Source organism: Manduca sexta, chromosome 8 (assembly GCF_014839805.1).
Source record: "Manduca sexta isolate Smith_Timp_Sample1 chromosome 8, JHU_Msex_v1.0, whole genome shotgun sequence".
NCBI lineage: Eukaryota > Metazoa > Arthropoda > Insecta > Lepidoptera > Sphingidae > Manduca > Manduca sexta.
The window spans coordinates 10,264,953-10,409,131 of record NC_051122.1 but is presented as its reverse complement, the minus strand read 5'-3'; the positions used below and the strand labels follow the sequence as shown (position 1 = coordinate 10,409,131).

Sequence of the window (144,179 nt, the reverse complement as noted above, 5' to 3'; positions counted from 1 at the left end):
CATTATTTTGACAGTGCGTAACAAGCACGTAACACAACGCATCATGTTTAGGACTATAGAAATTTGGCTTACAGAATACCATTCCACGCACATTTCTCGAAGATAACATGACACGGCCGCGTTACGCGTTTACACTATCATACAGAATAAGGGCCCAGATTGAAATAAGTTTGCAATGTTGCGTTCCGGTTCGATGAACATTGTAAGCGTTTTAATGAATATAATTAGCAAGCATAATACTTGTACATGATGTCTTCATGTAAGCAGGTGCGGTAAATATTGCCTATTGGAATCTGAGTTATGCTACTTCATAGGCAATGGCAATACTATCAGCTGAATAACTAACTGACTGACTGACTGACGGAAAAAAGTCTACGGTATTAAGTCTTTAAAACATTAAGATCACATCAAATCTAGTCGGAATAATAATGTTGATTTTCTATTTCAAGGATTAAAGTTGGTTGAATACCTACAATTAGTTCTTACCAAATTAGATACACTTAAAATACAATAGAAACATACTGATTTTTATTTGAAAATTATTGGAGAAAGACTAATAGGTTTTTAATGAGTTTAAGGTAACACAAAGTTATACTACAACAAAATTTCTAGAACATATTTCATATAAAAGCACAAATGTAAGGTCGCGTAAAATATTGACACCCATCCGTCCCGTTTGATGAAGCCATACTCATCGTTTATTCCATTTGCCCTGACATTTGGTAGTGGAATCAACAATTCATACGCTCTGCCGGTGCCCTAATGGGCTTTACCTTTAAAAAAGCCACCTGCCACGGCCGTCTGTAGGCCTTTGCCTAACTATAACTATTTAAACGTAATTCCTTTTCGATTAAACGTTGGTTTTTGATTGCGATTTTATTTACCGACAAACAACTTTTATGTTACTATAATTTTATAGAACGTTGTATTGTGACATTATCGAATATTTAATAATGTTTATGGGTTGAAATTTAGTGCACCAGTAGATAAGTTAGAAGGTCAATTGAGGGTTTAATAATGAAAGCGGCTTGAAGAAGATCTGTGCTTTGAAGTATCGTTTATGTTGAACTTTTATAGCGAAACAGGATCGGACAGATTATAGGTTATTGATAATTAATAGACACAAATTTTTACAGTCAAAAATACAAAAACTGGATAAAATTTAATTAAGTAAATTCTTACACAAGTTACATTGAAGTATGCAAAAAAACATATTTGAGTGTAGTTTGTCTATAACTGTGAATTTACGCAATATCACGACCCAAACGTGGATTTAGAACCAATTTGACGCATTGCTAAGAATTTCAGGTACAAAATTATTATTTACTAGTTTTTACTCGCGACTTCACCCGCATGAAAATCTTTCTCCGGGATAAAAATTCCAGTTTATAATTTCCCGGAATAAAAAATAAGATTTAGACTCAGGAGTAATGTAGCTCTACCTATAAGTGATTTAAAAAGTCCCTTCAGTAGTTCCTGAGATTAGCGCGTTCAATCAAATTCTTTAGCTTTATATTATATAAAATAACTAGATGACCCGGTGAACTTCGTATCACCTACATACATTTATTATTGTTATTTACTGTGAAACACAATTTTGCCATACAATACGTATGTTATCATTATCTGTCTCTCGCTAGTCGAGAGTACGGTTTGCACGTGAAGTAGCTCGTCGTACATTTGATTAACTTCGACTATCTAAGTCATCTTCTCCGTGGCATTTTGCGACAATAACGATAAATAAAGTTCTCACGCACTGACAAATTGATGATAGATTTTAATAATAGTCTTGAAATTTATTTATTTATTTTCTATTTTTAAGAACCCACTGACTTTTACACTTTATTTATTTCTGAAATGTTTTGTATTTGAACAAAATAAACCAAAGAAATCGGACCTCATAATACAACTATGAAACAGACTTATTTCTGAATACATCTATATATATGTTACAGTTCTTTATTTCTAAAAAGAGAAAAAGACATGAAATGTTTGACAGGTAGGAACATTTTGTATTGAAAACTTATATTGTCGTTTTTAGTATTTTTCGTTATTTATTATTTATGTTCGTCACCGTTTAATCCATCCCTGGACTTCCACAAATAATTCAAAACCAAAATTAGCCAAATCGGTTCAGCCGTTCTCGAGTTTTAGCGAAACTAACGAACGGCAATTGATTTTTATATATATAGATTATATGAATATCAATATAACATGCCTTTAATACCACAATAACATACCTATACATATCACTAGTACACAGTAATTCATCCTCAAAATATTTAATAAACCCCCGGTGAACGTAAAGAAATGTCGGGCAAGTGGAGTTTGCTCAGCGCACGGAAATGAAGTGCCGATTCAATTTCCATCGCATGTAATCCAGACGGGAATCTAACGCGACTCGCGACCGTATCGACATGCCGTAAATATGTTTTATTAAACGCTTTTTATATTTAGAATTACGGTAACATACTCGTGTTTAGTTCCCGAAGGTCTTTGAAGAGTTGTAATAAGATCCAGAATGTTCTACAAAAACACTGCTACACTTTTGGTAGTACTAAATTTTATCCTAAATTTAAGTTTATACCTTAAACTGATTTTGAAAGCGACACCAGAGTTTCTTGCCCGTTCTTTTTTGCTGAGTACTGCTTTCCGATCTGATGGTAGAGTTAATATTGACGGAATCTAAATAATGTATAACATTTTACACGTTCAAATAAATTATTTCATTTCATTTCATAAATTAAATCATACGTAAATCAAAATATAACGTCTCGAATCTTCAAATCACAACATAACTAACTCGCACTGCACTTTAGTTGGCGAAATCTCTATCATTGACGCGATTGGGGCGAAGGGGACAAATTGCGCTCACCCATGGGAAATCTGGCATTATTAACTGTCAATCATATACGAGCCCTGTCGATTGGAAAAGTAGAAATCGTCGCTACAAGTCTTTGAATAAGACAAAACGCACCGTGAATAAAAATAAAGAACAATATTTCGAAATTTAGAGACTGAATGTAGGAATGATTTACTGATGAAATGAATAACTTAGTAATTAATATTTCAGTTACGATGTAATTAAAATGTATATTTTGGATATTTAAAACTACTTATTTAGTATTTTATTTTAAATAGTCAAATACTTTTATAAACTGCGCCTGCCAAAACTATCATAGCAATATATTGTACGTAATGCTAGCGTTGTCGACGTATTATAATTGCTATTGTTATAAATTACTCAAAAAACCTAATCAAATATTATAATTGTGTTATTTACACTACAATAAAACCACCTTCAACTATGCATGTGTAAACAAGCACCTATATATGTATAGTCGCCAGGAAAGAAACACATATTACCATATTATTATAAACCATGTCTTCTTCTTGTCACAAAATTTAATCAAATAAGTACCTGATCAGTGATCAGTTACTTTTCAGCTCATTTTTGCTTAACCAATAAGAACATGTAAATATAAAATAAATATAACTTAATAGAAAATCTGCCGCATCTACCTTAACACGTGCGATAAGATTTTAAATAAACATTATTTGAATTACTTTTTTATCGTTATTTTGTTTGCAATTATGGGACAATATATTCAGTGTTGAAAAAACTCACATAAAAAAAATATTCCTAATGGGAATTTTGTTTACGTAGTTACCCCGCATTTTGAAACTTAACATCTGTGTCCAAAATACATTGTAATTCAAGTTACGGACCTGCTAATTCTGGGCAGTCTTAAAGATGAACATTGCTCATCCCGGTATTTAATTTTATAAAACAATATCTAATGGAGATCACCCAAGCACTCGTGAGTTGGAAGCTTCCTGCCTGTGTTTATGACCAGCGGGTATCCGCATGAAATATTAATGAATATACTCATTAACTCAAGAGGTTTTTACACTTACTGAAGGCACGTCAACATAGATGTAGAGATGCTAGAAGCGCCTTTATATTTTTTACTAAGTAAACAATCACGGTATATTTCTGCGGTCAACATTTCAATACTGAGAAGATTTGATTTAGGTTGTCAATACTGAGAAATAGTTATCTTATATGTCAGTAAGAGTGAAGGAACAGAGTGCACTGTCTATTGCACGCACTTGTGCACTAGAGTTAAGGTTGCCCTTGGCCGAGATTCGGTTAGGAAGGATTCATTCATGTCAGCGATTATCGTAGCGCTATGCCACGAAGTGTTTTGTAATAAAATTCGAGTAGTTGGCGAGTGGCTCTCTCGTCTCGTCACTCTAAACAGCTCGTTAATTTCAACCAATAGTAGATAATGTAATCCAATTATAATGTCGAGTTACAAAGACATTATCTCCTGGACTTCAACTGTAACCATATACGATGATATATATCACTGGATACATATCAACTCAGGGTGACAAATTCCACGTCTCAACCACACGTAGGTATAAGCGGTATAAAAAAATTCACGCTATTTCAAGATTCTCAATTCAAACACATGTTTATACAGAATAAGGGCGGTTTTTCAATAAAATCACGATATATCAACATCTATTCAAACATGTTTAAGTATTCTAAATTAAATTATAAACGTCTAAGAAATAAAACAAATCTTCGGAATTTAACGCGGTTTTATATTATCATTTTGCCCCGTGATGGTCCGCTCTGTCACCATGAAACTTGCAAAATCTTCAAAACACCATGATAAAATCCGAAAAGTAATTTTATTTTCATATCTAACATTCGCGTAAACATAAAAATCATTAATAAACGTGTCTATATAAATTCAACGAAATCTCTTCCAGGATAAACGCACCACTCATAAGATGATTGGGTAAAAGGCAATAAATCTAAGTTACACTCGCATAACTCACACCACTCGAGGTTCGAACCCACTGCCCCCTAATTATGGGGCGGCATTTAAATATTATTGTACTAATGTTTATTTTTACATTATTTACGGCGATATATTGTTGGATGTCTGCTGCGAAGTATATGAAGCATTTTTCTTATCATGAGAGTGTAAAAGAGCTATATCGATTTATATTTCAATGTGTTTTTATGTGAAAACGTGCAAACCATACGTATTTTATAACCATTAAAATTAAATAGGTATTGCTTCCGGCTTCGTCCGCATTAAGGGCTTTCAAGCTACAAAAGTCCCTAACTGTAGTAATCCACGGCGCCTAAAGACCCCAGTACCATATATTTAAAAAAATAAACAATTTATTTCCTAAGGGAGCAAGTTACCGGGGCAAAAAGTAGCCTATGTGTTAATCCAGGACGTACTCTATCCGTGTGCTATTTTTCATTCAAATCTAGTTGTTATTGCGTTTACTTCTAACATCGAATTTTTTCACAAATTTGCATTTATGTAAAAGTAATGTTTTATATATTTTAATTAAAAATTATTCTTAATACTCCAAATTGACAACATTTCATTTTTTCAACATACCAAAATGTTTATATTTTATGAAACTAGATCTAAAATGATGAAACCCATATTTTTTCTTTTTTCGAAATGCAAATATTTTCATTCATGATTTTCACTTTGAATTTTGTTTTATTCTAAAACGACGTAAGCTCCAAATGACGTCACATATACGGCTCAAAACGCAATGACCTTTGCTTTGCAGTAAAAAAAATGAAGTGACCGTTTTTTTGTTTCTGTCTCTCTCGTTGAAAGTGACAGTTGTGACGTATCTATTGTAATATTGACATTTGACATTGACAAAAGACGGTGTCTTAGTTTTTAAAATAAATAATAAGGTGGACCAAGGAACTATTTCATTCAACCGTATATGTGACGTCATCAAGCATTTTTCGGTTTTTAATTTTTTTCTCCGAAATTAAGTATTAAAAAACATTAAAAAATCATAATCGAACTCGGAGTAGAAAAATTAAGAAATAGTATTTTTGTTTTAGGCACGTTTACATTTTGAAATGTTGTCAATTGTCACGCCCTACTTGTTTTGTTATCATTTGTGACGTCACATATCCAGTCTATATACGAACTAATCGGAGTCAACTGTCCAACGACGTGACTTCGATCCTTTTCACTAGACACGAAACAGTCAGATATAAAGGCCATGGAGTTGATTGCCACCACGCCTGAAGGGTGGAGCACTGGTCCTCCCGAGTCTCCTGGACACATCGTCGACGACTGCCCACAAGCCCGAGCGAGACATAGTGCCGGAGACATAAAAACATCATCAGCGCAAGATTTAACCATCGCCTTCAGTACTTGTAGTGGTTTTTTGAAAGCGAGCGTGTCGTCTACTTCGCCATTAACATTTGTGATGCCGTAGCCAACTAATTCCACCTCCTGGCCTTTGAGACTGACCGCGTCCAGGGCGCTCAGTTTTGCGTACTGGTTTATTGAAATAGGATCAGTGCGGAAGAGGCCTATGTCATTTTGACACACAAATACGAGTATGGATGATCTTGAACACTTCGCGGACGGGTGAAGAACGGTGTCCACAATATCTCTATAGGTGTCTTTACTTGGCTCGCCAGCCACGTTTCCGAACCATATGACTGGCTTGATGTCCCTTGTACGTACTATCTGTCTTGATTTAGTATTGCGTCTCATTTGTATCAGCTCGATGATGTCTTGGAAGCAGTGTGCTGCTGTGACCGTCCATACTGGAGTGATGACTCCGCTCGTACATATATGGATCCTTCGCACTTTGTCATCAGTTATTCTTAGTATCTCCACTCTGGCGACGTATGGGTATTCATTTTCCTCTGCATCCCTGCCGCCGATGATGCGCAAATGTTTTTTACTTTGAATAGTACCGAAAACTAGTGAAATAAATATTATCCGACCGTACATAGCGCAATAGTTATCGAATCAATTGATTTTACAGCATATATTCGGTTCATAAAATATTTTATCGTTTAGAATTAAATTTTTTTTTGACCGACAGTTTTAGTTTGACCTGGGAATTGCATCGAGACGATGGACGCCATACGCGCAAATGATTACGATTCCCACCCTGCTGCATTAGGAGACACAAACGCGTAGATACAATCATCTAAAATAAAAATATATAAAGAAAAAGCCATTTTTTGATTTTCATGCTAAAGTTTCCATTGTGAACTGCAGTTAGTTAAATATTAACACGATGCTATTGTTCATGGCGATAACTTTCCCAACTAATTATATTATATAATTTTCATTGTGATAACTCTATAAGCTTGGGTAGACAATGGTAATTAGTCTAGTATTGATTTTAGTAACTAATTAGGTTTCGCTGTAACAAAAAGCTATATTGAGATGGCCCAAGGCTTCCTTACTATAAAATAAAGTCCCCCGCTGCGTCTATTTAAGTACTTGAACGCGATAAACTCAAAAAATACCGAATGCATTTCAATGAAATTTGGTAAGTAAGTTTAAGACCCTGGAAAGGATATAAGGTGCTTTTTATCTCAGCACAACTTTTATCCTGGAAAGACTTACACGCGGGCGACGTCGCGAGCAAAAGCTAGTATGGCAAAAGAAAAATAGTTTAAAAATAAACCAGTCACTATCAAGGAGCCGTTAGCTCGTCTACCTTCAAGAATAATAAAAAATGTTCCTGATTGAATTAAATTGTTACAATTTTATAATATGAAAAAAAAACTAATTTAAAATCGCTGAGTGTTAATTGTAACAAATAACTATAATATGTACTACCGATCTCGTTTGTTAGTGTTAACTGTGTTTTGAGTAGAGTTTTAGGTGAAATACAGTTTTTAAATGAAGTCGTCGTCGTAACTTAAGCGTTTAACTATTCTGAGGAAGTATAATACTTTCAAATAATTAGTAAATCAATGAGTACTATTTACATTTTCTAACACGCAATAGGCAGTTTCTTCATGAAATGTAATAAAAAAAATAATCGCTAAAGTAACAGCCAAAATACAAACGTCATAATTTTGACAAAGTAACAGTAAATTTAACTGTTACTGTCAATAAAAAAAATCGTAATACGTTAACTGGCAGATAACTGTTACTGTGAACAGACCCTAATAATTTTACTACACATTCCCCAATTCGCAGCCTTATCTGATATCACCAAGGTATTCCCGCATCACACGCTAATTGGTCGCAGTAAACATCACATCAACGTCGCCGCCTCCTGATTGATATTACTGATACAAGCCCTAAGGACGCGTTTACATTATGAGCTGCATTTTATTAGGAAATTTCTGTTTTTCTATCTTTCATCCCCTCTGTGTGCTATATTTACTTCACAAGTATTATTAGTAAAAAGTAATAAGCAGTGTATATTTTTAGTTAAAAAATCAAAATCAATCGAAATCGTGTTTTAAGTTAATAGTCTGATTAGCATTTAGCATAATATCCTACCACCGTACACAAGTTATTAAAACCCGCCATAGTGACACGTAAGTGTGCCGCGTTCCGGAATCAACCTATATATATTCGGTTCCAAGAGGCCGGCATAATTATGTCGACTGCCGAGGGGTAATCGTCTCTCGTCAGTCGGCATTCTATTGGATTCCTCACTTACCATCGGGTGCAGTGCCACATTGCTGTGAAAATTAAAAAAAAATACCAAGTAGAAAAAACCCATCATCGCTTTTTTTTATATATTTAATATCTATGGTATTTTTATAATAAGGTAAGTGTAAACGCCGCCTAACCAAAGTTTCCACAAAGATATTGCGTTACACACATCATTAAGAGACGTGTACAGCGGAAGGGTTACATCGCCTTCATGAATTCTGGGCTTTTGATTATCCAAATGATTACTATTGATAGTTTAACAAATTATAATGGCTATTGGATATCCATTAGATGCTATGAAACAATTTATAATGTACGTAGGCCGTTAACAAGTAATAAAATAAATTAAAAAGGGATTAGGAGCACGTTAATGGTAATAAAATTTTATTGTTTTAGTATTTATTGGTATTTAAGAATTGGTCACAATAAAACCGTAGATTTTCCATATTTGTGCGCGCATCACCTAAAACTCAGTCATTGGATTCAAAAAAAGTCGAGATTAGTAGCGAGCACATGTTTTTTTTTATTGCTCTGAATGGCGAGAGGAATTTGCTGTACGCCTGATGGCTAGCGATATGATCGTCCATAAACAGTAGAAACACCATCCAACACCTTTTAATACAAAATATTGTTTGATATTCCACTGCGCTCGCCATCCTGAGACGTGAGATGTAAAGTCTCATTATGGCCAGTAGTTAACTTGCTACAATGTCCATCAAACCGGAACACAACAATGACTATACACTGTTGCTTTGCGGCTCAAAATTGTTTCCATTTAAAGAATTATAACACTATATAATTATCACAAACGTGCTAAGACACGGGCGTGACTAATTCTATTCGTTGTCACGCTATCATTGCCTAAATTAATTGATTTATAACCATATCATTTATATAATGATTACTGTTAATTGTCATGATGTAGCACCGTGACCGTTAGAATTAAAAATGGAGCAGCATGACTCGAACTTCGTCTATATTATGTAAAAAAAATTAAGATGTATTTACAAACTTTTACCCACATTTTTCAGTAAAATATCTGTATTATATTTGATGGTGACGTAGTTATATTACAGTACGACTGCAGTGCTGAGGTCTCGGGTCCGATCCCCGAGTCGGTCAAAGTGATTTTATTCTACTCATTATCAGCCCAGAGTCTGGAACTTATGCTTGATATAGCAATACACTTATCCTCTACCATATGATGGGAATACACACGGGGTGAGCAGAGGCACAACTGGGTGCACCGGTTGTGCTTCTGCTCACCCCTTCGGGGATAGTAGGCGTGAGACTATGTGTTCTGTGAAATTGACAGATTTGAAGATGATTTAAGGAGAAGGTGTTCTGCTTCTACAATTTGTATTTACTTCCCCTAGCACTTCTTGTTCACCTCCATATTGCTTCAAGCTTTAATAAGTATAAGTATTTCCTTGTATACGTATATAAATTACATTTTTATAATGATTTCTTATTTTTACACGAATGTTAGACATTAAAATAAAACTATTTTACGAATTTTATCGCGGTTTTTATATTATAATTTTCTCCTGACATTAACATGTTATATATAATATAGAGATGCAACTTGTATATATAAAATAAGTAGCCTTTGTTTTGCCCGCGCGCAAGAATTTTCCGGAACAAAAGTCCCGCTAAAAAGTATCCGATTTGATTATATTTGAGGCTCACTATTTTGATCATAGTGGCTTCTACATAATATCTACATACTGTCGTGGACTTCTATTTAGAACTATTCAAGACAAACAATCCTACGATACAGCATCTTTATATAACTCCAACGGTTGAGGCAGCGTACGCCAAGATAGCAATTTTTTTCCAACTGATTTGATATGTATCGTTGTATTATGACCAAATTATACGAAATCATTATAAATTATAGCCTATGTGTTGTTCTGTTATATATAGCCAATATTACTGTAAAGTTTCATTCAAATCCGGTCAGTAGTTTTTTCGTAAAAGATGTACAAACATACATACATATATCCATCCTCACAAACTTTCGCATTTATAATATTAGTTATATTATACCAATACAGTTACAACTTGTATATGTATATAAAATAATTGGTATGGTCTAATGATACAATTTAGCGTGTTCCCGCCGTATGATTTACGTCCCCCAGCTCTCCCAGGTGCGTGACTTATCGAGGAGATACACCGACAAATGACACGCGTGATTAGCGTTTTGAGAACTGATATGATGCTGTTCGTGTTGTACGGAAATGGACTTTGTTACTTTGTTTTTGACTTGAACAAGAAGTAATTTTACTTAAAATTACTTCAAATATAATATAAAATTAATTCTAAGTTCAAGTTTACACTTAGACTTGAGTTCTTATATCATGAGCCCCACTCCGTATACAACCATAAGCCGTCTATATTGTCCATATTAAAGTCAGTTTAAACGGATTGCAGTTCAATTCAGTTGAACACAGTGAATGTTCGGAACGCCAAATCTAGTATGTAGTACTCTGAGCGTAGTACATATATATCGATGCCATTTGGTGATCATTCTAATCTGTCATTGTAGTTGGGACCTTATAATGTGATGTAATCTTTTTCTTATTATTATTAAGCTTTCTAGCCATTACCATAAACTCTGCTAAAGTCTACAGTAGTATTGACATCCGTTGACTTTGTCAAATCATCATTGCAGTTTTGTGACTTGTATTTTGTAACTATTTATTTTGTAACATTTTATAGTTTCAAATGCGACTTTATATCGTTCTCTAATGTCGAGATTTCTATGCGAGGCACAAGCTTATCTGGAAACCGAAAACTTCCCATTCAACGTCGGCACAGTACTCTTCACTCATTCTGATACAAAACGAAACCGTTGGAGCAAAAAAGAAATAGCTTTGCTCCGAGCTCGAAGGAATTTCCAATCTCTCATCCCACATCTTAACATGATCAACACACAGAACGAAAAATATGTGGATTCGTTGCTCAATTACTGGAAAAATGCATACATATCGATTAAAAGAGAAGCTCCAAACCCCGAAGCTGATAGCATTATGACTACAGCGCTCTCAGATGTTATAGGAGGATACCTTAAAGTACGGGCTTTGCCTGTTACAAAGTTCTCGTTCTACGGAGGCAGTACATCAGAAGATGATGCTGTGAAACTGTTTAAATTTCATGATGAGATAAAGAATTACATGGGAACTCACGGAAAGGGCTGGAAGGATGCAGATCCAAATGTACTTAACTCTGTTGCTATCAATATACCTTCCAAACGCGACTCCAAGGTACGGAGCATGTCTCACCCTTGCGAACATTTGGCATATTACGAGAAGACGCCAACTGGATTATCGATACCAACACCTTTTATTAACTGGGATGATAAAACCAAAACCATGTTTATTCCATTGAAGAATTACTCGCTGATTCCTTTGGAATCTCAAAATGCCACCAACGCTCTTTTCAGATATTATGATGTTGCGAAAAATTGTATAGGAACCAGCAGCCAAGCAGAACAAGATAATTTTGATCAGCGATTCCAAACCTGGCTTACAGATGACGTTGTCCCTCATTTGGCTGATGATCGATTGTATTTAGCCCTTGGAAGTGTTCTTACTCTGGTCAATACAACAAGAAGCCTTTACGATACCGTAGTAAACTTATACAATAACTGTGCTACTGAATGTAGACACAAATTTTCTATCGGAGGATTTCCTGTCGATATGTGCTCAAAGAAAGTTATAGTTATTACAGTAATACTGTTCCTCGAGATAGCATGGTGTATTCCCGCTTTATTGTACATCATGTGTAAGAAAAGAAAAAAGGACGGATGTAGTAACGTTTATCTCTTTGTTGAGCCTAAACCAGAGAAAAAAAACTTTCCAAAAGAGAGATTGAAACTTGAGAAAGCACCTAGGCCGAGACAGAATAAGCGTGATATTAGCGTAGCACCATCCATAGTCGAAATGAGTTCTAGTGAACAGATGATGTTCAGTACGACCCCAAAATCTCGTAACGTTGGAACTAAACAATCATCGGTTTGTAAATGTTCCACTGGGACAGGCGTCCAGTCATTTTTCAGCTCTAAAGTCAACTCTACAGAAGTTGCTAGAGTTATTTACGATTCACCAATGCCATCTCTCAAGTCGTCGTTGAAGAAAGTGCCTAGTGATAAAATAGAGGTAATAAAAGCACAGCCAAACATTTTCCAACAATCATCAAGCATTGCTACGATGCAAAGAGTCCAACCAAAAACAGTTACATTAAAACACAACGATAAACCAGCTAAAATCGGAACACAGACGAGCAACCGAGGCGACAAATACAAAAAGATTTGCGACAACAATAATAAGATTTGTGTGGAATGTCCGTGCGTGGCTTGTTTAGAAGATGAGTGCGTTGCCGAAACAAAAAGACAAAGAAGAGTTCAGAGAACACAAAAATCAGACAAGTCATCGAAAACTACAGTAACTCGCTCCGACAAAGAGACAGTGACCAGTTCTAAAATGACCCGTTTTCAAATGCAGAAAGAAATAAAAGTGACAAGGGGTAACAAAGGCCTCAAACTTTGTACCGGGAAACCGTATGTCGAAATCACTATAGACCGTCCACAAACTGAGATTTCCGTAGGAATTAGCGGCATGAACGAATCTGTTAAAAACGTGAAACCAAGTAAAATCCCCAAGCGAACATCAACGAATGTGATGCAAGCTTGTACTTCGCCGAAAAGCATCCATCATTACTTTATGAGTAGCAAAAAGACTCTGATTCCTCAACTGAAGAAACGAATCGTAATGGACGACATACTTATAAGAAATAGGGGTACGTCGATGACGGAAAAGTTAAATATGACAATATAGACTTACAATAGATTTTTATGGATTAGTATTAATGTTTATAATATAATGTAAGAATAAAACTATCTTTCTCTGTAATGCTAATACATGTTGCTTATGCCGAAATACCAAAGGAAAGTTTGAATGAAGATTTTGTTGATTGTGTGTGTTGATTACTTGTGTGCTTACTGCTTAAAACAGCAATATAGTATTCATAATCCATGTAAACCATAAACCCAATGACTTAATGAAATGAAATGAAATGAAATGATTTATTTTTTGAATCTGTAAAATGTTATACATTATTTAGATTCCGTCAATATTAACTCTACCACCAGTTCGGAAAGCAGTTTTCACCAGAGAAGAACGGGCAAGAAACTCTGGTGTTGCTCTTTTCAATCAGTTTAGGGTAAAGACTACAGTACATGAAAAAAAAAGTTTAGAGCAGTTCATTTATAGGCTCGTGAAATAAGGAATAAATTAATTTCAATTTTTATATGACTGCACAACCCTCTCAGGAATCATGAAATTTCTCTATTATCCCTATAATTATTTCCTCCCAGCACCTCTAGCAATTAGAAATTAGAAATGTAAGCGAAATGGGCAGAACAGTCCACACAAGCAGCACCCGTTCACGAGTATGACGCATGTGCCAGCCATCGGCCTCCTCAACCATATTGTAGGGAAGTGGCCGACCCGTCACACGACGCCGCCGCAGGTACAGACAGTTAGAGAGTATTTCATACCCAAGCCGCTTACAGTTATATTACAAATAAAGAGAAAAAAAAAAAAAATATATATCTCGATCAAGTGACATGATTCCAAAGACAATCACACAAAAATGCCTAGTTCCAGGCATTTGTATCCTCAAGGTATTCTGAGATCTTGTAATAAGCTTTATTACACAACTTGCGCTTAATAGTGGCTTCGAATTTCGCAATATTTAAGGATTTGATCTCAGTGGGAACTTTGTTATAAAAATATATACAGTAACCCTTAAAAGACTTGCTGATCTTTTGGAGCCTTGTTTTGTGATTAAGTAATTTATTTTTGTTTCTAGTATTTAAACTATGGATATCGCTAACTTTTGGAAAATTTTTATATTTTTATGGACATACACTAAGTTAGCGAAAATGAATTGTGATGCTACTGTCATTATATTTGCTTCTTTAAATATTTCTCGTAGCGAACATCTAGGGCTTAGCAAATATATAGATCTTATCGCTCTTTTTTGTAGAACAAATATAGTATTAATGTCAGCAGCACCACCCCACAGTAAAATTCCATAACTCATCAAACTATGAAAGTAAGCAAAATAGACCAATCTAGCTGTCTCAATATCAGTTAGTTGGCGTATCCTGCCCACTGCAAAAACTGCGGCGCTCAGCTTTTTAGCTAGGACAGATATATGAGGGCCCCACTGAAGTTTATAGTCCAGTGTGATACCCAAAAATTTGGTTGTATCCACAAGGCTCACCTCGTCACTATTTATAAAAATGTTAGCGTTAACTTATTTAACATTAGGTGTGACGAATTTTATGCATTTAGTTTTTTCGCTATTTAGTAATAAATTGTTAACGCTAAACCAATGCACTAATTTTGAGAGAGTGTTGTTTACATCGTCAAGAATTAATTCATGTCGTTTTATTTTAAATAATAAAGAAGTATCATCTGCAAACAACACTACCTCACATTTGTCCCTTATGAAATAAGGTAAGTCATTTATATAAATTAAAAAAAACAAAAGGTCCAAGAATTGAGCCCTGTGGAACTCCCATTGTAACAATAGAACCAGGAGATTGTTTTCCATTGACATCAACAATTTGTACCCTATTGCTTAAATATGATTTAAATAATTCAAGGGAAATGCCATTAACCCCATAGTGGCTCAATTTCCTGATAAGAATATCGTGGTGAACACAATCAAAAGCTTTGGATAAATCACAGAAAACTCCTAAAGCATTTTGAGTATCCTCCCAAGCAGCAAATATATTATGTATGAGCTCCACACCAGCATCTGTAGTGGAGCGACCCCTGGTGAATCCAAATTGTTTATTATGTAATAAATTATTTTTAGTAAAATAATTTTGAATTTGTATAAGCATGAGTTTTTCAAAAATTTTGCTTATTGAAGGTAGCACAGATATAGGTCTAAAGTTGGGTGGGGTCATCTGCACTACCGGATTTAAAAGCGGGATTATTTTACTTAATTTCATTTTATCAGGAAATATACCACTCTTTATACACAAGTTAAAAATTATAGCTAACTGGGGAGCTAGTACAAATATAACAGACTTTAAAATTTTTGTAGAAATACCCCAGAAGTCAGATGTGTTTTAATATTGATCATTTTAAATGTTTTTATTATATCTAAACTATTAACACAGTGGAATAAAAATGATCCTCCACATCCAGACACATTTTCTTGTAATAATTTGTAGGCAATTATGGGAGAACAATTTAATTTTTGTTATAGAAACCGGTATATTAGTGAAAAAATTTCAAAAGCCCTAGCTACATCTAAGTCGGTACTAATAATTTTGTTATTAATATTTAGGCTGAACTCCGTTTCGCGAGGTTTAGCCTTACCAGTTTCTTTGCTAATTACTTTCCAAATAATTTTAATTTTATTTTTGAGTTTTTTATCTTATTGTTTAAGTAGAGGGATTTAGCTTTATGGCAAACCTGTTTAAATATTTTAGAATAAGATTTTACAAACTTGGCAAAATCTTCACTATGATTGTAGGTTTTCTGAGAATATAAATCAAATAATTTCTGTCTACTTCTATGGATACCTACGGTGGCCCAAGTGTTAAAACTACTTTTTTTGCCCACTGAAACTGATCTAGATGTGAAGATAGATTTAAATTCCTTACAAAATGTGTTAAATACAGTATTATATAACGAGTTAGGGTCAGTTCCTTTAAAGGTACATTAAATTTTTCTGTTAGTCTATGTTTAAATTTCTCTAACCGAGCCTTTTGTTGCAGGGATTACTGCAATATTCTTATGAGATGGTTTCTGTAACACATTGCTAAAGCTGACTAATTGACCACAGTGATCAGAGCCAAGTTTATTGATAATACATTTTTAATTGGCAGTATATCACTAAAAATATTATCTATGCATGTAGCACTAGTATTGGTTATTCTAGTGGGCTCTGAGAATTGGTTAGCTAAATTAAATGATAAAAATAGACTTTTTAATTTTACTGCCAAAGAGGAGTTTTCTAACAAATTAATGTTAAAGTCTCCGCAAACCAGCAATGTCTTATTAGATTTAGTTGTTTTCCTCAATGCATCTTCAATTATAGTTTCAAAACTATCATAAATTGAGGAGGGTGGTCTGTATACACTAATTACAATGAACTGCTCCAACTCAATACAAGATATTTCGGCAGTTTGCTCAACAGAGAGACTCACTATGTCCTTACGTTCTTTAAATTTAATTTTTTTATTTACTAGTATCAGTGAGCCACCATGTATAGCATTTTGTCTGCAGAAGTTACTACCAACAATATGATTATTAAAATTGAACATGAGTTGTTCTGTTTTTAACCAATGTTCTGTAATACAAAGTATATCAATATTCTCACAACTCATGAACAATTCAATTTGTAGTTCCTTACCTAACATACTTTGGATATTTTGATGAACTACACTTAACTTGGTATAATCTACTATATAAAAAAAAGGAGCAAATTACGTAGATAAAAAGGAGACTATGTGTTAATCAGGGACATAGCCTACCTCTGTACCAAATTTCTTTCAACTCTGTTAAGTTTTTTCTGTTTACATTCAAACATCTTCCCAAACTTTTGCATACATTATATTAAAAATAAGACACGATTTACACCAACTAAAAGAGCGGACTCCATACAATAACACCGGACAGAGGCGCACTAATCACAGTGACGAATTTATTGGGCGCGATCCGGGTGAATTATACCCGGGCGGCGTTACCCGGGCGCACCCGGCCGCGGGATCCGGTTGAGTTATTGCATATTTTGCGCGCGCAGCTCAGGTGGCCACAGCGACAACACTAATCTGTCATTACAAACCATTCCCACTTAGCTAATTGAGTGTTTCGACCAGGCTCTCTTGTCCAACGTGTACAATGTACTTGGATTCTACCATTGTCGTTTTATAAGGATATTTTTGTATTTGACTATGTTGATTTTGTGCATTTTTAAATATGTAACAACAATTAGTACAAAAAATAAATCCTTCTGTGAGAACAGCATTAAAATTCCATAAGAAATGAGGCACTAATTCAAATTAATATTGCTACATACAGGAGTGGGTGTGGAGTGGGGATATCGCTCCATCTCTTTCTTTCGCATGCATCGTAATACCCACTGACGTCACATACAAGTATTTCGTCTCTTTTTATTTTTTGACACACACCCCTACTACCAAATTTCAGTGGCTTTTAAATTCTGGATTTTTCATAAAATTTCAATGATTTCTTCTATTTTAGAATTTATGCGACATACATATTTTATTAAAATTATAAAATAAAATAAGTCAAATACGCTCCTTTACTTAAAAGAATTAAAATTACAATTTTATATTTACTATCTCTTCATTGTGTATCTCTGTGCATCTAGCAGTAAATTTTATGTCTTCTTATTTAATCTAATTTTGTTAGAACTTAGTAAAATATGAAACTAGAAATGAGAAACTTAAAATACAAACACACATTATTAACCTTTTTTCGGAAGCCGGTTAATACGAATCTCAGTAAAAACTTTTTAGGAACAGTCCAATGTGGTCCAATGAGTAATGCATACAACGAATCACCAAATAACATAGACAAGCATTATTCATGATATTCCCAAATTCATCTGAGCTACGAACTATTACAAATCCAATACGTTCGTCAATAAGTACCAAACAGATGTCCAGAATGGCTTGTAATTGAAACAGTGACCATAAATTAAGCGACAAGAACTATCTGTCCAGTAATCCCGTGTCAATCGGGGATTATCCCACAAAATGGCTTTAATCTCACAACAGACTACAGAACTATTTATCGAGGGTTGGCAACCCCTGCCGATCTGTCTTAAGAACAATTAGCTGTAACAGATTTCACTGGGCCTTTGATTGAACTATTACATGATATATTTGACAGACGTTACCTGGGAATTATAATTATATTATCAACTCTGTATTACTGTCTCACAAAAGCGGCGATAGCCTAGTTGGTTGTGGAACGGACTGCCGAAACGAATGTCCGCAGGTTCAAATCCCAAGGCCATACACGTCTGATTTTTCTAAAAAAACAATATGTGTTTATTCTTTGTGAATTATCGCTTGCTTTAATGGTAAAGGAAAACATCGTGAGGAAACCTGCACACCTGAGAAGTTCTCTATAGGAATTTCGAGGGTATGTGAAGTCTACCAATCCGCACTTGGCCATCGTGGTGGACTAAGGCCTAATACCTCTCAGTAGTAGAGGAGGCCGTGCCACACAGTGGGACAGTATATAATACGGGGCTGATATTATTATACTGTCCCACTGCTGGGCACAGGCCTTTACTACCGAGAGGAATTAAGCCTTAGTCCACCACGATGGCCTAAGCGCGACTTTTATCCCCGAAAACCTTTCTCACACGGGCCGAGCGGCAAAAAAAAGCTAGTTATCTATATTTTTCCTCAGATTAAAACACATATTTAACCAAAAAATGTAACCATAAACAGTTTAGTAATAACTGTCTAGCTGAGGACGTTAGCATTAATTATGATTTTTATTTTAACTTTATAACATTATCTTACCAATTAAAATGATCTTCAATATTTGTACTTAGCATTTTCAATACAAGAACATTTTCCAATATCATAAATTCAGCCAGGAATTTAATTTTAAACTTAAATACTATAATCCGTTTAAACACAAAGGACTATTTGTAAAATTAAATAAACATAAATCCGTAAGGTCCGGTCGGAGTTCGGCTATAATTTATCAGAAGGTACACTGGATTATATTGTATGGAATGGTGATAAAGTGCCCCTGATTAATTTATATCTTTGAATATACTCGTTGGATTACTGCGTGTATGGCTCCTGAATTCTAAAGCAGAGGAAGTTTTGAGAACTTTCTGTTTTAAAAAAAAATAAGACGCGGTGGCGAAAGGTACATATGACCTATCAGGTCCCTGCCTCCCTGCCGCCTTCCCTTTCTGTAGAATCTATCATTAAAACGATTTACAGACATTCATGCATATTAGTTACCTTTATGTCGTGTGGGGTTCCCTTTCACACCTTTATCAATGGATAAGACGTAAATAACCTGAGTTACTTATCTTATTGCAGGCAATAGTCTCTTTGCAATGAGAGACTTTCTGCTTGGTCCTGTTACCTAATAAAATATCAGGGACCACTGCTGTTTACATTTCACAACTCAGTTTAATAACCACAATTTTCAATAATCGATCCCAATCGCTTTTTTCTGTATGTCAAAAATGGACCAATCAAAACAAAGATTTTTATAAAAGAGTTATTTTGATTGGATCATTCTCCGAATCGGATTGAAGATTGAAATTGGGATCGTTTATTGAAAACGGCTGTAATAACAAAACAGGAGTTCTTAAATTAACTTCTGCCAACCAGCTTCATTTCCTTCAAAAAACAAAGTGAAAAAGATTAATGAATTTATGAACATCCCTATCTAAGAAAAACTTACAAATGTTCCGTTGACAGCGCAATTGGCTCAGCCCACCCCGTTGTCGACTTGTAAAGCTATAATTTAAACAATCTCGCCCCTCTGTTTGCTGAAACCCAAGATTTTACCGCAGATACCATTCGTAACCCCTTATCTTGGTACCGGAGTGTTGCGGAATGTAAGAAATGTGGATTGGTGAGCCGCAGTCTTGACTTTTATTTTAAAATTTTGTTAGGATCGGAAAGAACTATCTTCAAGTTATTGACAAATTAAAAATTGTTTTGTGCCTAGGGTATCATATTATGAAGGTACAAACAAGAGGACTTCTTAAAAAAAAAACCTGTTAATGAATCAATGTTCATTTGATTGTGTCTGTAAAGGCTATAGGAATTATTTGTTTTCCTAATAATTGTAAAAAAAATAACTTAAAAAATGTTTTCATAACAACAGCCAGCAATATACTCTACCCATTACTAAATTTAAAAAACAACCATAAATCATTGTTATATGAATATATTATTTAATAAAGAAAACGTAACTTTATACCAGCAAGGAAATTATGAGAATGGTGCAAACGTAAAACCACCAATCCAGAACCACAAATATATGGAGCCAGGGGAAGAGTTAGCCGTAAAGGACACCGCTCACACCGATGAACTGAGTGTGGGTGAGCAAACAACTCGTCTCTAATTGAAGCGGATAAGTGCGTTGTAATTATATCGGTGTAACGAGCTCCCAGGGGACACGGTCTTGAGATATCGCCGGTCTGTCTGCCTCCCCTGGATGAGATGTTTTAGGTAACATTTATGTTCTGACTTCAGAGGTGTGTCCACCTGTAAAAGAAGTTAATTAAGATTAAAGCATACATAGATAAAGCATTCATTGTGAGATATGTCAGACACAAACTAAGGTGAAATTATTAAATTAAGTTCTGCTCAAATTTACGGTGAAAAAGTTGTGATGAGAAAAAAACTTCTACGGAGATAACATAGGGCTTGGAATCCCAAAAAATATTTTATCGAATAACTATCATAAAGTTTTTACTTCGTATTTCTAATGGAAGCAGTAATTATTACATTTAACGCATCAAGGCACGAAAACAAACATCCTTACTCAAACCTCTCAAGGAATTCCACTATTTATTGAGCTCGCGATGTCAACTAACCAAATGAGAAATTTTAGGTATCACAATGACCGACGTATCTTGACCTATCACTAACCCACTCCCCTGCCTTGCTACCTCGACTTACAGGTGACGAGAGCTGCTGGGGAGGCCAAGATATAGTTGGTGATGACAAATTACACGCAAGGGGAGTTAAGCAAATTAATCACTGAGTCCAATTTAGTGGAAAACAATGTGGGGGTGAAACACGGCAAACGACAAGATTTTGTTATTGTACAAGAGAAGTTGTGGCTGTTTGGTGGTACTAATCGTTAACGGTTGCTGTTATATGCAAATTGTACACGATATTCTGTCTTACCATATTTGTAGTGCTTTTTTTATTTATTTATTATTAATATCAAAGTACATAGAATAGTGTAACAATTAGTGGCTTATTCTAATTTATTGTGCTTGTAGTGGCTATATAATCGTGCAGCTGGTGCTTAAAAAGGAAAACCTGATCTATCAGCACCAGCAACCTTCCAATGTCACTGAAATTATAAAGCTTATATTATTAGACTAGAATAGTGATTAGGAATTTATGTACTTGTGTATGTCTTTACAAGTGCACGTGTGTGTGTGTGTGTGTGTTATCGGTGATATGGGGACTAAGGTTTTAGAGTGAAGTATGAAGGAGAGCCTCGGTTTCTTCATACGTGAGGTTCAGAAGATATTTGCTATGCTATGCATAAAATAATGGAAAGAAATACTTTAAGGTACAAAATCTGTGGTAAGATAATCGGTTAAATTTAATTTTAGGCTTGATGAGATTTGCAATAGTAAAAAAACATAGTTTCGTTTTCAAATCTGCTAACATTTTTTATCATTTTGTAGTTTGGTAGCGTTTGCATGAGTGTATTTCTGAATGAAAGTGTGATGTTTCCCCTGTGACGAATTCTCTTAAACAAGTAATAGTGGTGGCAATAGAGCGTGTAAAATTAAAAGTACTATTTATTTATTTTGTTCGAAACTAATACTTTTTTTATCTACGGTTCGAGTAACTTATTGTAAAGTATTATTTTCAAGAAAATAGTTTCATTAATTACGCAATGTCAAAATGAGCTATTAAATATGACACTTCATAGTCATTCAAAAATAGATATTTCAAACCTCTTATATAAAATAGAACATTACGCAACTGTATATTGAAATAATCGAATCCCTTGACTGAGTAAGCGAACTCTTTATAAACAACGCGACACTAGCAAAACCATAACTATGAATTACAAATGACGTGGCATTTCACGGCATTCATCATCTGAAGCATAAGATATTAATATTAAACTATTTTTCCGGATTTTATCGCGGTTTTAATATTTTAATTTTCTCCCGACGTTTAATTTTAATGTCTAACATTCGCGTAAACATGAGAAATCATAAGATGTTAAGTCTGAGATGACGAGACGAGCAAGCCGCTCTCCTGATGGTACACGACCACCCATAAACAGTAGCAACACCATACAGAACTTAGCAAATTACCAAGTACTGAGTAACATTCCACTACGTTCCTTACCTTAAGACATAAGATGTTACGTCTCATAATGCCCAGTAATTACGCTTGCTACAATGTCTCAACCGAAATGCAATACACATTGCTTGACAGAAATAGACAATGCACTGATATCTACCAAACCCTCATTATTCCAGCTTATAGATAAACAATCCAAACGTTACTGGAACAATAAAAGTTCCTCTCACCTGGCGGAAATCAGTCCTCAATAATTAAAAACAAAGCGGAAGTGGTGCGCTCCGGTCACTTCCGCACGCCGATTGGTCGACGTCACCTTTGACCCCACCCTGTATGAACACCCTATATACTGACTCACCCTAATGTGTTTTATTTGGAAATAATTTGAAATTTCCTGTTATATAAGTGATTTGAGTAAATTGGACGATTTTTAGCCCCTATTGGGGGTGGCACTAGTAACATCAACCATACTAAAATGACTACGATTTATTCGCATTTTAATTATTATAGTAATAGTCGTAGGTTCAAAGCAAAGCCACATAATAACTATACTATTAGCGATGCACGTATATGTTCTAATCTATATATCGCGCAGACAAATTATGGAACGCATTCTTTGCTTTGATCTGTTGATGACAGTAATTTATTAATACTTTTTGAATATCATTTTCATTTACTCTAAATAACAATAGTTAACAGGTTGTGTTGATATAAATAACTGTCAATTTCGTTCTATACTAGCGTTTTTTAAATCACTGGTGTTCCAATTTCAAAAATATGCCGCACTTATTTATGCTCAAAAATTATGAATGATTTTTAATTCCCCATCATAGAGCACTCACGAATATTTCAATTACTTAGGAAGTAATCAGAAAATTCAAAATAATTGGCGAGGACAATGTTCGCGGGCAGGGCCCCGGGCGGTCACCCCGGGAATTTCATTAGACGGACGCTGGGCCGCGGCTGGATTAGAATGCTTCGCCCATTGTGCATTGAGTTATGGCCACGCTGCCCACTGACGCTATTGCAGTAATAGAAGTCACGGGACATCTCAGATTTTGGGATAAAGTTCAAATATCCAAAAGATATAAAAATGACAGAGGAATGTATGCGATTTAATTATATATATATATATATATACAGTTTTATATTTAGCAAACAAGAACAAGAAAAAAATATTACAAATACCAGACGCGATACTTCACTCAGTACAGTGTCAAAGAAATGCAATATAAATTAATGAAATAACTTATGACATTACTGTACCAACTTATTTACACTGTAAATCTGTGAATTTACAATGAAGCCATAACGCCGACTCGATATAATCTCCATTTATCAAATTATTGGATAAAATCTATATCACTTTTTTCCGTATACCCCACCTTACTATCCGGTTTACTCATCCTATTCTATATCCTAAACCTAGAATTAGTAAAAAATATTATACTCATAGTTTGCCTGCAACATGAGTGGTCGTTACGAACACAAATTGGCCGCGATTGAACCGACTAATTGTTTGAAATATGCGCCCGCGGATCTAAGGAATACACGGTGCACTGCCAACTTCAATAGAATGTAAAACTTTATTATATCGTGTAGGTATATTCTGAGGAGTGAGGTGCTAATTTGCGGTATGGCCTAATTAGAAACACCTTTATATACGTATGTACCTGCGTGGGTTTTAAAAAGTTATGGAAGTAACAAAATGTTATATAGTTATTTTATTGAGCAAAGGGTATGTGATATCGGCAAAATATGTAATGCAAGTTAATTTTGAACAAAATGTGACTCACCTACGAAAATCGTAGCCTCAACATTTTTCCTTTTTTTATTTATATTTTTTATTAAGTTTTATCTTACCTACTATGTGTATCAGTTTAAAAAAGAATAACGCTTGCATTTATAACTAATAATTGGCATGACTAATACTTTTAATACTTTAAAAATAAATGTTTTTGTTAAGAGAATTAATTATTAACGAGTTTATTTCTTAAATACTTATTGAATTAATAAAAAATCAAGACACTCAAGAACAACTATTAGAAACTCCCTCCAAAACATTTACCTGGACACTGCCTTTATCTATGGTATGGAAGTGTAATTTGTTTTGTGTAATGTGTTTGTGTTGTTATTTTAAAAAAAGAAACATTTAAATTAGATTGTCTACGGTAATGAAACGTTCTATTTATATTTGCTTTACATTCCGTTATCTCGGATGAAACATTATGACGGCTGCAGCTTCAGAATAATCATTACTAATATGTTTATCTGTTTGAAACGGGCCGGAGGAAATTTATGACCACTTTACTGATTCGAAAAAGAAACTTTTGAACTTTATCTGATAGATATTGCTTTGTAAATAAAAATAGAAATTTTAAACGATACAAAGTGGTTTATTTATAAATAAGAGTAATTTAATTTTTTATCATAGCTTAGCATAACAAAATTTATGCAATTTTGAATTTTATTAGGTTCAATGTGACCTTATTTTAAAGTAGCAAGTACTTCAATGGATCATAGATATCTATACTCTTTGGTTTAGAGTTGAAAATGTAAAAACAATTAGCGATGAATATAACAATGCAAGTTATCGATGCATATTATCGTGTATCTGAACATTAAAATCATTCTTAATTATGTTTATAACCCTTGTTTTATTTTAACCTAACATAATTTAACGAGAAATGAAAATTATCGACGGAAAAGAATCACGGTAGAAACCATAAATATTGCATCCCTTCGTATGTAAGTACTTAGGTATACTTAAGCATAATTAGTGACAAAATAAAAAGCAAAAAGAAAATTAGATATCTGTAGTGTAGTCAAGAAGTTTAACCACTGGAAAAAATGATGCAAATTTCTCATCACATTTATTAATTATGCGTTTTGAAGCCATAAAATAAACCAATTAGGTAAGAAATAATTAAAAAGTATGGTAAGTAATTGGTTATATATATTTTCTCTTTTTTCTAGATTTTCTTTATTGATTCAGGATCAGATGTCATCGGGAAATATTGAACTATTCTAGAATCGTTCTAACGTGTGTGGGCTAAATGACTTATTCCTTCGATAGTCAAGCAAATTATTCTATAAATACTGCATAAATATGTATCGACAGTCTCGAAACACAGTAATCAACTGACACTACATTCTGAATACCAGCAATTGTCGTAAGAATAGGTTATTATCTATCCCATTCTAGCATATAAAAAATAGCCTAAGAGGGAAAAGGACGCAACTGGTAATTTGTATGAAATGTAAAGGATCGTTCGCAAAAGATTTATACGTTCATTTGTATATAATGAAGACGCCAGTCATTGTGATGGAAGTCCCATTGATGGCGACCTAACCGCACCCTAACAGGCAGGGCTGCTACTAAAATATGGTTTCAAATAACTTTTTTTTAATGTTGATATGTTGAGTAGGTATGTCAAGAGTAAGGTACTAGGCTAAATCTATAGGTAAAATCGTATTATATAATTATAAGTAGCAGGAACAAGCAGGCTAAACTCCCGATCAAATAAAATTTGCCAATTTACTGGACTGTGAAAGGTTTGGATCCAATTTCGAAGTTAAAAACCAAAAATCTGATTATTCTTGATTCCACAAAAGACACGTGATTCCGCTGGATGGTCAGGTGATAGAACCCTATCATAGTATTATCACGGAGAGGATAATCCCCGAGAAGTATGTGTACATTAGGTCTTCCTCTAATTCAAGTAAGCATGAACAAAATTAATAATTACTTCCTAGCTGAATTTCGGCCACGGCGGCCAATCTCAACGTAGTCCAGCCAGGTAGGCATGAGATATTATAGTGCACAAGTGTGTGCGCAATACACAGGTGCACTCTCCGTTTCTTCACTCTCATAGTCACGTGAGAGGACAATCCGGCATGACCGGAGAGATCAGGCGCAGTAACAACGCCTTTACATGCTTTCTGAGACACAGGAGCATCATACCGCCAACCTCCTGACTCCGAGCGACTGAGAAATTTTTAAAGTAGAAAAACCCAGTCAATTATTTTTGGCCCGACCCGAAACTCGAATCCAAAACCTCAGCGGGGTAGGTACTCGCACCATGTACGCATTACAACTACGCCACTGGGGCAGTTGAGATAGCATACTCACTCTTTGTAACATCTTACATAGAGGGTTGCATACTGAAAATATATTTTTCCACAGTGCCAACCCTAACATTAGGCCAATTACTTAAGCCAGTATTCAGATTGAGAGTCTACACCTGCCATTGTTCGCACATGAACATATCACTTAATTCCCGGCGCCCTGCACATTCGTTTTAATGCGACTCTACTATACGTGATAGAATGAGAAGACACTTCGCACAATTAGCAAGCAATTTACAATCCTATATGGTAAAAATACGCTGCATTTTAGAGTATAATTACTTTGCATTACGTTACATTCGTTTTGAGTGTTTCTAATTTTGAATTTTTATTGACATCGTTTCTTTGTGATGCAAAATTGCGTGAAGTGACTAGTTAAATAAAGATGTTTTTCGGTTTCATACTGAGTTTAAAAGTGAAAAACCTTTGTTTCCTGTGTCAATTGAAATTTACAATGTTGTCTCTACAAATGGAAATTACCTAAACACCTTTCACTTTCTATTAGAATTGGTATCAATCGAAACTAACTCTTAATATTGACTTAGGAACTAGTTGATAAAACTACCAACTCCTAGTCATAAACATTTAACCAAGACACTATTTTAAGGCTACTTTAAATAAAATTCTTCAACTGTTTTTATTACTAGAAAACGAAATGCGAAGTACCTTTCAAATTGTTCACCCACTAAACCGACAAACAAGACAAAATATCACCATTTAACAGTAAATATTGCATACAAATTGTATAGTAAAAGGCTTTCTAAACACACTTTAAATAACTATTTACGTATCTAATATGATACAATAACGTAAGAAACTATTTTTATGACGTTTTCAACGGATATATTTGTAACAAAACACCTACTTACGAGTAAAATGGCCCTTTCCTAATAAACAACCGAATAAAACGTTTACGTTACCAAGATTAGTAGCATTGATAAAACTCCCTCGCTTTTTAAAAAAACCGGCGGTATGTTAAGATACCCAATTTAGAACTGTAAAGTTGGGACACAAAGGCTGTAAAAAGTAACATCTCTAGTTCATAGTAAGGCTGAGTGGTTTACTACTCCTTTGCCTATACTGTAATCTCACTAAATGCGAATATATGTAAAATGTTGATGTTTGTTAGAAGTAAAATAAAGGATGAAACGCATAGGCCTTTTTTATCCCGTAATTTCAAACACGTTCAACAGTATAGTTAGTATAAGTTGTTCCCACGGAGAATAATGTTTTTTTTTTTTATGTAGACGGCGTGGTTGTCTTCTATCTTGCACTATTACATGTTTTACACGACGAAACCACGAGCAAAATTTTGTATTATATAAATATTATAATCATTTTAAAACTCTTTACTCTCAGCCAGAATGGAAGTCTATGTTGTAGAGTCTTAACGGCCACTTTTTTTTTTATTAATTGAATAGGTTATTAAATGTAAGTTGACGAAAATTATTTCATACAATTATAATCGATTTGTTTCAAACAAGATAGTGGTATTTTTTTTTTTACATTATATCCTACTAGTAAAATATATTATACTAACAATTAACTTATGTAGAGTCTTCTTATCATTCCCAAATTCCAATGCATCACTTTTTATATGAATCTGAACAAAAACCAACGCATGGCCGCACTACACGAAGGCGTTGAGTTACCGAATTCTTCAGTCAACAACGTCTTAAAACGATTACCGACAGTCTCCAAGCGGGGGGAAGGCGACACGTAAATCGCATTAGATATGTTAAATCCGAGCCCACGGGGGGCCGGCAGGGGGGCGAAGGTGTTACCGCGATATTTTTATTCGTATCGCTTACTTTCGTGATTATTGTTTGGGCGCCATTTGCATTGTGTAGCGCGACTGATGTGTTTTGAACTTTTATATGAATTATGAACATTGAAATTTCAAGTATGTCTTCTTTGATACAACTTGCGTACATGGCATAATGTTTTTTTCCGTTTTTCAATAGTATCCAGATTATGTATCAACATTTCGTCAGATATATTCAACTCTTCCAGACTCCGAATGAATACTGAGCAGAACTCAACATCTCTACCCCTCCCAGGTTTCGAACTAGAGCCCTCAAAGCAGCAATCAGAACTGCACTATAGTCAACCGTCTCTAACTAATTCAAAGTTTATTGCACTCTACAATCATTTTATACAAAAGGTATTACATTATAATAGACTTGACATAATCATGGACCCTGGGCACGGCAAAAGTTCAAAAGAGGGTAGTAGGTCTTAATTAAGTACTTATATTAGGTATATGTTATATGCATGTATAATTTGTGGGAGTCGTCAAAAAACTAATTTCTGTTTGCGATCCTTTTCTTATGCTATAGGTTTCATTTTTGAACTATCTTTTCAAAGTTAAATTTTATAGCAACTTAAAAAAAAAGTCGCAAAATGAAATTAGGTTTACGACGATTCTCACAAATTAACAATTTTGGAATAGATCATTATTTTATTAAGAGTACGATTATATTGCCTTAGTAATATGTATTTTTAATAAAACTTAAAGTATCAAGAAGCTCAGGTGACAAGGAGGCATCCCGTTGAGGAAAAAACGGCGACGTCTAAGTCAACGACGACGTAACGAATGTAAGACGTTTTTATTCAGTCCACACTGCGGGAGTACCTCTGCCACTCCTCATTCGACACTCACTTTTATATAATTGACAGCTTTTACTTTGTGAGAGCTGTCGATGTTTAACAGAATGAGTTTGGTTTACTTTAGATATCGTTTTATTTGGTAAGGGCTGATTTTCCAATTGTCCAATAAAAGTTATCCATCAAATAATTTATAATCTTACTGAATATAATTGTGAGACAAATTGACAACTTTAAATATACAACTGGCATTTTTAATTCGCATGTATGTACTTTATCCTACGAATAAATTTTATTTGATTGAAAAATCAACGCTTAGGGCAAGAAAAATATAAAGTACCGCGTGACGATCCATTGCCTTTTTACCCAGAAACATAAGATATTAAGCCTCTGACGCTCAGCAGTTACAATAATTATGAACAAACCGGGAATCAACAGTGTAAACACTGCTACATAGCGGTAGAAATAGACATTGCAGAGGTATCAGTCGTCCACTCGCATACAAGACGCACCATCAATAACTAACCAATATGAAATTTTCCATACCTAAACAAAACATAATCCATATAATTTAAACACGACTCCACGATGCCTGCCGCCCCTCCGTACAAGCCGCACTGATATTCACAGTCGAATTGTCGATTCCACACACCTTTGTGTGTTGCGGATGCGAAATCTTATTTCGTATACATTTTTTCCACGACACTGGTGATAGGTGTTCAAATATGACTGTGGGATGAATATTTGTGTCGCTGAATGAAACTGCAAAGAGGTTTATGCGATTTGATCGACCTTTATAAAACAGAGCTAGTACGAGTTCGACTTGCGCGAGAATTCCGGCAAACTTATAGGTATTAAAGTATACAAGTACATATTAACGGTTTTTAATTTTTTGACTTTACACGCGCTAGAAGACTTGCTTTTAAAATTTTATGATTCTAAGTTAATGGGATATATCGTATAAGTCTTGATTTTGCTTTAAAGTTTATAAAATAAGACATAAACGGCCATCCGTTTTGATCGCGTTGACTTACGTTTGATTTTTTCACAGCTGGATGAAGCCATAGAACCGAGTATTTAATAAGATTTAATATAAATTACACTCTATACCTACACGCATTGTGACAAAGAGATTTGACAGCTAGAAAGACAACAAAGTGAACCTAAGTGGTTCCTTTTGAAGTACGGAACTCTTAAAAACACTATTAATACCAACCCATTTCACTTAAAACACGTTGTCAAACACGTTAGACACATAATAATTTTACATAGCCCGATTAACATAGCAAAATCTTTACCTTTAAGTTTCAGATAAGTATTATTAGGTACCTACCTATTTCGCTAACAGCATAGCTCTGTCAATTAGATTCCTTATTTCCCCGCTAGTGTTACGAAATCCCCAAACCCATATTGTTCGTTTAAAATATCCGCTCCATTAATTTAAACCAACATTATCAACAACTTCAGTGACAAAGGAAATTGAATACATACACAAAATATCTATTTTATCATTACGTTTGTAACAGCGGTTTAGGATGACTGCCGTAAAAGGCACAGGTGTTGATAAACATTTGGTACAGAATGGGGTGCGTTTTATGCTTCTGCCGAATTATCTTTTGCCATAAACATTGCACCTCCAACTCTTTGGAAGTTAGTCTTTTAATTTGTCCAATTTAAGTAGACCTTCGTGATACGAAGCAGAGATTTCTGGATTAAAGATATATTTATTTTAATCTCTATGATTATTTACATTTTACGTTATTCCGCCTACTTTACTACAGTTATATTAAAAAACGAACACTATCGCCGACCCTAGGATTTTCATCTATAAACATTCGTTTCGAGTAACAAAGGACAGTTTATGGAAGACATAGACAATATAGTTGTCTATATTCGAAGAAATATGGCGCGAAAAGTAAACACAGAATTCAAATTATCGCCATCTATAACCATAAACACTTTGTTTGATGTGTTTATGGTATCCCTGCGGGGGCAGATGGCAAAGGGCACGACATTTGGCAACCAGGTCGCGACCTTTGCAGACGAGCGCAATTCCGCAAAGGGCGTCAGGCACATAAAATCATCCAAATTATATTGGTGACATTTTTGACACTCAAATTGCCAGTAGGAAACAATAGGTACAGACTAATAGTATCCAGTTACTTTTTTCAAAATGTTAAGTACAGAATTTGAAAGGGAAATCAAACAAACACAATTTAAAAAAAACACTGGTTTGAAAAATATAAGAATCAGGATACCATTTCAATGTGTTTAATATTGGATGAAAACATTTGTAGCTATAATCGGTAAATATTAATGGCTATGTGCCCTTTTCTTATTTTTTTTTTGGAGTAACCTCACAGTGATGATGCGACCTACACAATTTTGAAAATGGATTGTATTCGAAATTTAAACTGTCCAACAGCATCCCCCTGCTTCGATGACGTATGGTGCCCATGAGAGTTATCAACCAAAACAATGCCGCCAACATCACAAGTAGGTTTGCAAAACAAATTATACATTATTCTCAAGACAATAAGAGTGATTATAATTTAAACACGAGAAGGTTTGTAAACAAAATGACGAATTTGTTGTGTCAAAAAGTCTTGCAATTATTAATATACCTACATTCGTACGTACAGAGGCCACATAGAGCAGTCAGAACAATATTTCAACGCAATTCTGTGAGATTAAAAACTAAATCCATACTTATATAAACGATTTACAAACATACTACGAATCCAAAATAACTCAAATTATATCCCTATAATGTTACCAAGTAACTGCAATTGTTTGTTTGTTTCATAGTACAATATGCAAAAATATTTATAGGGCTTTTAATGAGAGAAAAATTTTAATATTTATTATGTTGATAATTTCAAATATTCTTATTTCTATACATTACCGTACAAATTACGTTGTTAAAACAACTTCGTAAATTGTATATAAACAAAAATTTTCAACCACTAGTTTTCTGACTCCCACTTACTTCCCTGAATACAGCTCTGTCTAACTTAACCTAACTAACCCAACAACGTAGAGGAGGAGAGTGCAGTAATTATAATTAGAACAACAATAATTGGATGGGCCGGTCGCAGGCCGTCGGTGAGGGGTCGTAATTCAATAAAAGGTTATGATGGATCGCGCCCGCACGACGGCAACTTTTCCTATCAAGAAGGTCGAATATTGTAACCAAGTCGCTCCTTTATAAACATTGAATTAAAAATTAATGGTAGTGCTATAAAATTATTGTATACGGTGATGATTTATATATTCATCTACTTACTGACAGTCTTGCTGATAAAAAAATCACGCAACTATGATAAGTTAAAACAGAAATTTACTCAATCAGCTGTAAGTCAGAACCCACCATCTTGCCTCTTAATAGGTTTAAACTAGGAAGCCGGTGATTTTGGCAGCCATTTAAGCAATAGGGTGTTTGACTGGTGTAACCAAAAAATATAAAACTGCTCCAGAAAGAATAGTGGACGACAATATTTATCAAATAGATTTTTTTGTCTTAAACGTATTGTAAATATTTTAAATACATCTTTAAAATTTTGAATTTTTAATCTCCCTCCTCATCGTCTCCTCCATCCCTCGCGGCCTAAAACGATGCGATGCCGTCCGCCATTCTTAGCGACGTCATCTCTCATAAACATTACATCATTCAATACAATAAATATATAGTAACAACTACATGACACATAGAACAACAGATGGCACGCACTCATAACTTTAAAAAAACCGAGGTTACAAAAACCATACCATATAATGTTTTAATATAAGTATCAAATATAAACCGTTTAAATTTGACACTTATATTAAAACATTATTTTCACGAATGTTTATTATAAGCGATTACATCACACAGGGATAACGTCACGTGAGCGTTTTAGCGCGAAATTATAAATGACAAAAGACAATCACGGATATTTAATAAATTGAGCATATTTTAACAATAAAAATAGAATTTATGCTATAAGTGTATAGTCCTCTATCGTAGTACATACATTTTAAAAAAAATGTCAAACACCCTATTCTTAATCACCTCTTAAGGATAAAACAATTTTATAAGTAATTCTGTAAGTTTATAATAATTGCTGTTGTTACATTTTATGTGTTATGACTTAAAATCCTTTTCAGGCATTGCAAATGGTGGCATGATAGCATATGTAATAGTTTATAAATAAAACATAAGCTAATAAGGAAAAAGAACACACACGGCGAAACGAGCCTAAGTTACACCTCTGTCTAACCTTTCAGAAATAAAGGCGTGATGTGTGTTTTAATAAGTTTACAAACCGATTGGTTACTCTGATCATTACCGACCACGAATAATAATAATACTAGTGAATATAGATCACAGACGTACCACATCGGTAAAACATTCAGAGTACTCTAGTCGAAATATTCTACGGTGTAAATCTCTACCACATTGGAATTTGTATCGTTATGACTTTAAAAATAGGAAGTAAACAAAGACATTAAACAGTATAGTTAGTTATAGACCGGTCATCAGTATCAAACTTGAACTCCAAAAGTACCAACTAATAAGTCATAGATTTTAAATGTCCGAATGACAAGATGTTACAGCGTCCTTAGACGTTAATTCCAACAATAATATATTTACAAAAAATATGCTAATATGCGCATTAAAAACGTGCAAATCACGATATGGAAAAAATATGAAGTACTCGTATTTGACATTGGTGTTTCACTATTTCACGGCAGATTACGTAACCATCGCATGAGCGCAAAATTTTTGTATTTAACAGTCTTTCAAATGTCCGCTCTATATTAGAACTCTTTGGAAGTATAAGACTCGTTTAAATATCTATTTCTTTCATACAAAACGTATTTAACGTAACCTCATCACCCTATATCAATAAAAATCATCACACACGAGTACATGTGATAAAACTGTTTGTGCGGCTTCGCTACGTGCCCCATTGTGCCGCCTTCACATCGCACTAAAGGGGTTTTCGAGTGTGCTTTTCAATTTGCCTCCACCGAAATGAACAGAGAATGCTGTGGACATGATTGTTTATTGTATTTTTGGGAAAACAAAAATAATAATAGTTTTCAACATCAAGTAAATCTTTAATGATTGTTAAAATTAACATGAATTTATAATATATAGATATCACTAGAATTAATACAAGTCCGATGAAGAAAGTCAAGGCAATATAATATATATTGTGTTACTTTGGTGGTTACTAGATTGTAGAGTATTAGAAGAAAAATCACACTTGTAAAATATGAAACAATAACTACGAAACAGTACTTAAGGAGACTTCCATAAGCAATAAATATTCCACTCTAACTTACTACCATTTACACCTTCTACACCTAGAAATTAAAACAAAAATAAAAAAATAAAACGACTCCACACCCTCCACTGTTCTTGGTCAAATCAAGTTCGTGTAATAGTGAAACTTTTTTTACAATGGTCTGTTGAAAAGCTCGCTGCGAACAGGAGTGCAACGGAAATGAAATGGAGCATATGTCGATGAAATCGGCCATGGAACTATTGTCGCCGCAACGAAAATATCTCGCGCCCAAAAAATACGCTGTCAAGCGAAAAAAATCGCCTGTCACGTGACGAGAATATCGGAAAGGAAAGGATCAAAGTTGGGCGGTTTAAAATTGACTATTGTGAGTTTTGTCCACGCGGTGTTTCAAATTCTCGCAGAAAAGTCGTTTTTATGAAGTTGTGGATTATTTTCCAGGAATAAATTTGGCTTGTGGCTGTTCTTAGTAGGTAATAATAGGATGTAACGATGTTTTAGAATAATCATTTGTCTGCAATTTACATAATGTTACGCAGCTTTGTTAGCACATTTTCTGATAGACTTTGCGCTTGGCAACTTCTACTTTAACTATAATTTTCGGTCAACCTTTGTTGTATAACCATTTCATCTTACTGTGATTTCAGATAAGCGCCAATGCTGGATTTATATTTTATATGAGTGTAGGCCACTTTATTTCCGACACCCCATGTAGGGTAGGTTTATGAATATATGTATGGAGTTTTCTAAAGGAATTAATAATTTTCTATTTGTTTTTATTATGGAAGGCACTAAATTTAAATAAACGAATGATTAATTAAATCGAGTGAGCGTCCTCTGAAATCTGTCGCCCTTAAGAGGCTGCCGCCCATAGGCAATGGCCTATACGGCCTGTTTACAGATCCAGGACTGCTAAGCAGTTTTTTTTTTTCATTCAGCTGGCACCAAAAGACATTATAATATTCATAGAATCCGCGATAAATCACTGTGTTAATTGTTCGGAATTTCTGTTTGTTAATTTAAATTAAAAATGGAGTCCTCAGGCCAAACGAGCGCTAAGTTTAATGGGGAATTAGAAAAAAAATTGAAAAACGGACGGCCGTAAATGAAAAATTAAAAAGTCCCGCCGGAAACGTAACCGCGGCCATGTTTCAACCTTAATTACCCGCGCTAACAAACAAACAAAAGATTTATACGGTACATAATTCAATTATAATCGAATTTTGATTCCAAATTAGTTTTTTTTACATCCAAATTTCGTGACTGCTATGAAATTGTAGGGGTAGTAACATTATGTCCGATCGGAGCTAGCCTGAAGTTAGGCATAGCATAGGCAAGAAGAAGATAGAAAACTTTTACGCGCCATTTGTAATAATCTATCTTGTCCATAGTTTTTGTGGAACCCTAAAGTGAAACCATAAAAACCATAATTCGCTCTACATTCTGATTCTATCAGTCAAAAAATATAAAAGAAAAATCGCGATGACTTGAATATGCATTTGTTAAATACACGTTATTAACATACAGCGCATCGGAAAATTTAATTCCTAAACCATTATCTCTTTCTTAAGTAATGTAGAGAAACAATAAATCATTCGACGCATATAGCGATATTACAAAATCATTTAAAGCCGCTCAACATATTAAAAACTTAACACTTTGAAGAATATAATTTGATCACACTTAGACCCCTAGTATCGGCGGTCCGAGCTAAGTGCACATCCAGGCGGTAGATGTCGCGAGTGCGCCCGTGACTTCCGCCGCGCAGTGATGACACTACACGCAACCCGGTTACTGCAGGGTTGACGCTGCGCATACAAACATAAAAAAACGCGCGAAGAATTGAGATTTTTTATTGAAATCTATAAAAAAAAATTACGTATTTTTTACATGTACAGCCAGAGAAATACTTATCCAAATGTGATTTTCCGTTGAAAATGTATGATAAAATCAGTTGTATTTCAAATGGGTTTAATAAAATACCATTATGCACTTTGAATTTGAAATCAGGCAATACTTTAACGAATTATCATTTATACGAATTGGGATTTCTTATTTATGTTTCTAGTTGTCTTTATGCAAAGTTCTTCGTACTCATTTATAAGATATACAATCTGTCTCTGCTACTACACTCAATATAGTAATTATAATAAATATTCCAGACTCATTAAATAGAAAAAATCAATTAAAATAAAATTTCTTATATAACAACAATATCGACCGAAACAAGAAAAGATAATAAATTTCAAGTCTACACATGAACCGATGTTCCCACCTTATTTAACTCTACATAGTCTTAAATATTTGCTGGATTCGAAGTAAACTGGAGTTTGAGACATACAGAGTACTCTACAAGAATTTTCCCATTAAGGCGATACCTCAAGGTCCATTTTCATACATTTTGTTTCACCTTTAATCTGGGTAACTAAACAAGTATTGGCAAGTAAAGAATTTAAATTCACGTCTAGTTAGTGATTAGTTCTCGCAGTTGAAAGAAAAACGTAAAAATAATTAATAATCATGGATATTTCGGCCTTTAAAATTGAATATGACAAAATGTATGAAAATGGACCTTGAGGTATCGCCTTAAATTTCTTCATATATCGGCTCTGATTTGCCAACCCTAAAAAAAGACATCATTATTGTAATGGATGTCACGGGCTGCAACTCCAAAGTGCTTTAGAAAGAGTGTCGTCGTACATTTTATCGTCACTCTTCCGTACTACTCTCGCCCTTATTTTAAAGCAATAAGGTTCACTAAAACAGTATTGTAAAGTTTACCAAACCCAAGACTAGATGGTGCGACCATCGCGAGAGCAACACATTAGCGACATCTCTCAGCGGGAGTGAGAAAATTACAGAGGAATTATTATCGCAAAGTGTCGAAGCTTTCAGTCTTGAGTTTTAGAAGAACGCGCGACAACGTTAAATGTTTTTATACCTATTTTCTATTTTGTATTTATCTTGGCCAATAATCCAATAGGTCACCGAATGATAAGTGATTACCAACCCTAAAATGCCAGATTGTCTCCCCCTGTGAACATAAACATGCCCCATCCCTATTAATTTCATTTGTCATTATTATTCAAAATTTGTTTTTACTATTTTAAAACTGGAATTACGAAAAATACAAAGATTTTGCAGAAAATAAAACGTACATTCTTGATTATTTTATACGTCTAATAAATAATGTATTTCAATATACTCATTCAGAGGTGCCATTCAATTGCGCAATTACACCTTATCGAAGGTTCTAGATTATGCTAGTTGCGTTTAAAATAGACTTGACTGACAGGTGCATACGCCGTTAGCGCATTCATTTGAATTGATTTATATGTTCCGGATTTATTTACTTTACATTAAATATGCAGAGAATACCGACACGGCTCTAACTGCATTTAAACAGAGATTTGAATAACTATTAGCTGTAAGTACACACTTAATGAATGCATTATCGATGATGAATCCATCCGTATAATTTGTCTACTTGTCCTTATCTGTCTATTGCAAGTTTTTCTAAAGCTAAGCCAAGAGTAATGCACGAGAATGCAATCAGACCCAGTGGTCGTGCTCTCAAGCCCAAACACTCCCTTAAATCAAATAGGTAAGATTAAGCCATAACTCAATATTAACTTACGAATGAAAAGCATTGATTTTAAAAGTGTTGCATTTAGAATCGTTGTTGAGACTTTACACCTGGTTCCTCAAATATTTCTCATAATGCCAATTCCAATAACCTTACACCAACAATCTTATTATTTGATTGTTGGAAGTATTAATTTTCATCGTTCTAATGGATTTCGGTCTGAACAAACAACAATTGATCATGATACTTATCTTAAAAATGCATAAAGAAACTAATCACTGATAAAAAACCAATAACAAATAAAATGCGATAAGCCTGTTTTTAATTAGAAACAATGTTTTTAACTGTTTATGTCAACTCTGAACTAAGATAAGTAGGTAAAAATAAAAATGGAACAAACAAAAACATGGAATATTTTATGTGTTCGCGAGGAATACAATATGTGTGTGTGAGTTGTGGTGTATGAATGGTTTTATTACTTTATGTTTATTTTTCCACAGTCGAATAAAGCCCTATCACAGCTTGTCATTATTGATATTTCCTAAATTATTTTGGTACTTGAAAATCTATTATAATAGAATTCACTCCGCTACAAAAACTATTTAAAATATAAACAAACCTTCAAATCAATATTTCATAAGAATCTTATTTAGTATCTTAATACCGTTTAATCGCTCCTATTCTATTTAGAAATTTAGACAACTTATAAACACAAGTCCTAAAAATAAAACATCAGTTTGTTTATATATTATTTTATTCAAGATCCATTGAGATAAGTTCTGGATAAATGATGGAAAAACAAAATAATAATAACCATTAATCATAGCATCAATGTGCAGATTAACGTAATCAACTGTTACAACTAAAAAGGTTCTTATATATATACTTATATAAAATGAATCCCTATTTCCCTTGGTCACGCCATCACGCGCGAACGCCTGCACCGATTTCACTATTTCTTTTTTTGTTGTATTTTTTATTGTCAGAAGGTTCTTAAGAAAGAAAAAATTCAAAAAATGGTGCGGAAAATTAGAAAATTTAAGAAAACTTAACGAAAATATTAATTTTATATAACTGTCAATTGTTTGAAATAACTGTCAGCGATTGACAGAATGCGCGCTGCAAATTCATAGTTAAGACGGGAATACGTTTGTCGGGTCAGCTAGTATGAAATAAAACAAAACATAATTAGCGAACAAGTTTAATTTGAAAATATAAATTCAAATTACGTCTGATGAATAACTGCCTTTTTTTTAAATAAATAGGATCATCATTAGTCATTCTTAGCGCCTTATTCCTTTCACTTATCGTTTTCATGGACGACCTGCGGCTTGTATTCTAAATCGAGAACTCTGCTGAGGCTGTTGACATACATGTCCAAACGCTGGGTCATGTAGTAACAGCGACGGTCTTTAATCTGTCTGTTCATGTTGAGATCCATCACAGCGATGAGAAGACCGTCTTTCGTGCGCGAAAGACCGGGGCACCTAACGCCATCTGGACCGCAGAAGTAGCTCGATCCGTAAAACAATCCCAAGTCTTTGTGGGCCGGCTTACCATCAGCCGACGTGAATTCATTGGGGAATTCTTCGTACCCAACTCTGTTGATAGCTGCCGTGAAGTAGCAGTTCGTGATAGCTGCATTCCTAGCTTCAATGTTCCACATGTACTCGCTGCCTGCTTCAGCAGCAATTGTTGCTGAAGGATTGAACACGATCTCCGCACCGTTCTGACCGAACATCATCCAGTTCAGAACATGGTGACGGCCGAAACAAATATTCACTGCGATTTTGCCGTATCTTGTAGCAAAGACTGGGTGTCCAGTATTGCCTTCCATGTAGTAGTTAGATTCATTGAAGTCACCCACCCTGGGGATGTGGTTCTTGCGGTGTTTTCCGATGACATTACCGGAGTCACTGATGACGACAGCTGTGTTCCACAAGATATCAGCATGTTTCTCATCACGTTCAAGGATTGAAGAGACAATCACCATTGAGTACTTCATGGCCAGCTCACGGAGGAAGCGTGTCGTTGGACCTTCCTCGGCCGATTCAGCAAACTCGCACCAAGGCTGCTTTTCCCTAGTGCAAAAGGCGAATGGCATGTTCCATAGCTCTTGGAAACAGATGATATTAACTCCCTCTTGGCCAGCGACATCGATAATCTTTTTAACCTTATCGAAAATAGCTTTCTTCTGCTCATTGACTGGACGGTCCGTAGGCGCGCCAATAGAGTGTTGGATAACGCCTACCTTGACAATCCTGGGTGGTCGTGTCTGTTCCTTCTTAGCAGGGAAGGCGTAAGCGGCAACTTCGAAGTCAGCCTCTTTGGCAGCAGCAAGAGAAGAGTCTTTTAGCTTTACCTCAAGATGGTTTTTGCGTCCATAGTAGATCCTGTTGAACTCGTCAAGATCCCGCCCGCTTAGGTTGTTCTCAATGATCGCCTCGAGGCTCTGCGTTTCGTTGTCCATGTTGTACGGTGCAGGATTGACCAGTGACTGGTGTTTCTCGAGTTTTCCCGCCTTTAAATACCTTGGTACATCGCTCTGCACTAAGAACCGTTTATCTGTATGGTCCAATTGATGACCTTAGACCCGAGCGATAAAGTTTGATGCTAGTGAGAGAAAAATATTTATTGTTATCGAATGTATACGTGACTTGACTGGATAAGTTGCTTTCTGTGGGATGTTTATGCGAGCGATTGTTTGTGATAATTAATTAATTAGCTAACCGTTTTAAGACTAACGACCTTTCAACTAATAATATTTTTTTAACTAATAATAATTTTAACCAGCTACACATAATCAATATAAGTGTATCGCCTAAGTGTACCTAATTGTTTTTTTTTTGTTTATGTGAAGTAAAGTAAATCCCGTTTATTTTGTTTTTGTGGAACAAAATTATATTGGTAAGAACACAAACGTGCATTGGCGAGTTGAAATTTTGAATTTGTACAGATGTAAAAAGAACTATGAAATAGGGGTGACTGTAATAAGAACTTATTGTTATATTGCTTTTGAATTTGGAATAGAATTGCGGGTAGATGAAAAACTGCGTGCCTTTCAACTCTAGGTCTACATAAATAGATATAGTGTATAGCAATGGCAGTGACGCAATCAGTGCACCCACTTCCCCCCATGATACATTCCATCACATGATGTGATAGGCAGCTATTCCATGGCCCGATCGGGTACAAATTCCAGACGTCGGGTTAATACTATTGAGCTTTTACCCGATTTGTTAATCGAACTCAAGTACTCACCATATGAGTCGTACCGCAAAACAACTTAGCCATCGAAGCAGTATATTTTCATTGCTTGTTACCTATATGTATAATTCCTTTATAAACGTAGATATAAGAAATAAAATACCTACGAATTTTCAGCTTATGAATAATCCTTTAATCTTGCTCCATACGCCACAGTATCAAATCAAACACATAGGCGTACATAGTTAGCTAATATTATGCGAGTAAATAACTTGTGGTCTGGTAGCATGTACGAGATTGATCGTGGCACAAATAATAAAGTCAAGTAGCGAGGTACTGATCAGTTGCCTAGAGCCTAGCTCTTGTTTGCATTCAGCTAAAATTAAAATAATTTAACGATAAATTTCATGCGTTTGAGTTTTTATAAGATGTCCTTTTCATATGACATTATGCCACTTAAAATTATATATAAGTGAATTTGATAGGTTTGTGCAGTAAATTACTCATGTCCAATAGTTCACGCGAGATATCTTCAATATTGCATGTGTTATACTTAATCCAATCATATATACTGTAGTTCTAACTCGTGAGATGGAAGACTAATACCACGTTTTTATTATAAACTAGCTTCCGCCCGCAGCTTCGAACGCGTGGATTTCGGACTTCAAAAATGGAGCCGGTCGCGAACGTTCGAGAATGATCGTTTTACGAAGCTAGTCGCTAGGTGATTCGCTAGCCTCTAGGTGCCAAGCAAGCCGCCTGCCTGTGCGTTCGCGACCTTATATATATACAAAAATAATCCTTATAGCATGATTCAGTATTCACGCGTGATGGCTTATTATTAGCGTATTTCATGTATAACTTTGGTGTTTCTATACCGATTTCTATGATTCTTTTTATGGAATATTTAATAATGTTAACTTTTTTAATTAGGGGATGACTGAGAGTGTTATAAACGTAAGAGTAGACAAATATAATGAGAAAGCTTCGAACTGCTAAGCTATCGGGAGTTACACGTGTTATTGTGAGTCAACCATAAAAGATAGACATATGCTGTCGTGGGATATTTTTTACATAATTTTAAGGAGAACATTTCCGTCATACATGATTTCTGTGTAGCTTTAACCATTAAGGTTGCACACGCGACGGAAGCTTAAAAATGGAGTAACTTCTCCCGTTTTCCCAACATTTCCCTTCACTGCTCTGCTCCTATTAATTGTAGCGTGATGAAAAGTATACTATAACCAGCACAGGAGTATGACAAATAATTGTACCAAGTTTCGTTAAAATCCGTCGAGTAGTTTTTGTTTCTATAACGGTTATACAGACAGACAGACAGACAAAAATTTTACTAATTGCATTTTTGGCATCAGTATCGATCCCTAATCACCCCCTGATAGTTATTTTGGAAATATATATCATGTACAGAATTGACTTCTCTACAGATTTATTATAAGTATAGAAGAAGATAGATAGAAGATAGATTACTGTACATTTTATAACATTAATTGAATGGTATTTAAGAAACCTATCTTTCAATCGGACAAAAAATCTATAATTATTATTATTACTTAATTTTACTTAATTAATAATATAATATTTGCGGAAGGAATATCATAATACCAATAATTATATATTTGTGAATTATTTTAAAATAAATTTTATAACTTATTTTACTTCAACTAAAAAAGTTAATATTGGGCTGTACGTATAACGTTACCTCTGCTTATTATATACGAGCGACCGAAAAATAACTAAACTAGGCTGTATGGCTGAGAGCCTTTGCCTTCTCCTTTAGGAGTAAATCAAACCAAAAAAAAAAAATAACTAAATCAGCGGCTGTCACCGCGGATGAATTGTCATTTTTCCGCTTTCATACAAATCGGATTTAAAGTAATTTCAACTAACATAAATAGTATAGTACCAAATTAAACAGCAAAATGGTAAGAAATTTTCAAATTGTAATTATATTGCAACACGTGTAATTAGTTTCCCAGCTTTATATTCAAGTATGTTGGTTATGATAGCGTCATGACGATTACAAAGCATAAAACGAGTATTTTTGTTATTAAAACTTATTAATATTGATTTGATTTACATTTCTAACGTCTACAAAACGGTCAAACTCTAGTTTTAGTAAATAAATACAAACTAAAAGATCAAATTAACCACAATATTCCAGTCCATTTTGGCATACAATGGAGGTGCGGTGGTCGCTATGAAGGGCCAGGACTGCGTGGCCATCGCGACGGACAAACGCTTCGGTATCCAGGCGCAAACTGTGTCGACTAACTTCCCCAAGGTGTATCAGATGGGGCCTACGTTGTTTGTTGGTCTTCCCGGCCTCGCGACCGACACACAAACGGTGTTTCAAAGACTTAAGTTTAGGTAAGCACAGTAACAATATTTATGAGAACTCAAGGCGAGATCCAAGCAAAATCATGTATAAAAATAGCAGTTATAATTTTTATAATTATCAGATATAGTTTGCAGCTTAGGTAGTCCATTCAAAGTTAGTTACAACTTGTTTTCACTGTAACTATAGTATCACCATTTATCTCTGATGTGTTAAGCAGAAGTGCTACAAGTCTACCCACTTTTCTGCTTACCATTTTCACACTAATGATATTAAAGCCCTTATGATATAATGTAGTCCAAATATAATATTTAACATAAGGAGCTGCAACCCTTGACAGTTGTCTAGATCATGTCAGAATATCAGATAGAAGGTAGCTTGTGTAAATGAACCAGTGTACCATGTCTTGTGTTGTTCGCATAACCAGTAAATACAACAATCTTTTCATTTATAATTATTGTATCAAATTACCATTCCAGAATGAACCTGTACGAACTGAAAGAGAACAGAATAATGAGACCCAAGACCTTCTCAGCGATGCTCTCAAACTTGCTGTACGAGAGGCGTTTCGGACCCTACTTCATTGAGCCTGTGATTGCTGGCCTGGACCCCATTGATAACCAGCCCTATGTGTGCAATATGGATCTGGTACGATTTACATTACTTAACTGTTTGTAAATTGTTTTATAATAGGAATCTCAACAAAAAGCCATAATAATACCAAAAAGAAATGTAAACTCAAAAAATATATTTTGCAAAATTTCAATATGAATTTATGCCACTAGTTATCTTTTTTATTAGCACACTTAATTTGCTGTACCAACAGCTGATTAAACAAGGTATTATGTTGTACTAATGATGTATTACCTTCTATTATTCAGATTGGCTGCCCCAACGAGCCTGAAGATTTTGTAGTGTCTGGAACATGCTCAGAACAGTTGTACGGCATGTGTGAAGCTCTGTGGGAGCCTAATCTGAAGCCAGATGAGCTGTTTGAGACCATCTCACAGGTATATAATAGTTTATATATCTAAATGTAAACTCAAGTTGCATACAGCATTAAATATATCACAGAAGCATTTCAATTCTTAGTGCAATTAATTAAATGACTAACCAGAAATCACACACATCTTTATTTCGAAAGGGGTAGACAAAGGCGTATCTGATGCGCCCATTTCCTGCCATGTGTTCCCCAATTGACTCTAGAATGTAAATGAGGTGTACTGGCCTTATTCTTTATTGTACAGCAAATAGTATTAGTTATGGTCAGTAGAAACACTACAATCTCAAGTTTGAATTTCCCAATTATTCATATTACCTTCCATTACCAGTTATCCCCATCGCTGAATGTCATCCCCTCTACAATATTTTCAAAATTTATCTTAATTGTTTCCTCGATGTCTACATCCAAGATACCATGGATAAGAGATACCAAGATGAGCAATATTCCATCACTGAATGTTGTCCCCTCTACAATATTTTCAAAATTTAATCAAGTACTTTATTAGCGATACCAATATGAGCAATATCAATACAGAACAATAATTTATTAAATGAACTCTCATTGTCTAGGCATTAGTGAACGCGGCGGATCGTGACGCGATCTCCGGTTGGGGCGCTGTGGTGTACATTATTGAGAAGGATAAGATCACAGAGAAGCATGTCAAGACGAGAATGGACTAGGTTATTGTAAGGCACAGGGCACACTGCCCCAGTATTTCTAATAAAATTTATTAAACTCTATTTTATGACTTTTTCTTCATACATTTGGTAGATTGTTCTCATCTCTTTTCATACCTTCCCTTACATAATTTCCAAATCACATGTCAGGGTAGTTGATACATAGCATTTCAATCAATGACATTTTACAAATAGACGCGTCATACACTAACAAAATGGCACATAAAAACGGCGCACTATTTGCTATATTCGCGTACCTGTACATTTAATTACAAATTGGCTCGAAGAAGGAATAAAAAGATGCAGCACACATTCGTTAGAAAAGGATATATATACATCGACAGTTACGTAACAACGTTAGTGCCGCACGCTCATTGGCTGTTAAATCGGGCAATTACCTTACTTTCGTCTTGCCAGTATTGAACTGGGACAACGTATCTATGTAATAAAAACATCTTAGATTTCAATACTCAATACTGTTATGCAAAGCTACATTAGTAATGATTCAATACTGTTGCGCATGGAAAAAAGGGCTAATAAAATAAAGTTATTTAATAGAAAATATCCACACCAAGTGTGGATATGATATGGGGATTGACTATAATCAACATCCCATAAACACTTGCAGATAATACAGTAGGTTCAGTATATGCCTTTCTACAATGTGTCCAAAAAAATTGTAGTTTAATCTCTAGATCTTCAATAGTTTAGTACCTGATTGTGTGTGAAATTTTACATTTTCATCATTGTGATTTATATGATACAACACTAGCAAACCACAGCATCAAAAAACCTGAAATAATAATAATGATAGGAGGGTGTATAGAAATAAAAGAAGTCATATATATATTGCAGAAACTTTATAAACCGAATATTTAAAAAATTAAGTTTCAATTTTCATACACATTTTTTATGTTTTTTACAAGAATAGTAGACTAGAAAATTAACATATCAACCGTGTTGCTTGCATGCCAAATATGTTCGTAGCGAAGCTATCGTTTATACGCAATAAATATGTTTAACACGAGGGCTCGCGGTCTCAACCTTCACCGTAACAAATAAGATAAACCCTATTCAAAATAAACACAACTACATATTAAAAAATACAATTATCGACCTAAACAATGGCAACGCATATGACATATCCGTATCATTTCATGACTAACACATTGTTCAGGAATCCGTCGAGAGTTCGCGTCGTGTCACGCGAGCACACGTTACACTACGCCTCGCTCAGGGACAACAAAAATTTTACAACTACAGAACTGTCGCGCTCCTCAAACTTCGTTATCACCCACACGCGACTAATTTGAGGAGCAAACGCGCATTATACTAAAAAAAATAATATCTAAAAGTAAACAATATTTATCACAAATCTATACTTTGACAAAACATTTCAAACCGAAAGGCAAACCGAGTGGAGCCCTATATAAAATACTGATTCGTTTAGATACATGTTTATTCAATAGACAGTTAAAGTGTTTAAAAGAATTATTCATGAGATAAGCGATAAGTGGATAAAGTCTCGGTTTCGCTAACATCTCGAGTCGACTTCGTCAGCGGCATTCGATAGTACCGCAGCGAAATCAACTCGTACATATAAAATTTTCTCGATTAATCGCCTACACACGGCACATGTGAATTTCTCACAGAATAAATCACAAAGACCTCAACAACAAGTCTTATTCGAAATAGAATAAATAACAAAATCTTACATCATTATATACTATTTGTTTAAAAACACTACTCTAGACAAGAACTAAGCGAACTATTTATGGGTTTATTGGCAAAATTACACATAATTATTTATTATCTTTGACACCAATATTTAGTTACAGTTTTATACAATTTTGAACTTTATATATCTATATATTGAACGTGAGCATGTACGCGACACTTGTAATCGACGAAAAGTAAGTCATTTGAAAAAGAGTATTACCATAAAAATACTTTTTATGATTAACATTTATAAAGTATCTGTACAGCTTGGCTCATAAAAATGTATTCTTCGTGACAATATAACTGAAGTATACAGCCACGAAACACACACTTCAAATATCGAGCTCAGACTGACAAACATGAAATCAATTCCTTGTCTCATCTACATATTAGAAAAGTATGTCGATTTCAAGAATCGCCACAAGCACGGAGACCGATACACCTTAACATAATTAGCAAGGCCCGCAGTGCATCCGTCGACTCACCTGGCCGTCGATAACATTTTCTAATTTCAATCGAATTAACATTAATCTGTCAATAGTGACTACTACGCGACAGCGGAACGTTATAAAAAAGCTAATAACGAGTTATGAAAAATTATTGCATAGTGTGCTCAAGGAGTGAAATATCAGTTCGTGTGAGGGATGGGCGCGTCGGTACTGGCGCTGCGTGCGATACCATACCACTTGCCGAATAAATAGCGTACATTAAACTTCGTTATACTGTCCCATATTAAAATAGAATTTATAATTGAATTCTATAATTCTGAAAACCGTAAAATGGAGTATCACTGTAAGAATAATTACTTTTTTTATAATTTTTAAACATTATCGCCTCACTTAGCAATTTGTTACTCCGATATCCAGTAGCATGGCTTACCGTCATGCCCACGGTTGGGCGAATTACCGGAACGAGTCTTACGTATGTAATCACTTTTGTAATAATTTCCATGGATTTGTTCAACTTATAACGAAAAAACATTTTTTATCGACTAATCGAGTATCAACTTCATACATTTTCGTTTTTATGGCCTTCAAAGGCACACAATGACGGTATAATGTATGACAACATACACAAGACTTGCTCCGTTAACATTTCAACACGGACCACAGTGCTAGTCGGCACACGAAGCGAATAAATACGAGGAATACATGAAAACGACAAACATCGTAAAAACCGTTCAATATAACTCCGGCAATATCACTAATCAACCCACCGCTGGATTCAAACATGTTCACTTCATTTTCATTTTGTTACATTTTCACTTTACTTACACTTACCGTATCATGGGAGCTTGTCTTTGACAAGAATAACAATGTAACGCCGAGTTGATCGTGCTGTTGATACATTTTTTTAATTTTTAATTCGTTATTCATAGCCGAAAAAATCCTTTCTTTATTCTTGTATGTATGACGTCACAACTCATACAACACAATCAATTCTGTGTAAAACGCAATCGCTTCTTTCAGTACGCGACAATGTTCTAAAGTAACTAACGTCCATAAAATCTACGACACCCTGTAAATTCCAATACGAATGACTTCTAACAGAGAATCGCGAACTTAACCTGCCTAATGATACTAGCGAGAACTAAAATGAATGTACGTTGAACTGCGAGTGGTTTCGTTTTTTTTTTCAAGCATTTGACCAGATCTAATTATGTTCGATACCAAGACTAATTGAGGTAACTCGATTTAACGCGTATTGGCCCATGAGTTGAATCAGTCAGTTTTTGAGTAAAGTTAAGTATTTCTACGATAGCGGATACATAGACCGCAACCTAACAGTTCAACTTCAAATTGTTACAACCCCGCCTAGAAAACGAAGACGTGTTTCAATGGACACTGTAGTCTGACCAGGAAAATAAAAAACCTACTGTGGGGCGCCACTTTTGCTTTTTCATTTTAAAATTGTCGGTAAAAGAAATTGATTCCATATTTTACCACAACATGGGTTTTCTATATTCCTGGTCAGGCTACATTGCATGCATTATGTAACCGCTATTCAAGAAAATCCCTCCCAAAGAGCGAACATACATGGGTAACCTGAGCAGTTATGATTACATTTCACCACGCTCAACTACTTCACCCATGTAGGGCCGCTGTCATTCTTCGTGGTAAAATTGTTTCATTTAAACCCGCTCCCATATTTCCTAGCGTGTCTATATGGCTTACCCGTGCCTGTAATATTATGCTGCAATTGTATTGAGTTAACGCTTTGAGTGTTTTCTTTTCGCGCTCAGGCACAACCATTTAGTAATTAACATTGTATAGACTGAAAAATCTGTACTTTTACGCTTTCCACATACCAATTTTATCGTTGTGCACATCCATTAAATATTTCCATGATATACAATAACTTTCCTGCTTGTTTTTATCCTGTCATGAGAACAAATAATCACATACTATCGCCGTACAGTCGGTACTGAAAGAAGCTGCGCGTGCGCAGTACGGCGGTTTAGTTGCCCTCTATGGCCTTCGCGACGAACTCTATGAACCGTTTGCCGTACTGTTCCGGGTCGCACGTCGATATTCCGTCCACGTTGCTGCCGTACTTCACAGTCTTCGCTGCTTTCGCTGCCTGCAACCAACAATAATCCTTGTTAGAATAGATATATGAAAATATTAAGTTGCAGTCCTATACACAAGACTAGAAATAAAGATGTTTCTTCTTCACTGCTGTTCATAGATCTTCAGTTTCGTCTAAGCATGGACAGTAGCTGGTCATCAACCGACGCCAAGACACCTACATGGACAGTCTTTTCATCAGGATATGTCATTCCGATGTATATTTATGTTTTTATTAGTGTAAAAGATTGTAGAAGCCATCTTGGCTACGGCCTCAGGAAAGTTGAGAGTGCATACTCAAGACATAGTACCTAGTGAATTCATTTTATCTGAAAGCAACTGCACATAACACTGAGTGATCCTACAAATAATTTTTTCACACTTTTTATATAAAATGTCAGTCTCCTACCATTCAAATACATACATCAAATTATAGTTAAACCTATAGGTACAGTTTTGGAAAAGTATGGATACTAGAATATAGATATTGTTGACAGTTTCTCACCTGTTTCTTAACACCGTAATGTGTAAGAACATCGATCAGGGCTACGAAATATATCTCCTTCTTTGGAGCAGCTGCAAATAAAGAAAATATTGTTATAATATTTATCATACAACAGGAAATGTAATGACATTTACAGCAAATAAAAATATATTGGTTTGATATCTGTTAGTAAAAATCTCAATTTCTAAACCAAAACAAAGGTACTTAAGATTGTGGCAATGAAAAATCCATCCTATTCATAGTTTTTTAAAGATTATTATAGTGTATTCATACCATCCTGGCTGGGTATGGCGTAGATGTCTAGCTCTGGTATGATGCCCTCGTACCGCAGCGAGGACTGGCGCGCGAACCCGCGCGGGCTGTCTGGTGGCGTATTGTAGCCCCATCTGGAAACAAGTAATTAAAAAACATCAATATAAATTTTTAAAGGATTCTCTTTTTAATTTCTCTGACTTAAACTTGGTTAACCAAAGAAAAAAAATATTTAAAAAATTCAACGTTTACCTCTGTCCATCAGATTACAGATCATCAGCGCTACACGTTGTCTGAATATTCTTGAAACATTGTAAAACACCTGTAGATTTTCAAGTCATAATTTAGGTTTGGCCGCACTCGTGCACGCCCAGAAGCAGCGAGTAGTCCATCAGGTGCAGTGTGTGTAGTGTTGTGTACCTGTCGCCGTGGTGTCGGTTGTCGGTGTCGGAGTCGGTGTCGGAGTCGGCGCGGTCGGAGTCGCGCTCGAGGTCGCGCGCCCGGGCGGCCTCGGCCTCCGCCTCGCCACGCCCGCACTCGTGCACGCCCAGCAGCAGCGAGTAGTCCATCAGGTGCAGCTTCGTCAGGAACTGTAATATACATCATCATCAACATCATCACCAACGTCCCCATCATCTCCTCATCACCATAACCACTATCCTCACCATCATCACCATAATCTTCATCACCATCATTCCTATCTCCACCATCATCCTCATCTCCATCACCATGATCATCACCATCATCATTAGCATCATTATCACCATCATCCTCATCATTACTATCATCTTCAACACCATCAACCTCATCAACATTCTCATCATCACCATTATCCTCATTATCATCATCATCACCATCATCCTCACTATCATCATCACCATCATCCTCACTATCATCATCATCATAATCATAGCCACAGAAAAACCACTGCTGAACATAGACCGCCTGCAAAGATTTCTTAACCGTTTGTTGAAACAAGAACTGATCTCTTCTCGCTGTCTGTTATTTTTTTTACACAAATCGCGTGTAATACGAAATGTTACCAAATCGAATGGCGCTTAACTAGGTAAAGTGCAACCGGCAAGAAGCTTACGTGCAGTACGTATTATTTCGAATGGTAGTACAGTTTGAATAACCGTTAACATGTCGGAATCTTATTCAGTGAAATTGTGGTATATCCATGGTAGAGATAATTCCATCCCGAGCCTCGCACTCACAATTGGCAACATGGAAAGATAATTAATGGGGCGCTTAAGACTTAATTCTGAAACTTGGCAAGACCCTTTGAGAATCAGTGGCGAAGCGTACATACAACCCGGTTCCCACCGGCTTCTCTTTTAGGTTTATTTACATTTGCCTTAACTTTTGTTTTCTGTTAAATTGTCCGCGATATGTTAACTAAGACATATTTGCCTAAGTTACCTTTTGAAAAATTTCACCCTTTGCCACTATTGGGAAAACCTAAGTTGTCTTTAAGCAATAATAAAATGGTAGAATTTTTTTTTGGCGTAAAAACACGAAGCCACTATCTTATGTAAATTGTTCACGAACCTCAACATCAGCCGTGAGCGTCTCCAGCAGCTTCTCCTTGGCGGCGTCGCCGATGTCGATGCGCACGCCCTGCTTCAGGAAGTCGTTGTCCTTGAGCGTGGGCAGCTCTTTCTCCAACTCCTTCTCCGACGCCTCACGGTCCACCGTCGACCCTTTGAGATCGTACTTTCTGCAACGTTACATTAGATGTATGTTTTTTTTTGTTACAAATGAATGACTACCTCAGTGGCGTAATTGTGCTGCGTGCACACAACGGCACCGCTCTGAGGTAACGTTTTCGAATTCCATAGGCAGTATATTTCTATGGGATTTTTATATTGGATTAAATTATTATTAAGTATCCACAGCAGTAAATTATAATTATTTACTTTAATACCATTTTAATTTTTTACTTTAATAAGTAATTAACACAGGACAAGTTATTTTTCAATGACGTCATTCAAACGATATTAACGTCACCTAAGTGGCTGCACAATTAACTCGTTCAGATAATACCATTGATATTTGAACCAACAGTTCTTGGAAATTAAGACGGACGTCATTACAATCTTATTTACTGCACAATCGCTTAAATAACTACCTAAAGTTGCCATCCACCAATCATAAATATCGGTATTAAACGGTTTAACTAACAATAAAATGTTGTAATAAAGATGTATTTTTAAAATGTGTTTATATTGTTTATTTTCGAACTTCCTTGACGAGCATCATACCTGTGAATGTTGAGGTGGTTGGAGAACACGTTCCTGGTGGCGACGAGGTAGTGCTCAATGCCGTCAACAGTCAGCCTGTACATGCCGAGGTACTGCGGCAGAAGCGTCTTGCCGTGTCGCTCCACTATGTACTGAACAATACAAGTAGGCCTTATTCGCAGAACGAAAAAAAAAATACCTACCCAATATAGGTAGAGATATCTATTCGATTAATGTTTGAGGTACCTACATTATGGCCCAGGGGAGGTCAATCAGGTATTTTTTTTTATATGAAAACTGTTATCTGGTTATTTTCATTTACCTCTATGTATTCGGTGAATGGGGGCACCCTAGGGCCCAGGGGAGGGTAATAAGGAACTATTTATAAGTACTCAAAAATGGGCGTGTAATAGTACATATGTACAATCGGCCAAGTTCGTGCTAGTACACTTCCAAATACATTTTGCTTGACCGGTCTAATGTCCCGAGATATTTAGACACGCCCCTGTCTCATATTTCACCAATTACGACAGTTTTGGAGATGTGCGAAAGGAACAGCAGATACTTAACTCTTATTATTTACTATAGTTGTATTTTACTGATTGACGACGCGCACGCAACTATTGAGTAACATTTTGCTCACAATTATTTTTTCGTTTACGGCCATCGATATCTTGCCACTACGTAGACTTATGTTCGTTTACTGGAAGCTTGATTACTTAGTCGCCGACCTGTCCTGTGACTACTGCACCATGGATTATATATTCCGTGAATTAAATCTTACGGTAAGTAAAACAGTCATACTATACTATATAATATTTAAATATTAATTTGAACTAGTGGACGTTCATATGCGTGGGAAAAATATCGGCAGCCAGAGAACTGATAATTAAAATTTTGCAGTTTTGAGAAAATCGCGGTTTATGGCTTTTTTTTAATTATTGGTCATCATAATTAATTATATTTAAAGCCAACATAAACCACCACCTTTCTAAGCTTTTTTTAAATATAATTATAATATTATTGAGTTTTGATGAATACTTATTCCTTTAATTGTGTAAAACAGACTTCAATATGCTACTTATTATATTTTATATTAATCCTTAAGTTATCCTATCTATCGTAGGGTCAAATATGATTACTGTCATTGGTGTGTTTTTTTGCCAAAAAATTAACATATCTATTAATCATACTTGTAGTAATCTATGTAGTATGTTATTTAAGTTGCTTTACGTAGGTATAATCAAATGTCAAAATATTGAAAAGAATTATAATTGGAAAACTAAAAAGTACTCAATGCAAAAATAAACTACTTCGACGGGTATACTCACTATAGTTATAGGTGTTACCTATCTTTTCTTGATCTCAGTTAAAAATTCAGAGTTTTCGATATTGAAACAGCAGTAGCATTAAGCGTAACTTTTACCGTCGACTTTTATTAGTAAACTCTAATTTAATGTTGGGAATATATTAAGACAGGCCGGTAAGCCTTTTAGTCCAGTCAATAAGCTCAAAAAGGTGTCAATTTATGTATTATAAAGATCCAAAAATATGAGTGATAGCTCAATCGATTTGGATAACATGACGTCTAGAAAAATAATCTTTAGTGTTCATTGGCACTTAAAAAATACATTTGTTATTAAGAGGATAAAGAGGTTCTTCGATAACTTAAAAAATATAAATATTTAAGAAATAAGGAGGAAATTTCCAATTTAAAGAAGACACGACGCCCGAAATTCTATCTCCTTTATTAATAATTTTTATTTAATGCCAAAAATATAGACGAGTATAATTAATTTATGTATAGGCGGTAATTTGTTTTTATTACAGTAATATTGCATAGCCAACATTTTTATTGCTGCACATGTGCAGTTTAGAAAGTGTAAAGATTTCACATAAAAGGGTCTTTGTTAGAGGACGACATTTTTTTATGTTTTTGTTAACCCCGGTTCCACGTCGACGCCTTTATCGGATAGCGGCAGCCATTGTTTATTGAATTTAGACGAGTTTAAAGATTTTAAGTAGTGGTATTATGATTTCTTACTAGAGTAATTAACTATGTCGGCGCGTTTGTAAGTTCCGCTTATAGACGTTTAAGTTCCACCCAGTTTAACCCAGAGGTTTCTGTTATTATTGTTTCTTTTACAACTACATAATATGTAGCACTGAATTAAAGTAGAATTACAATCCGATTTAATGCAATTTGGGATTTTTATCTCAATAATATGTGTGCAATTATGGAAAACAGAGCTGATTTTTTTTTTACTGAATTTGGATTATTTCGTACTTGACCCACGTATTTTGTGTCGGCCGCACTGGCGTTCTGCTCCCATATAAATTTTATTATTTTGGCACTGTAGTCATTACGTTAAAATATTATTAGAATAATAGATTTTAGTAATTAATATATAATTTAATTGTATTACAGAGAACCACTGTCCCTCGATGGATACACTAGGATGCGGATGAGAGCTCCATCGCTAACCGATCCAGAGCGCACACTCTACTCAACCTGCCTGCTGAGCGTATCAAACTTGTAATGAATACAATTAAATCATATCACTGAAGTAACAAAAAAATGTGTTTTATTTACATAGACTTTCTACGAAATTTCATTTTACATGTGTATCTCATTATTTGTTGGTATTGCAAATATATTATCTACTATATTCGATTTTAACTATTGATAATTATATATCGTAGCGATATGTGCGTGAGCCTCATCGACTGGTTCACAAAACGAGCCTATTGAAATAAATCATTTTATTTGAAAGATTTGATTGTGAGATTTTAAAAAAAATATTTACTTTAAATTTTACACTTAAAATGCTTAAATTTATGCAAATATAAACGTTATTACATTTGGAAGGCATCCCGAAAAAAGTTAAGTAATCAAAAATCTTGTTTAGTTATCTCTGAAAATAATTACTGCGAATAACATTTTTTCAAATTTTCTTATTTTTAAATTTTTTTCCCTTTATATCCGCAAATGATAATTATAACAGTTACTTTTGTTAAAAAACAGGTAGTTATATCTTTTGACGAATCATGAAATTATTTGTATGAATTACTCAGCCATGACTTTTTTTTCTTATTTTTCTTATCAATGAAGGGTCTAAAATTATTATTGTAATGACTCCAAGTTACTAATTTTTGGCACATTATTATTCAATAAGTTTGAGGTTGGTTGGAATTTATTCGAAACAAAAAACCAGCGCCCATACAAAAAACGGACATGTCCTTTTAAAAGTAAATAAAATGTTCAAAAAAGCATAAAAAAATTTGAGAAAAAATATAATAATTTGTAATAATGAAACGAATAACAATAATTTATGATTATGTGAATGATTAAGTAATTAGTTTAAGTAATTTTTATAATTCAAAATTCAATCATAATATGCAGCTATTAAATCGGTAAAAAAAAATCAATAACTGTAAGTTGATTATAGACTTTGGGTTTTAACTGAGCGAAAACTAAATAATTGGCTAAAGAAAGTAACTAAAATTTACAAACTGGACATGTGCAGCAATAAAATGTTAGCCTTGCAAATATTACTGTAATAAGAATTCAAATCAACGCCTACACTTATAATCTTTAAATGCCTCTAAATTCAATAGCATAACAATAGACTCAGTTTAACGATAAATGCGTCCACGTAAGACCGGTGTCAATACAAACATTGATAAAAAAATGCGCTCTTTAACAAACCATTTTTATGTGATATATTTATTTTTTTCAAACAACATCTGCAGCAATAAAAATGTTGGCCTTTCAATATTACTCTAATAAAAGCATATTACCGCCTACACATAAAATCTTTAAACTCGCCTCAAATTTAATAAATAATAATCGCTGCATACCGATAAATAGTCCAAATAACTACTTCAAAAAGGTGTTAAATAGTTCAAATTAGGATGAAAAAAAGGTATTTCGTTATTAACTCAAAAACTATTCATATTTAAGATAAAAAAAGATCATTAAGAGGAAATAAAAGAAAACAATATTTCCAAGAAGCTAATAATTTTAGGTCAATTATTTTAACTTTAATGTTAATACATATTTGTAAATACAGAGATTGGAATAAAATGTTATCGTCTAAGTTTTTGAAATGAAATAAAATAACAATTCAAATAATGAAATCTATTAACTATGATTTATTATTATAATATGATGTTACGTGGCGTTATCCTAACCGATGACATCAGGCGTTTCCGGAAATATTCGGCTCCGCGGTCTGGCTGGCAGAAGAGAAGATATGTCACGCGGCGACTATTCTATTATTATTCTCTCTGGCTGGACGTTGTCAAAAGAATGTCTAAAATTGTATTCTGTAATTATTTTGCTAATATAATGTTTACTGTAAAAGAGCGTTTTACATTCAGAAGTGGGATTATACAAATGATAATTTGAAGTTACATTGAATTCGAATGTGAAGAGAACTATCGGAATAAATCTGTGATGAATCATTGAATGCCAAAATTAAAATTACCAGATTCTCAGATTTTTAGTTACCATGGCAACGTCTACGTCTGTTGAAGTAAATATGTTGGGAATGCATATGGAATTGATGTCTGCACATTAGTACGATTCACGACATTCATAACAAAAACTTCGTTATGCCTGCTGCTTGGCTCACTGGAGAGGATGTTTTCTTAGAAACTAAATCATTGGAGACAGGAATGAATGGAGTCATGTGAAGTCAAATCGGTGGCGCAACACTTCAGGCTGACAATGCGAACGTGCGTAACTGTTTATTTTATTTAATCTGATCTGTCTGTGGCCGTGAGCCTTTTGATCATATTCTGTCTGTAGCCATGACCATTCTGGTCATATTCTGTCTGTAATCATGAGCATTCTGATCATATTTTGTCTGTAATCATGAGCATTCTGATCATATTCTGTCTGTAGCCATGAGCATTCTGATCATATTCTGTCTGTGACCATGAACATATTCTGTCATTCATTGTCTGTGATCATATTCTGTCTATAGTCATGAGCATTCTGATCATATTCTGTGTGCAGACATGAGCATTCTGATTTGTGTTGCTGGGCCCTATTTGTTTAAAAATATAGGTACCCAATTCAGTTCTACTTTCTCAAATTTATTTTTGTGAATACCTTACGGTATTCACTTTGCAGGATGGCCGATGTTACGTGGCGTTATCCTAACCGATGACATCAGGCGTTTCCGGAAATATTCGGCTCCGCGGTCTGGCTGGCAGAAGAGAAGATATGTCACGCGGCGACTATTCTATTATTATTCTCTCTGGCTGGACGTTGTCAAAAGAATGTCTAAAATTGTATTCTGTAATTATTTTGCTAATATAATGTTTACTGTAAAAAGAGCGTTTTACAATGAATTATTGAACGAATTGAATAAACTGAACAGTTTAAATTTTTACGATTCAAAATTCAATCATAATATTATGCAGCCATTGAATTTATTTAATAAATTAATTATAGACTATGGGTTTAAAGAGACCGAAAACTAAAAAAACGGCTTAAAAAAGTAGCTAATCATAAAATGATTATTTTTTGAATACAACATAAAGTTTGGTTTGTTAAAAGTTAAAAAGAAGGTAATCAGGCACATAATCTATATATATAAAAATGAATTGCTGTTCGTTAGTCTCGCTAAAACTCGAGAACGGCTGAACGGATTTATCTTATCTTGGTCTTGAATTATTCGTGGAGGTCTAGGGAAGGTTTAAAAGGTGAGAAAAATTCGAATAATTGCCGGGAAAATCCTCAAAACAGCATTTTTATATTTCCCATACAAACGTTTTCTAACTAATACGTAGAGTCAATTTGAGCTTTATTGCTATTGTATAAAGTTCACTGTTGTTTGTCTAAGCAATGTAGGTGTGTTCCTAACATCAAAGCAGTGTGCGTTGGAGCACAGAATATAATAATGTAATGTCGCGTTCTGAAACTCAACAAAAGTGATATCGCGGACCCGACTAAATTGAACAGTCACAAAATTTAATATATCATTAGTTATTTGGTTGGCTTCACGATATTATTTCTTTTGTTTTACTTTAAAATGCGTGTTTTCGTTATGGACAATTTTTGAGCTACTTTTGCATATCTTCTATACTTATAATAAATCTGTAGAGATGTCAATTCTGTACATGAAATATATTTCCAAAATAACTATCAGGGGGTGATTAGGGATCGATACTGATGCTAAAAATGCAATTAGTAAAAATTTTGTCTGTCTGTCTGTCTGTATAACCGTTATAGAAACAAAAACTACTCGACGGATTTTAACGAAACTTGGTACAATTATTTGTCATACTCCTGTGCTGGTTATAGTATACTTTTCATCACGCTACAATGAATAGGAGCAGAGCAGTGAAGGGAAATGTTGGGAAAACGGGAGAAGTTACTCCATTTTTAAGCTTCCGTCGCGTGTGCAAGCTTAATGGTTAAAGCTACACAGAAATCATGTATGACGGAAATGTTCTCCTTAAAATTATGTAAAAATATCCCACGACAGCATATGTCTATCTTTTATGGTTGACTCACAATAACACGTGTAACTCCCGATAGCTTAGCAGTTCGAAGCTTTCTCATTATATTTGTCTACTGAACTCTTGAAGTCCGAAATCCACGCGGGCGAAGCTGCGAGCGGAAGCTAGTATGATATAAAATAATTAACGTAATGTCGTTTCTCATTTATTAAAAAATAATGCCAAAAAATTCAACAATAAAAACACTGTAAATTGCGATTGTCTCCAAACTATAAAACTTTTGTTATTACGTTCTTTACGCCGACGATATGCATCTTACAAGTATAGAAATTATCGTCATAGCATAGACGTGCGCGCATCAATTGTAATTTCGTTTTCTATTATACACTCAGCAGCGGTTCGGTTGTGTTACGTAACGTCATTGCAGGTAGCCAGCCAGACTTACGACTGATATCGATCTATGCAATCGATCCGAAACCCCGCCTCCCAAACGTAGTAAAACAAATTTGCCAAGTTATTTTGACCCTTAGGGTGGTCGACCGCCAACTTTGCTGATTGTACATACAAAATTGGGGATTGTATACTATTACTAAACATATAAATCAAAGATTCTTGAGTGTAGGAAAATAGTTATTCACCGAAATTCGGTTTCGTTTCCTAATGACATTAGGCCGAAACTTGATTTTGATACAAATCTTTAAATGTTTTGTTTTAATATAGGTGTATAAAGTTAGTACATAAAGTTTAATTCCGATTTGCACATTGTTTATTTGTTCATAGAGATTTATTTAGATTATTGGTTGAGACTTAACTAAATTATGTTTTCAGAAGAATTAGGAAACAAGTTCATTTTGCAACTAAATAAAATCTATTTTTATTTATGTAAAACTAAACATTTTAAAAAGAATGATGTCAGTAACATTTTACTATCTAAAGTGGCTCTACATTAGCTAGAACATTATTTAACAAATCTATTTACATTAACACAATACAGCTTATATTCGTTTTATTGTTACATTATGAATGTCTTCGGTTTTTGTCTTTTGATGTTATTGAATGCAAATAATTATAAACTCATAAAAATTGACAAGGGGAGTGGAATGCAATAATGATGGGTTGACTTTATCTTTGATTTCATTTGTATCACAATTATTCAAAATACAGTTTATATTTTTTGTATAACTACAAGCTGAGCCTTAATGAAACAACTTTCACGTTTTAAGTTTATCTACAAAAATATATAAATGTATCAATTTTAAATTTATATTTCTAGATATGGGATGAAATAGGGCCATATTCATATATAAAATATAGTCAATGAAGAAATCAATAGATATTGGTTTATTTGCAGATCCTACAGAATTTTGCGTTTTATTATTTTTTTTTTCACTAAACTATTCGTGCGATAAAGGCTTGGGAATGTAGTTTCAGTTTCGGCAGCTTTCTGCCGAGACCGAAACTAGACCGAAAATGATTATTTGCGCCGAAACCGAAAACTATACTTCCATCCGACACTAATATTCTTTGTCTACCTTTTGTCATTTCTCACTCTGTAAATGAATACAATAATGCTATATGTCAATCATTACTTGTTAATAACAACAAGGCATAAAACTTAATTGCATCAAAGTTTAGTTAAATAATAAATCCACATTATGATATTAGTTTTAATTTTTATTTCTTCCTTGAATATAGTATACTATAAAAGATATGTATACTGTACATTTTTATACAATCTAAAGTGTTTTTTAGATTATTTTATTCTCCTTGAGAACGTCACACATCACAATATATCTAAAGTGTATTGACGCATTATTCAACACGTTATCAATGTGTCAATATCTTAACAATAAGGATGATATTAGCGTTTACTTAACAATCGTTTGTATATGAAGGGGTCATAAAATCCAAGGGCGTTGCCAACATGATAAAATCTAAGTCACTCATTCCCAACTACTGTAATATCGGTAGGTAACGGCTTGGCCCTCTGGCATTACAAAGTTCATTGGTGGAGGATAATGCTTACCATCAAGCGGACTGCTGGCTCATTTGCCTATTAAGGCATTAAAAAATGTATGTTTTACGTATGTATTAGGAAATGTAAGTATCAATCTTGCATCTCCAAAATAATTCTGATCACTATATAAATATAGTAAAAACTAAAGTCCAACTGTGAAGCAAATGAGCTGCATATTCAGAGGTCCCGGGTTCGTTTCGGGTAGGTACTAATTGGGTTCCATAACCACTGTCACGACGAAATCCTCCAGGGTTCGAAGTCATGCCGTAAAATAGAAAAAGTGATATTTTTGTACAAGTTGCTTGAAAATGTGTAATGAGCAACGAATGTGCACATAATAATATTATTGAGTCGCAAGCAAGTCGTATGCAAGTTTGTATGTCGGCGAGTTTCTAAAAAAAATACTAATCCGATTAGGATGGGGTTTTCCATTACGAAAAACAATCACATCCCATAAAATCATAAAGAACTAAATTACTTATTGTATTCTAACTAATCCACAACTAGATAAGATAAACTAAATGTTATCGAATATTCTGTTCAATAACAAGAAATCGTCTAACAATCGATAAAAATAATAAAGTTCCTTGGAAAGGGAGATGGCTTTAGATAATTTACATTGTATCTTTCTTTGCAAATGATATTCCAGAAAAATGATAATATTACATATGATATGTTATCTTGCATGATGACACATACACACACGCTCTTTATCCCAGAACAGGCAGGTAAAATGTACAACCGGTGCACGTGCGACGTGCGTATTCCGTCCCATGATATGATAAGGGACGAGCCTATCGGTTTATGAGGCCAAAATCGACATACCGGGCTAACACTGAGTAGGAAAACCCAAGTATACTCCACTGAGACAGTCGTACTTATTGTATGCAATATATAAGAATATGATAATATGTGATAGAAAATGCGTTAACATTCAGGGAAATACGAGAAAAACCAAAACAGTTATATTTTGTTTAGGCATTGGGCTACGAATAACTTCCGCAATTTTTAATGCGAAGTATCTTCCGTTTGAAAACAAAGAACTTTCAAAATTCGAGAATTCATGTTTTCCTTTTCCGCAAGTAGAAACTGGTTTACCGAAACCTGTTTTCAAACATGACATCGCTTTACCCAGACGATAGGTAACACTTTCAGAAAATTTTCAATACGGATAGAATTAGCATGGTAACACTTCAAATATGTCCTGATAAATATTATATAGGTATATATTTATACATATTTGCATGCATTTATCAAAATACTTTTGAGAATATTGAAAAGCGTCAATATTTATCGCTCGTTACTCAGATCTATGCTTAGTACATATCTGGCAATCAATTTCTTTTCTTTATCTTGTTCGCTCATGTTTGTATTCTAAAATATTATATTAAACTTACTCAAAATATAACAAAACATTTCCAAACAATTATACATTCCTACAATACGAAATTAATTTAAAATTTAGTAATAAGATTTTAAATCGTAAAAAAAAACTCTTCTACATAAATCCCACCCGTTGCCAATCATACAAATATTTTTTAAACACATTTGAGTGCTCATGAACTGCGCAAGCGCCGATAACATTCACAGTATCATAAAGTAGGAAACACCACAGTATGACAATCGATTATCAAGTTTACAGAATGATATCAAATGCTTTGGCTCGGACAAATAATCTTTTAATCTCGATAGTGATTCATATTTATCATGAAAACAATTTACCTTCATGACAGATAGGAGAATGACTCAACGGGTAACTTGTTAAAATCTATATTTACTAGAGAAGTTATCCACAAAAAAATATTTAAAAACGAGTAGTTTTGTCTAAATATTTAAATTTTGAACATGTTTCATTGTTTTTACTATTGTCGGGTTTATTACGTCTTTGGAAAATACGTGTCAGTCACGGATTTTACTCAATAAGAACATCCATTTAACAAATCAGAAACTCAAGAACTTCCTTATTCAGTTGTTTACTAAAATTCACATATGTACGTTGCCATAATACCTATTTCCGAAATGTTTGTAGATGTATTCTTAAATCAAAGTAGGAGTATAAAACATAGCAACTTACAGGATGATAATGTTTGAGGAATGAGTGCATTCTCTCGACTTCTTCAGAGGTGAGGGTTTTCAGAATGAACAGTCGATCGTAACTTTGGTAGAACTTCGCACCGGATTTTCCCGAAGAATCGTCAGGGATTGGTTGAGACCTGGTGACAAGATTAACGTATAATAACTATGCAAGATGGTACCTAATAATATGTTCTTATAGACAAACGATTATGTGCTATTGTTAAACATTTGACCGTAAAAAAAAAACGAATATTACAGCACAATTATATCTTCATTCAGAAAGAATGTAAACGATACATATTTTTATCTTTAGGTTCATTGAGAATAGCATAAATAAGAAACTCCATTTGAAATCCGTTGTGATGACGTGATGAACAGAAAATTTTCACGGTTTTTTTAATATATATATTTTTCATATTACTTTGAAAATAGTGTCAGTTGTTTCGTTGCAAGTTGCAACTAATCAGTATTCCTATATTTCCTGCAGTCAATAATAATAATGTTCTTATAGTTATACGGAATATTAGTTATATTTTTTATCGGATGTAGTTTATTAAGATTTGTTACTCAGCATATTTATTGCCGGATATACAACTTACTGAATATTTTAGATCAATTTGTGTATCTTAGTGTCGATATTGAAAATATCCGCAATGCACAAAATAGCGTTTCCGATAAAACACCAAACGATTGCATAGTTTAGTAAGTACTAATTTTTAAATGTATACAAAAGGCAATTTATTGTGAGAAAATTCCAATGGAAATGATCACAGATCCTACATTACAGCACTATCTCTCACGCAATTTCGAGTTACATGTACCTAGGAATCTTAAGATTTCATAAATATCCATATGGAGTATTCTTAGTTTTTAATTTTTGTCTACACAATTCATCTAACGTACCCATTAACGAGTCGTAATAACCAATTAACAGCACGTGCACGAGACCCTGACCTCTTACAGCCAAAAGTAGTTCAAATACATAAGGAATACTAAACAAGAACAATTTCCATCTCCACTTAATCATAGTTCATATCTAAACAATGTGTAGAATCGTCACGAATGATTCAATTTTGTTCACAAAACCTAATTTAGTTTTATATACGTGCAAATTTTGCGTTTATATTCTTATCATGTTGTCTTTCTCAACACATTTAGATTTATCTTTTATTGCTACGGTAAACCCTGTAATTTTAGCACATCTATTTGTGTTATGTTAGTTTCTTTAAATATTCGAATAGTAGCTTCGAAATAAAATCAAGATCTTTTATATCAACAATCAAAATACGTGATAGATTTGTCTCCAATACCAAAAGGTTCGTCCTTTCATAGCCACTGGTCGTAATAAACAATATACTTCATTCCAATAAGTTTCTTGCCCCGTGACCTTCACTTTACAGAAACATAACTGCGTAAAACACATGACGTAATTTCCAAGGTTGTACAGATTTTAGTATACAAATAAAACTGTTGTATTGTTTCCGGTCTTCAAGCGTGATTTATGTGTAGCGTGGTATGCACTCCGGTTCTTATAAAATGTGAATAAAACATTATATACTTACCCAATGTGGGTATATTCTCAAACCGTGTGCTATTGCAATATTGTACATTATCGTTAGTGTATAAATAAAGAAATAAAAACATTAGGCATGTGGAACGAAGATGATATAGAGTGCGCCAGTGAGACAACTTCATCTTTAATAGCCGTCGCACGATACACCAAACTCCGTCGACGATATTCTATGTACAATGTGTTGTGTGCTCAGTGCGAATATGCTATTGTACAAAGATGCCTTACTGAACGTTTCGTGTCTTGTGGATATATTAAGGAGCACGAGGGGAAAGGTCAATAACAGGGATCTGCGTTGGCAAGACGACAAATTTTAGCACGAGGAGACATTAAACCGACGTCTACAGCTGTTTTAAACATAATAAAACACTTCTATATTATTTTTTTGTCACATTTCATCGGCTTCTTAAAATCAAAATGAACCAAAGGAATGACAAAAAACCTCGCCGGGAAAATGCGATTTACATAACAATGCGGGACAATTATATTTGAAAATGAACGAAAAATGGCAAAACCAAATCCAAACTCAATTATTCATAACATATACGACAACCGTAAAACCTCAGGCGGTTAGACATTAGGGTAATCAATGAGTCATAGAACCAGTGTGGTCGTGGGATATGCTAATGATCGCCGTGTCAGTTCGTAAGGCACACTACATACTTGTTATTTTTGAAAAAATAAAACTGCAACAAAATCGTACTCCAAAAGTCGGCTGACCTCAGGCGTTTAATTGTCAGACCGCGTTTGACGAACGCGCTCGCATCTTGGAATATGCTCTCTTGGTGTGTCTCCTGTTTCATATCGGCGACACCGGAGGGCGCCGTCGCCGAGCGCCGCAGCGTCGCGCTAGCCCGCTTCAGAGCCTTACAGCACAGGTACTTATCTGGCTTTCTAAACCTAGGGACCACAGGACGGGATGGGACCGTGGAAGCCAGAGCCAATTATAAGGGAATTTAAAAATAATAAATAAATAATTTATACATAATATGACAAATAAAGATATTTTTTTTGTTATGTTAGCAATCACTCGTGCCGGAGTGGTGTACTGTTCTCGTATATTTGCGTTACCTTGTGAGCGATTCTTTGTAGTCTATGTCGTCGATGCCGAACCTTTCCCGCAAATTCCTGAACACCAGTGGGCAGTACTCTTTCACCTTGAAATGGGATGGCATGTTTTCTCTGCAACAATTATTTACGATATCATTTCTGCCTACTCGCTACACTGTGACATTACCTATTAGGGATTTTCCATAAAAATATACAAGTTATGAAATGAGAACACCCACCTAATCATTTGGTGACCATTTTTATACTTATGCATATCTATAATACCTTATGCATTCTTATTATATTGCGTCCATACATCGTAACCTCCGAGCGAACCGAACATCACCGCGTATCGGATACGCTTAGTGTAGACGGAGGAAACTGGTGTAACGTATCAAAACACTAATTTGATAAATTTGAAATGTAAGTCACTCTAAAGTATATCCAGTCAACAAATTTGAACTTAAATTATAATCAGTGGTGCTTTTATCACGTCTATTATTATTAATTAACATGACTATTCTAATTCTATATTATACAAATTTTAGTGTTTTTTGATTATAATATACGATAAAACATATAAGAAAACATACATGAAACGTACAGATTTTCGCTATGTGTGTTCCGCTCCCATGACCTGATGGGGGGCGAATCTATCGCTATATCGGGCACAAATTCCAAACTGCAATACGCGTAACATACCCTGTAACCTAGCTTAATGCTTCACGTCGGAATATGGCATCGCATATACTGACAAATAAAGAAATACACGCACATATTATGTAAATATCCAAAATTTGTTGTTTTTTTACTTTGAACATCTTAATTTACATAAATTTGACCTATTAGCATATTGTGACTGATATGTATTTATTTTTTTCATTTTCTTATGTAATTAAGCGTGGCATACCTATTTTTATTAGTTGCTCTAAATAATCTAATGTGTAATCATGTGTGTTACCCATATTTGCAAAATAAATATATTTTTATGTTTATAGAGGTTATTGCTCATGCTAGGGGTCTTTTCGCCGAACGGATAACGGATAGCATTACAGAATTACGTCTGAAGAGACCTTTTTAATAATACTCTATAGAAATCATATTGGGCAATAAGTTCGTTAATATATTGGATCATTGTCCAATGACAAACCAATCTCAATGAATCTTATGATGAATGAAAATATATTTGATCTTATCAAATAAATGGACCTTCATAAATATGATCTAATTTTAGATAAAATTTACAAAAGTGTATAAGTATCAACATCTTAAATTACAATCATAAACATGTATAAAATATATTAAAAAGTTTATAAGACACACATCCCTTGTAGATTGTAGTCAACAAGGGATAAACAATTTACCTTCAAATTGCACATATCTACAGAGATCTTACTTTTTTTTATTATTTTACAAAGGCCAATTCTATATAGTTTACTAACAAAATGATTACAAAGAAAATTTTTTACCCTCGAAATATGCTAGCGGTCTCTTTATGCTTAGAGAAAACTTGCATGCTGTAAAAATTATAAATAACTTACTTATTAAATAAATGATTGTCAACTTTGAGCTTTGAGTAAGCTCTGAAGTCATCGGGCAGCAGCATGACAGGTATTGAGACATGGCTAAGTTCATTTATCTGAAAAAAAAAATATGTTATAACATCAATCTCAGCTGACTTATCACTGTCCCCTTCTGAATGTAGGCCTCAAAAGTAAGTGTCAGCCATGATGATCTAAGCAGTGTGCAACTAACCGAAACCTTTTTTTTGGTTTCGCGGAGAAAGTGCCTTATTACTACTGCCAGCCATTGTGAGGGGCAACTAAGGGGTTATGTTGGGCTACCCTGCCATAAAAACCCAACATTGAGTCGCCCGGAATAGATGGTACCTTTTCGAGAATGTCTTACATACTTCCTGCCTATTCCTAAAGGTGGAGGCAGGCAACCAAGCAGTACACCTACTCTACTAAATGACCCCATTACCACTGTTAATGTATAACATATTGCTATAACAGAAGACCTACAGTGTTCAAAGAAATTATCTAGTTTATCATTAATTAAATTGTATAAATTAGGTCTTGTTCCATTTGTATTAAGGTGGGTAGAACAATGTAGTGGATGAAGTGTAGTGTGAATGCAGTCATAGTCAGCTTGAAGTTAGTTAACTCATATGAGGTTCTGGGTGACAAATGATATGAGAAGCTATCTATGAGACAAAGAAACTGGCGTTTTTAATCTCCGGTCACATGCAATGATTGTCTGGTCCATAAAAATAGTTTTGGGTTACTAGATTTACGTTTTAGTAAAGCGAGGATGGAGCAGTTATATTATTCAGTAGAATTTTGTGCAAGGCCTTTTAATCCAATTACCAATAGAGTATGCTTTTTCTTTGTTATTTGCACATGTAAGGCCCCAAGAGGTTTCCTTTTTAGATGCCTTGCAGTCTAAACTGGGCAAAGCCTGCGAACGGGATACTAGACTCCCTCAGCTTGGAGACTGCAGGGGCCCAAAGAAAAAATGGGAGTGGTGATGAGATGTGGGAAGAGAGTTAGGGAGGAAGAATGGGGGGCCCTGAGAGATTGTTTGCTAACTTCTAAGACCACCATTGACAACACATTCTACATTTATTATTACATCCTTATTCTCATTAATATCTTTAACTTCTCCACTAACATGATTCATAAATAAAATGGTAAAAATACCACAGACTGTCAATAATGGTGATGTCAATAAACAAGTGAGTTCATTAGTCTGGTATAGAAAACTGTATATTGATTTAACCCGTCATGACTTGTCAAAATTTTATTTTCAAATATGTACAGGTAGCTGAATGTTTGCCGCCAAACATTGACAGCTACGCGTGTGACGGAAAAATAACCTTATTATGTAGTATACAAGGTTATAATCCCGTGACACACGCAAATGTCATGTAGCTGTCTTGGCTCGCCGGCGAGCCACGAGAGACCAAGAGTTAATTGCATCATGGATCATTATATACAATAACATCATGTCAATTTATGTAACTTTTAGATACACCTTGCTTTATTTAGTTTCCTAGTTTAATAATATGAGATTTTAAGACCTAATTATATTTAGTAAATGGGCATTCTAAATTAATTGGATTGGTAAGAGATAGACTATATTTACAATCAAAATTCAAAAATCTTACTCCAACATTATCTCTGGATTGAACACAGATATAAAGCAATCAGAATAAAGTTAGGCCATAATGTAATGATCAATATACATTATTTCAATAAGTGTTTATTTTATAATCAATCAATATTGATGCTGATGACAACAATTTCATCAGATTTTTTTAAAATTAATTTATTAATGAATATAACACTATTAATTAAAATGTCTTGTAACATACACCAGTGATTTATCCTATAATGCAATTGCAATTTTTTTTCCTTATAACATAACTTCCTGTGCTAACAAGCATTACCTATGAAAAAATTATACCCAATATTACTAAGAGGAAGGACAAAATATGAACATAATTATATTAAAATTACAGCTTTACTTATTGGAAAGTTTACTTCTAAACTGTTCTCTAGGCATTATCTAAAGAAGAGTATATGAAACTATAAAATAGGTCTGATTCACAGGTTACAAGAGACATCACCATGAGAAGAATGCACATATTCCTGGATTATTTCTTCAATGTAAAGTATATGGGATTACATAAAAAAATATAAATGTTTAAACAAAACTACGAGAAAACTATAAAAAAGGTGATAAGAGTTTCAATATTGGGATTATGTTCAGTGTATGCATGCATGGACCATCTCTCACACATGAGAGATGGTCCATGCATGCATACAGTTGCATCAGCCTGATGCCACACTTAGCACTGCACGTCGTGAAGCTAACAATCTCATATCGAACGTCGTAAAATTTATTAGTCTATTTATATTCAGTGGCAAGATCAAATAATTTTGATTGACATTGTGCCAGATATAGTTAGGACAAACTTAAAGAAACATTAGCACGGCTATTCGGATGTAAACAGTACAAAACCACAACAAACCAGTATTGAGGTAAATGACATAATGATATTGCGAGACCGATGAGAACTCAAATAGGATTAGCCGCCCGCCATAATTGTTAAAGAAAAAAAAATTAAAAATATTACCGTATGATTCACACCCCACATGAAAACAGAGAGTAACGGTTCATTAGCACGAAATAGCTTCACTTTTTGATGTTTCACACGAATATGTTTCTTTTTCAATTTGCTCAGCCCAGTGGTAGGAACGGACATTTTGGATTTGTTTACAATTTCTATAAGAGTCAACGCACAGCCACTTTATATATTTTACGGCGAATAGTGTTATTCAAACCATTTTTAGTTATCAGCAAACGTACTGAATCGTAAAGAAAAAATATTTTATTGAGAATTTTTACAATAACGCGATACCCATCAGAGGTGCAAACGGCTTTTTGACAGATAGATAGAGACTAGAGAAATAACTGAAAATGCAATAGACACCTAGTCGATGTGATCAATGTTTTTGTAGAGACCTCTATTAATCGGATAAATCGACCAATAAAGTAAATCTACTAGATTTATATCTGAAACATGAGTTTTTAGCCCGCTCTGTTAGCAGATTTTTTTATATGTGGTTAGTGCTTTGAAAAAAAGACTCAAAGCAAATAAACGTTATATACATTTTATACTATAATATAGATAGTTAATTACCCGAATAAATACGTTTATAAGATCGCCTGAAACAGCAAAAAATATAGAATGCTTTATTTATAAAAAAAGGTTGTCGGAAAATCTAGCTACTTTTCTTGTAGCAGCATTTATCGCGGGTTCGATCCAAAAAGTTATTGTAAAAATATTGCTGAGAACTGAACGCAGATGGGCATAATCTAAGGGCATACTGGACTTATCTCCAAAGCCGTAATAAAAAAAATAAAAAAAACTGACAGCAACTGCAGAGTTGACACATACCTAAGACTAGGCAGTATGGTCGAAAGTCTTGGCCTGTCCTCTGGAGGAAAAAAAAGGAGTTGACACTTGACAGCAAAATCGAAGTTAAATTTTCGGTTTTGGTTTTATGGCAAAGGTATTCCGCGTATGCTCTTAAAAATAAATTATAATGGTGGTTCCAAGTCCGTTTGTGTATTGGGCACAGACAGAAAGTTCTGTATCATTAAAAATTGATTTAAAAAATGTTATTAAACCTGAAGTGAAAGTTCTGGAAAACAATGTAAAATTCTCTGCTCAAGGCACCGGTGCGCGCGGAGACAGTCAATATGAATTTAGCTTGGACTTATTTTCTCCTATAAAAACGGTAAGTGCTTCCTGTTTAATTAAGGAAATTTATTTTGAAACATTTAAATGCTCGATTTTATGTTGGTTTATCTTTTTATCAGTAAAGTATATCTAAGCATAAGTACAGGATTTAATCATTAATTGGACGCATGTACTTCGACCTCTGTATTGATATGCATTGCAATGAATTGTAATGGCCTTATTTATAAATCATTGAAGCGAACAACACATTTGCATGTTAGATATTTTACATTTTTTTATTTAATTTCTCTAAGGAAATCAAGTTGGGATCACACCCAATCAATCTAGAATGAATAACACCATAGTATTTAAGGGGTGAAAACTGAATAACCACCATTCATGAGAAGCTTAATATAATAACTATTGGTTCTGTTTTATTGTCCATAGACCAGCTCTGATGGCGAGCAGGCTACAACAGTCCGCGTGTTTGACAACAGAGTGGAGCTGTTGTTACAAAAAGAGAAGCCAGCATGGTGGCCCCGAGTTACGGCTCAACCACAGAAACCAGCCTGGCTAAAGGTAACAATCACAATCCTTTTTTCCTTTTATCATTTACTCATATGAACTAAGCGACCTTTATGCTATATAAATATACAAACAAATGTATGAAAACAATGCTTAATTTAACAAAGGTGTTTTTTTTTTAGTATTTTAAAAGTGGAACAACCTTTTGTCCAAAAGATTTTCTCATTACCAATTATAATTCTTGTGACTAGGGATGCAATTATTTGGAATTTAAAAAGCTTAAAATATGAATAACACTTAATCATAGGATACATTTTCTTAATATTGGAATGCAATTTGTCTATAGCCCCCAATCCCAGTCCCCAAAACAAAATCTCATCTGCAAAATCTCTAGTTGCAGTGTGACAGTGTTAATTTAAAATATAAATATCAATTACATATTTCAAAATTATTGATTAATATCAAAAATTTAACTGTCATCAAAAATTTTATTCCTATTTTGAGGTGAGTAATTGATTTTTCACCTAACTTAAAACTGCACACTGCACTAGTCACATTTTCCAGATGAGATTTTGTTCTTGGGGACTATTAAATTATGAATGTTATGTTATTTTCCTATTTAATAATTATTCTTTTATTAATGTTTAGAATCACATTAGATTTCTCGGTGTCATAGTCACATGTGTTGCCTATGCAATATGACTATCATGCTAAGATCTTTGCTTTGATCTGTGGGTTAACCAAAGCAATGTTAGTTTTTTTTTGTTTTGCACAAACTTTGGTTAAACGTAAACTTATGTGTAGCAAAGGTCACTCACACCATTATATGGTTTATTTAATTATGCAAAATTAAAATTGTGGGCAATTTTTTATTTTAGCCACCTTAAAATTATATTTCACTTATTATTAGTTTTTCTAAATAGAAGAAAAAAAATAATATAGCTTTAAATGTAGTTGTAATATCCACCATCTCAAAATTTTAGGGATTATATGCATAAGCCAACTAAAATGTAAAAGCCAATGTAAAATTCGGCATTACTTATGACAATTATTATTAATTATTTATTCTTATATATTTTATAGAACAAATTTGTGAAATTTGTCACTTTATAATAATTTATAGGCTGAAAATAGTCTACCCTAAATGCTCATGACATGAAATTTAGCACCACTTCACCAGAAACCTCTTCAGACATACTTTAGCCATTGCTGTTGATAAATACTTTAACATGGTTATTTCAAGATTAGGCTTTTTATATTAACAATGTTTTATTCTTCTAATTTGCATTATAAATGAAAAGGTACTAAAATATGCAATAATGTTATAAGACAGCGTTTAAATAGTTGCATAGCATTTAGTTCTCTGTCTATACATCACCTTTGTGACATACATGCATTTTCATTTGTAACCAAATTATTTATTGTCCCAAAAAGATTTGACATCATCTAAATATTAACAATATTGGCAAATTGGTTCTGCAACATGTTTAACTTATCTCACATCAAACCTAATTTACACATGATAAGTGCTTTAAAGCAGGTGGAAGAAACATAATAATTTAATTTCAATCACCAAATTCAAAGCCAATTTTGTGTTTTTCTTAATTGTTCATTATGTTCAGATAAACTTTGACTTGTGGAAATCTGAAGATGGACAAGACAGTGATGACGATAAACGTGACGTTATGAGAGACTATCCCGGGATGTACGACCGGCTACATAAAGAGGAGTTTGGGTACAGGAAAGGTGCGAACTGTCATTTAATTATTGTTAATTTTCGTAGTTATAGGCTTGCCCTTTATCACATGGGAACACACATGGCGAAAAGTGAGTGCTCTTGTTGCACCTCTGTCTACCCCTTCAGGGATAAAGGGGTGATGTGTGTTTGTGCGGTTCCAATCAAAGACATAAATGTGAAATGAGAGCCAAGTTAAATATTACGATACATGCCTTGGTTGTTGACTTCGACGACAAAATAAATGACATCTAAATGGGTTCAAAGTCCAATGGTCAGTTCTGGAATTTATTTTTAACAACATAAAATATTTTATAACAACTTAAAAATATAAATTCGTCTTATAACTTAGGATAATATATTGAAGCCTAAGGTCTGACTTGGCTAGTTCTAATATACGAATTATATTATAGCCTTTGCAAATGTTGCAAGAATGGGAAACTTTTTTTCAGCCATTCCAGCCTTCCTTGATAAATGGGCTATCCAACACTAAAATATTTTTTCAATTCGAACCAGTAGTTCCTGAGATTAGCGCTTCAAACAAACTCTTCAGCTTTATATAATAGTACAGGTAGATTACATTTATGGCCCGAGGCACCTTAGCTAAGAGGTCTTTGTGGCTTGCATAAACAAATGGTTGAAAACTTCTGGTCTAGGTCCACACAGGAGCGTAACTATTAGATGGACTGACTACGGGCCCCTTGGCGTCAAGAAGCCTTCAAATAGTGGCAAAGGATATTTTGCAGATAGCTTTTGCAAACAAAAATAGTTTTATTGTGAACTACATTGATTGCCAATTTTTTTCTGGCGAGGGGTTCCATGCTATGAATTTACAACAAGCCTTCAGGGATGTAGTTAGGCACGCCACTGTCCACGTAAACGACGCTGTGGGCACAACTAGTATAAAATAAACACTAATGTATAAGTAAGTAATTAAAGCTGCGACCCTAACCTGCGGGGTCAGAAAAGTTATATTATTATTCCGCATCTTATTACAGTTTATACCAGTATTAGTAAAACAATAGTCAATAAATCCGCCTCAATTACTTAAAATAATTTAAATCTAACATCAAGTATCTACTGGAACTTAGTGGAGTGCCATTAAAACGGAACCACGTCAAAAATTTGAGAATCTGAATTCTCAGACCGACGCGAAACCTTCGTAAAGCATTACCGACCACCAAAATGCTTTCAGAAGACTACAAGAAGGTGTACCTGATTATATACAACCTGTTCCAATTCGTGGGCTTTATGTACGTGCTCGCGGTGATGGGTGTGCGGTATGCGAAACTGGAGTACGACTCGGTGGCGGACACGTACGAACACGTCGGACCCGCCATGAAGTTCCTGCAGCTCATGCAGTATCTGGAAGTCATGCATCCGTTGTTCGGGTATACTAAGGTGAGGTTACTAACTTTACACCCTAAGGCAGTGGTAAAGGGTCCATTAACACGATTCCTTTCGGCTTACCTATCGTATAATCTGATTATTAATTCAGACTTCAAAAAATGAAGGAGGTTCTTAATTCGACTGCATTTTTTTTAATTCCCTCAGAACTTTTGACTAGGTGTACCAATTTTGGAGATTCTTTTTTTATTTGAAAGCTTCCCGTGAGGTTCCATATAATCCTTAGAACAATAATTTTCTATATGTTGGGTCAGGTTTCCTTACAAAAAATTTCACGCTTCGCCACTGCCGTATTGAGAGTAGCATGTAAGAATTTTTAGATCATGCAAGTCTTTTTATATATTGAAAAACGTAAATAAGGTAATGTTTTTGTCTCCATAAAGGTAGGTAGGCGCGGAACGACGTGAATACCAAACACATGTCTCCAATCTTACTTATTTCCTATAGGGTGCCAGATGTTAAATTACAAATTGCCTGATTGATTAAGATCGGACCACCAACAGCTAAAATTTTTTAATAAGGTGTATAATTGTAAAACGTAGGTAGATATTGTAACTTTGACTTTACGGATGAACAACACCTCAGTCCCCCCGTGACCATGAAGGCTGCAAAGTCTTCGAAACGTCGGGAGAAAAGTAAAATACTAAAAACCGCGATAGAATCCGAAAATTAATTTAATTTCACAGTTTAAGTATACTACCAGTATCTATATTCCAGGGGGGACCTTTGATGCCTTTCTTGCAAATATCCGGCCGAGCGTTCGTGTTGTTTGCGATGATCGAAGCTGAACCCAGGATGCAGACGAAACCGGTCGTGTTTTACTTGTTCATTGTATGGGCCACTATTGAGATTGTGAGGTGAGTTGATGGTTGTCATTTGACGATTAAAATTTGGGTCGTGTTTTGTGGACACATGACCCAGCCGACGACTAGTCAAAAACAGGTGGTAGGATATATTTTATATCTGCCCGTGTAATGGCCCACGTAAGTGTCGCGTTCCGGGATCAGCTTGTGTATATCTGGTTCCATCATGCCTGCACAATTATGTCGACTGCCGAGGGGTAATCATCGCTCGTCAATCAACATTCTATTGCACCCCACTCCGCTTACCATCAGCTGTAGTGGGGTCACTGTACCGTGCCCATCTATAAAAAAAAGGTATTGAAAATTGCCTGAATTCTTATATAACACTAATTTGTTCTAACAACGTTATAAATGTGGTCCTAAAGTCATCATAGAGTAAATTACTTTTAATGTGTTTGCGGATCATTTCTGCACAATACTATCCAATTAAAGTAATAACTTCACCCTTTTCTGTTGTACCCCGACAATTGATTATAATTATTAGGAATTTACTCTTGTTTAAAACGGCGCAATCACCGCACCCACACTTGGACCAACTTGTATGCGCCATGTGATAACCGAACCTATTTCCATTCAACTTAAACCTCTATATCTATTACAGGTATCCATTCTACATAGCACAGCTGTACAAGAAAGAAATCTATATATTGACGTGGCTGCGGTACACTTTGTGGATACCGTTATACCCCATCGGAGTTGTGTGTGAGGCAATTGTTATATTAAGAAACATACCATACTTCGAAGAGACGCAGAGACTAACGGTGTCTCTGCCGAACACTTGGAACTTTGCTTTCCACATGCCGACATTCATGAGAGTATATCTACTGTTACTTACCTTCCCAGGCATGTACACAGTAATGTCACACATGTACAAACTGAGAACTGTAAAGTTGAGACCAAAGATTGTGATTAAGAAGTCTAAATAATTATATTACCTGAGCGGTGAACGGTTTGAGTGATTGGGCTTCTTTGTAGATAGAGAATGGACTGGACAACACCTTTACAGGATTTGCAAATAGTAACTGCAGTCAATAACCTGTTTTCTGCAGGACTGTAGTACACTACAGTTTGTGGTCTACAGACCATAGACATGGTTTCAAACTCTTTTGTTGAATTGACCGAAATCTACCTAATGTATCTATTCTAATATTTTTTTTTCTCAAAATGTTTCTTTTAAAAACTAAGAACTCTTACTTTTCACTTTTCTGTCTATCTTGAATTGATAGCTGGTATCCTCAGTCCATTTTCTATGTTTGTGGGCTTTTTGTTTATTTATTGTGACATAACAATGGCAGAGTAGGGCATTTGTACCAATATGGTAAAATACAATAAGTTAAGATGTATGCTCTCACGTATTTAAGAATTTTATCAGATATATTATTGAAATTATGAAATACTTATATTAAAAATAGACACGCTTTTTAGATAGCCCATCGTTTCCATAAGCAGGCAGGTATTAGTGATGAATTACTGAAATCAATTTAGGCTCTTAAAATAGCAAATTTGACAGTTGAAATAGACTCCCCAGTAGAAGCAGGCTTAGTAATTTTCAATACAAATTTGTCCCGTATCTGGATATAAATAATTTTAAATGAAGGTGCTAACTGAATTGAGTTGGTAGGTTAATTAATATGTCAATAAGGACAGTATTATAAGATTCAACTTAATTTTGCCCTAATGTGCAATATCACCTGAGATGCTGTCAAGGCAAAATCAGCATCTTAAGATAATCACTATAAACACCCATCAACAGCAGCTCAAATTATATAAATAGTGAGTTTCGTTTCTCAAACAGCTCACGTTCAACTGACAACAGGCACCCAAAAGAGAGCTCAAGTTCATTAAATAGTTCAATAGCCTAAATGTCTACTTAAGATGCTACTCAAATGTGAGATTGATTTTTTAATACAGTCCTAAATGTTGTACACTATGTTGGTATTTTTTTTAAATGCTTCAACATTTTTTAATAAATGAAAGTACTTCTTTACTAAAATGTAAAAATAATTTAAAAATTAATAAAAGCTTTTAAATCCAACCACTACATATTGCTCTCAATAAATTTTCTAAATCATATACAAAAATCTGAAATAAATAAAATAATATATTAATTTATTTTTTGTGTATAAGTTTCTTAACACTGGTAGAATAATTTAAAAATGTTGGCTGTGCATTCCAATTGTACACGAAACTTTTTGTGAATTTCCCGAGTAAATTGTCTAGGATCTGATGAAACTATCCAGACCTTGCCCAGCAATGTATTACTCAATTGAGTATGAATATTCATTTGCATTTATTCATTCTGTCACAAATTGGATGTGTGTTCAAGGTTTTTATTGTATGGAAATTATGTTTGTATTTTTTATATGGCCAATGGTGAAAGTAAATAAATGTTTTGTTTATAATGCTGTATTTATATTTTACATTTGCAATATTGTGCCAATAAACATGATGTTTGGCAAATGTAATAGACTTTCACATACTATGAATTAAATACAAAAATTTAAATCAAAAACAGATATTGCTTCTAACTTTATTAATTTTCAATTACGCTAACTCATTTACTGACTATTGCCTCGAGAACAGCACAAGTTATTTTCGAAATACCCAGCATCGGCAAAAATCAATAAATGTATGGATCCAAGCTGTGTGATACAGACTGGTTAAAATAATTTATGATCGCAGTTTGATGTAAGCGCGTCTGTACCATTCCTTGGGCTCGGTGTGTGCGTAATATTCGTGGAAGATGGGCTGCACCAGCGCGTCGGGAGGCACGAGCTTGTAAACACGCTCACCGTAGTAAGTACCGACCTGAAAGATGTTAGGGTATAAAATTGTGAAACATTCCTGTCTGACTAAACTCGTGAAAACTGTAACATATTTAAAAAATTGCATAAGTATCTACCCTTTTCAGCAAAAAATTTGTAGTTTTATCTACCAAACACAAACAAATTTTCCTTATTTATAAATAAAATGATCAAATTAACTATCTCTTATAAATAGTATATAAAAGTATGTGTTCAATAATTACAATAGATCGACACTTGAAAGGCAATCATATCTAAGTGACAATCAGTAAATTTTTGAGTAGAGTACTTTAAAGTTACGATTTTAATATGAAAATTCCTAACAATTTAAATTTTTATTTGAATTTTTGCCGAAAGTATTGCCCAATTGCTTGTATTGCTCTGGAGAATAGGTAGCTCTATAATTTTTCTGAACAACACAAGCTAGTGATAGTAATGATGACATACCTCCCATCCAGGAACGTCGCGCATAAGCTCAGTTTCAGCATCCCTGTTCCTACGGAGCTGTTTCAGGTATTCCCTGTCTCTCTCCGCAAGGAGCATAGGGTATATCGCCATCTTAGCCGAGCGCATTTCTATTTGGTCCCTCTGCACTTGTTTCCAGTTGATATTGTATAGGTATAGCGCACCAGCTGTTATACCCAAGTATCCGGCAAACATTGTATACCCTAGAAAGCATATGGATGTAAATTATATGGGCATGTTTTAATTTAATATTATTGTAAGATTTTTGATCTTATTCATTGCAAATATAAAACAATTAGAAATTAGCAGCCATACAAATGCTTATTAGCTTTATAACTGTTTGCCTGACGATAAATAAATGAAAACAATAAAACAATTGTGACATAACTGTAGGTAAGTAAATTTTAAATAATAGTAATCATTATAAAAAGTAGTTGCATTTGTCAACAATACCAGAATAATGCCAATTAGGGTATTACTGGATGTATCTATTTTCAGAGCACAACTCATCGGAATAAGTTACTAAGGTAGTAATTTTATTATAATATGTATTGTGGTTCCTAGTATATTTGGGGTTACCTTAAAATATTCTTCTGTAAGTTTATTTATTACAGTAAGTGTATTGGTGCCAAGAATGGGCAAAAATGTAATATTATTTTACATATATAATATGTGTTTGTTCACTCAATCTGTCATTTTTAATTGAACATATTATTCTCATTAAATGAATCTTACATAGATTCAGCTGTTGTAGACACTGGCTAAGATTACTTTTTATAGGATAGCTCCAATATTCCTTGGGATCAACCTGTACATATTTAGTTTCAACAAGCATAATTGTATCAACTGCCGGGGGTCTCTCTTCAGCCAACATTCTATTGGACCCCACTCCTCTTACCATCAGGGCAGTAACCTACATGTTGCTTCATTACTACTTTACATTAGGCTCTTGTGAAATGTGTAAACTAAACAGAGCACAACACTAATATATAAACAATGAGTGTAATTCCAGAATTAAGATACTTATTAGAACTATAATCAAGAAATACATTGATGAGGCATAAAATATACATGTTGAATTGTATATGGACATGGTTGCAGTTATTACTAGTTTGTAATTAATATTTAATAACACTGATTAAAAATAATTCAATATTATTTAGTTACTGACATTTATTACAATTATGTCTATAGCCCAGTTCCTAATTGCTTGAGACAATATAAAATGTCAATTATTAGTATATAAAAACACTACTATAATCAAAGTTGTTTCGAATTGTAATTGAGTGTTTATTCAAGGTGTTATATTGACATCCTTATGAGAAATTATTCTTCAATATATAAAAAGTTATAGTTGTATTATTATAATTACTCGGTAAGCATTGATAGCATTATAAGCTCCTAATTATTACCACAATTTAATTTACACACATATAAATAAAAATAGTCAAAACGAATAAACCTTATACCTAACCTATAACTCCAGTTACATAATAAGTTTATTGAAAATATTACAAATCAGTATTAACGTACCATTAAAATATTTTTTCGCCGGAATCCTTGCAAAAGGAATGGGCTTATAGCCCCCCGGAGGGGGCAAATCTTGTTTTCGGGCAATTTGAAAACTATCAGCCATATTTTGGCCGAACTGTATTGATTCTTGACAAATCACAACTGTTTTTAAGTCAAGAACTGACGTTTGTAATGTGTCATATATACCTTATTTGAATTGCGTTTTGTTTTTCCATTACTCTGTTTAAAAGCTACAGACATTAATAAATTACAACCTTAGATTACAACATGGAGTGATTACAACACACCATTTAAAAAAATAATCTCTGTTCACTATGAATTAAATCCATAGCAACAGAAAAACAATTTGATAAACTGCAATTTGTATTGACAGACATTTACACAAAGGATCTAATATTAATACTTGAAAAGCATGATGGAAGCAAATAAAATTGATGAAGAGGCACAGGCCGATATACCTGAACCCAGCAAAGAAGAAGAAACAATAAAGATAAGACCGCTTGAGCGCATAAAGCTACACCCAAAAGCCCCTATAGAACCTTCGGCCTATGGAAAAGGAAAAAACTTTAGCCGTCCATGGATACTTCAGGACGGACGAGAAGTCCCTGGTGTAGGCAGTGAAATGCGTGACTGCTACAAAGTCCCCAAAAAGTCTCAGCATAGTGAAGGTCAGTAATCGTTCGTATTTTTGAATCACTATTATTTCAAATAGTAAGTAAATAGTGGTAATATGGTAATTAGTGGGTATTTGTATTTTTTTAATGCTTTCCGTTGTAGTCCTAATTTTATTTTCTTTTTTCCCTATTTAATTGACCCTACATAGATCACATAGACTAAACGCTAGGTTTGACCAGTGTCGTCTTGTAACATCTATTAATTATTTAACAGGCATTCGAAAAAGGATGTTAACTGATTTCTTCTGGGAGCAAATGTTAGATGAAGTTATAGAGGAGTTAGCAACTTCTCAACCAGTTTCCGAGTACTGCACGGAGTATGACGCTAATTTCATCAAGGATAATTTCGAACCACGCAATTTGGAGATAACAGCTGATAAAAATGTTAGTACATCCGTATTATTTGCACTACACTTATGCCTAACTTCTTCTAGGCGCGCAAAGTTCATTAGAATTAAATCGCATAAAGTCAAATAATATAATGTGCTCAAGTAGGTGAATACCCGCAATTTTTAATAAACGATCCCAATCGCTTTCTTCGATCTATCTCAAAAATAGACCAATCAGAAGAAAGATTTTTCCAGCTTACAAATGACTTATTGCGATTGGTTCATTCTCAGAATTGGATTGAAGATTGAGATTTGGAAAATCGTTTATAGAAAACGGCTGGAAATCTTCCAGTGCCTATTGATTATTTTGCATTCCACAGATGCACCTAAAGTATCCCTTATACGGAACCGGATCCAGTGCAATAACATTCTACAGTGAAACTATAACAAAATGTGGCCCTGTACGTATGTCCTTCGCATTTATTATTACAGGGTAGACGGAACTGCCTGGACTTGTGTAAATATATTCTTGATTCCATTTTTTTTCACACGCGAATTTGGTTCATTCGTTAAATTGTATTTTTATTTCTAATAGATATACTTAAGTATTCACCAATAAGTTACAGTTGCTAAAGAAATTTACTTGCAGGGAGAGATATTGGAGAAATTCAGGCGCTGTCAACATTTCACGAAGCCAATGGAAGAACGGTTAGATATTGGCTGGGTTTTGTGAATAATAAAACGAAGAATATTCATAAAATTATAAATAAAATTACTGTAGCCATAAATTGTTTTCTTTATTTTATGAAAGTTTTACAAGCAAACGCTTAATCATTCGTTTTAATAAGGATACTTAAAGCTTTTTTAAAGTATAAGCGTAACACGTGCGTTTTTGTAACATAATTTTAATTTAATGACTTTCAACGCGATAGTAGTTTAAGCTATAACTCATTAAATACGCTTATCATAATCTGTATGGGTCTTAGAATGCGATCGAAAAGATTAAATACGCTAAAGTGAGTATGTGTTCCGTCGCATATATTTTAAAACAATAAATCATCATCATCCCAGTTGTGAGGATAGCAAATAGGCTTAAAATCCCCAGCGGAATCACTGCTGGAAGTTAGCGAGTGGCACGAATAGAGAATGCTAGTCAAACATTCCGTAGCGCGGATGTGTGTTGCCGGCATAGAACGACGAATCCTCACCTCGTCTGCAAAACAAAATCAGCTTTATTATAAGATTAATTAATTGGGGGAAAACAGTAAAACGTTTGTGATAGGATATATGATTTCCATTTTGATTACTATTTACCACTAGTTGACCCGACAGACGTTGTCCTGTCTTAACTATGTATGCACGCGCGCATTCTGTCGATCGCTGACAGTTATTTCAAACCACTGACAATTATGTAAAATTAATATTGTCGTTAAGTTTTCTAATTTTCCGCGCAATTTTTTGAATTTTTTCTTTCATAAGAACCTTCTCCTGACAATAACTAACACAACAAAAAAAATATAGTGAAATCGGTCCAGCCGTTCACGCGTGATGGCGTAACCAAGGGAAATAGGGATTCATTTTTATATATATAGATTTACTACACCTAGCAAGCTAATGATCTGAATGTCCCCGTCCCACCCTCAAATCTTGTTGGCTTACCACATTAAGATTGAGAAGTGTGTGGGTTGATACCTATTATCAAAGGTTTCTATAAGTATTGACTCACCGTTGGATTCTCCACCACCACTCCGTGAGATGTTGGCTATTGCTTGCGAACGCATCTTTTTTGCTTTAACCATCTTCAGTCTATGGAATTCCTCCCTTTCCTGTGCATAAAAAAGTAGAAAAATGTAATCTTCGCAAAATTGGTGATCCCATACGGAATTTACTTACTCTTTCATCCATTTCCATTAAAATATACGTTTCAGTATTACGTAATTTTGGCATTATCACCTTTTCTATGCCATTTACTTTTCTGAGGATTAAAACAATACAATTTATGCGGAATTTCTAAAATACCTATATATGTTTGTATTTATTTGTAATTACAGCGTCATTAACATTACCTCAAAGTTGATTTAATAGCTTCGTCTAACAAAATACAAGTATTCCTCAGAGACGCAAATTTTATCAATATACGCAGGGCCTCTCTGAATGCTTTTTTGGCTTCAGCGGTTCTATGACCACCAGAGCCGAGCCCGGCATAGCGCAATGTGTCGTTGGCATTCATTTCCTCTACCGGCTGAAGTGACACTGTAGCTACACCAGCAATATTCTCCGGAATGCGTTGGACGCGAATTTGAGCCTACTATCAAACTGATGATTAGACTCAGCTTATTACTCATGGATTAAAAAAAGAAATACCTTCCCCCGTGGTATAAAGTGACAAACGGAGGTTTTGGATTGTCAGATCTCTTTTGTACCTGAGTTACAGTTGAAATAATATTTGTATACCTACTATATTTATATTTAAGAGATTGGAACTGCTGATTCGTTCGTGGGACGCTTTCGTGTAGTAGCTGTATCTATCCTATCATCCATGGAAAATTATTAATGTTTAAGAGTGTTAAAAACTACATGCGCTACAATGATCTCAAGTAGTTTGACAGCAGACGAAGCCAGCGAGGCAAAAAGGTGTTTTTTTACCCCGAGTAATTAATTATAAATCAACTTTTAATTATAATATATAACTGTTTCTTCCTAGAGAGTACCTGTGAATATTGTAAAACTTTAGGGGGTTGTTCATTTCACGCGTAAAATCTGTACGAAACCGCCCCGTTCTCTCTTACCTTAGATACTATAGATTAAATTATTATTTATAGATATCACCTGTCCAACATTCTCAAGAATCAGCGCATTAGACTCCCCATTAGTAAACTTAATAGCAGCGAGCGAGATGTAAGCTTCTTTCAAAGTATGGCCCAAAATCCCTTGCGTGGCGGCGAGCTCGGAGGCCGACAGTCTGCCTCGCAGGCGCAGGGCTTCTGCCTTCCCCCTTCAGAAGCTGATACCCTCGCCTTACTTGCTCTTGGCGACGTTTCATCTCTTTCAGCATGAAGAGAGACGCAGTAACGGGATAACGATTCTCCGTATTCATGATTGCTTATGAAATTTATGAGGAGATTTGTCAATAATTTTGACATGTACTGTTTTACTTATGATTTTTTTTTATTCTAATATTTTAGGTAACAAAGAGTCTTGAACGCTAGGTGCTGTCTAAAAAAATACAATTACAAAAATATTGCAACAACGAACCTCTTTAGTTATTATTCTTTGAATGAACCTTTTGAAATATAAAACCATAATCACATTCATATTTGCGCATTCTTTCATACCTTTTTTTAAAAAAACTATCGTAGAAATTTGCATAAATTGAATCCCAAAATGCCCCCTGGTGATGCCCAAGGCCTAACTTGGAAAATAAAAAATCTCGCCATGTTGTGTTAAAGATATAGTCTGTTCAGACAGAGAACCGTCGTGGGATTTGAGGTCGCTACTGTGCATAATAACCACTTTTGTTCAATTCTAGTATGTTTTTATACAAAAAACCTTAAAAACAACACGCAAGATCGTGAAGTATCGAAAGCAATACAACATGACAAATGAGTATAACATTTACCCAATGTCGGGGAAGGGTTGCTTTGTAAAATTCGATGCGACGGTTCTCTTTTTGAACAAACTATAGGGAACTGATTTGTTGTAGTGACAACATTATCTTTCAAGAAAGTAAAAGTAGCGCCACTTTTGCAAAAAATCCAGCCTAGCGCAACAAGGAACAAAAAATCTTTTGTATGGAATTGACATGGCATTTAATGGCGGATACTGCTATCTCTCTCTCTCAGTACAGTTTCTCTTTCTATTCCTCACCGCCATTATTATTGTTTGTTTATTTCCTGACGTTTTGGAATACATTTGTGTTTATTGATTTATGTTTGTATTATTTGTTATTCAAACAACTAAAAATATACCAAAAAGTGTTTGTGTTGGTGTAAGTGAATACGTTTTAAAGACATGCTACCAAAAAACGTTTCATTACGTGTGAAATTTATGGAGATCGAGCCAGTCGAATAAATCACAAAAGCAGAATGTTTATGGCGAAATTTCCACTGGATGAGGTCAGGTAAGCATTAATTAGATGTTTTTAGTCATCGCGCAAATAAAGTAGCTTAGAAATAAAAAAAATTCTCATTTTCTAATTACCATTATGTTACTAGTGATGTTTATCGATATCGATACCTGTTTAAATTTATTAATCAATTTGCCCTCCGTGGTTTCACCTATTTAGGTCCAGATTCTGTGGGAACATAGTGATAAAAAGTAGTAATTCTAACTATCTACATACCAAGTTTAATCGCAATCATTTTAGATTTTTGCGGGTACGAATTATAAACATACAATTGCATGCACACGCTTTATAATATTAGTAAGATGATGACTGATCATCAGGACAAAAAATACTAAAGTCGTGTATGTGTTGGTGTGTGTGTGTGTGTGTGTGTGTGTACTTAAAAATGCGTTGAGCAATCAATGTGCCTGGTCACTGTTTATGATTTTAGGCTTAAATATAATTTAATAAGCAATTTATTTACAATTAAAAAATAGTTCCAGATGCCGAAAGTGAGTTCAGATTGTGGGAAAAGAAGATTTGATATATGTTCCCATAGAAAAGCTGCATACTTTGAAATATGTGTGTGGTTCTCACTTTAATAACAAAGATTTTAATAAAAAGAACAATCGCGTTAGAAAGTCAGCCATACCATCGAAAAATTTGAAAGCTGATCCACTTCCTGATGAAATGTTGTTTGAATTTCCGTGCCATGTTTTTATAAACAATTATTTCACAAATGATAATATCTTTCAAGAGAAGTGCGACAAAGAAGTGTCACCATCCTTTGACTTTATAATTAAATATTCTCATTGTACCTTGACCTATCATAAGTGCAACTATATTCGCCTACATGGTGAATAAAGGATTTTATTTTAAAATACAATTATTATTCAACATGTGAAAGCTTTTCATTTTATTTCGAGTCCTCATTTTAGTCCAGCCTTGTAATTATAGTGCTAAAATGTTCACTGTATATTGTGAGTTGGATTGATAATGTGGACTCGAAAATACATTATATGAATTTTATCAAAGTAGCATTAGCGTCGATTCCCACCCAGTAGAATTTATCGATATCGATAAAAAGTGCTCACTACTATGTATTTTGTTCAGTTGGTAGTATTGTTATTTGACGTTCCTGACGTATTTTTCCGTGATATTGGTATTGATACGCCATGTAAATTCGATTTTATTTCTTTGTATTAAGTCCTGTCTCTTAAAACGTAGTGATTATATTCTCTCTGAAAAAATCTACGGTTTCTAACCAAGTAAAGACTATGAGTTGAATTTATCTTAAAATTGTATATTTATTTAAGACTAATTATTTTAACGACTCTAAACAAAAATATTATTTATTTCATATTTACATGGCGTCACAGGCATACATTTTTGAATTTGCCGCCATAATTTTTGTGCCATCAATCACGCTTGTTATTTAATTTTACTCGCACCGGAACCAACAAAGAAAACTTGTTATAGGTATGCGTTATTTCTTCTCAACGCCTCTTATGATTCTCAAATAATATCATTGTCAAACATATTCCATACTACTATGTTTTCATTAAATTTATAACCGGTTGCACAGCTACTTTTGCCTGTTGGATTTTATCTCCTTCTCTAATTTATTTGATAAATTTAACATTATATTTCTGCAAAACCTTATCTTTAGTTTAATAGTGATTTCATTAAATTTGTAACCGGTTGCACAGCTTCTTCTGCCTGTCGGATTTTATTTCCTTCTCTAATTTATTTGATAAATTTAACATTATATTTTTGCAAAACCTATTTGACCTAAAATAAATATTACAATAATTAAACTTCAAAACATCCAGTTATTAAACTGGCTATGCTGATTATTACTTTTAAATATCTACGGATTCCTATATTAACATAAAAAGTTTATACACCATAATATTTTACAACGATGCATACCTATTTGGCTTTATACTTACTTTGAGGAGCTGTTTAATTATTGAATGTTTCTATTTTATAAATGGTATCCCTATTGGTATTTATTTCTGATAGGTATTTAGTTTTATTTCCCTATAAATCGATACAATGCTTTTGGTGATGACACATTATGTTGAAAATATCTGAAGAACCTACCTAGCCATTGCTTTTTTATTTTTATGCACTTAATTATCTACAGACTTGTTTCCTTACGGACTATGGTCATATTATAATTTAATTCTCATCACTAAATTTAATGTTACGAAGCTATTCTGTGTTTACCGGTGAGTAATTATTTTATAATGAAATAGTTACTTTTTAGTTTGTAGTTAATATCCTTGATACCATATTTATTATCGTATTGATTCAAGTCATAGAGCCCTATTCCGTCTACGGGGGCAAATGCGTCTTTATGTTATTACGGGCGTTCTAAATTCTAATTAAAGTACAGCTTTGAAAGCCGATAAGGTAAATGGGGGATTTCTTAGTATTTTACCTTCGTGGCCATAAAAGCTGTCTTTGCATTAGAACGCCCGTAATTACAAAAAGGGTATCCAGTATACGGAATAAGGCATCCTAACTATAAATTTTAAATTGAAAAATTGTCCGGAACAAAGATGAACGCGACTCGCTGTTGATCGATTTCAAATTAAATAGTCTGGATGTAGGTCTGATTCAAAGTATATTATCTAAGCCAAAATCAGAGGTAGCTAGAAAATTTTGTAAGTTATTAAAAATTGTCCAGCAGTGAGTCGAGTTCGACTCATTTATTAATACTTATGTAAACTAAGTCTAATATATAGCTATGTATTTATACTATAACAAGTTACGATGTGGTTGTCATGTCTGCCAAAGATAAAAACCCCGAAATTACAACCAAGACTTAAATAAAAAAAAAAAAAATTGAAAAATAAAAACTGAAATAAGAAAAAACTACTAACAAAATAAATTATTCCAGAACAGGCAGAAATAAGTAAACGCAGCCATTGTTGTTTAAGGAAGATATTTTACAGAAACTATTTAGATACTTACCTACCAGTAAAACGATAAAGGATTTATTATGACACAATTAATATGGAAACATGGAATCGTAGATAGGTAAGCATTCCTATATTAGTGTACTAGCTTTTGCCCGCGGCTCCGCCCGCGTTATAAAGTTTTTCAGGCTAAAGTTTTCCGTTATAAATGTAGTAGTTTCCCGGGAGCCTATGTTCTTCCCAGGGTCTCAAACTGTCTCCATACCAAATTTCATCTTAATACATTGGGTAGTTTTGAGTTTAACACGTTCAGACAGACAGATGCAGCGGGGACTTTGTTTTATAATATATTTTTTAGAACTTTTAAAGTGGAACAATCCCGTCATACATCATTGTTGCATAACTTTAACCGTTTACGCAGCGCAGGCAACGGAAGCTCTCAAAACTTATAAGTTTCCCCGTTTTTGCAACATGTTTCATTACTGCTCCGCTCCTATTGGTCATAGCGTGATGATATATAGCCTATAGCACTCCAGGAACAAAGGGCTATCCAACACAAAAAGATTTTTTCAGTTAAAGCCGGTAGTTCCTGAGATTAGCCATTACTGCTCCGCTCCTATTGGTCATAGCGTGATGATACATAGCTTATATCGGTCCACAAATAAAGGGCTATCCAACACAAAACGAATTTTTCAGTTGAAACCGGTAGTTCCTGAGATTAGCCATTACTGCTCCGCTCCTATTGGTCATAGCGTGATGATATATGACTTTGAGCACTCCACAAACAAAGGACTATTCAACCCAAAAAGAAATTTTCAGTTCGAATCGGTAGTTCCTGAGATTAGCCATTACTGCTCCGCTCCTATTGAATATAGCGTGATGATATATAGCCTATATCACTACACGAACAAAGAGCTATCCAACGCAAAAATATTTTTTTCAGTTTGGACCGGTAGTTCCTGAGAATAGCCATTACTGCTCCGCTCCTATTGGGTATAGCGTGATGATATGTAGCCTGTAGCACTCCACGAATAAAGGGCTATCCAACGCAAAAATATTTTTTCAGTTTGGACCGGTAGTTCCTGAGATTAGCCATTACTGCTCCGCTCCTATTGGGTATAACGTGATGATATATAGCCTATAGCACTCCACGAACAAAGAGCTATCCAACGCAAAAAGATTTTTTCAGTTTGAACCGATAGTTCCTGAGATTAGCCATTACTGCTCCGCTCCTATTGGGTATAGCGTGATGATATATAGCCTATAGCACTCCACGAACAAAGGGCTATCCAACGCAAAAAGAATTTTTCAGTTTGGACCAGTATTTCCTGAGATTAGCCATTACTGCTCCGCTCCTATTGGTCATAGCGTGATGATATATAGCTTATATCGGTCCACAAATAAAGGGTTATCCAACACAAAACGAATTTTTCAGTTGAAACCGGTAGTTCCTGAGATTAGCCATTACTGCTCCGCTCCTATTGGTCATAGCGTGATGATATATGACTTTGAGCACTCCACAAACAAAGGACTATTCAACCCAAAAAGAAATTTTCAGTTCGAATCGGTAGTTCCTGAGATTAGCCATTACTGCTCCGCTCCTATTGAATATAGCGTGATGATATATAGCCTATATCACTACACGAACAAAGAGCTATCCAACGCAAAAATATTTTTTCAGTTTGGACCGGTAGTTCCTGAGAATAGCCATTACTGCTCCGCTCCTATTGGGTATAGCGTGATGATATATAGCCTGTAGCACTCCACGAATAAAGGGCTATCCAACGCAAAAATATTTTTTCAGTTTGGACCGGTAGTTCCTGAGATTAGCCATTACTGCTCCGCTCCTATTGGGTATAGCGTGATGATATATAGCCTATAGCACTCCACGAACAAAGAGCTATCCAACGCAAAAAGATTTTTTCAGTTTGAACCGATAGTTCCTGAGATTAGCCATTACTGCTCCGCTCCTATTGGGTATAGCGTGATGATATATAGCCTATAGCACTCCACGAACAAAGGGCTATCCAACGCAAAAAGAATTTTTCAGTTTGGACCAGTATTTCCTGAGATTAGCCATTACTGCTCCGCTCCTATTGGGTATAGCGTGATGATATATAGCCTATAGCACTCCACGAACAAAGGGCTATCCAACGCAAAAAGAATTTTTCGGTTTGGACCGGTAGTTCCTGAGATTAGCGCGTTCAAACAAACAAAGAAACAAACAAACTCTTCAGCTTTATATAATAGTATAGATTATCTATGGGTAAGCACATAATAATTGCTTGGATGGAATAATGTTAAGTAATTAAAGTTTAGTTTATCGTTTTAGTAAAGCAATACCTATCTGTAATACACATTATAACCACTGGGATAGCTTCGAGTAGATATGGCGTCAAATTGTTACGCTAAAGCAACTTGAAGATCCAACCATACAGTAATAATTTCAAATTCAGAACATTAAAAAACAAAACAAAACAAAAAAAAAAGGGAAGCAAATTGGAACCATCAAACTACAGACCTATCAGCTTGACTAGTGTGGTATGTAAAGTAATGGAAAAAATTATAGTTAAGCATATCAGACACTTCTTTGCCAACCACCAAATTATACCTGAGCAACAACATGGTTTCTGCCCGCATCGCTCCACAGTGTCCAATTTGCTTGCATGCCTATCATCCTGGACTAAACACTTCAATAAAAAAGAGCCCATCGACGTAATATACCTAGACTACGAAAAAGCTTTTGACAAGGTCCCAACTAGAAGACTTCTACACAAACTAGAGTTTGTGGGAATACGTGGGAAATTATTAACATGGATTGAGGCATTCCTACGAGACAGAACCCTGCGGGTGAGAGTGGGTGACACAATGTCTGAACACCGAGCAATACACAGTGGCGTGCCACAGGGTTCAGTTCTGGGCCCAGTGCTGTATATACTGTACACCTTTGATCTTCCACAACACTTAAAATGTAATGTCAGTATCTTTGCAGATGACACAAAAATATTTGGGAATCCACTTATTGACTATGACCGCCTCCAAGAGGATCTAAACAGAATAGCCAACTGGTCCAAGGAATGGCTTATAAACCTTAACGCCTCGAAATGCACTGTATTATATATAGGCAGAAGCAATCCTCGTCTGACTTACAAGTTGTATTCCACTCCACTGATTGAGACCAAAGTGCAGACGGACCTGGGAGTGAAAATATCGGAGGATCTTAAGTGGGAAGAACATATAACATCAATTACAAAGAAAGCTAAGACCCTTATTTGTCTAATTAGGAAAGCCTTTGGAAATCTCACACCCGACATGGTACTTCGGATACACAAAACCTTTGTGAGACCGATTCTGGAGTATGCATTCCAGATCTGGAGCCCGTATTTTGTTAAGGACATCGAACTTCTGGAAAAGGTACAGCGCAATTTCACAAAAATACCACGAATCTTGAAACAACGTAGTTACGAAGAACGCCTAAAGGTGTTGAGCCTCACTAACCTAAAGGATCGTAGGGACCGTGGAGATCTGATCAAAACGTACAAGATTCTAACTGGACATTACGACATTCAAGGTTTTGAACACAAAATCTTCGCACGCGACGAAAATTTCCATCTAAGAGGCCATTCTTTAAAGTTGCGTACCAGCTTCTCAAACAATAATCCACACAAGCACTTCTTGAGTAATAGAGTGGTCAGAGCGTGGAATAAACTCCCAGAACATGTGGTTACAGCTGGAAACATATACCAGTTTAAGAACCGACTGGACAATTACTTAGCTGCAAATGAAAACCTGTAGTAATAGCGAGATACGGGCATTATCAGTTGTTTCAACTGCCTGCCTGATGTATATAATAATAATAATAATAATAATAATTATTTTTTACTAACAGTCTTACTTATAAAACATTTCGCAAAGCTATGCTAAGTTAAAACTTAAAATACAAATTTACTCGATCAGCTGTAAGGCAAATGGTTACAATTAAGCTGCCACTAGCATACTAATATTTAATATTTCTTCCAGCACGGTTGGACTTCACGTTTCTGCAATTATCATGATGAATGGCGAATTGTAATATAATTTATAGAAATAGTAAGTAATTGAGCAATGGGTGACGAATACAAATTCATAAAAGATGTAAAATTATTTATTGCATTATGGGAGGATACACCAACAAATAGAAAGAGACTTCAAGTCACAGAATGTATTGAAAATGGAGCAGATGTAAACGTAAGGTTTGCTACCAACGCAAACAACACACCGCTACACTTAGCTGTTATAAAAGGGGACAAAGATATTGTGAACGTACTGTTAACTTATGGTGCAAACACAAACATCGCTAATGACGCTGGTAAAACTGCTTTACAACTTGCAGAAGAACTGTCAGAGCGTTCCCATATAGCTGAAATATTAATAGCTCACAGAGAAACGGAGTTAAAAGTGGAAAAAACTCCAGTTACGACTTCTAGAAAGTGTGAATACAAGAAGCGCCCGGGGACAGCAAACGTGCGGGGACAACTGTACGAGACTAAACTATTGACGACAATCTTCTTGCGTATTTTAAGATGTAAACAAATAGAAGAGTTCTATTTAGGTACTAATGTCGACGAAATTGGTGATTTAGATGATGTTTGCTTGAGATTGAGGACAAGAAATGAAGACAGTGTTATATTTTTACAAGCAAAATACAAGCATGATGTTGTAAAAGGTAAGGTCCAGGATTTATGGAGACCGAACGGAGACTTCAGCGTGCTTAAATATTTTGAGAGCTATTTGAAAATTCGGGAAAAATTTCACCCCGATTCTGATGACAAACTATTTCAGGGTAGGTACGATGCCGTAAAGTGCTACTTTGTCATTTACACTACAGTCAAAGATGAGATAAAAAATACCTACAAGAAATTAGTCTCAGACCATATCGTGCATAGTTTGTTAAGAACTGGAAATCATGAAAATATATTTCAATTTACTTGTGAGGAACAGTATGTAGAAATATTGACAAATGCAAAATTGTTAGAACAAGTGAAAAACTTGGGTAAAAAGTTGATTAAATTTATACAGGACCAAAAGTATGACAATATGATATTGTGTGATGAAAATATGCGCAATTTCCACGTAGTACTCGCCCAAAAGGTAATTAAAGTTTCCGGAATCAATGAAGATGGACAACGCACCGGTACCTTCCGAGAAGAATTTTTCTCCTCCAACGAACAACTACTAATTATTCTAAGAGATACGTTATACGCAGAAATAGTAAAAAATAACAAAATGAGCGCAGAAGAGATCGAGGCTTCAATCCGCAGAATTTCTGACGAGCCAACTGCGGAAAATATAGCGAACTTAATCGGGAATGTCCTCGTGTACGACAATAATAACGGCACTCTCAAAATGGCAGACAAAAGTTTCGAATACCAATGTCAATTGGTATCAAGGCAAGTAGCTCAGTCCGAAATTATCGAAGCGTTTCAAATTGCTGGTCGACGGAAACTTCAAAAACTGATTTTTAAATTACCTGCGGCATTTGGTAACCTTGATATGACTATAAATAAGAAAAAATCGGGAAGGAGACTGGAATACTTGGCCAGAAAAATCTGTGATGCAGTTAAGAATTGGGCTGATGAAGAAGGGAACGTAGCTTTACGTGAAGGAGCGTTTGCAGCAGATAAACAACTGGAAGCAGGAATCCTTGGACTCAATGGCGGCATTGCAGGTGCAGTTGGTAATTTGTTATTAGCACATGATGAAAACAAACTAATTTTCAACTTGGATACAAACTCGTTAGGAGAAAACGCTAGGATGCTGCAATTAATGCTCAGAGAAAAGCTCGGAGACCTAAGTAAATACAGGTTTTTTGTAGAAATAGAAGATTTTCCCAGACTGTCGTTACGCTCTACGGAACATGAGAAGCGGTATGCGAGAGATTTTTTGAAAAATCTATATTTTTATACTTACCAAGCTAAAGAAGAAAATCTGGAGGGCATCGCAACAAATGAACTTCAATTTTACGAATCCGGTTATGGCCTCAGGAAATCAGAATGGCAAATTAAATCGAATGCGTTGTTTCTAAAAATTCACAATGAAATACAAATTTGGTGGATGATGGACCAATCAGTGTATTATCTGACGCGAAATATGGATAAAATTGACAAGATATTTAATGAATTCAACAATAAAGGTTTGTTGTCATTTCTGAATTACGTCTATTTAAAAGACGTATATAACGCTAGTGTAGAATTCAAAGCAGAAGCCCTTGATGTTTTATCTGCTTGTAAACCCGATGCAGTTGATCAAAGAATGATTGTTGTTCACACAGATGCTCACATGTTGACCAGTCACAAACTAGTCCAACTCTTCAAAGACATGGTCAATTGCATATTCGTAAATATTGATTACATTTGCAAAGTCTCGCCGAATTGCTTAGAGACGATAGTTGCTGAGCTCGGTGAACTCGATATACATGTCGTCATCATCATTTGCGAAAATATTTGTGCATACTCAGAAAATATTATCAGCGCGTGCGAAGGTAAAAAAATTATATTAATAGCTACTCATCTCGCTCCGAAGAATAACAAGGTGATAGTAAATGATAACAGGGTTAATTTATTAGACTTAACAGAAACATCCCAGAGCAAGGTTCTTCAAACTGTATTCGTTTACCAAGGAGTTGAAGTCACATTTGCTGAAGTGTTCGATGAAGCAAAACATTTAATCACTGCCAAAATACTCCAAAAAATTATAAAAAATGAAAGCATCATATTAGGGCAGACCCTGGAGTCGGCCACATACAAAGATATGCAACAGTACTATGTGCCAAGAGTTCTGGAACGCAATACTACATATAATTATGTATTAAAGAAGAAGGATCTTATTTTTTCTTCCCAGCAATTCTCACCATCAACACTATTCGACCATTATGGTATATTTAAAAGCATACCAAGAAAAACGAATAACGATGTTATTCTCATCATAGACGCTCCCGGGATGGGAAAATCCACTTTGTTAACGCACTTGTCTCTAGAAACAAAGCGAAAGTATCCGAAAACATGGGTCCATAGGATAAACCTCATTGACTACACGAAACAATTCCACGAATGGCAAGAGAATAAAACTGAAATTGACATTGTCGAAGCGTTGAAATTTTTATGTAAAACTGTACTACTTGATGATGTATTTAAAAGTAAAGTAGGCAGTACAAATACTGACGTGATCTTTGAACTAATTAACGATAAACCTAAGCTTGTCAGTTACGATGTTAATTGCCCACTGAAATTATTTAAATTGAAAACATTTTTAAATTGTTTTGAAGAAAAAAACATTGTCTTTTTGTTTGACGGTTTCGATGAAATATCTCCGCACTACAAAAGCGAAGTAACTCAACTGTTGAAATGTCTCGCGCATGGCGATGAATCGTATGAGACAGACACATGCACATCAGAGACACGCGCCGGAAGATGTGTTTGGATTACAAGCCGACCTTATAATGACCTAAAAGATATTTTGATGGCAGAATTTGGCGATTCCTTCACACTGTTACCCTTTTCTTATTATGATACGAACCTCTTTGTTAACAAATATATGAGAAGGAATCTTAATATATCCATGATGACTACACGACAAATGAAGAATGTTTGGGGATTTCTCGAGTATATGAAAAGATTTGATTTGCGAAGCAGCAAATTAATGACGGATACTTTAAACATAACTAATGTTCAATTACATGGTATTTACATGGCTGCTGTGGAATATTTTAAAGCTGAATTAAAAATGAATTGCTTGTTTGACAACTTGGCCGGGTACGAACATTTGGATTTCCAAGAAGATGTGCTACTTGTATGGAAATTATTCCAAAATGAAGCTGATTACGTTAAATCCACCACGTTATCAGGTGTACCGCTGAATATTTATATAGCGGTCCACTATTTCCTTAGCCAAATTAAAGACACAACAGACATGAGGCAGGAAAAACTACAATGGGACCTAGATTCCAACACGTTTGCTTTCTACGAACGCTTCATCGAAACAAAACTCAAGACCATACGGTTCGAAGGGAAGAGCAATATCGATATGTATAACCCTGACATGCGAATGACATATGAGAGAGAAATGAAAGAGTTTCAGAACAATCACAAAAAGTTAGCGTGTTATGCAGTGTTTGAAGGAGATCTGCTAACGGACGTAGAATTGGAGGAAGTCATTTCGATTATGAAAGGCATGGAAAATGGCAAAGACAAGACTGGGCTTGTGGATAGGATCGTCGACGGTAAGCCTAAATTCGTCCATAACATATTCGCAGAGTATTTTGCAGTGGAACATATTTTTGAAATCCTGAAAACTGGAGAACTGGACAACAAAAAGAGGATGGTAGATTTTATACTAAATGATATGATTCCACACAGGGAAAAAGGCTTTCAGGTTATGTTCGATTTAAAATTGAAGTGCACATCAGGACTTACAAATACGATTACTGGTTTTTGTGAAAATCTAAATAAACATATTTTTCAGATTATATTAAAACAAAGTAGGGAAATGGATCAGCGCAAATTCCATGCACGCCGTTACTCCACTGTTTTAGACATACTTATTAAAAACAATTTGGTGGTTTTTATGGAGTTCTTAATGGACGCCATCATCAACGTAGTCGACGTGACGAATGTGGTTGATTTCCTCTCCATTATTGAAGAAAGCTTATTCATAAAGCAACTTGATAACAAGAAAATTATGAACAAAATTATGAATTGTATTATTAGTGTGGAACCGATAAAATTTTATAGTATTCTAAGAGTTATTTATGCAGAACGTATGCCCTCTTTCTTTGCGGATATGTAAAATAACTAAATGATAATACCATTACTATGTAATAATTTGCACCTAATGTGTATGTACATATTATGTGAATATGGTCAAATGAAAAAAAAACACGTAATAATAATAATATTGCATTTACCAGTACATAATAAATTCCATAAAAAAATCGTGTCAATTCATTTAATCGGCGCTGCACGTTATTTACTTGTTTATCATAAGCTATGAGAATGTCCCGATCAGAAACACTAAATCCTTAACTGTTAGGATGAAGCAATATTTTTTTTCAGAAATTTGGCTGATGGGTGGGTATTCTCATCGACTCGGATAGCGACCACCGCACACAAGTGCGTATTTATACGTAAACCTGCTAAACAGGACCAAGAAAGTGTGTCGCGTTCCGGGATCAGCCTGTGTATGTACGATTTCAAACTAGCCGGTTTCATTGTCGGCTGTCGAGAGAAAGTAATCATCTCTCTAGACCCCACCTCACTTACCATCAGGTGCAGTGGAGTTACCTACCTATCCGGCCTGATAAGCACCTACTGGATAGTTTTGCAATATTCGACCAAATAAACATATACAGGGTAATTTTGACTTTACTTTACTAAATTAAACCACATACTCGTCTTCACCTTTGCTGACATTGTGCCAATAATCATCATTTTTATTAATATTTACATCTATGGCTCAAGTAACTTATTGTAAAGTGTGATTTCTAAGTAGACAAGTACGTGGTTTCATTTAGTAACGCAATATCAAAATGACCCTGTATACAAATTGGAATTTTTAAAAGAGTATTAATCTGTATTGCATTGAGTATCTGTAATTATTACAGGCGGTCGACTAGCAGTTAGGGACCTATGCAGACAACTATCCATTTTATTTCTCCTAGATTGCTAAGAGAGGGTTTAATCCAAATAAGGTACAGATTGCAAAAATTAAACCAAAATTTTTTTTTATACCAACAAGGCACAATTTTTTATATACTAAACATCTCAATCTATCGTGTTTATTAGTTATTGAAGGTTATTCCTCGCGTTTTTTTGTTACATTTTCAAAAACATATTTTAATGTAACTTCAAATACGAAAACAAAAAAAATTAATAGTGTGGTATAGATTTACCCCCTTATTCATAGACGTTACTTATCTAAGGACGGAGCATCGCGGTGATAACAAGTCTGTTTCTCAGCTTCGTTTATCTGTCCGCTTGCTGTTTGTTCAGCTTTGTTTATCTGACAGCCAACTAGGTTAAATTGTATCTCAATATTAGCCAATCACAACGGCCCTATGTCTACGCACTGCGAAGAGTGCCATGCCGTCAACACTGATAAACAGACTTGTTATCACAGCAATGCTCCGTCCTTGGATAAATAACTTCTATGAATAAGGAGGTAAGTTTTGTGCGACTTAATCTCACCAGTATTAATAATTAAGATTACGCTCCCCATGAAGCGAGTTTGGTGTTCCTCTTTACGTAATTAAGTAAGGTTAAATTATTACAACCCTAAACATAGTCACGTAAGGCGAGCAAACTTCCTTTATGTATATTATTATGATTTATATAATTGAATCGGCCACGCTGCACCTAAACAAACTTCACGAATGGCGGCAAATTGTTTTGTTTCAGTTTTTACACCAAACAAAAAAAAACAAATGTAATTTATTACTAGGTACTTATATTTATATCTAGAATATTTCTTTACATTTCATAAATGTATTTAACAATAAAGCAGTCTCTGTCATTCCTATCATCCTAAACTTATGACTGGTCATCTTCCACAAAAATAATACTGTCTAGGTACTCTCAACTGTCCTGCCAATAGTTAAAGTTGCCAGAGGGAGGGGGGACAGGCATAGGAGGTCCGTTGGGTGGGGGGCCAGTGCCAGAGCTGTATGGCGAGCCTTGAGGCGATCCGTAACGAGGCCGGAACCACGGTCTACTGGTGTATTGGTACTGATTACTTGCGTAAGCTGCTAAGTTCTGGCCAGTAGCATTCGGGTATGGATTTTGCGGACTTTGGTTCGGCGGGTATGCGACGTTAGGCATGTTTGTGAGATTCGGTGTCTGGTACGTCTGATTCGGCGCGGGCGTGGTCGACGGGGAGAAGTTAGCCTGCGAGGTGTTCTGCGAACTGGGAGTCGTTGCAGAGCCATAATTCGGATTTGGTGTTTGAGGATTTGAACCATTAGTAGGATAGTTCGGTGGAGGCTGCGTTGTTGTCGTCTGGCTCACGTTGTAAGCCTGAGTTTGACTGCCATTTGTGGATCCGTATGTAGGAGTCGCGGTTTGATTTGCTGAAGCAAATCCGGTTTGTGTTGTCGCTCCGTCCGTTGTAAAATTCTGCTGCGCGTTTTGAACCGTCGCACCAGCAATGGAATACCCGTTGCTGTCTTGAGACGAAGATGTTATATAGTTGGTTTGGTTACTGTTGCCGTTAGTGGCTTCACTTTCAACAATAGTGGTTTGTCCATTGCCATTGTTTGCTCCATTGCTACTCTGATTAGGAATACTATACTGTACATTAGTATTATTAACCGGCATTGTGACTGCAGCGGAATTCTGCATCATGTATTGCTGAGGCATGCTGCCATACTGGCTGGTGGGGGCTATGAACGAATTTTGAGGAACAATTTGATGCACTGGAGGTGTCTGTGACACCGGTATCTGTGTCTGAGCTGTCATTGGCGAAGAGGGAGGCGCTTGGACAATCGGTATTGTACCGGAAACTGATAAATTAGGATTTAACTGATGACCAGATAAAGCTGCATTCAATTGCTGTGCCGATAACGGCGTGTTCAAGTTTATCCCTGCTGGCATGTACTGCGAATTCGCTGGCATATTCATCGGCATTATAGGAACATTGTATTGAACTCCACCCGGTACTCCCAGCTGGTTCGGCTGCATGACGGTAACGTTCTGACCTGGTTGAAGAACTTGTTGCCCGATCAGTCCTGAGGGGAGACCTCCTTGGACCAAGTTGGGGTGATTTGCTGGGATCATGTACACTTGGCTGTTTGGTTGACCAATCACAGTCGGCATTTGGCTTATATTCAAAGGGTTTTGAAGCACAGTCATTCCTTGCGGTACGGTGAACATTTGCACGTTCTGCGTCGCGCTCTGTACTTTAGTTAGATCTTGTTTCTGACTGTCTTTGCTCGACTGTATCTGTATGGCGTTCTTGTCGATTTGTCGTATGTACATCCCAGTCGCTTCCTGTGATACTCCGGCCGATACGCTGTGGACCAACACACATCATTTATTAAATTTTCTATAGTGTTATATTATACGCATGTTTACTTATTCGTTTTCAAAGGTTTTACCTGCTAGAGATGCCTTATTGAAGGTTTAATGATTCGGAGTTTACACTCAAAAAAAAAAAAAAAACTTGATTCTCAGATTGTCGTCAAAGCCTCATTGCACCTATCAGTATACAAAGTGCAGAGGGGTTTAACTTGACCAAAACCTTTACTGGAACCCATAATATTTTAATATCGTAGCAAAAACTTAAATGTACTTAACTGCCAATCTTTTGTTCGTCACTATATTTCAACTACATTGCATTAAGGTAAGTATGCTGTATGAATTTCATGTTGTTCGATAACCAAAAAAGTACGTTATCAACCATTATCAATAATCCTAGTCTAAATATTGTACGGATTAGCCTTTATGGACGTCATTTTTTTGTGGACGTGTAGTCTCACAGGCTCCGGTCAATATTTGGATGGTCATTACTTACGTGATAGTCATCGGAAGTCGCAATCTCCTCCCTCATATGTAGTTTTACAACTAAAACAAAAACTACTGAGACGCTCAATCGCGGGGAGAGGGAGAGTGGGAGAATTAGTGAAACTAGGAAACCGAAAACATCCAGTAGCCTGTGAGACTCCACATCCATACCTAAACGTTAATAATGATATCGTCGGTTGAAAAGCTAATTGACTTAAACGATATTTTTTTGACACACTAAGTTTCAGTTTTTTCTGTTTTTGTTTTATGTTTTTTTAACCTAGTTAAAATTTTTCGAAAAAATCTCGCTTATGTCAATCAATTTTTCTACAGTCGTTATAAAAACATACTTGGTCTGCTGTCCTGACGAGACGTGTATAATCGTGCCGTGCGCCGGATTGATCTTCATCCCCATGCTGACCACCGTGTTGTCTCTACCTGTGAAACATTATAGCTCTAATATACAATACATTAGTTTACAACGCAGTAGCATTTACGCGAAGGCTGAACGCAACATACTAAATACGCTACATAAATGGATATTTCTGAGGTAAATATAGTAATTGCTGAACGCATTTAAGGATATCATTTTTACACCAATGCGACTACAATATACTATGTACAGTAGACTAAATATAATTAAAATATTTGGTTTTGCATAACGATGGGAAAATACCAACAGGTTTAACTCAATAGATTTAATAAGAATTGGAAATAACTGAAATGTTTACGCTTGTTTACGCAATCTTTGCTTTGCCAGTTCTACGCTTTGCAATTGCAACACAACAACGAAGGCCGGGCAATGATGGCTCACTACTCCTTACTCCGCCAAATCAATTTCGGAAATATCTGAAAAAATATTGCAAAGGGTCCGATGACTTATAGTATTTGAACGATTAGAGGCGAACGTCGATCTAGTAGAAGCATCAGTTATAAACTGCAATACCTATATTTCAGAGTCTACGCTTGGCATTGTTAACCTGCAATTATCTTTCAACCCATGCCTTTTGATATCTCGATACTGGAACCGGGGCTGGCGACTGGACCGGAACATAGGGCTGTGTAAAAACATATTTTGAAAATCAAGAAAAATCAAATAATAAAATACCTTTTTTTTTAATAAATCTTCAAATCTGCCAATTTCACTATATAGAAAAATTGAATAGTGAGGAGATATATCATTTATATTTTATTTATTGATTTCATGAATATATCAAATTACGACGAAAAATGAGAAATTTGGTTTCTTCAAGATGCTGCACTGCTGGTTGAAGAAATAGCCTGAGACAAAAAAATGATACGATCGACCCAAAAAGCAGTAGAATCAAGACTACCCTCGTAGCAAAGGCGAGACGCGTAGATATTACTGGAGTAAAATCTTGTAAGAGATCTCGAAGATTTCCGAAGAATGAACAATGAACATGCTTCTGTGGCGCGTCTCGACGCGCGACGCTCAACTGTCAAAAGAAACGTCATCGCTCCTTGGCGCGCCCCGCAGAAATGTCAAACGAAACGTCAATCGATTCTCGAATCAATTCGCGATACGCAAGATCTCTAAACTTTCTGTAATATGAGACAGTATATAACATAGAAATGGATCATCCAAAACTACATTACTAGTCTACTATACTGCTAAATAGTTTCTCTCTGCTGACGCCAGCAATTTACAAGTAAGAAAAATGTTTATTACGCTTTAAACCATGGGGACCTCGCAAAGGCCTCGGTAAAATTAAAATTTGCGCTTATGCATAATCTTTAAAAGGGGCCACTGATCTGTGTAAATACATGAAAAAAAAAACAAATATGACAGAATAACAGTAATAAAAAATAATTACGCCCTAATCTGTGTAAATACATGAAAAAAAAAACAAATATGATAGAATAACAGTAATAAAAAATAATTACGCCCTAATCTGTGTAAATACATGAAAAAAAAAACAAATATGATAGAATAACAGTAATAAAAAATAATTACGCCCTAATCTGTGTAAATACATGAAAAAAAACAAATATGATAGAATAACAGTAATAAAAAATAATTACGCCCTAATCTGTGTAAATACATGAAAAAAAGCAAATATGATAGAATAACAGTAATAAAAAATAATTACGCCCTAATCTGTGTAAATACATGAAAAAAAAAACAAATATGACAGAATAACAGTAATAAAAAATAATTACGCCCTAATCTGTGTAAATACATGAAAAAAAGCAAATATGATAGAATAACAGTAATAAAAAATAATTACGCCCTAATCTGTGTAAATACATGAAAAAAAAAACAAATATGACAGAATAACAGTAATAAAAAATAATTACGCCCTGATAGCATTATTTGTAATATTCGGAAGTGCACTAATGTAATGCCTATACGTAAAACTAAACCGTAATAAATTCGTAAAAAAAGGCATTAAATCATCGCTGATCCCTCTGGGTGTCATTAGGCTGCAACGACAACTTATCAACTGGCGAACCGCTGTCACATATAAAAGAGATACGAACCAGATATACATCTTGTTTACAAAATGCGTCCAGATGAGGTAGTGTAACCTACGCAACTATATGATTTTCTTCTACATAAAATACAAACTAAATAGATATTAATTATTTGCAATTATTATGTTAAATTTACGCTTGCGCATACGCAGAAAAAAGGCGTTAATTTAAAAATAACACCGCAAACAGAATTATGATTTATGAGCTGTAAAAATATTATGATGATATCAATTCGTACGCGCGACCTCGAATCAAATGCTTCGAAGTTAATATCAATCGAACGCCAATGCTCGCAAACGTGCGTAATTCTTTTTGTTTTTTGAATCAGTTGTTTTACACATAATGTTTACGACGATGTACTACGTTATTTTTAACCTTTTTACGCTGTAGCTCTCTCTAGATATGGACCATTAATTACAGTTAGTAATTAATGATATTGTATTATTGATAATTAAAAAAAACTAATGCGACAAAAACCTTTAGTTTACGCAAGTGCGCTGATTAATCGGTTAGCGGCACTGTCATACAATAAAAAAAAGAACCTATAATTTTGCCTCCGACTCCTGTAAAAAATAAAATTCGAAAATTGGAATAAACTGCAATGATATTACAAATGTGAATGCCCTGAAAAAAAAAATGTTACGCATATACGCAAAAAGCGATAAAATGCAAAAAAAATAAACTATATACATATTTTTTAAATATGCGTCCATTTTAATTATGGCATTATTTTTACTATTATTTAGGCCGAAACCACATTAAATTTGCGCAAAAAACAATAAGGGATGAAGTGTGAGCTTCTATAACATTTTAAATATCAAGGGAGTAGCTACGGCCGTATCAATGTTACGCAGCCCCCAAACTTTAGGGGCCCCGACGTATTTAATCAAAAATTGGTAAAAGGTAAAAGTAAAATTGCTGGTAGCAGGATTACTTAGTAAATCGATAGGAAAGTAAGGTATAGCTACCAGTTAACGACTTATACAGACGTCACGCCCCTGAAGGGCCCACAGGACCTCTATATAACAAGCTACGCCACTGTTAAACATAAAAAAAAAATCATAAAAGGTTTTCCGAAAAACTATTTATGAAAAATCATATAAATTGATGGGAACTGAAATCAGTCTATTAAGAGTGAAACTATTAATTACATGTAAAAAAGCGCACATAAAAAAAATATTAATAAAAGCTATTAGTAATTCTTAACATAGTATAACCGAGAGCAAATGAAACACAATTAATTATAATTATTAAATAATAAACAACATTCTGATTCCTATGTTTAGCAACAGTAGGTAATTTAAATACTACAGTTTTTTTATTATAAAAAAAATCCCTCGGCTCGTTTGTTCGTCTGAACGCGATAAACTCTAAACCTACTAATCTAATTTCCAAAAAAATTTGGTGTAGAAATTGTTTCGAAATCCTAGACAATGCATAGGATACTTTTCAACCCGGGGAAAATATATAGTGGAATTTTTATCCTAGAAAAGCTCTTCCGTGTGAGCGAAGCAAGAGTTAGTATGAGTGAAGTACCATCAAGTTCTAAACTAGAAATCCAAAATGTTCAGAAAAAATGAAGACCTAATAAAAAAATAAAAAATCACTACTAAAAATGTAATGTGCAAAGAAAAAAAATTAAATGTGTTTCAATTGATCTTGGCACATTAAAACATTGTTAAATGACATTTATCTTCAATGTACCTGCTGCTGCCGTCCACGTGCGCGCCTCCCTGCCCGAGCCCTTCTCTTGGCTCACATGCGACCTGCGTACAGATCGGACCGATCACACACCGACTCCACAGCAGCTAAATCCCTCAAAAATCTTCCTCACGTTAACACTTACACACAAACTCCGACAGAGTCTGAATGTAACACGGTGATATCTAAACGAATATTGTAAGATCATGCTTCTAGTTAGCACAAAAAATTTAATTTTTTTTTTTTATTATATATGCTATATACAGCCAATATAGCCGTTTAAAACCTTATTGAGGAATTAAAAACATGATCTTGATCAATATACAAAGTTGGTAGAATAGTACCCAATCTCCCTTGATTATAGTCACAATTAGTATACACTGAAATATTCCGAGTCTTCAGTTAACGCCAATTGCCCAATTAATTTTAAACTACATTTTTTAGAGTCATACTGCTGTGTATTTTTACCATGAGCTGGAGTGCCTTGAATCTTCCTACAATAGATTGTATCCCCAATAGAAGTGATTCTAAATGCGTAGGCCTGAAATAGAGATTTTAAGCAGTAAATCTAGTTCACCTAAAAAGAAACCTTACCCAGCAGGAGCTATGGGCCGTAGTTGCAGTTGACTGGGTGTGCCATCAGACAGTCGCTTCTGACCACGGGCTTCTTGAGTCCCAACATTTTTAGTAGGAGTCGAGGCATTCTGCAAATTTTACATGAGATAATTATAATTTCTCTCAAGTTAATGTGTGCACTACATTGAAAGCGTTGACTATAAAATAAGACTGGATGGGAGGGTTCGAACCCTTTCTAAGCAAGGTTACATATAAAGTTAATTGTCTATTTTTGACTTTATATAGTAATCAAGTACCATTTGCATAGAAAGGGTTTGCTTACATAAAACCATTAAGATAGATATTGTTATGTAAACTTTAAATTTTTTGTAAGTACATCAATACTCCACTACTGTGTATGTCATGCAATATACGGTATTATCGTTATAAATTGAACAAGGTTTACTTAGTAGCTGGGAGTTAGTCACGTACATTGTTTTTGGCGAATAGAAAAGTTATAATACAGGTAAAGGGGCGAGGAGATGCCAACTTTCAGCCAGCCAATCGTAAAAGGGCCTATAGTTAACATAGCAATATCTATCTTATCAATAATGAAGCAGGGTCAAGAAACAATAATAACCCAACATCCAAACATTAAACACATTTTTATAAGATAAAAAAATTTAATTTAAATATTAATAAGTTGGAAATGGTTAAAAAAAGTGAGCAATGGCCAAAACACCAAAATGCGTTTAGTTTCATAGTGCCCAAATAAAACCGCTACCATGAGGACTGTAAATATATAGTTTTTCTCAAGCATGACATTAACGAAGTTTAAAGAGTTTTGTAATGATGCGTCTACCCAATGTCTGTTTTGACATTTTTTGAACTGCTTATATATTTTTAATTTGTCTTGTTGGACCTTGGAAAAAAAAAAAAAAATATTTATAAAAAAGAAAAAATTGTGATACATAATTTTTTATCACTTTATGCCATAGTTAAACAGACTTGTAAACAAAAAACCAATGGTATGGAAACATTGTACATGGGAAGACAGTATAAACAGAGCAGAAGTGCTAGTATGACTATTGTGAATATAAACCTAATGCTCACAGATATAATTTGTGGCGATGACGCTTGGCCCGTCGATATTATATTTATCAATGAACCACTGCTTGATATTGGCTGTGGGACAAAAGGATTTGTTTTGTATATATTACAAGGACATTTGTCACTTTCATGTAATTTTGAGCCAATTGATTGATAAAGATTACAAATTCATATATTTCCTTCAAGTCTTGAAAAATTCAGTACCAATACAAATTATACTAATATTAATAATTGCAAGAGTACTTATGGCACTCTGAAAAAATAACACAAAAATTTGGTATACCTGTTAAAAGATGGATAAAAATCATAATTTAACTAATATAATAAGTTTGCAACTACAATTAGCTTACTTTTTGGTTTAGCTGCATGATGGTACCTGCCTGGAGGTGTTGTAATTGTGTAGCCGATAGTGGAAGTGAGGTTTGGGGAAGGCCACCAGCAGGAGCGATCTGTGAATTTGGAAATTAACTTAGTATAGCACAAGTGTTTGATAGTGTGCGTTACATATAATTCTTCCTTCATACATGTTTACTTAAGCAAATAATGTTGTTCCATTCAAGAGTTTATCCAACTACATTAAAATTTTAATACTCACAGATACAAATTGTTGATGTTGTAAATTGGTCAACCCCTGTTGATTTGCAGTTATATCCTGAAGTTGTTGATATGGAATCAACATTGTTTGTGAACCAGGCACTGTCCATTGAACAGTGTCAGCTCCTTGGATGTGGTACTTTATATCTTTGTCTTTGTCAGAACTATACAATATCTTCTGGGAGGAGTTGCTTTGCGCAGCACAAACTACAGGTGTGGCTGTAGCGGAACTTACAGTAGTGGTGTCAGAAGAGGTTAAACTAGCTTGAGGAAATGTTATACCATTTGGCAATATCATGGACATTGAAGATGGAACCCCACTTAGACGTAGCTGCGTCACATTGACTGGCTGCATGCTTGATATGTCTACAATTTGTGTTGCACCAAAATTTGGTTGCTGCAAACCAATGGGCTGAGCTAAAGGCAGTGATGTAAAATTGGTGTTTGACATCTGAACACCTGGTTGTACAATAGGTATTAGCTGACCATTTTCTTGGTTAAATACATATTGTTGTTGCGGTAAGAGCTGTAGTACAGTTGGTTGACGTACAGTCATCAAAGGAGCTGAGGCTGGAGACACGCTGACCACTGGCGGGATGACGGCTGGGGCGGTCGACGTTAGGGACTGGGGAGTCGACAACGCGGCTGTTGGAACTGGCGGCGGAATGGGCGGAGGCGCCGAGGTTGTGGTTAGTGTGGGAGGGGGTACATTCAACGCGGGTGGAGGCCCTCCAGCCTGTGCCGCGCTCCATTGCGCAAGTTCTGTTCGTATTGTCTCTATCAAGTTCTGGGCTAACGACCTCGCAGCCGCTAGCGCCTCGGACCTTGTGTGATGAAGCGCCAAATGCAATGGTTCTAATTTGTCTCCTTTTAAAACAGCCACTACGCCAGTTTCAGAACGTATGTATTCTAAATTTGTTCCATTCTGAAATATTTAAGCAATTATTAGTATATTTGATGTATAAAAATGAAATATTTCGTACGTAAATGTGAAACACTCACGGGACCCAGAATACGGCCTTTTATGTCGAATGCGGCCGGCGCATTGTCCAAACCTATATAAACCTTATCTATGAGTCCACCAGACATAGTTTATAGATTACTAGTTAGTTATTTCACTTCACAAATATATATTTTACAAAAAGCATCTTTTCTCTGCAATAATGGAACAAGCACTTTTTGACAACTACATTTTCGTTCTGAAACTAGAATAAAGTGAACCCTACAGATACAGATATTGATATAGAAACTAGTATATAATAATTGCATTTCGTACATACATAATATATAAAACATTTAAAAAATGTATAAAAACGTAGATTAATTTTCTAAAACACAGAAGATAATTTTTTTTTATTTCTTTTTGGCATCAGAATCACATTACTGAGTTTCAGAACGACTTTTTTATTTTTTTTTTATAAAATAGAGTCGGTAAATAATATGTAACATTCTCTACATATATATTAAAAAAATATATATATTTTATACATAATATATTCTACAAGACCAATGTTATTTAGTTGCACTATCTTTAAAATATACGCCAATGTTCATTACATTACGTACTTCCTACTACTTACTTTTGGCGGCAAGTTCAATCATGGGGACGTGTAAGTTTACAACTTCTGAGTAAATGTGACTCAATGCTATTCGTCATGGCCCCTTAATTCAAAGGGTTGCGAGCGCATAAAGCTTTGGCATAAAGCGCTTGCACTAATATCCGGTGTGTTTGTATAAGCCGACTCTTATAAGGCTAATTAACGTATATCATTAAAAAAAAAGATGTATTTAAGAGTCTCATTTGTGAACGGCTCAATCAGCTTGACTAATTTCTTTTTGTTGTATTCCTTATTACCAGGACAAGGTATGTATTAAAGAAAACAAACTGGTGAAGACGGAAAAAAAAATCAATTTGGGTGATATTTTTTGTATGATAATATATTTTCGTACAGGGTAATCTGTGAAATCACTCAGCCAATTTAAATGATTTTTTTTGTGAAGTTTGATTCTTGGGATAATTTTGGTTCTCATAAGTAGCTTTATTATCAAGACCTAAATGATTGAGTAAATAGTGGTAATATGCATAAAATGCGGACTATGGCAAGATAACTTCCGAAGGCTTGTCTGAAGGGCCCATTCATTGTCAAATTAAATTAACTTGATACTTGTGAAACAGACCATTAGTGCTATAATTGAAATGACTCATATTTTCCCACTTAGACTATAGGACAATAAAGTAAGTGGCTATAACAGTCTGAGGACCTATTTCAATCCAAAGCAATTTGTTGTGATTGGTTGTTGATCATTATTGCAATTCTGTCAATATCACAATGTTCAAGAAAATGTTATCCATCATATCATCATAACAATATAGTAGGTACTTTTTTCACAGACGTTGTACGTTCACCGAACACCTTGTCTACTTAGCTAGACCAACATTTTGGAACATCAAAAAAATTAGTGAATGCATCCTTTCCTAGCCGAATTTTGACCACGGCGCGGCGGCCCATCTCAACATAAATCAGCCAGGTACGCAGGAAATATTATAGTGCGCAAGTGTGCGCGCAATACACAGGTGCACTCTCTGTTTCTTCAATCTCATAGCTCAGTGAAACGGCAATCCAACTTGACTAGACTGGAGAGATCAGGCGCAGGACCAACATCATTACATGCTTTCCAGGGCGCAGGGGTATGACACTGCCAACATCCTGACTACGAGCTGCCACTGAGTAATAATTAAGATGGAAAAACCCAGCCACAATTATTTTTGGCAGAACCACGATTCGAACTAAGAACGTCAGCGCCTTAGTTGTTCTCGTACCGCGTATGCATTACAAATACGTAACCAAGGCAATCAAATAGATTACAAATAGAAATTATAACTAAAAAATGTTTGCTAAATAAAACTCACACATATGATTTGCATATAACCATTTATATTTCTACAAAACATGATATGCTGTATCTATATAGTTACAATTTATGAAAAAATATAATATTTACCCTCTGTTTTTAACCTTCTGCTATACATAATGTATTATACATTTTAGTTATTATGTTATTATTATGTATTTGTCATGTATACTTACTTATTATAAACAAAACTAATTTACAGATCTTTTAGAGCTATAAAAATATTCAATAGATTTAAATTTAGTTTGACTTATTGTTATCGTAATAGGGGAAGAAATCTTAAAATATTTTTGCAAATAACAATTGGGGACCTATTTTCTCATATATTTTATTCACTGGAAATTCAGGTCGTTTTACTCTCTTATGCTATTTCAAATATATTAAAACAATGGACAAATACAAAATTTAACCAAGAATTGTAATTAAAACCAAGATATTTTATCAATGTAATGCAAAATCAGGTTAATAAAATTACCGATATGCCTTCACAACTATCATTTCAACTATTACACGCGTAAGAATAACATAACAAAATAAACATAACAGAGGTGGGGAAGTTAGTATGTTTCATGCCACAAATCAACACATTCACATAACGCTATCTAAATCTGGACTTATAGGTAATTTCCGTAAAATTTTACACAATTTCACTTCAAATTTAATATCAAACATTGACTATATCTAATAGTTTTTCGCATAACACTAGGAATAATACTCGAATATGTCAAACAATGTTTAAAAGATATTTCCTTTACATTTATACGATCTAAGTATTCAAACTGTTTGTTTTAAATCCAGTTTACATTTTCTACATATCCACTTTCACGCAAGCACTCGCACATTACTATTCTAATGATAGAGGACTAGAAGATCAAAAATGTTTTAGTTTTAACGTTTATATCCTAAAATCAAGCAAAACAAGGACGGAGAATGCACTCCAAGCTCGTATTTTTCTTACAAACAAAGGGGATATTTCACTAATACATTAGAATTATTAGTGTATCGAATATTACCCTGAGACCAAACAATAACTCCAGTATATTCATAACAAAATATAATGTATGATGAAACTGCTGCAGTGTGAGGTAGTCGGATGATAAATGAACGAATATATTTAATGATAACTTCTAAATCACAATTCCAAAAGGCTATTCTGTTTGTCAGTTGCATTATAGTCTTTAGGTACATATCCTTACAACATATTGATCTTGTAACAATGCGTTTCCAATTTAAAGCGCAACAACCTAGCTTAGTTTACATTCTTACGTTTATGCGTGACAAATATAGGTATGTCACCCTGTGCTGCCTTTAAAACAATGAACCCTATGCGTCGCCCTCGTGTGAGCCTTGAAAACATTCAATAATTTTTGTATCTCACAAAATATTATGAAATAGTTTCCGCGGTCGGCTCGTATTGTCATTCCCGTTTATTACCTGGCACTGAAATTTGAACACATCAGTCGCTTAACGCTCGCTCTAAGTCTTTACGTTTGAATACTATAATGTATATTTAGAAGCCACATTTTGGCACTAGGTATATAACAATACTTGTCGGAAAACGGGTAAGACTCGAATCTACGTGCTCCTGCGCACGAATTACGCTGTTGTTTAACGATACAACAAAATTAAGTGTATTGTCAAACACGTATGACAACTTAATAAAGTAAAATTCGTCACTGAGCCTCGCTACTCTTTAGCTACATTAATATTTACGACCGATTAATTAATAAAATTAAAATATATCCACTCAACCCAAAACACATCACGACACGATTTGAAAGAAAACTTGTGACCAAACAGTGTCTGTTGTCGATAAGAATGGGACTTTAAAACTCTCACACAAGATAAATATACTTTTAACACTTAATCATTAGATTATGGGTGTGATAGAGATATTAACTTTGTTTGAACTGAAGATTAGAAATGTAAATTGTTGAAAATTAATTTCGATATTTATATACTTTATGTGCAAATATCACTGTATTCGCCACTGCATATCTACGAAACTTATTAACATATTTATTTCTATGTTTACAAATGTGTTATTGAAACAAGTTGTTTGCGTATAAATCAGTTTCCAGATTTGTTGTCCGATTTGTATGAAGGATACATATACATTCCAATTGGACCAGAATACAGTAAAGCGAAGAGCATAATTTTAATGAGAACAATTACAATATTTTGTTCACAATATCTATGATTATAGTTTCTATAACAGTACAACAGTGATATTGTTTATTAGCCTTCGTCATACACAGTTCATAGACAAACAACTCTTGCAGTTCAGTGAGGGATCGGCGTGTGTGTGAGGGGTGAGGAGTGTCAGTGCAGGCGCGCACACCGCGAGCAGTAGTCGTCGTTGGCCGCGCTGCCGTAGTACATGCAGTGCGGCGCGCGGCAGGGGCGCGGGGCGGGGTGTGCGGGGTGTGCGGGGGGCGCGGGGGGCGCGGGGGCCGGCTCGGCGTCGGCGGGCGGCCGGTCGTCGTAGAAGGTGGAGCGGGACAGGTAGAGCGTGCGGTCGGGCGCGCGCGCGGCGGCGGCGGTGCGCGCGGCGAGGTGCGCGGCGCCGCCCGCCTCCGCGTAGAACTGCGAGCGCCCCGTGCCGTAGCGCGGCGCCGACACCGCCTGCGCGGACGACTCCTTGCGGCTCTTCTCCGCCGTGTAGCTGGGGGACGTCGACACATCACGTTATCAATTATGAAGTGATTTAAGGGTTTATACCGGGATAAGCTATTCGAGTAGACGTAGCCGCCAGCAACGCCAAGTTATAAAAAAAACTATTTACAAAATCTTTAACTATCAAAGCTTTTTATATCTTAAGCTGGCTAAACTTTAAGCAATCAACCAACTCACCCAATCCAAGCCTCGTTAAGGTAGTTCTTGACCATCTCCTCCTGCACGGGCGCCCTCGCCGCCAACACGCGACAGCACAGCACTTCGCACGTGGACTGTCGCCGCAGCAAGCCCTCTTCCGGATTACTCTGACTGCCGCTACTCTTGCCCGTCAACTTAGCCATGGAACCGAAATTCTTCTTTATTTTACTGCTCATAGATCTGCCAATGCTTCCGAATTGCTTAGCCACTGAATTCAATTGCTTGGAACTCTTTGTTGAGAGCGCGTCGAGTGACCGCCTCAGTTCCTCTGAAGGTTGGCTCGGTGAGAGGCATTCGACCCTCTCGAGGTCCAGATAAGCAGCCAGCATCGACGAGCGTTGGTATTCGTCGGGGAGTATGTTGTTTATGGTCTTTTGGTCGGGCTCTACGTCCCAGCGGAAGTCTTCGCCTGGATCGACGTTGAATCTGTAGAGAATAATGAAAATATAGAAAAAGGCACCAGACTGATGCAAGGCCAACCATAATCTGCATATTTGTTCCGGATTAATTATATGCAACGAAATAGCTTATAAACAATGCTGTCAGATATCTACTTTGTAATATCCCCAAAGTAGGTTAAGAAACTTCCTAAGTACATAAATATATGTTTGAATAAAAATCCCTGCTAAAAATAAAAAAGTATGCGACCAAAAAAATCTCTGATTTGCTATTTAAGTAATACTATATTTAGGCTCCAAATTCTTCTTAAATTTGTTAATTTCTTACCTCTAATGTCCCCAATGGCGTTTAAATCCCTCCTAATTTTGGGGAAAAATCCCATCTGGCGACTGTGTACACACCTGATAGGCATGGGGTTCCCAGCATTATCTTCGAGCGGCACCCTCGCCCCGTCCGTGGGCAGCGGCTCGCACGGCACCAGCGCAGAGAAGTGCCCCGCGTCGTACGCCAGCAGGATCGGCGCTTTGCTGCACAGCGACGGGTCCAGCTCCAGGGGGAGGTACACGCCGCCGAAGGGAATGGGGGCTATGGGGTCGCCGCGGAAATCCTGATGAAGTAACATGCATTTGTAATGACTTTGTTCAGAGGATTTTTTTGAACTGATTGTCATTCTTTTTAATGTTGTTTTCTTCACTACATAGTATAAAACAAAGTCGCTCTCCGTCCCTATGTCCCTTTGTATGCTTAAATCTTTGAAACTACGCAACGGATTTTGATGCGGTTTTTAATAGATAGAGTGATTCAAGAGGAAGGTCTATATGTATAATAACATCCATTAAATAGTGGAGAAATACTGTTATTTTGTTATGTTATACCCGTGCGAAGCCAGAGCGTGCCGCTATGTTTTTATATACAACGTTCACAGTTTTTCTGTAGTGTATTTAGTATCAGCATTGCACCCGTGCGAAGCCGGGGCGGGTTGCTAGTTTGTTATATAAAATGAATATCATACATATTCATGATTTATTGTGGGATCGTTTGAAATTCTGGGAAATCATGGTTCTGTTTCACATTAAATTTAATTTATGTCTGACTATTGACGTAACTGACCAAGGAGCAAAAAGAAAAAGCTCGCTGAATTCAACAAAACGTAACTGACCGAGGAGCAAAAAAGGTCGCTGAATTCAACAAAAGGCGTGAAAGCAACAAGGAGAAAGGCGTGCAAATGATGTCTCACAGCCCCCCAGCTATGCCATCAGAACTGACCCGGAGCGCGACGTCGGCGAAGACGACGACGGGGCGGCGCATGACGTGCGCGAGCGCGAACACGTGCAGCTGGTCGAGGCCGGCGTAGTGCGGCGCGGCGTGCGGCTGCGGCGCGCGCGGCTCGGCCGACGCCGCCGCCACCGCGTCCGCCCACTCGCGCTCCCACTCCGCCTCCGACGGCGTCAGCCCCGCCGAGCGCAGCGACACCGACTCCGACCACCGCCAGCGCCGCTTTATCGCTTCTGATACCACATCACACAAATTAAATATATGTAACTCAAAGGTGACTGACCGACAGTGATCTATCAACGCACAGCCCAAACCACTGGACGGATCGGGCTGAAATTTGGCATGCAGGTAGATGTTATGACAGAGGCATCCGCTAAGAAAGCATTTTGATAAATTCCACCCCCAAGGGGATAAAATAGGGGATGAAAATTTGTATAAATCTTCTTAAATTTTCGACTGATTGAACTGAAATTAAATATTGGAGCTACTATGATGAAGACGTTCGCTTAAATAGGATTTTGATAAATTCAACCCCCATCAGTACCGGGAAAATATGTAGCAAGACTTTTATCGTACAGTGGACTTTTATCCCGGAAAACTCCTTCACGCGGGCGAAGCCGCGAGCAAAAGGTAGTAATTTAATAAAATGCTTTATTCATCACGTAGGCGAACATAGTTGCACTTATGATAAGTCAACGAATGAAACACATTGACGTATATTCTATAGACACGAACGTCCATAAACTATTTGTTCAAAATCTGAACTAAAATGGCAACCAAAACGTCACTGGTGTAACCTATTTATTCACTTGAACGACAAATAATTTTACTTATTTGACTAATATTTTTTATTCAAATTTCAGATCTTTCTATCGCAACAATTATTATTTACTACTATAGTCACATCATTAGTCTATGTGCGCTTCACTATTTTTATTCTTTTTTCCGTGTACACTTCACACATTGCACATTTAATTTCGCTTTAACTAAGTATGATAAATACATAATACAAGAATAGTTAACGTAAACCTAATATCAATAAGCCATACTCACTTGTGAGTGTTTCACCGCCTTCACCAGACAGCAGGGCCTGGACCTTTGTCCTCAACGCCAGCAGTCTGTCGTGGAAACCGTAAGCTGCCAGTGAAGCTGCGTGGGGTAGACAGTTGCCGTCACCCGACGTCGCTAAAGGGAGTAGTCGCGGCGCCCCCGGCACTCGCCCGTGCCGCCACCAGTTTAAGATGTTGGCTGTCTCGAGAGTCACCAACGTCGCCGTCTCCAGGAGATCTTTCTCTAAGAATGTTCTGGAAATATTTGTGTACAGTTACGTGGTGTAATAATTAATTGGTTTGATGTATGTGTCACATGGTTTTATGTATCCTTTATGCTTTAAATTTAAAAGCGATACATCAATATTATAAACAGAACATAATTATAGGGAATCGAGAACAAATTTTCTATTATTCATTTGTTTACTACAAAGATGCAGTAAACATTTTACGTTTTGCATCATCTTCAAAATAAAAGCATTCAGACAAAAAAAAAACCGCCATTCAATTTAAAATTAACTCACAATAAACTTATAAAAGCGACATAAACCTCGCTACACATCGTAAACAGAAAGTGTCTGTTTTATGGAGCTTGCAGCGACCGCGAGCCGCGCTCCATCAAAATCAATGCAATGTCATATTCATAGTGACACGTAAAGGTTAAAGAACGGTAAACAATAACAGAAAGTTCAACGGCAATTGCGTGCGAAACGCTAATAAAAATTGGCTTCATGCCGAGCCACGTGCTGTGGAAAAAAGTATTTAAATTTGGTCGAAAAACTATATTCGGCATTGTCATTGGATGAAGGCTAATTAGTGGACGCGTCACGCGCTGTCGACGTACTCTTCTAATAGGGTTGCCAACACTTCTTCAAGGAAATATAGTATTTTTCAAAATAAGCTATAAAAAATATAGTACACTTCATAACAATGTAGTATTATACGGAAAAAGCAAAAAAAAATGGACAATAATATATTTGTTACTGATTTATTTCTACAAAAGTTCGGATACACGCTGTCCCATCAATCAGAATGTAACGGGGCGGTCATATATTTTAAAAATGAAAGATTTGTTTGTTAGCTATAGATGTTGAAAATATAGCATATTTCCGTACTATATATTTCTTCAACAGTATATAGTACGCAGAACAAAAATATAGTACAATACTATGCAATATTATTATAGTACGGTTGGCAACCCTATCTACTAATGATATTTTTTATGAGCCCGGCTCGTAAGGTGTTAAGATAATGTTCAGTTGAGAATTATAGATAATCCATCATGGTCCAGTAGGAGTTGATGGATCGCCTTATCCCATCTCGTATTCTAGGTTTCACCCGTTTGGGTAAATATTATTTCTTTTATTTCATGGAGGCAGCAGTTTGGACCATGCATGTTCTGTTTCATGCTGCTAATACAATGCAGTACCACGTAGTAGTTTGTAGTTCAAAATTCTAAATGGTGTCACTATTGTATATTTCAGAGGTATTTATGACCAGGCGAGTGATTTGTACGATATGCATAATATATTGCTAAATTAAGTCTAGCAAGGACTTCAAGATGCGTTTACACCAGTGGCAATATTTGAATAGTTCTAAACACACTCGCAAGTCATGATAAAAGCAGCGTGCTGTGATCATTTACATGGTAAAAATAACTTGTGGAAATCAACCTCTGCTAGTTTTCTTATTTCTAAACTGTACTTAGATGATGTTTGTATCTTCTTAACACTATTATGTTCTAGAACATTGCTTTTCAAATAGGTTTTCGGAAGGATGATAAAATGTAAAAGAGGGCGTGGGCCTGCGGGTCGAGTGCGATTTGGTCAATTTCTATACCTTAGAAATAGTTGGTTCCTTTTCCAGAATATCCTTTGTCCATGTATACAAAGACTTAACACGATCGGTTGAGTAACGCACATTTTTTTTTATTGTATTGTTCCTTTTCCAGAATATCCTTTGTCCATGTATACAAAGACTTAACACGATCGGTTGAGTAACAATTTTTTTTTTATTGTATTTGTAACTCTGTTTTTTTCTGTTATTTTTTATTGTTAACCTTGTATACAATAATATGAAATTTTTATAAAAAAAAAAAACTCTTAAAAAATAGAAAAATAAACATTTACAAAACTATTTAGGAGACTTGGTGCGCCCCCTGGCTTCTCTCTTCCTTACATTGAAGCTAAGGGGGTAGAGCATTTCTATTCTAGCGGTAGGGTGGCGTGGAAAAGAAACTTTTAGAACCCCTGATCTAGAATGATCTTATGTAAATGCATACATTACTCGCACTGCAAGGAATAAGACTTGTACCAAAATACTTTGCATCGATCTGTATGTAGGTCAGATTGGCTAATTAAAATTTAACGGGTGAGGTTTATTTTCTAAACATATTATAGGAAGATAAAAATAATTTGAATTATAAAGCCGTTTGCTTATGAATCTTTCGTCAATAAAGAAATTTTTATCGAAATGGTTGGTGAATAAATAAATAAGTTAAATTTCACTTTATATAAACTACATTAGAGTTTCATTCGCGACAACACGAAGCGATGTTTGTACTTGCAAGTTATTATCTATTAATAATAATTTATACTTTTAACTTAGCAACACGAGAGAATTGCAACAAAGTAATAAACAGATAACCTGCCATATATTAAGATGAAATATATTCTTAATTAAATTGATTATAATAATTTATGTCCAATACAATGCTTCCAACGAAATGCGAAATCTTTAGACGAGGCCCATGTTCAACAGTGGACATTCTGCGGTTGATGATGATGATTTCCAATACATCACTCAGAAATCAATATTATCATATATTTAATATCAAACTGGAAGCTTCCATTAAAGTGCGGATCGCTTTTAATCCTTTGATGAAGTTCCGTAATTGACACGCTTGGAGCCACTTTGATCGAATTACTGTGTCAAAGTGTTCTGCCCACTCTACCGTACAATATTAACTGAATTACTATAATTAACCAGATATAGGGATGGGAAGATCATTATAAATAATACCACTGTCTATATGGTGGGGATAGGAAGATCATTATAAATAAAACTAGCATTGTCCATGACTAAAAACTAACGTGAAATGATATACCCTGCACTAGTGAAAGGTGAAATTTTCCAAAAGGGAACCCGAATTAACATATATGTACTAATATGCATGAATGCAGTTTGCAAATCGTTATAATGATAATTATATTCTACAAGGGAAGCCGGCAGGAATCTTTTTCTATTGACCATTCGCTTATGATATCCAGTCTTCAATATTGGCAAAGTTTTATAATTTCGTACGCATTTTTAGATAATATACCTGAATAATGATAATTATAAAACTGGTATCTTTATTAATAATTAGAATTTTTTATTTAATTGCTTAGCATCAAAATTTATAATAAGAATATTATTTAAAATATTTTAATTGAGTACCCACTTAAACAAATTACAAACTACAAAATAATACCCAGATTTCTTACTTTATACAATAAAAACGACAACTAAAAATAAAAGTAGATATTTGGACTTTGCTTACCTAAAATCTGGCGGGTAGACGGATATATCTGGAAGCAGTAGGATGTGGTCTGAGCTTAACGTGTTCGGCTCCGGATCGGTGTTACTTCGCAGCGCCCATACTAGCCCTTCGTTGTCTGTCGCCCGCGAGATCCCTCGGGAGAGCTTGCGACCTTAAAAAAAAATTATTTGAATAAACATGGCACATATCACGATTGCGTGGACTTGGGGTAGTTGACTGATTACAAAATATGGACTGAGTCTAATATACAGTTAAATTTTGTATTGTGAGATATCTCATAGCCGATAAGATACACTCCATTCTATTCCTTATTGTAATATTACATTCAACATGATATCCCGCGGCCGTTCCGTACGCGCCGAAAGCCACCGCGGGTTTTCGTGGATATGGCGAAGGGTGTACATAGTGTTAGAAACTCGACCCAATGCTCGATCGGATGATATACTCCAGAGCGTTGACATTAGGATACCGTAAAACCGGTGAAACTCAATATTAAAATTATCAATAACTGTTGTTGGGACACACAATTGCGCAGCTGTGTAAGTGCATTTTAAAAAATAGACTGACTGATTGACTCATTCACCCAGGAGCGATACCGATGATGACTGTTTCTTCTGCCATTATGGTAGATTATGAAGGTGGAGACTAGTAAACTTTAAGTGACTTCCTTGGTCCATTGCCTTCGTCATCATCAGCCCTTTGCAGTCCACTGCTGGACATAGGTCTCTCCCAAGGTACGCCATAGGGCCCGGTCTGCTGCTTTATGCATCCAGTCGTTGCCGGATTGCCTACGTATGTTATAAAAAATGCACCACCAGTTTATCCATAGTAAATTTCGTATGAAAAAGATGTGCAAAAGAACCAATGACTACGGTAGTTGTCCGTGTCTATATGTGCAATCCTGCTAAACGGCTTTCTTATTATACTTTGTAACAGCGGCTTTCTAGATAAACGCCGGGATTGACTGGAATGTAGTTTTTTTTAACATTGCATTTTAAACGCTTTAAGCCTTCATTGTTATTTGTTTCTTGCTTATTATGATTTGTGATGTTTCGTCTTGATTTGTTTTAAAGGTATTGCCAGCAATAATAAAGACATACGGATACCAAGGGGAAGATGTAAACTGTATGTGTGTGGGGAAAGTAACACTCGAGCGTCCAGTATTAAAGCCGTTTGTTCGCAAACTAAAACTGAGCACTATCTTATAATTAGTGCGGCGGTACAATATGAATCTACCCGCATTGTCACAATATTTAAATTATCAATCTATATTAGTATATTACAGTAAGAGATTAAGATATATCGATAGACGATAATCCATATTGATCCAGCAATTACACGACTATCAACTGTGAACTGAACAACCGTCTAATATCCGTAGTACTAAACCCATCTAACCTGTCCATCCAGCCACCTTCATATAGAATAACTTTGTAATAACTAAACTAATATCGATAATAAATTTAAACCTCTCTCACGAATCATTTGAAAAAAAAAAACCTGTCCAAAACACTTAGATTCATGTTTTGAACAGACAACGGAAACACTCGACAGCATTGCATATTCTAGCATAACATCTTGACTTACATTCCGGTGCCGGCGTAAGTACCAAGTTGCTGGGCGCCGTGTACGCCATGTCCAGAGAGCTGACGGATCGCTCGGGAGTTATGACGTCACCGCCCGCCCGCGCTCTCAGCGACGCGCTGTGCACTCTCTCTAGATGACATCCAAGATAAAATTAAATCGATGCAATGGTTTTATATATATTTTTAACGTGTGAATAATTTTGCGAGCGTGCGTTACAGGAATAATTGTGTCGGTTTCGTTGTTCTGTAGTATTCGCGTCACTGGAAAAAAACATTATTCATTCGTTTGACGCTGCATACGATGTCATGAACCTATTGTTATGTTGGGAATAAATTCCAATTTCAGGTAAATCATTTTAGTATTTCTATTTCCGAATACAAAGTAAGTACCCGAAGCTAGGACCTGACTGTGACCGATTTATTACGAATGAAATGAAATTATGAAGTACGTTGCCACTCGAATCCACGATTATGCACGCATAACATTTTACAAATATTATTTTTTGATTACCAGAAAACATTGTACAAAATGTTATCTACTTGCATTGTAACATTCTTCTACAAGGTCTATCGATATTGCGTTACAGACAATAAAAAGATAGATCACGAAAATCGTAGCCATTTGTGCAACTCCACATCCTACAGCGACTTCCTGAGGCGATCTGTGTCACGAACAATGGACGGACAACGCGACCGTGAACAGTTTAGGGTTTTTCTTCTGCGAACACTATTGTAGCGTCAGTTTGAATATTATTATTCGTAGCAAAAAACATTTACCCTTGGCTGTATTTCCGTTACAGGAAAGAAATATTTTTCAAACTTTGTTACTCTGTTTCAATATTTGTTAGGATTATATATTTTTATTGTTTTAGAATGCAACGATTAAGCCATCCGCCTGATGGCGAGCGTCATGCAAAAATGGACTGTAGCAATATCAGATACACCCAAGCCTTTGCCCACCGGGAGCACTCTTCCTAAATCTTGTTTAATAGTAACACGTATCAAACATATACAAACTTGAACGAATACTATGAAATACCTATTTACTTGGCCCTTTCCCATTAGTTTTTCTCCGTGCGGTCGTTACGTATTTTCTTGCAATAAAGTATTAGCTTATTGGTTTTACGAGCGGCGCGGCCTGCGTGACGTCAATAGTCAACCCTCGTTGGAAACAGACGCGAATTCACAATTCCGTTTGGGGAAAGAGACAGAATTTGTGTTATAAGGGTAATTTACGTTCTAATATAAAGTTCTTCGGATTTATTTGATGCAGGAACGGAGATTTAAAGAACCTTCTCTATTTGAAGGCTTGCTTGCGTAAATACAGTAAAATATAAGTTAGCACATATGTATATGGTGGTACGTGGTTACATATTAAGGACTTTAATAAAGTTACAATTAAAAATACTATATGGCTTTGGAATTTTGTGTCTGATATTGACTACTGTGGTCAGAGAAGAGATCTGTGAATTTGATATGACCCAAACCATTTCCTAAGTATCACGAGTCAAAGTAAACAATATTACATAGAAGTTCTTTTAAGCAACGACTTTGTATCCAAAATACCATCAATAGCCAATCACTATTAAAGTATTTTTAAGGCAAGCTCCAACTTTGATTTTTTTAACTGGGTATTGCAAAGTGCACACTGCACCCGATGGTAAATGAAATGGAGTCCAATAGAATGTCGACCGGCGAATGATTGCCTCTCGCCAGTCGACACAATTATGCCGGCCTGTTGGAACCGGATATACACAGACTGATCCCGGAACGCGACACACTTACGTAGGCCATTACAGCGGATTTTAACACCTTGTGTACGGTGGTCGCTATCCGAGCGGATATAAAATATATCCTTTTACGAGCAAATGTTTGCAAATTTCACTTTCGACACGATAACAGATAATGTTTCAATATCGTACTGTAAGTAATAACTAGTGTACGTGTTATCAAAACATCGGCAACACAATGGCGCCGATGGAGCGCGACGCGCCGACCTATTGTCAATATCAATGGCGAAAATTCAATGTTTGAGTTCACTGATGTTGAACAGACTACTCATTTGGAATGTTATTACTACAAACTCATGGAATACGCGAAACACGTGTTAGACAGAATAGTAAGTGAAATCGAAATATCTTTAGCATTTATTTTTTTGCTTTGAATGACGAGACTAGCTTGCCGTTCGCATGATGGTAAGTGATACGACCGCCCACAAACAGTAGAAATACCATACAACACCTTGAAATACAAAGCATTGTTTGATATTCCACTGCGCTCGCCATCCTGAGACATGAGATGTTAAGTCTTATTATGTCCAGTAGTTACACTGGCTACAAAGTTCTTCAACAGATCACAACAGTGAATACACACTGCTGCTTGGTGGCAGAAGTAGACATTGCGGTGGTACCTACCCAGGCGGACTCTCACATATGAGAGAACACTTGGCATTATCGGATGTAGTTTGTGTACATCGAACAAATAGATTACAAGTGTTTCAACAAACGAAAACTATAATTTGTCATTATCTATCGAATTTTACAAGATAAAACAAAATAGGTTCTTTGATGTTTCAAAATATCGTAATAGATCTTAAGAACGAGCTTTCCGCTAACAAATAAGAATAGAGGTATTGAAGATTATATCCTTTATGAATTATTTAAAGATAATATGAAACGCTATGCGATAAATCAAGATTGAACATCAAACGGAGCGTATTGCTTTCCTGTGATGTTGGTGTCCAGACGATTTGTCCCCGATCATTACATTCTGATGTGTGGAACGAGACAGAAGTTATAGCGATTATTGTCGACTAACCAGATACGAAAGTAGACGAAGAAATTGGAGGTTATAAAATGATAACATATCTAAACGACGACAGAAAGTCACTGATATAGTAAAATATGTAACAAAAAGAACGAAAAATGGAGACGCTATTAAATATTTGTACATAAGTTTAACTATTTATCTTTAAGAAACAAACACAACACATTGAGAATGGTAAAGAAATATGTGTTATTTATAAAAATACAAATGCGCAAGGAATAACTAATATTGAAATAGAATTGTTGATGTTTGAGTATAAGTTATTTTAAAATATAAAGCAACTCACAACGTTGTTCACAGATTATATTACGTACTTGCAAAAAAACACGAATGAAAACAGTACGACAAGAACAAATTACAAAGAAGTTGTTATTAATTGGATTACAAAATATCGCGATTTCAATCAATTACAAGTTGGATGCAACAATTATTTCTATTAACGTTTCCGATATTTCCCAGTGGATATAGCAAAATACAGTTATTATTTATACTAGTATGTAGTTAAATTAGGAAGATGTGTTTCAAGTTGTTCTATAGATCGAAAATTAACAAACCACATTCACATCAAACACACATCACATCATCCTCGCAGAGGAAGGCAGAGATGTCAACAGATCACCCACTTTTCGCCTGTGTGTTCCGTTCCATATTGTGATAGAAGTTTACCGCTATATAAGACACTAATTCCAAATAAGCAAATATCACTCCGAAAATCATTTAACATTCAGATCAACTAATTATATTGTCCTTTGCAAATAATAATAATAATAATAATATCAGCCCTGTATTATATACTTTGCCCACTGCTGAGCACGGGCCTCCTCTACTGCTGAGAGGGATTAGGCCTTAGTCCACCACGCTGGCCTAGTGCGGATTGGTAGACTTCACACACCTTCGAAATTCCTATAGAGAACTTCTCAGATGTGCAGGTTTCCTCACGATGTTTTCCTTCACCGTTACAGCGAACGATAAATTCACAAAGAATACACACATGATTTTTTAGAAAAGTCAGAGGTGTGTGCCCTTGGGATTTGAACCTGCGGACATTCGTCTTGGCAGTCCGTTCCACACCCAACTAGGCTATCGCCGCTTATCCTTATCCGCTTTCGCTTATCCTTTGCAAAACTGTGACATAATTCCAGTATTATAAGAGAATGATTCACCGATAAAGATTATTTTATTTATTGATAATGATACAGCGTTTGTTTATTGGTCAGTGTCGTCCACCCTCCTATCGCTTGCCGCACATGCTGAGACAAAACAGACCCGCGTATTTATAGCTTGCCGTCGGTATAATTTGTTAAAATTTGGGCCAACGACTTTGCGGCCGAAAATCGTAATATAAGCATTGAAACGCGTAAATGGGTCGATGTCTAACCATAGATATCAAAGATCAAAGGCATTGGGAACATTTGGTTTTTGATTTATTTCGATATAAGCAGAGATATCGGTCATCCTTCCATTTTAAATCTTAACTCATTGTTTTATGTTTCAAAATAGGAAATGCTATATCGTACTGAAAACGCGATGGTTTTCTTATGTAAAACACTGGTCCGCACGTTTCTGTAATAACAGTGCAGTGTTATGACTGGCAACGGGGAGCTGACCAACGCATTGTTTAGGAATTTACATCAATCTTATTCAACGGACTAAAATAGAAGGCAATAGATCTACCTTTATATAGATTAAGTTGGTTTATACAAAAATATCGAAGAATTTGTAAAAAAAAGTGCGATGAACAATAGTTATTCGATATAACTTAGTATATTACATGAATAATTATAATTTCATTTACATCTTATAATATAGTAGTGATGTTTAGATTATATAGTTTGGGAGCCCTATATCATCTATGAGGGAGAATCCGCCATTTTGCAATTATGGGCGTTCTAATTGAAGGAAAGCTTTGATAGCCGTATGAATCAATCAATCAGCCTGTCGCCGTCCAATGCTGAACGTAGTCCTCCCCAAGGGGGCGCTAACCATCCCAGTCTTAAGCAGCTCGCCGTAATATATACTATATAATAGCCGTATAAGTATTAGAATTTAAAATCTCCTATTTACCCATTATGATCATGGTATAATTGGAGGAAGATCAAATATTTGCATAGAATCTTCGATTTTTTTTTATATAAGACTAGTTTTTGCTTGCAGCTTCGCCCGTATGAAGGAGTTTTCCGGGATAATTTTTTTCCTACTTATTTGATATACTTATATCCTTATATTATGACCAAATTACACAAAATAATTATAAATTGTAGCCTAAGTGTTATTCTGATAACCAATATTACTGTAAAGTTTCATCCAAATCCGTTCAGTAGTTTTTTCGTGAAAGACGAACAAACATACGTACATCCATCCTCACAAACCTTCGCATTTATATTAGTAGGATTAGCTATAGACAATTTCTTACAGCTGAACACGTGGGTAGCTAGAAATATTCCAATTTAGACATTTGTGACACAAAAGCGGGTATGATTCAATTATGCACGTCTCGCAGTTCGCACCGCTACCAACAATCCGATCGAACAGTGAATGTAATTGGATTTCGACGTAACTCGCGACAGTTATTAGCAGTTATTTAAACGTAATTAGTTCGGCTTAGGTTCTAGGCAAGATCTTATGTATATGATACAATACAACTTAATACTAACCTCCTTATTCATAGACGTTTTTTATCTAAGGACAGAGCATTGCTGTGATAACAAGTCTGTTTCTAAGAGCTGACCAGATGGCAGCCTTCGTAGTGCGTAGACATAGGGCCGTTGTAATTGGCTGTCAGATAAACAAAGCTGAGAAAACCTTAGATAAATAACGTCTATGAATACGGGGTTAGTCTGTAACCTAAGTAACGTTTCTGAATGCGTTAGTCTTATGGCTACTAAATAAAAAAGTAATTACCATCTGAACGTTTCCCAGCAATCGGATCTGCCTCCATCACCATAACTAGCGATCAGCCTGAAAGAAAACATAAATTCTTTATCTACATATAAAGTTGAAGAGTTTGTTTGTTTGAACGCGCTAATCTTAGGAACTAATGGTCAGAATTAAAAAAATCTTTTAGTGTTAGATATCTTATTTATCGAGGATGGATATAATAGATATAATTCCGTATAATTTAAATCTTATCATTCATAACGCCTCTTCTTTAATATTATTTGCTGAGAATTAATCAACAATCTCAGTCCGGTCTCGATGAAGGACATGTATTCAATGTTATTTTTCTTACTGACGGCCTGACCCGATAAACGTCGTCCTGTTTTTACTATGAATTTGCACCGCGCATTCTGTCAATCGCTGACAGTTATTCCAAACAACTGACAGTTTTGTGAAATTAATATTATCATTAAGTTTTCTTAAATTTTCTAATGTTCCGCTCAACTTCCTTATTTTTTTTTTCATATGAACCTTCTCCTTCTAATAATTAACACAACAAAAAGAGAATTGTCGAAATTGTTCCATCCGTTCACGCGTGTCTATTTTCTGGAACTTACTACTATAATTATTCTATTACAGAACGTCGTAGTAAAAGACGACTACCAAATAAAAACACCAATTATAGACATCTCCCACGTAGGTGGACCACCGAAAATCAAACATAAAGTTGAATAATTGCGTGATGCAGTCATTTTCTCCGAATAAATTCAAACAAAGAAATCCCAAAACGGGTCACGGAAGAAAATAGCAAGTACACTAATGCAATTGGGTAACCCCTTACACTTGTGAAACTGCCAACTGCGATTTGGTGATGTTACGCATCGCACAAGTCAAAATAATACGCTATATTGGTCGAAGAACTGTTTACAACGAATCGTGCCAACGTTTAAAATGACGGATTGGGAACAAAAATACACGTATGAGCAACAATGATACGTAGGCCCACCCACACACGGTTTAAAATAGATCGCGGTATTAACGACCAATTTAAAAAGAGCCCTAATGAGGTGATCCGTTCTTTTTAAAGATTTGACTTTGAAGGCGACGACAAGAAGGATGGAGATCTCGATTAGTTGGATTACATTTATATTTAAACACGTGAGTGGCATTTATATTCAGCATAATGAACATTATTAGAATTCGTGTGCAATATCACAGACTGCGTCGTATATCTAAACAAATAGAATATATTTTGGTAGTTCATAAATATTTACAACCCTATTTATTCCAAATCGATTTAAAATATTATTGTATAGTTTTAAACTTTAAGTATCATGATTAGAACTATAAAAAAAACTATTCTTTGAAGGGGGATATCACACTGTGACGATGGTTAGTAGAATAGATGAAAACTGGTTGTCAAACGACTAATGAGACAAGGACAGAGTGATATTAAATCATTTATCTTCAAACATCAACATGTTGGCGTAATAAAGGGACATTTCAAAGCGTTGTAATTGCGGTCAAAGCATTAATTACATTATAATTAAGATGACACTCGTATATCAGTGATTTGTACTTCAATGTGAAGTTTTTATTTATCCTCAAAGAGGTAGACAGAATCGCTGGTGCACCCACTTTCCGCCTTGGGTATTCTGTCCCATGATAGGAGCGAGCCTATCGGGTACAAATTCCAAACTCCGGGCTGATACTTATTAGAAAAACTCAATATAATTTTAGTTAGTTTCTAGTTATATATTCTCATATTATGTAATAGCATAATATAACAATGTACGCATTACTTTATAGAATGTTGTGTACTCCTTTAAGTTGGTTGTGCATCAGAATGTGACCATCGTTATACTACTTCTGTAAAAAATTCAATGTACAATCTGCTGGAAAACCTAAAATTAAATAAAAAATAAATAAATAAATAACTGTCCCACCCGGGAATCAAACCAAGACCTCAGCACTGCAATCGCACAATACTACGCCATCGAGGCATGATCTCGGTATTTTGGTTAATTTCGGGCTCCGATAGTTTATAGGATCCATTTTTTTTATTGCTTTGAATGACGAGACGATCTTGCCGTTCGCCTGATGGTAAGCGATACGACCGCCCATAAACAGTAGGAACACCATCCAACACCTTGAATTACAAAGTATTGTTTGGTATTCCACAGCGCTCGCCATCCTGAGACATGAGATATTAATTTTATGTCCAGTAGTCACACTGCTGTTAATAAGAGGTATTTATTCCCAAACTCATTGTTCAAAATGAGCCAATTAAGAAATAATTGTACGTATCAAAGGTATTTGACCTGGAATGATTCGTATAACACTTTTATCACAAACCAAATATTTTAACAGTAATTTATAGCGCAAACATTTATAATTTGGTTTATCAGAGTAATAAATAATTGTAGCAGTCTAGGCTAGAAATGTGGGCTTTTTTATTACTTAGGCTTAAAACTTTTCAACGTTAATTCTTATTCTATATTACCTTACTGATATTATAAAAGCGTAAGTTTGAAATAAAAAAATATGTTTATTGCAAATAAACGACTGAACGAATTTGCACGAAATTTGACACACGCATAGACAATGTCCTTGATTTAACAAAGGCTTATGTTTCTTCAGGTAATTTGGTTCCATGAGAAATAATGCAGTTTTATTAATCTGATTTTTTTTATAGATGACGTTGGCGACGTATAGCATTTTACGAAATTTATATCGGGAAAGGGGAGAATCCCTTTTCACGCGGGCAAAGCCTGGAGCAATGTCCAGTTTAAAAAATATATTATTGTCAAAATATGAATAATGTAAAACATCTGCCAAAATCAATAGTTAAAATAACTGTTGACGTCATAAAACGAGTAAACAAGAAATATAACTAATTGATTTGTACCTGAACTTAGTGTTTGATCAAAACAATTGCACAATGACCTATACGTCCTACACTGTTAACTATCATCGCTATTTATAATTTTATCGTGTTATTCATAACAATCTCATTACCATAAACAATATTTTAAATTAAGAATGTTCCTTAATTAAAAACGAAACGAACTTGCCAAAAAGAAAAAAAAACATGATTTAAATTAAGAACAATTATAACAAAAGATAAGTTGTAACGTCACCTATTTACAAACCACTCATCTCACATAACTGGTTGATGTTTATTGACGAAGCGTCTTATCATGCCAATTCAACGCATTCCGCACCCTTTGATAAGAACATTAGATTCGCGTGAGTCATAGATCATTACTCCGATACGTAAGAAGGAAATACATCTATCTTCCTTATAAAATTATCATAAGGCCGAAGCCGAGGTCGTTCTAAAAACAACTTTAATACACAGCGTTTTATTACGTTTTTTGAATGAATCATTTAACGCTAGCGATAAACAATGATATTGAAGGTAAACAAACAGTATCAATGATTCTCGTTTTGTTATTAATTTACCGTCTTACTTATAAAAAATTCACAAAGCCATGCTATGTTAAAACACTGTCGATCTGCTGTAAGTCAAAACCCGCAATCTTGCTTCTTAATAAGGTTTAAACTTGGAACCGGTGACGTTTCTGACAGCTATTTAAGCAATTCTTACCACCTTTTAACGCTAAAACAAGTTTATAAATAAGACTGTTGACATTAAACCCAATCTATTTACTACACAATGACTGAGGTCTAACTTTCCATTTCGTAATGTTTAGACCCGATGTTTTGCTAAATTCTAAAGTCGTTGTAGGTAGTTTGATATTGTAATATTTCTTGTCATTCGGGTTAGAATAATACTAAGTTATAAAAAATGGTTTTAATTTCGAATAAAACAGACCATAAAACAATCGAAGATAAGTAAGGCAAAACTTTACCATACATTTCTTGTGTAATTTACTTTAGTTAAAACTAAAATCCACTACACCTTTCGCCAAGAGTTTTTATGCAAGGTAATTATAAGACGAGTAAATCGCCCGCCTTAGCCCATAGATAGAAATAATATTTCCTAGAATCTTGAATAATAAAGCGTGTCATGTTGCTGTCCTACACTCGGCATCCTGATACCTTGGACTATATGTAGCTCGACAATATGCAGACCTCGGCATTGACCGAAGCTGGGATCAGATGAACAGGCCAAGGACGCTACGGTGCGTTATTGAACAGCGATGCGGACTCTCCTTATCGACGAACACGATAAAAAACATATTTTTATGAATTGTAATGATATTCTACTTAAAGGAATTATCTATTTATTGACTAATAAAGACAAAAAAGAAGAAGACAGGCAAGAAAAACAATAAAAATACAAATTTAAAAATATACTAAACTAGAATATGTCCTGATTCAATTCAGACATGTTACTTGTGTGTATCCATCTATTTAAAATATATAATATAGAAAACTTATGTTATGTTACTAATTACTAACTATTATGTTATTAACTTTGATAAGATTTTGTAGGTTATAGATTACCGCATATGCATTACTGATTCGATTAAGTAGAAATTTGGCAAAAAGAAACCAAGTCTTAGGTTAATAGCTATTTCCAAACTGTGATAGCACGCGGTCAAAATTTATATTGAAAAAAAAATCTACTGGGATTTAATTTTATAATTTTGTAGAGATATAAATGTGGCAAAGCCATAGGTTTGTTAGGGTCGATTGTTACTTTTTTAATTACGTTCGGGCAACAGCTTTAACACCGTTAGCAATGGTTTAAAGAAAATCAACGTTGTTTCACCTAATAGTAATTTTAGGTAAATACAAAATAATTGTGCTTTATGCATTTAGTCAGTTTAGTGCTTAACATAGGTAACAAATAATGCTTTTTTGCACTTACTCATTATAGTGTCCAAACAACTGCGTCACATATGGACGTACAACATTGATCACATTTTAATAAAAGAATGAAACAATTATTTTTAATGACTGTTAAACATCTTACATAATAATTGTTTGACGTAAGCACGTTACTTCAACGGTCGCAAGAATCCGCCTTTAGGGCCGAGACCTGGCGGAGGCGCAGCGCAAATTTTTTTACTGTCAAACTATTATCAACATTGTCTTCAATTAAATAATATTCAAAATCCATTAACACAAGAATACATTGCATTATTGTGTTACTTGATTTTGAATATTATTTCAATGAAGACAATGTCGATAATAATTTGACAGTAGGATAAGGATAGACAAGAATACATTGCATTATTGTGTTACTTGATTTTGAATATTATTTCAATGAAGACAATGTCGATCATAGTTTGACAATAAAAATCTGCCATATATGCGCTGGTCCATAACGTCGACGCGTAAGCAATGACGTACATACACGTGGTAACATTGCCTTTTATGGGAAATGTCTGGGGACACTTATACGCCTTTAGTTACGTAATTAAAACGGAACAGAAATAAATTGATGCAACAAAATAAGGCACATACAAGATAAATATGAATGACTAATGTGCTATAAATAAAATTGCATCATATTGTTATTTAAATACGAAATGAATATTATGATTGTGTTTTTTGCTTTTTTATTGCTTTAAATCATGAGGCGAGCTAGCCGTTCGCCTGATGGTACGCGATACGACCGCCCATAAACAGTAGAATCACCATCTAACACCTTGAATTACAAAGTATTATTTGGTATTCCAATGGGCTCGCCATGAGACATGAGATGTTTAGTCTTATTGTGTCCAGTAGTTACACTAGCTACAATGTCCTTCAACACAACACTGACTAGAGACTGCTGCTTTTGGCAGAAATAGACATTGCGGTGGGTAGGTTACCCAGGCAGACTCTCACATATGAAAGACGTAACACCAATGAGATAAGAGTTAACCAATTTATAGGAAGGTATAAATAATAACTATTTACAAGTAGTCGTTTATATTTATCGCTACACGTAAACCTCACAGTAACTGATTAGAACTGAACATTAGTTTTATCACGAAGCTGGAAAATATGTAAACAAGGTGTTTTTTAAGTCGTGAGTACCTAGAGATGGTTAGTGTTTACTCAGTTGTCACTCGTCTGTTACCTAAACAATGTATTGAAGTTGCAATAATATGCGTCACATTAAGAAGTTATCTTTTGTGAGAAAAAGAATTTACATGTAATATAAATTGTATCTGGCTGATGTTTGTACACTATAAATATTGAAGAAAAATGAATGTAGGTTTTTTTATTAGAGCAACAGAAGCCCAAACATATTTTCTTTCTATCTGTCTGCATGTTTGTAAACGCTTAACGCAAACACTACTACATGGAATTGAGTGCAATTTTCATCGATGTATTGCTAAAAATCTAACTTAAAATATGGGCTGCATTTTATCTCGGTAAAATATAAAGCGGGATATTTATCCCGGAAAACCTTAACCACTCGAGCAGAGACGCGTGCAAACACTAGTAAAAATTAATAATACTTTTTATTATTTAAATGGAAGTTAACTTATTTAACTTAACTTATGGAACTTAACTTATTGAAATGGAAGTCATTTAAATAAGTTAAGTTATTGACAACAATACAATCCATATCAATTATTTTTTTAGTCAATAAGCTACAAATAATTTCCATTGTATTTGTTTAATTCATACCTTAATCTCCCAATACCAGCTATAACCTACATTATTTCATAAAATACATTTCATTAATTACTTTGGTCAAAGAGTTTTGACGTAGACATCAAACGTATTTGACGAGTACTTCGACCCTCGGGCAGAAGCGACACTTGAGGGGAAGTAGGGTGCCGACCTTGAGGTTTGATCTTCATTTTATGTAGATCAGTTGGAAATATGAGATGTTCCTACATTGAAATTCTACTACGAAGATTGCGCCGACATATTAAACATTTTTTAGTATTTGTACTTTGTACGTATTTTTAAAAATATGTACATATTTGGTTCATCTATATATATAAAACAAAGACGGGTTTGTTACAACACTTATAACTCGAGATCTGCTGAACCAATTTTCATGGTTATTGATTCGTTGGATTTGTCTCCGCCCCGAATAGCAGAATACATCTTAAAAACAATGAAAACTCGATATGTGTAATAATACTTAATCATTTCAATAAATGCTCATTTTTGTTTATTACATGTCAAACATTTGTTGTCCAATCCTGTCAAATGCTGTAAAAACTATTCATATGTCCGTTCAGAAATTTATTTTGTGTAAAATGTCTCGAAAGTTTAGGCACTGTTATATTTGTTTGTCTTAGACATTAATTTGTGTAAATTATTTATTAATTATTCAATTTTTTTGAAAAAAAAAACCATACGCATGTTAGCTGTAAATGGTAAGAGAGGGAAAGGAATAGGGTAGAGGAGAGAGGGACCATCTTGAATAGAAGTGTATAGACAAATCGAGAAAAATCCAAAATAGCTCGGACCGGGACTCGAACCCGGGACCTTATGATTACAAGTCAACTGCTCTTCCTTCTGAGCTATCCGAGTTACTTTAGATTCACATTCGTTTTGTCTATATCTATTATCGAGCTACACCGTCCATCATACGGTAGTACACCATACGCATATTAGCTGTAAATGGTAAGAGAAGGAAAGGAATAGGGTGGAGGAGAGAGGGACCATCTCGAATAGAAGTGTATAGACAAATCGAGAAAAATCTAAAATAGCTCGGAATAATACCTGAGATTTATTCTACAGGTTAACAAAAGTGTAAATGTCTTTTTATAGGTTGTCTTTGATTTTTCTTGATAAGCTATTGTCTGTCACTGTTATTATATTTGGTGATTTTATGTGGTTTTGTGCGAGTGCATCATTCAGTATTACTATTAATAACAATGCCGCGTCCTAGAAGATCTAATCTTTCTTAGCGGAGCCGTAATGCAATTAGGCAACGGAATATCGCGAGTCAATTATCTGATGAAGAACGAGAAATTGCACGAGAAGAGCGCCGCGTTAGTATGGAGCAAAGAAGGGCCTTAATTCGTGCTTCTCAAACACAAGAGCAAAGGGAGGCAGCCCGTGAAACGGCTAGGTTAGAAACGAGAAATCGTCGAGCTTATCGTTCAGATGAACAGAGGAATAATCTTCGAAGTGCAAGAAGAAATCGTTCAAGTATTGATTTGAATCGAGCAGCGTTTCTATATGATTGCACCATCGACTACAGCTTGCATCGTTTAGTTTGCATTGGTCCAATGGACGTTGTTTGCCAGCATTGTGGCGCATTGAAGTTTGCTGGTGAAACGCCTGGTTTGTGCTGTCTTAGTGGTAAAGTGAAATTGCCATTATGGAGTGTATCCCAATCTGCACAACATAGTTTTCAATCATTTTTTTCTGACATGTGTTTGAAGTACTTATTATTATTTTTTAATTTTTATTCTCATTCTGTATGTATTCATCATCGTTCTTCATTCATCATAATAAAATACTTTTATATTTCTATTATTTTGTATCATTGTATTACGTTCATCAAAGCCTAAATTAGTTCAGCTAAAAGGTAACACGACACTCATTGACTGTTAGGCGGTACGAATTTCGCCGGGTCAGCTAGTTGATTAATAAACGAAGGTATAGAATTTATGAGCAATATACATACCTACTACTGAATACATTTTCGTAGAAATAACGCATTATTATGGTACTTACCTAATTGTATTAACAATATCAATAATTTACAACCTGCAATTTATGACGTAATGTGCTAACAAATGTCATTTTTCTGGATTACTAATGTTAATTAGTATTCAAATCGTATATTGCATACATTTTAATACCTGTTTAAAAGAAAGGATAGTATAGTTTTTTTCCGGAACAACTTTTTTCACAATGTACACAGATAGTATGTATAATATGACATGTTTGATGTTTAACAGCCCATCGTTCAAGCAGAGTAACTATTACATACAATTTAAAGATAAATTTAACCCACATAGTTTAAGAGGTCAAAGGACAGTATAACATGTAAGTTACCCAACCAAAGCCCGCATCAAACAAGGGCTGGGTCAATTATCGCAAATACATTTAACGCAGTCGTGCCATTATTCAGAGCCGCTCAAGGTCCCGCACACCCTGAAAGCGTAACCTTGTCCGCACATAAAGGGGTGCGTGAGGGTCGGAGGTCGGAGGTCGTTGCCGCCCTCCGGCGTCCTGCGACAGATTACCTCCAAACATGGCACCCGCAATGGCATCAAAGAATGCCTAATAAAATTTCCCGTCAGGCCCAAGGCTTTTAGAAAGTTCCGTGGCATATTGAATTAAAAGCAATCAGACTTTTCCTTTCTTCAAGGTGTTACGTGAATATGTAAGTGATGTTTCGTTAAAGGTATTTTCAGAAGATTTATTGGCGGAAACTTACATATTGTTTATTAAATTTATCACTTTACGAAGTAAATTTGAATAATTCATTTCAGTAATATTTTCGAATAAAATGTTTATGACATAAAAAGGACTTAATTATCCGATTAATGCATTGTATAAATCATCCGACTGTCTACCCTACACCGGCATACCGATTAATATGTACTAGCGCAGTCGAAACTTAAAGTCCATAATATCTGGGAATTGTTTGTACGAAATGAAAATGAAATGAAAATTATTTATTTAACACAAAGGCTTTGCTAAACATAACGAATAAACAAAATATGAATTATACATTAATATACGAAATTAATAAATGTATTGACGACAGTCCCCACTAAGCAAGCCTGTATCATGGAGTCCCGTGAGATCACTCATGACAAACCTTAACCATTACAATAATTACAAAATAGTCACGCACTCAACATTATAGTAAAGTGACAATTATAGTACGCAAACTATGAATACATTATTGAACGTATGTGTAAAACATAATTAGTTAACATTTGTCAATTATGTATGTCACGTAGAGCCGAGGTCACGTGGATATATTGCACCAATCATTATTTAGGACACACCTTGTAAGCTACAGTCGACGGTTTCCAACGTTGATTTGTTTGATTTATTAATTTAGAACATTTAAAGACTCCACTGAATAATTCTAATAACGAGAACAGGACGCCATGACGTGGCAGGTCTCTCGTATGTGAGAGTCTGCCTGCGTATGTCACAATGTGTATTTCTGCCGCCAAGCAGCAGTGTGTAGTCACTGTTGAGTTCCGGTTTGTAGAAAATTGTAGCCAGTGTAACTACTGGACATAATAAGACTTAACATCACATGTCTCAGGATGGCGAGCGCGGTGGAATACCAAACAATACTTTGTAATTCAAGGTGTTGGATGGTGTTTCTACTGTTTATGGGCGGTCATATCGCTTACCATCAAGCGAACGGCAAGCTCGTCTCGTCATTTAAAGCAATAAAAAAAGAGGAAAAGGAATACAGCCAAATCAATAGTGCCGATAAAATTGCTAATAATATTAAGAAGCGACATATTCAAATTTTCAACAATATAACTTACATACGAAAGCCATTGATTGCGAAATCTGTAAAAATATATACATTCTCCATTCAGTGTACAATCACGTGATTAACAACTAAAAGACAATTTCTTTAAACTTTATCAGGTTTTGTTACCAACTTCTATTACGTTGTTCAATTAGCTAGAACGTGTTTTAGACAACCTAAGGTCATTTTACTAAAAATCACTACCGGTACATTGTTTTCAATATTTATTGACATCAATTCACTTCAAGCTTCCTGTTATCTTACAATACCTCTCAGACGCATATTAATATTGAGATCGAATGCGCACGGAAATATGAATATTAATATGACTGTAACACGCTTCTATCAGGTTTTGCTTTGTTTGGTGTTTTTGCGAGTTTTTATTGAAAAGGAAAACTTTTTTGCTTATGTTACGTTATGTAATTTTGCAAACCAGAAATATGAAGTAAAGGTCGATGACATATTGTATTATGAACCTTATTGTTATATTAATAATATAATAATATCAGCCCTGTATTATACATATATACTTGCCCACTGCTGAGCACGGGCCTCCTCTACTACTGAGAGGGATTAGGCCTTAGTCCACCACGCTGGCCTAGTACGGATTGGTAGACTTCACACACCTTCGAAATTCCTATAGAGAACTTCTCAGATGTGCAGGTTTCCTCACGATGTTTTCCTTCACCGTTAAAGCGAACGATAAATTCACAAAGAATACACACATGATTTTAGAAAAGTCAGAGGTGTGTGCCCTTGGGATTTGAACAATTGCCCTTGGTTTGTTATATTAACCAATCTATATTAGTAGGATGAACTAGTAAATTTCAGTTCCGAATAATCTTGCAATATGTTTTAATCATTATTTAGAGTTTGTGGTGTGAGCTATCCTCTAATTATAAAGTTTAGACTAACATTACAATTAGGTCAGTGTCTAGTGGTGTGCTCAATTAGATCTATTCAAAACGTGCTCTATCACTAAATCTTTAACTTATGATTTTCAGTGCCTCGGTGGCATAGTTGTACTGCATGGGCGATACGGTAGCGCTCTGAGGTCCTGAGTTCGAATCCTGGATCTCGCAGTGATTTTTTTTTTGCGGAGTCTGGAATTATTGCCCGATATGGCGATAGGCTCGCCTCCTATCTCATCATGGGACGGAACACACTTGGCGAAAAGTGGGTGCCATGGTTGCGCCTCTGCATACCCCTTTGGCGTAAATGCGTGATGTGTGTTAGTTTTGTTATGATTTTCAGTTCGAAAGCAACTACTTGACCTTCAGCATTATAGCATTTCAATTAATTTAATGTCCATTGTTTAATTATTTCATTTGATTACCTGTTCGCCTTACGTCAAGAAAATCATTAAGAATTCGATATAAAAAGAAGGTCATTGCCTCAACGCGTGTCGAATGAGATTGTTTTTACACGAAGTTATAATACCATTTAATTAAAATATTATTCATTAATTGGACCTTCAGGATTGGTTAGGCAGTATGAACTGGTAAAAGATATTAGACATTAAGACATTAGCCAGTGCTCAAATTGTGGTGTCATTTACGGGCATAGAGTTACGTGAAGCGAGTGGACGCAGCGTCTCGTCTAGTCACACTATGACGAGTACCTGTTAAGCATGGGCGCATGACGAGCTACTATAGCGAGACAGTTAGTTTTTTTGAATAGAAAAAAAATTATAAGTTCGCATAAGATTAATAATATTTATTAGATTTAATCGCGGTTTTTTACATGATCTCCCGACGTTTCTAAGACTACAGCCTTTCACGTTAATGCAAGATATGACCGACTCGCACATGGTAAATTCCTATAATGATTGTATAATTATATCCAGAGGTGGCGCTGCACACGGGCGCAGTATGTTAGGGGGCGCCAGACACGACACCTTCAAAGAGACATGCGTCGCTCGCGACACTTGCGCTCTCAAACAACCTGCGCCCATGCTAAGGCCGGCGAGCGGCTCCTTTACTTTACATAATAACTTTTGATTTAATATTAAGTATCAAATTTATTAAATATTACATTGTTTCCTAGGGGGCGCGAAGGAATTTATTGCACCCGGTCGGCAAATGAGCTAAAGTCGCCTCTGATTATATCACATAATATTTACATTCATTGGTAGAGAAGAATGGTTACATACGGTTTAGTGCGAGATACAAGTAGCCGAAGTATATTCCCTGACCATATCAACTCGCATGCCAGCTCGCAATTTGTAACTAAGCCATAACATTGGCGCTATTACTGTAAGAGAAAGTCGACAGTGGGTGTCATGCGACGAATCCACTTTTACTATGATCAAAACTATTGAGTCGATAACGACATTCGAATTAATTTGATTAGTTCTGAACATTTGGACACGATTAATTTAATATTATTTCTATGGTGTAATAAAATTGACGAATTTCGAAAAGTTTTCAGTGTAGTGAGGATATCTATACATAATTAATACCCACACAATGTTATAGAAAAAGGAAATTAAAGCTCTATACATATTTACCTATTTAATTATGTATTTGATTTAAGGCAGACCATAATAAATAAATGAATTAAGTTGAGATTTACATTCAATTTTGCATTTCCTATATCAGTAGCATATTTTATTTATTTATTAATTTTGTGTGTTCCACGGTAATCATTGTGGGTCCTGACAGTCAGTTTCGTATGTATAACGTAAACAAAATTCCAATAATAAATTTTAGAAGAACGCCGCTAAAACGTGCATGTTATCACTAATGTTATCATAAACTCGAGTCTGAATCGTGAGTTGATAAGGAAATATATTTTTTACGGTTTTCAGTTTAATAACACAAACTTATAACATCGGTTACATTGTATTCCGTTTCATAGCCGTGACCTCAGATCAGGTGTTGTGTTACAAGTGGACATAATGGTTTGATATTACATGTGACAATATCCAGTAATGTTCTGACCCGAAGCGTATTTGCGGGAACTTTTCAATAAATAGAAAAGATTTTAAATATTAAAAAACGATCAAGATACGTTAAGATTAATGATACTGACAGCCAGCCACAAAACTTGTTAAACATTCAAAACTTCAAATCAACTATATGTATAATTTAATATGCTTTGTCTAAATTGAATTTAGCCCTTTAGTATTTTAATTAAGTGAAAAAAAAATGCTAATAAAACAAAATTATATACTTACGTGAATTGAAGTTTTGATTTTGTTCACCATATGTGGTATCATTTAATTATTATTTAATTTCGATGACAGTGTTCGTGTGACGTAGTTTTATTGACGTCACGCGTTTGATTTTCAGGGCTGGGTTTGCTACTTAGTTTCAGTCGGGAGTCCGGAATATGTGCTCTATAAGGTGATGGACTCTCCCCCTATCACATCATGGGGCGGAGTACAAACGGCGGGAAGTGGGTGTACTAGTTGTGTTTTTGCGTACCCCTTCTGGGATACAATGCATAAGTGTGTGTACTATATCGAATTAAATAAAGGAAATCCTAAATCCGTTTTATTTCATAAACCGTAATGAAACAATGAAAATTTTGGCATGCACTTCGTGTGGTATAAGGTCACGAGCGATGCTGCGTGTTAAAGCTGTATAGACGTAAACAAGACGAGAATAAGTCAACCTAGTTACGAAGATATGAAACGATTTTTACTGATCTTTGTTTACGTGTGTAATATCTACATTTCACACAATAGTAGTTTGTTATTTGTCTTTATTTTAATGCTTCCCTTTTTACATTTGCATTGCGTTACTAAATGAAACCACATACTTAATGTTTTCTTTGAAAATAACACTTTACAATAAGTTTGCTAGTAGTAACTCGAATTGCAATTGTAAAATAAAAAAGTGTAAGTTTCGAACAAAATAAATATTAATAAAAAGTATCACTAATTTTGCACGCCTAATTCAGTTACTACTATAAAAGATTTTGTCACAGTGGCAACATCATATTTTACTCAGAAATATACGCATGCACATGTAAAACTGGGATTTTTATTGAAAATATTCACTATTCATGAATGATTTTTGGCACAATATTAGTAGAACTAAAGACGAGCATTTAGTTTCATTTATTAACGCAATGCCCTAATGATCCTGTATTATGTCTAAAAATAAGACCTATGCATCAAAAAATAAAAAAACACCGGTACAGCGTTAAATTATAAAAATTATCGGAAAATATTAAATCGTTGAAAAAATAATTAAAATTATTCCCAGCACCTATTTATGACTAACCACTACAACGCGTCACGCGATATCGATGGCCGATTACAAACGATATCTTTAAAGCATTGTCGTAAATTCAATGTTTTACCGCGTTAACAGTTTAAAGCCCTTTCATGCTAAATTTATTGAAACCTGATAATGTTGGTATTTTATGTTTTCAACAATTTAAAATAGTACTTATCATATTGTAATCTTATAGTTTCGCAATATCTATTGTCTTGGAAGAATAATCGTCACAATGCATCATGATGTTGCAATACTGAGTTACATAGATTTTGCTCCACACATTAAAGGTTTTCCTACATTAAAATTAATAATGTACTTTACATAGCAATAAATTGTACAGTTTGTAAGTTTACTTCTAACAAACATCCAACATGTTTACAATCATTTACCTATATTATTAGCAGGAAGTAAGATTAGTGATACAAAATATGATAGTAATAAAAAAAATACAAATTTATTTTTCATTCAATTGGAATACAGGCATTGTACAAGCATGATGCAATTATGTTATTTTCTTGTTGGTTGGTTGATTCCAAGTGTTTTGTATGCTAAAATCATGTATTTACCTGCCTTGGCTTGCTATATCCACATTCAGTGTAACTACACTGGGCCTGCAGCAAATTAATTTCAAATGGGAGTTCTCCTAAGATCAAAGAATCTGTACCTATATAGTTATTTCAGACAACCCTTTTTTTAATCCTAATACACAAAAGTTAGTAAATGTTACAAAATTTTGGGTTCCCCTAAAGCGGGACCTCAAGCGTTTTGCCTGTCATGCCACTGTGCACATATTATTTCTTCCTATGGCATAGTAAATTTTGTAAATGCATTTTGTTTCATTACTTTTTCATGTAACACATAGAAAAATGAGTACAAATCGTAGTATACTAGCATCTATCATAATATACTAATATATTATAAACACACCTTTGTCTGCCTGATACAATTTTTACTAGATAAAAGTCCTGCATCATATTTTCCTAAAATAAAAAGTAGCCTGTATCATTCCTCGCTAACTATCTCAATATAACATTTTACCAGAATCCTCTTGATATTTTTTGACATTCAGACAGACAGACATGGTGGTAAACTTTACTTTATAATATGTAAGGATTGTTATAGGTTGTAGTAAAGGTATGGTTGTATACAAAACATTAAAACTGTATTAGTGATTGTGGGTGTGTAGTGTAGGTGTTAAGTGACCACTCAATTCAAAGTGTTAATCTAATGGTGTTTACTATCTTTGTTTTGCAACTACTGATTTATTGTTTGATGCATGAATATGTAACCCACAACCAAAACCCATGTGCTTTGAAGCGTTTACTTGATATTTTAAATGATTCCGCAAATTTTGAATGAAAATATAAATATTTTCCTTTGTGTCTTCTACACAAAGTACTAAACTATTGAGAACAGTAAAGGATTTGATATCACCTAGATTGGTTTATAATTCTTAGATCTTGCTTTCATAAGCAGACTTCATGCTATTCCTATACCAAACTTCATCAAGATTAGTTCAGCAATTTATCAGTAAAAATGGAATTGTTAAATAGCCTTTTTATATGACTATGGATTTAATTCTCTAGTCAATTTGAATTTATAAATAGTATTTGCATAGATACAGCTTTTGTATCATACTTGAGCTGGTATTTGTAATGATGTGTGGACAGCATACTAATGGAAAACCTTGATGCACATGATCTCTTGTATTGATTGCTTCAAATATTAACATGATGATGGGGGTACATTGAGATAATGTTTTTGTATATTAGTAGACTCACAGAATAAAATATTTCTTTTTTTATCGAATTCTATTGTTTTCACGAGAATCCGTATACATTAACAAGATATGTTTTTTTTTTATTATTAAATGTCTTGGTCATCGCATTATTACCACAGATTTTTATAATTAACATTAAGTGCCAGTCATATTGCGTTTTGTTCTCGCAAATGAAATATTGCCATATAAAAAGATCTGAGGGCGTAAAGCCAAATTAGACGATGACACTCCGCTACACTGGCTCAAGGTTACCGAGAAATAGCGCAGCGAGCCAACCAGTTCCAGAACCAATTCGAGCATAATAAACATAAAACATTACGACACGGCCCAGTCCTCGCTCCACCGAAATATTAAACAATGAATTGCATTTGCATAGAAATGACTACATGACAGGTGTTTTGGATCGCTCACGTATAAGTAATAAAAAAAATCTCACCTCAAAGGGCTCTATAAATCCTCACGAAAGAAATTTTATCCATAAAACACTATCACTGTTAATAAATTCACAGTTTAGCTGCTCAAAACATGAAGCACTATTGTTATTTACAATTTTTTAATATTTACAAATAAACCACTTTCTACTGCGCGGAGCACTTACGATAAGTCAAAGACAACACAAACGTAAACGCCAAACGGTAGAATGTTGCAGGTTGACAGTTAGCTAGTAGGGTTGTTCATTGCCAAAAAGTATAATCGATTTAACATCGATTATCACAATTTTAACTATTATTATATAAAAGGTAATTTCAGTGATAGCTACATGTAGTTTAAAATTGTTATGATGCTACAGGAATCTAAGTGTCAATCAATTGCTTATTTATTTTGGAAACTTCGGCGTTGGATATAATTTCATACGAGTACTTTTTGTTAAATCTTTACCCATAACATGGAAATCTGAAAAATAAT

At 35.0% G+C, this 144,179-nt stretch overlaps 12 protein-coding genes and 1 non-coding gene across 17 annotated transcripts; 5 read left to right on the top strand and 8 right to left on the bottom strand.

The window, feature by feature from the left end:
* Positions 1 to 5,865: 5,865 nt before the first annotated feature.
* On the bottom strand, positions 5,866 to 7,014 carry LOC115440890 (plasma kallikrein-like). The gene has a single exon (XM_030165388.2). It carries the CDS (start codon positions 6,813 to 6,815, stop codon positions 5,937 to 5,939), a length of 879 nt encoding a protein of 292 aa, XP_030021248.1. The 5' UTR covers positions 6,816 to 7,014; the 3' UTR covers positions 5,866 to 5,936.
* A 4,231-nt stretch (positions 7,015 to 11,245) lies between these two features.
* On the top strand, positions 11,246 to 13,416 carry LOC115440883. The gene has a single exon (XM_030165381.2). It carries the CDS (start codon positions 11,246 to 11,248, stop codon positions 13,331 to 13,333), a length of 2,088 nt encoding a protein of 695 aa, XP_030021241.2. The 3' UTR covers positions 13,334 to 13,416.
* A 25,983-nt stretch (positions 13,417 to 39,399) lies between these two features.
* Positions 39,400 to 40,728, bottom strand: LOC115440888 (beta-ureidopropionase-like). Its single transcript, XM_037436597.1, has one exon. It carries the CDS (start codon positions 40,682 to 40,684, stop codon positions 39,515 to 39,517), a length of 1,170 nt encoding a protein of 389 aa, XP_037292494.1. The 5' UTR covers positions 40,685 to 40,728; the 3' UTR covers positions 39,400 to 39,514.
* A 2,501-nt stretch (positions 40,729 to 43,229) lies between these two features.
* LOC115440886 (proteasome subunit beta type-3) lies at positions 43,230 to 45,520 on the top strand. Its single transcript, XM_030165386.2, has 5 exons — positions 43,230 to 43,364; positions 43,604 to 43,809; positions 44,257 to 44,425; positions 44,659 to 44,787; positions 45,350 to 45,520. The coding sequence occupies exons 1-5, from the start codon at positions 43,362 to 43,364 to the stop codon at positions 45,458 to 45,460; spliced, it is 618 nt and encodes a 205-aa protein (XP_030021246.1). The 5' UTR covers positions 43,230 to 43,361; the 3' UTR covers positions 45,461 to 45,520.
* A 780-nt stretch (positions 45,521 to 46,300) lies between these two features.
* On the bottom strand, positions 46,301 to 70,408 carry LOC115440885 (phosphatidylinositol 5-phosphate 4-kinase type-2 alpha). Its single transcript, XM_030165384.2, has 10 exons — positions 70,072 to 70,408; positions 67,472 to 67,569; positions 65,952 to 66,062; positions 63,309 to 63,447; positions 52,765 to 52,895; positions 52,052 to 52,220; positions 50,921 to 51,090; positions 50,522 to 50,634; positions 50,249 to 50,319; positions 46,301 to 49,756 (listed from the first exon to the last, which is right to left on the bottom strand). Exons 1-10 carry the CDS (start codon positions 70,198 to 70,200, stop codon positions 49,634 to 49,636), a joined length of 1,254 nt encoding a protein of 417 aa, XP_030021244.1. The 5' UTR covers positions 70,201 to 70,408; the 3' UTR covers positions 46,301 to 49,633.
* A 502-nt stretch (positions 70,409 to 70,910) lies between these two features.
* LOC115440876 (very-long-chain (3R)-3-hydroxyacyl-CoA dehydratase) lies at positions 70,911 to 78,113 on the top strand. 2 transcript variants are annotated; one of them, XM_030165373.2, is made up of 6 exons: positions 70,911 to 71,239; positions 71,629 to 71,760; positions 73,329 to 73,452; positions 74,640 to 74,842; positions 75,566 to 75,705; positions 76,313 to 78,113. In XM_030165373.2, the coding sequence occupies exons 1-6, from the start codon at positions 71,045 to 71,047 to the stop codon at positions 76,635 to 76,637; spliced, it is 1,119 nt and encodes a 372-aa protein (XP_030021233.1). In that variant the 5' UTR covers positions 70,911 to 71,044; the 3' UTR covers positions 76,638 to 78,113. The 2 variants fall into 2 exon arrangements, with proteins under 2 accessions (XP_030021233.1, XP_030021232.1); XM_030165372.2 differs by having other exon boundaries at positions 74,637 to 74,842.
* A 97-nt stretch (positions 78,114 to 78,210) lies between these two features.
* On the bottom strand, positions 78,211 to 80,650 carry LOC115440879 (NADH dehydrogenase [ubiquinone] 1 alpha subcomplex subunit 13). Its single transcript, XM_030165377.1, has 3 exons — positions 80,514 to 80,650; positions 78,963 to 79,183; positions 78,211 to 78,519 (listed from the first exon to the last, which is right to left on the bottom strand). The coding sequence occupies exons 1-3, from the start codon at positions 80,614 to 80,616 to the stop codon at positions 78,382 to 78,384; spliced, it is 462 nt and encodes a 153-aa protein (XP_030021237.1). The 5' UTR covers positions 80,617 to 80,650; the 3' UTR covers positions 78,211 to 78,381.
* Positions 80,651 to 80,742: 92 nt separating this feature from the next.
* LOC115440878 lies at positions 80,743 to 82,304 on the top strand. Its single transcript, XM_030165376.2, has 4 exons — positions 80,743 to 81,181; positions 81,402 to 81,571; positions 81,897 to 81,977; positions 82,166 to 82,304. Exons 1-4 carry the CDS (start codon positions 80,926 to 80,928, stop codon positions 82,247 to 82,249), a joined length of 591 nt encoding a protein of 196 aa, XP_030021236.1. The 5' UTR covers positions 80,743 to 80,925; the 3' UTR covers positions 82,250 to 82,304.
* LOC115440877 (V-type proton ATPase subunit D-like) lies at positions 82,297 to 84,758 on the bottom strand. Its single transcript, XM_030165374.2, is given in 6 exon segments — positions 82,297 to 82,729; positions 83,243 to 83,342; positions 83,410 to 83,491; positions 83,583 to 83,821; positions 84,346 to 84,510; positions 84,512 to 84,758. Coding segments are annotated over 6 exon segments (858 nt in total). The 5' UTR covers positions 84,614 to 84,758; the 3' UTR covers positions 82,297 to 82,559.
* Positions 84,759 to 86,820: 2,062 nt separating this feature from the next.
* Positions 86,821 to 97,941, top strand: LOC115440882. The gene is made up of 4 exons (XM_037436473.1): positions 86,821 to 87,100; positions 87,771 to 87,855; positions 88,530 to 88,669; positions 92,569 to 97,941. The coding sequence occupies exon 4, from the start codon at positions 92,653 to 92,655 to the stop codon at positions 97,369 to 97,371; it is 4,719 nt and encodes a 1,572-aa protein (XP_037292370.1). The 5' UTR covers positions 86,821 to 87,100; positions 87,771 to 87,855; positions 88,530 to 88,669; positions 92,569 to 92,652; the 3' UTR covers positions 97,372 to 97,941.
* A 1,066-nt stretch (positions 97,942 to 99,007) lies between these two features.
* Positions 99,008 to 108,784, bottom strand: LOC115440880 (putative GPI-anchored protein pfl2). 2 transcript variants are annotated; one of them, XM_030165378.2, is made up of 8 exons: positions 108,537 to 108,784; positions 107,536 to 108,459; positions 107,291 to 107,389; positions 106,944 to 107,015; positions 105,870 to 105,979; positions 105,279 to 105,340; positions 101,429 to 101,516; positions 99,008 to 100,587 (listed from the first exon to the last, which is right to left on the bottom strand). In XM_030165378.2, exons 1-8 carry the CDS (start codon positions 108,621 to 108,623, stop codon positions 99,156 to 99,158), a joined length of 2,874 nt encoding a protein of 957 aa, XP_030021238.1. In that variant the 5' UTR covers positions 108,624 to 108,784; the 3' UTR covers positions 99,008 to 99,155. The 2 variants fall into 2 exon arrangements, with proteins under 2 accessions (XP_030021238.1, XP_030021239.1); XM_030165379.2 differs by lacking the exon at positions 106,944 to 107,015.
* Positions 108,785 to 110,448: 1,664 nt separating this feature from the next.
* Positions 110,449 to 143,911, bottom strand: LOC115440864 (OTU domain-containing protein 7B). Of its 3 annotated transcripts, XM_030165356.2 has the most exons (9): positions 143,710 to 143,911; positions 126,899 to 126,955; positions 121,173 to 121,301; positions 119,586 to 119,736; positions 116,049 to 116,299; positions 114,987 to 115,228; positions 114,122 to 114,327; positions 113,301 to 113,747; positions 110,449 to 113,112 (listed from the first exon to the last, which is right to left on the bottom strand). In XM_030165356.2, exons 2-9 carry the CDS (start codon positions 126,939 to 126,941, stop codon positions 112,770 to 112,772), a joined length of 1,812 nt encoding a protein of 603 aa, XP_030021216.2. In that variant the 5' UTR covers positions 126,942 to 126,955; positions 143,710 to 143,911; the 3' UTR covers positions 110,449 to 112,769. The 3 variants fall into 3 exon arrangements, with proteins under 3 accessions (XP_030021216.2, XP_037292325.1, XP_037292324.1); XM_037436428.1 differs by lacking the exon at positions 121,173 to 121,301; XM_037436427.1 differs by lacking the exon at positions 143,710 to 143,911 and having other exon boundaries at positions 121,173 to 121,299.
* Positions 134,260 to 134,332, bottom strand: Trnat-ugu. The gene has a single exon. It is a non-coding gene; the product is annotated as a tRNA-Thr (tRNA).
* Positions 143,912 to 144,179: the final 268 nt, after the last annotated feature.

Bases quoted from the DNA above. Each gene is read 5' to 3' on its own strand.
- LOC115440890 (XM_030165388.2), bottom strand. From the start codon at position 6,815: ATGTACGGTCGGATAATATTTATTTCACTAGTTTTCGGTACTATTCAA.
- LOC115440883 (XM_030165381.2), top strand. From the start codon at position 11,246: ATGTCGAGATTTCTATGCGAGGCACAAGCTTATCTGGAAACCGAAAAC.
- LOC115440888 (XM_037436597.1), bottom strand. From the start codon at position 40,684: ATGGACAACGAAACGCAGAGCCTCGAGGCGATCATTGAGAACAACCTA.
- LOC115440886 (XM_030165386.2), top strand. The intron at 44,426-44,658 runs GTACGATTTACA...TCTATTATTCAG, and splicing joins ATGTGTGCAATATGGATCTG to ATTGGCTGCCCCAACGAGCC. The intron at 44,788-45,349 runs GTATATAATAGT...CTCATTGTCTAG, and splicing joins TGTTTGAGACCATCTCACAG to GCATTAGTGAACGCGGCGGA.
- LOC115440885 (XM_030165384.2), bottom strand. From the start codon at position 70,200: ATGTCCGTTCCTACCACTGGGCTGAGCAAATTGAAAAAGAAACATATT. The intron at 66,063-67,471 runs GTAAGTTATTTA...TAATTGTTGCAG, and splicing joins GACAATCATTTATTTAATAA to AGAAAACATGCCATCCCATT. The intron at 51,091-52,051 runs GTTCGTGAACAA...TGTATATTACAG, and splicing joins CGCTCACGGCTGATGTTGAG to TTCCTGACGAAGCTGCACCT.
- LOC115440876 (XM_030165372.2), top strand. From the start codon at position 71,045: ATGGTGGTTCCAAGTCCGTTTGTGTATTGGGCACAGACAGAAAGTTCT. The intron at 73,453-74,636 runs GTGCGAACTGTC...AAATGCTTTCAG, and splicing joins GGAGTTTGGGTACAGGAAAG to AAGACTACAAGAAGGTGTAC. The intron at 74,843-75,565 runs GTGAGGTTACTA...TCTATATTCCAG, and splicing joins CGTTGTTCGGGTATACTAAG to GGGGGACCTTTGATGCCTTT.
- LOC115440879 (XM_030165377.1), bottom strand. From the start codon at position 80,616: ATGGCTGATAGTTTTCAAATTGCCCGAAAACAAGATTTGCCCCCTCCG. The intron at 79,184-80,513 runs GTACGTTAATAC...TATGCTTTCTAG, and splicing joins GGCGAAAAAATATTTTAATG to GGTATACAATGTTTGCCGGA. The intron at 78,520-78,962 runs GTATGTCATCAT...AACATCTTTCAG, and splicing joins GCGACGTTCCTGGATGGGAG to GTCGGTACTTACTACGGTGA.
- LOC115440878 (XM_030165376.2), top strand. From the start codon at position 80,926: ATGATGGAAGCAAATAAAATTGATGAAGAGGCACAGGCCGATATACCT. The intron at 81,572-81,896 runs GTTAGTACATCC...TGCATTCCACAG, and splicing joins AGATAACAGCTGATAAAAAT to ATGCACCTAAAGTATCCCTT. The intron at 81,978-82,165 runs GTACGTATGTCC...ATTTACTTGCAG, and splicing joins CTATAACAAAATGTGGCCCT to GGAGAGATATTGGAGAAATT.
- LOC115440882 (XM_037436473.1), top strand. From the start codon at position 92,653: ATGGGTGACGAATACAAATTCATAAAAGATGTAAAATTATTTATTGCA.
- LOC115440880 (XM_030165378.2), bottom strand. From the start codon at position 108,623: ATGTCTGGTGGACTCATAGATAAGGTTTATATAGGTTTGGACAATGCG. The intron at 107,390-107,535 runs GTGAGTATTAAA...CCAAATTCACAG, and splicing joins AACATCAACAATTTGTATCT to ATCGCTCCTGCTGGTGGCCT. The intron at 107,016-107,290 runs GTAAGCTAATTG...TTTGTCCCACAG, and splicing joins TCATGCAGCTAAACCAAAAA to CCAATATCAAGCAGTGGTTC.
- LOC115440864 (XM_030165356.2), bottom strand. From the start codon at position 126,941: ATGGTGATGGAGGCAGATCCGATTGCTGGGAAACGTTCAGATG. The intron at 121,302-126,898 runs GTAATTACTTTT...GATGTCATCTAG, and splicing joins TGCTGGGAAACGTTCAGATG to AGAGAGTGCACAGCGCGTCG. The intron at 114,328-114,986 runs GTCAGTTCTGAT...TTACTTCATCAG, and splicing joins TCGCCGACGTCGCGCTCCGG to GATTTCCGCGGCGACCCCAT.